Source organism: Pseudophryne corroboree, chromosome 6 (assembly GCF_028390025.1).
Source record: "Pseudophryne corroboree isolate aPseCor3 chromosome 6, aPseCor3.hap2, whole genome shotgun sequence".
Classification (NCBI taxonomy): domain Eukaryota; kingdom Metazoa; phylum Chordata; class Amphibia; order Anura; family Myobatrachidae; genus Pseudophryne; species Pseudophryne corroboree.
The window spans coordinates 191723558-191867736 of NC_086449.1; the positions used below are offsets into that span (position 1 = coordinate 191723558).

The 144179-nt window shown below is 47.5% G+C and overlaps 1 protein-coding gene across 4 annotated transcripts; it reads left to right on the forward strand.

The window, feature by feature from the left end:
• Positions 1-12357: 12357 nt before the first annotated feature.
• ANP32A (acidic nuclear phosphoprotein 32 family member A) lies at positions 12358-111168 on the forward strand. Of its 4 annotated transcripts, none has more exons than XM_063925528.1 (7): positions 12374-12567; positions 67705-67854; positions 98190-98312; positions 98512-98710; positions 101777-101913; positions 108536-108578; positions 109220-111168. In XM_063925528.1, exons 1-7 carry the CDS (start codon positions 12514-12516, stop codon positions 109276-109278), a joined length of 765 nt encoding a protein of 254 aa, XP_063781598.1. In that variant the 5' UTR covers positions 12374-12513; the 3' UTR covers positions 109279-111168. The 4 variants fall into 4 exon arrangements, with proteins under 4 accessions (XP_063781601.1, XP_063781598.1, XP_063781602.1 ...); XM_063925529.1 differs by having other exon boundaries at positions 12379-12567; positions 101777-101868; XM_063925531.1 differs by lacking the exons at positions 108536-108578; positions 109220-111168 and having other exon boundaries at positions 12358-12567; positions 101712-101795.
• The last annotated feature ends 33011 nt before the right edge of the window (positions 111169-144179 follow it).

The following is a 144179-nucleotide window of genomic DNA, read 5'->3' on the forward strand; positions in this document are numbered from 1 at the left end:
AACGTCCACAGCTATTGCCTGAGGGTCTCTTGACCTGGCGCAATACCTGTCCCGTTTTTTGTTCAGACGGGACGCCATCATGTCCACCTTTGGTATTTCCCAACGGTTTACAATCATGTGGAAAAAAACTTCCCGATGAAGTTTCCACTCTCCCGGGTGGAGGTCGTGCCTGCTGAGGAAGTCTGCTTCCCAGTTTCCATTCCCGGGATGAAACACTGCTGACAGTGCTATCACATGATTTTCCGCCCAGCGAAAAGTCCTTGCAGTTTTTGCCATTGCCCTCCTGCTTCTTGTGTCGCCCTGTCTGTTTACGTGGGCGACTGCCGTGATGTTTTTCCCACTGGATCAATACCGGCTGACCTTGAAGCAGAGGTCTTGTTAAGCTTAGAGCATTATAAATTTACCCTTAGCTCCAGTATATTTATGTGGAGAAAAGTCTCCAGACTTGATCACACTCCCTGGAAATTTTTTCCTTGTGTGACTGCTCCCCAGCCTCTCGGGCTGGGCTCCGTGGTCACCAGCATCCAATCCTGAATGCCGAATCTGCGGCCCTCTAGAAGATGAGCACTCTATAACCACCACAGGAGAGACACCCTTGTCCTTGGATATAGGGTTATCCGCTGATGCATCTGAAGATGCAATCCGGACCATTTGTCCAGCAGATCCCACTGAAAAGCTCTTGCGTGAAATCTGCCGAATGGAATTGCTTCGTAGGAAGCCACCATTTTTACCAGGACCCTTGTGCAATGATGCACTGTTTTTAGGAGGTTCCTGACTAGCTCGGATAACTCCCTGGCTTTCTCTTCCGGGAGAAACACCTTTTTCTGGACTGTGTCCAGAATCATCCCTAGGCACAGCAGACGTGTCGTCGGGATCAGCTGCGATTTTGGAATATTTAGAATCCACCCGTGCTGTTGTAGCAGTATCCGAGATAGTGCTACTCCGACCTCCAACTGTTCCCTGGACTATGCCCTTATCAGGAGATCGTCCAAGTAAGGGATAATTAAGACGCCTTTTCTTCGAAGAAGAATCATCATTTCGGCCATTACCTTGGTAAAGACCCGGGGTGCCGTGGACAATCCAAACGGCAGCGTCTGAAACTGATAGTGACAGTTCTGCACCACGAACCTGAGGTACCCTTAGTGAGAAGGGCAAATTTGGGACATAGAGGTAAGCATCCCTGATGTCCCGGGACACTATATAGTCCCCTTCTTCCTGGTTCGTTATCACTGCTCTGAGTGACTCCATCTTGATTTGAACCTTTGTAAGTGTTCAAAAAATTTTTTAGAATAAGTCTCACCTAGCCTTCTGGCTTCAGTACCACAATATAGTGTGGAATAATACCCCTTTTCTTGTAGTAGGAGGGGTAATTTAATTATCACCTGCTGGGAATACAGCTTGTGAATTTTTTCCCATACTGCCTCCTTGTCGGAGGGAGACCTTGGTAAAGCAGACTTCAGGAGCCTGCGAAGGGGAAACGTCTCGACATTCCAATCTGTACCCCTGGGATACTACTTGTAGGATCCAGGGGTCCTGTACGGTCTCAGCGCCATGCTGAGAACTTGTCAGAAGCGGTGGAACGCTTCTGTTCCTGGGAATGGGCTGCCTGCTGCAGTCTTCTTCCCTTTCCTCTATCCCTGGGCAGATATGATCTTATAGGGACGAAAGGACTGAGGCTGAAAAGACGGTGTCTTTTTCTGCAGAGATGTGACTTAGGGTAAAAACGGCGTGTCCATAACATCTTCTGGCAGATATGGACATCGCATTTACTCTTGATGCCAGAGTGCAAATATCCCTCTGTGCATCTCGCATATATAGAAATGCATCCTTTAAATGCTCTATAGTCAATAAAATACTGTCCCTGTCAAGGGTATCAATATTTTTAGTCAGGGAATCCGACCAAGCCACCCCAGCTCTGCACATCCAGGCTGAGGCGATCGCTGGTCGCAGTATAACACCAGTATGTGTGTATATACTTTTTATGATATTTTCCAGCCTCCTGTCAGCTGGTCCTTGAGGACGGCCCTATCTATAGACGGTACCGCCACTTGTTTTGATAAGCGTGTGAGCGCCTTATCCACCCTAAGGGGTGTTTCCCAACGCGCCCTAACTTCTGGCGGGAAAGGGTATACCGCCCATAATTTTCTATCGGGGGGAACCCACGCATCATCACACACTTTATTTAATTTATCTGATTCAGGAAAAACTACGGTAGTTTTTTCACATCCCACATAATACCCTCTTTTGTGGTACTTGTAGTATCAGAAATATGTAACACCTCCTTCATTGCCTTTTACGTGTGGCCCTAATAAGGAATACGTTTGTTTATTCACCGTCGACACTGGATTCAGTGTCCCTGTCTGTGTCTGTGTCGACCGACTAAAGTAAACGGGCGTTTTAAAACCCCTGACGGTGTTTTTTGAGACGTCTGGACCGGTACTAATTGTTTGTCGGCCGTCTCATGTCGTCAACCGACCTTGCAGCGTGTTGACATTATCACGTAATTCCCTAAATAAGCCATCCATTCCGGTGTCGACTCCCTAGAGAGTGACATCACCATTACAGGCAATTGCTCCGCCTCCTCACCAACATCGTCCTCATACATGTCGACACACACGTACCGACACACAGCACACACACACAGGGAATGCTCTGATAGAGGACAGGACCCACTAGCCCTTTGGAGAGACAGAGGGAGAGTTTACCAGCACACACCAAAAACGCTATAATTATATAGGGACAACCTTATATAAGTGTTTTCCCTTATAGCATCTTTTTTATATATTTCTAACGCCAAATTAGTGCCCCCCCTCTCTGTTTTAACCCTGTTTCTGTAGTGCAGTGCAGGGGAGAGCCTGGGAGCCTTCCCTCCAGCCTTTCTGTGAGGGAAAATGGCGCTGTGTGCTGAGGAGATAGGCCCCGCCCCTTTTTCGGCGGCCTCGTCTCCCGCTCTTAACGGATTCTGGCAGGGGTTAAATATCTCCATATAGCCTCCGGAGGCTATATGTGAGGTATTTTTAGCCAAAATAGGTATTCATTTGCCTCCCAGGGCGCCCCCCTCCCAGCGCCCTGCACCCTCAGTGACTGCCGTGTGAAGTGTGCTGAGAGGAAAATGGCGCACAGCTGCAGTGCTGTGCGCTACCTTTAGAAGACTGAGGAGTCTTCTGCCGCCGATTCTGGACCTCTTCTTACTTCAGCATCTGCAAGGGGGCCGGCGGCAAGGCTCCGGTGACCATCCAGGCTGTACCTGTGATCGTCCCTCTGGAGCTGATGTCCAGTAGCCAAGAAGCCAATCCATCCTGCACGCAGGTGAGTTCACTTCTTCTCCCCTAAGTCCCTCGTTGCAGTGATCCTGTTGCCAGCAGGACTCACTGTAAAATAAAAAACCTAAGCTAAACTTTTCTAAGCAGCTCTTTAGGAGAGCCACCTAGATTGCACCCTTCTCGGCCGGGCACAAAAATCTAACTGGCTTGGAGGAGGGTCATAGGGGGAGGAGCCAGTGCACACCACCTGATCGGAAAGCTTTACTTTTGTGCCCTGTCTCCTGCGGAGCCGCTATTCCCCATGGTCCTTTCAGGAACACCAGCATCCACTAGGACGATAGAGAAATATCACGATGCACACTACCATATTTGCACCTCATACAGGTCCGCGCTGCGCATGCGTGCGCTCTCCCGTGCGTGCGCATACCCGCTGTTACGTGCACCTGCAGGCGCATGGTATGCGCATTTACGGTAGAGTTTCTGTGTGCCCAGCGTGCGACTCAATCGTTACATATTTTAACTATATAATGTATTTTGTAGATCATGGTCCCCTTGATAGATTCTGAAAGTTTAGTTAATATAGCATGTTCATGGACAAAGAGATCCCTCTTTGTTTGATACGAAGGGTCAGACATGGGTCATACAGTGGTGTTTAGTATCCATCGGAAGAGTATTTAATTAGCAATATTCCGGTGTTGGTTTGAAGCGGATTAATCGCTCGTGCGAATAGTTATGGACATAAGAAGTTTATGTACTTTTACTAGCATTTACAGATTTTTGGCTGTGGCAGGCCTGCCACAGAATGTGCAAGCTGAATTGTGCTACAAATCCAACGAGCAATAGTCTGCTTAGAAGCAGGAGCACCCAGCTTGTTGGGTGCATACAGGATAAACAGCGAGTCAGATTTCCTGACTCCAGCCGTCCTGGAAACATATTTTCAGGGCACTGACAACGTCTAGCAACTTGGAGGCCTCCAAGTCCCTAGTAGCCGCAGGCACCACAAATAGGTTGGTTCAGGTGAAACGCTGAAACCACCTTGGGGAGAAACTGAGGACGAGTCCTCAATTCCGCCCTGTCCGAATGGAAAATCAGATAAGGGCTTTTTCAGGATAAAGCCGCCAATTCTGACACGCGCCTGGCCCAGGCCAGGGCCAACAGCATGACCACTTTTCATGTGAGATATTTTAACTCCACAGATTTAAGTGGTTCAAACCAATGTGACTTTTGGAACCCAAAACTACATTGAGATCCCAAAGTGCCACTGGAGGCACAAAAGGAGGCTGTATATGCAGTACCCCTTTTACAAACGTCTGAACTTCAGGGACTGAAGCTAGTTCTTTTTGGAAGAAAATTGACAGGGCCGAAATTTGAACCTTAATGGACCCCAATTTCAGGCCCACAGACACTCCTGTTTGCAGGAAATGTAGGAATCGACCCAGTTGAATTTCCTCCGTCGGGCCTTACTGGCCTCGCACCACGCAACATATTTTCGCCAATTGCGGTGATAATGTTTTTGCGGTTACATCCTTCCTGGCTTTGATCAGGATAGGGATGACTTCATCCGGAATGCCTTTTTTCCTTCAGGATCCGGCGTTCAACCGCCATGCCGTCAAACGCAGCCGCGGTAAGTCTTGGAACAGACAGGGTCCTTGCTGGAGCAGGTCCCTTCTTAGAGGTAGAGGCCACGGATCCTCCGTGAGCATCTCTTGAAGTTCCGGTTACCAAGTCCTTTTTGGCCAATCCGGAACCACGAATATAGTGCTTACTCCTCTCCATCTTATCAATCTCAGTACCTTGGGTATGAGAGGCAGAGGAGGGAACACATACCCTGACTGGTACACCCACGGTGTTACCAGAGCGTCTACAGCTTATTGCCTGAGGGTCCCTGGACCTGGCGCAATACCTGTCGAGTTTTTAATCATGTGGAAGACTTCTGGGTGAAGTCCCCACTCTCCCGGGTGGAGGTCGTGCTGAGGAAGTCTGCTTCCCAGTTGTCCACTCCCGGAATGAATACTGCTGACAGTGCTATCACATGATTCTCCGCCCAGCGAAGAATCCTTGCAGCTTCTGCCATTGCCCTCCTGCTTCTTGTGCCACCCTGTCTGTTTACGTGGGTGACTGCCGTGATGTTGTCCGACTGGATCAACACCGGCTGACCTTGAAGCAGAGGTCTTGCTAAGCTTAGAGCATTGTAAATGTCCCTTAGCTTCAGGATATTTATGTGAAGTGATGTCTCCAGGCTTGACCATAAGCCCTGGATATTCCTTCCCTGTGTGACTGCTCACCAGCCTCGCAGGCTGGCATCCGTGGTCACCAGGACCCAGTCCTGAATGCCTAATCTGCGGCCCTCTAGAAGATGAGCACTCTGCAACCACCACAGGAGGGACACCCTTGTCCTTGGTGACAGGGTTATCCGCTGATGCATCTGAAGATGCGACCCGGACCATTTGTCCAGCAGGTCCCACTGGAAAGTTCTTGCGTGGAATCTGCCGAATGGGATTGCTTCGTAGGAAGCCACCATTTTACCCAGAACCCTTGTGCATTGATGCACTGAGACTTGGCTCGGTTATAGGAGGTTCCTGACTAGCTCGGATAACTCCCTGGCTTTCTCCTCCGGGAGAAACACCTTTTTCTGGACTGTGCCCAGGATCATCCCTAGGAACAGAAGACACGTCGTCGGAACCAGGTGCGATTTTGGAATATTGAGAATCCAATCGTGCTGCCGCAACACTACCAGAGATAGTGCTACACCGACCTCCAACTGTTCCCTGGATCTTACCCTTATCAGGGAATTGTCCAAGTAAGGGATAACTAAAATTCACTTCCTTCGAAGGAATATCATCATTTCGGCCATTACCTTGGTAAAGACCCGGGGTGCCGTGGACCATCCATACGGCAGCGTCTGAACTGATAGTGACAGTTCTGTACCATAAACCTGAGGTACCCTTGGTGAGAAGGGTAAATTTTGACATGAAGGCAAGCATCCTTGATGTCCCGAGACATCATGTAGTCCCCTTCTTCCAGGTTCGCAATCACTGCTCCGAGTGACTCAATCTTGAATTTGAACCTCTGTATGTAAGTGTTCAAAGATTTTAGATTTAGAATCGGTCTCACCGAGCCGTCCGGCTTCGGTACCACAACAGTGTGGAATAATACCCCGTTCCCTGTTGCAGGAGGGGTATCTTGATTATCACCTGCTGGGAATACAGCTTGTGAATGGCTTCCAAAACTGTCTCCCTGTCAGAAGGAGACATCGGTAAAGCCGACTTTAGGAAACGGCGAGGGGGAGACGTCTGAGATATCACCTGAAGGATCCAGGGGTCTACTTGCGAGTGAGCCCACTGCGCGCTGAAATTCATTGAGACGGGCCCCCCACCGTGCTTTGTAAAGCCCCAGCGTATACTGAGGGCTTGGCAGAGGCGGGAGAGGGTTTCTGTTCCTGGGAACTGGCTGATTTCTGCAGCCTTTCCTCTCCCTCTGTCACGGGGCAGAAATGAGGAACCTTTTGCCCGCTTGTCCACGAAAAAAGACTGCGCCTGATAATACGGCATCTTCTCATGTTGAGAGGCGACCTGGGGTACAAACGTGGAATTCCCAGCTGTTGCCGTGGCCACCAGGTCTGAAAGACCGACCCCAAATAACTCCTCCCCTTAATAAAGCAATATTTCCAAATGCCGTTTGGAATACGCATCACCTGACCACTGACGTGTCCATAACCCTCTACTGGTAGAAATGGACAACGCGCTTAGACTTGATGCCAGTCGGCAAATATTCCGCTGTGCATCACGCATATATAGAAATGCATCTTTTAAATGCTCTATAGGCAAAAATATACTGTCCCTATCTAGGGTATCAATATTTTCAGTCAGGGAATCCGACCACGCCAACCCAGCACTGCACATCCAGGCTGAGGCGATTGCTGGTCGCAGTATAACACCAGTATGTGTGTGAATACCTTTTAGGATACCCTCCTGCTTTCTATCAGCAGGATCCTTAAGGGCGGCCATCTCAGGCGAAGGTAGAGCCCTTACAAGCGTGTGAGCGCTTTATCCGCCCTAGGGGGTGTTTCCCAACGCACCCTAACCTCTGGCGGGAAAGGATATAATGCCAATAACATTTTAGAAATTATCAGTTGTTATCGGGGGAAACCCACGCATCATCACTCACCTCATTTAATTTCTCAGATTCAGGAAAACTACAGGTAGTTTTTCCTCACCGAACATAATACCCCTTTTTTGGTGGTACTCGTATTATCAGAAATGTGTAAAACATTTTTCATTGCCTCAATCATGTAACGTGTGGCCCTACTGGAAGTCACATTCGTCTCTTCACCGTCGACACTGGAGTCAGTATCCGTGTCGGCGTCTATATCTGCCATCTGAGGTAACGGGCGCTTTAGAGCCCCTGACGGCCTATGAGACGTCTGGACAGGCACAAGCTGAGTAGCCGGCTGTCTCATGTCAACCACTGTCTTTTATACAGAGCTGACACTGTCACGTAATTCCTTCCAACAGTTCATCCACTCAGGTGTCGACCCCCTAGGGGGTGACATCACTATTACAGGCAATCTGCTCCGTCTCTACATCATTTTTCTCCTCATACATGTCGACACAAAAGTACCGACATACAGCACACACACAGGGAATGCTCTGATAGAGGACAGGACCCCACTAGCCCTTTGGGGAGACAGAGGGAGAGTTTGCCAGCACACACCAGAGCGCTATATATATACAGGGATAACCTTATATAAGTGTTTTTCCCCTTATAGCTGCTGTATAGTTAATACTGCGCCTAATTAGTGCCCCCCTCTCTTTTTTAACCCTTTCTGTAGTGTAGTGACTGCAGGGGAGAGCCAGGGAGCTTCCCTCCAACGGAGCTGTGAGGGAAAATGGCGCCAGTGTGCTGAGGAGATAGGCTCCGCCCCCTTATCGGCGGCCTTATCTCCCGTTTTTCTATGTATTCTGGCAGGGGTTAAATGCATCCATATAGCCCAGGAGCTATATGTGATGCATTTTTTTGCCATCCAAGGTGTTTTTATTGCGTCTCAGGGCGCCCCCCCCAGCGCCCTGCACCCTCAGTGACCGAAGTGTGCTGAGAGCAATGGCGCACAGCTGCAGTGCTGTGCGCTACCTTGTTGAAGACAGGACGTCTTCTGCCGCCGATTTTCCGGACCTCTTCTGGCTCTGTAAGGGGGCCGGCGGCGCGGCTCTGGGACCCATCCAAGCTGGGCCTGTGATCGTCCCTCTGGAGCTAATGTCCAGTAGCCTAAGAAGCCCAATCCACTCTGCACGCAGGTGAGTTCGCTTCTTCTCCCCTTAGTCCCTCGATGCAGTGAGCCTGTTGCCAGCAGGTCTCACTGAAAATAAAAAACCTAAACTAAAACTTTCACTAAGAAGCTCAGGAGAGCCCCTAGTGTGCACCCTTCTCGTTCGGGCACAGAGATCTAACTGAGGCTTGGAGGAGGGTCATAGGGGGAGGAGCCAGTGCACACCATAGTCCTAAAGCTTTCTTTAGATGTGCCCAGTCTCCCGCGGAGCCGCTATTCCCCATGGTCCTTACGGAGTCCCCAGCATCCACTTAGGACGTTAGAGAAATTAGGATTTGTTTTTCTGGCAGCAATTTTAGTTTGAGAAAAATAATAATGGGGGTAGTATTTTATTTTAACAATATTTAAGTAATTTCATTATAAAACAAATATTATATTAATTTGAATAGGTGGACTACTTTATTTTTTTTATAGGAGGCAATAGATTATAACTAATAATTCAGAATTGGGACAGTTCTCTCTATGTGGGGTGGACTGCATGTTTGTTCATATTCCCAGAATTTCAATTAAAAAAATATCTGTACACTGATTTGGCTACTTTGGGTATATTACCTTTGCAGTGTGAGGAGAAATACAAATACTAATGCAGTTTTCTGAAGCAAAAAAAAAAAAAGTTTAATTTGTGATGGGTACTGCATAAATAACTACTGATATTGGAATGTGACTAGCCCAAAACATGCCAAAAATAGGCTCAGCAGCAAAGGGCTTAAATAACAAAGAATTGCAGCTGGTCCCTGTATTATGCATGAATTGAAAATCCAGAATATGCGGTCACACCACCACATTATATTGAACACGGGGTGCTGTTTATTATGCAAGCCTGACAAGCTGTAAAGTAGCTATGCTACTAATAGTTGCATGTCTGTAGCACATCAATATCATGTTAATGAACTGTTCTAACGCTTATGTACTGTACGTGTACTTTGTAGACCAGCCCTGTTATTAATGTTCAAGAAGGGTTTTGTGGTTAGTTAAGGCCAGTACTCAATGGCAGATGTAGGGAGAGATGTGTGCTGAGCGAACCGCTCAGCACACATCTCTCACCCCACTCAGCACAGCGCGATGTGTGCTGAGCGTGCGGGAGGAGCCGCTCATTTCACCCAGAGGGTAAAGTGAGCGACCCGCTAGATTGCAGGCAAATCTAGCAACAGCGATAGCGATGCGCGGGGCTGCGTATCGCTATCGCTGTGAGGGGTGAACACTGAGAGATCACTGCTTAAAATCTAAGCAATCTAGTCAGATTGCTTAGATTTTAAGCAGCGATCGCTCCGTGAGTACCCACCTTTAGAAAGCAGGGGTTAATAAAGGGCAGAAATATTTTTCTCAGAGGGGCAGATTTATTAATAAAGTAAAAGAAGATAAAGCACCATCCAGTCAGCTCCTGTCATTTTTCAAACACAGCCTGTGACATGACAGGATCTGATTGGCTGATACTTTATCACCGTACAATTTATCACTTCACCAGGCTTAATAAATCTGCCCCAGAATCACTTTGAGGAAAGCAGAATATAGCTACAAAAATGTTACATTTACTAACTCTAAAATGTTAAATTTTAATAAATGTTCCCAAATACCTTTGTACTTGTTTGCCAATTTCTGGTTGTAGGGGGAAAATAACAGAAAAATACTGATTACCGTATATACTCGAGTATAAGCCGACTTTTTCAGCACAGTTTTCTATGCTGAAAAAGCCCCCCTCGGCTTATACTCGAGTCAACGGCTGCAGCAGACGCCGTGGGCTGTGTGGGCGTCCGCTGCAGCCGGCTCCAGGGACAGACACTAGAGGTCATTATTGACCTCTAGTGTCTGTGCGGCGTTGCTATGGGAGAGACGTCATGACGTCTCTCCCATAGAGATGATCGGGTGCCGGGAAGCGGGCGCCGGCGCGGGCGGCCAGACGGAGCGGCGACCAGATGGAGCGGCGACCAGATGGAGCGGCGACCAGACGGAGCGGGGATCCAGATGGAGCGGCGGCCAGACGGAGCGGATGAACAGATGGAGCGGCGGCCAGACGGAGCGGAGCAGCGGCCAGACGGAGCGGAGCAGCGCAGCAGCAGAAGAAGCGGTCGGGAAGCAGGAGCGGGGCAGTGGTAAGTATTGTTTTAGTGTGTGTTTATGTTTGTAAGCTGCAAAGGGGGCACAGTAACAGGGGGCAAACAAAGGGGGCACAACAACTACTGGGGGCAAAGAAAGGGGGCACAACAACTACTGGGGGCAAAGAAAGGGGGCACCACAACTACTGGGGCAAAGAAAGAGGGGTCATAACTACTGTGGGCAATGAAAGAGGGGGCACAAATACTGGGGGCAAAGAAGGGGCATAACTACTGGGGGCAAAGCAACGGGGGCATGTTTTTATCTGTCACTGGGGGTATATGTGGCACTGGGGGCACAACCCTAGAAACAAACATTACCCCCTGGCAACAAGCATAACACCTACCGCATAAAATCCCTGGCAACGAGCATGACACCCTGAGCATGAAAACCCCTGGCACCGTGCATTTCCCACCCTAGGCTTATACTAGAGTCAGTAATTTTTCCCAGTTTTTTGTGGTAAAATTAGGTGCCTCGGCTTATATTCGGGTCGACTTATACTCGAGTATATACGGTACCTTTCCTGCCTTATGTTTAGACCAGTGATGTAAGGGGCAACTGAGTCAGCTAGTGGAAATTGATACACACCTATCTATGTACAATCATATTACCGACAACCCCCCTCTTCTCACTACCAATTTAGTAATTGAATAGAGGTTGCCCATGACAACCAACCAAATTTTGGTTTCTGTATTGCAAAAATTACATGATTTTAGCATCGTATGCCCCCCCCCCCCCCCCCCCCCATTTTAAACAAATCCCAAACCCAAGATCCAGATTTTAAAAACGAATCCTGAAACAAATTCTGAATTTTGGGTTCTGTATTACATAAATTACAAGATTTTAGCGGTTTTCCCAATCATTTTCAACAAATCCCAAACCCAAGATTCAGATGTTATAACCGAATACCAAACAAAAACACAAGGGTGGTTTTGCAAAATCAAAATACGACAACGAAATTAGAACGAACATATAAGCACATGTCTAGTCTGGATATATATTGCTGGGATGCATCCTTGTCACACTGCAAAGCATCATAGAGGAGCTGCCAAGTGCTAATTCCTAACCATCTCCTACTGTATACTCACCTGACTGACTGTGCAGCCTGCAACACCAGTAACTATTACGACTGCTTATTTGTAAAGGGCAAACATATTATAAAGTGAGAATGTTGCAAATAAATGAAATGCAATGTCATGAGACAGAGGCTGAAAATGCCTCTTACCAAAAGAGCTTACAGTAGACTGAGGAAAACAGTAACACAAGAACGCGTGTTATTACACATCAGGCTAGTGTGACAAGATTTGCCAATGACACAATAACTAACAGATGATGCCTCTGTCATCTCTCAGCTCATCAGCTATGCCCAGCACAGGAACCACAGCATCCTCCGCCGCACATAGGTATTGCTGGCACCGGGCAGGTCAGGCAGGGTCGCTGGAGGCGCCCTGGAAGACAGACGTCCATGGCTGGCAGAGAGGGGGCGATGGCCATGCCCGGGTAACGGATCTGCGTTGCTGCCAGCACTTGCCCCCGGCCGTGCCACCCTCTCCGCTCAGTGCGCGCCCTTTCACCCCCACCCCAGGCAGCTCTGCGTGGCACCGGGCACCTCTCAGCCCATCTCTTAGACACCAGAGAACCCGGGAGCGCACGGCTATTGGCCAGCTACGCAGGATAACGTATCCTGATTGGGCAGACAAAGTGTCACTCGCAGGAAACGTTCCCGCCCCCCCTGAGCCAGCAGGTTAGTGTACACCGCGGTGCAAGCGCAGGACCCGCCAAGCGCAGTGCCCGAATTCGGGTGAGATTGTAAAGCGTAGGAGCGCCCGCAAGATGGAAATGAAGAAGAGAATCCACCTGGAGCTACGGAACAAGACACCCGCTGACGTAAGAGCGCTGCCCTTGGGGTGACTGATAGCGGCTGGCCAGCCGGCTTACACCGGGGAGAAGTCAGAGGTGCCGGGGAACTAGCTCAGGAAGACGCTGGGGGTAGGAAGTGACCCTACCCGGGTGTTAGTGGTGACCGGGGATCATTCTTGTAACTTCGTAACCCCGGTATCGCGCCGCCATCCCGTCCCTGTCCGGCTGCCGATCCCAGCGACCGCTGATCTGCTCGCAGCCGGCTCTTTACCGATCTGATCGCATACGCTGCTCATTACGATGAGTTTGTCCACCGATCTGGTCGTTACCCGGTTCTCACCCACCGAACAGCTCGTTCACTGCTGTCACCCTCCGTTCCGCGCACACATCGCCGTGCGAAACTGTATCGCCATGTCTGCCTGTGCGCTGCTGTCACTGAGCGCTGTCTCCCGCTGCGTGTGGCGCCGCTGTCCCGCACACACTGCTGGGCTGTAGCCGCCCACCAACCGCGTCCCGCCGCTCCGTACCCTCCTGACCGCCGCGTTCCGATGTACCTATACCCCCCTGGCCGGTTATCCACGCACCTGCCCCGCGTCAGGCCATCTCCCGGCGGGCCACACCAGGCATCGCCTAGTACAGTACGGCGGAGGGCTCTCTCGTGGTGCGCTGGCCACACTGTGCCATCTGAGGGCGGGGTGCAGGTGAGCCCCGGGTGCCACCATGTCCCGTTATGATGGTGTTACGGCCGAGGCGCCATATTGTGTAGCATGGCAGCAGCGGGTCTCCCTCCCTCGCCGGCATGGATGCTGCGCAGCAGCCGCCCGCCGCCACCTTGCTCGGGGAATATGATAATGGCGGATTTCTTGTCACGTGAGCGCGCTCGCTGGGGCCATTTTGTTTCGGAGACCGCGTCCTTAGGAAGGGCACGGGAACGCACCCGTGTGAGAGCGGCCGCACGGGCACCACGTCACCTGACTGCTCCGCTCCCCCCAACTATATAACACACGCGCGCCCTTATAACAGTGCTATGAAACCGGAGGCGCATTAACCGGTACTGCCGATAGCTACACACGTCGCCCAGCGCCCCTGCCGGACGGAGGACTGGCCACCACCACCTGCTTCTTTATATGAGTGACAGGGGCAGCGGTGCGCGCACACGCCTACAGCCGCGCTTCCCAGCTCAGGTCCAAAAGACACACCAGCAGTGCATGTTTTCTAGGTCTCCTCACAGTGAAATAATTACAACCACTTATGGTACTTCTATAATGCGTCAGTCACTAATGTTTACACCTGTGCTATGGCAAGGCGGTATGGAAAACATGCACAGTTAGTGCGTCCTGAGGACTGTCAGAAGCAGTGATCTAGAACAGGGTTTCTTAGACTTCAGGACATGCTAACAGAGAAGGTTGTAAGAATATCCAGGCTTGAGCACAGATAGTTAAATCAAAATCACTGATGTACTAATTAAGTTGCCTGTGCTCAAGTTTGGTTATCCTTAAAACCTGGACTGTATCTAGACCAGTCATGCTTAAGCACAAGTACCTCAGATATTTTGATTTACTGTGAAGGGGCATACAGACGGGGAGATGTGTGCTGAGCGATCTATTGCAGAACGCTCAGCACACAGCGTGATGTGTGCTCAGGGGGTGGGGAAGCAACTTCACCCAGCGGTGAAGTAAGGGATCTGACTAGATTGTGCCCAATCTAGAACCGGCGATAGCGATGCGTGAGGCAGAGCATCGCTATCGCTATGGGGCATACACACGGAGCGATGCGTGCTTCATTTCTAAGCAATCTAATCAGATTGCTTAGGAATTAAGCAGAAATCGCTACGTGTGTACCCCCCTTAACGATTTGTACTGAAGCCTGATTATCACTAAGGATGGGTACACACTTGTTGATCGCACATCAGATGTGTCATCATGCAAGATCCCACCCGCAAATGATATCGTTCATACACATTGAACTATTTCATTTGCTTCTCAGGAGTGACAGCATGCACCCACATCCAGGTGCATGCCGTCTTGTACAATATCTTTAGATTTCAAGGTGACAACTAAAGATATTGTACTTTTCATTAACGACCCACAGTAGCGCGCATTGTTAACGATATAGTGAATACACACTGGACTATGTGAACGATACATTGTCCTATCCACCCGATCGAACAATATATCGGGTGCATATCGCAAAGTGTCTACCCAGCCTAAAACCTGCACTGTTGAAGTGCTCACACACTAGAACGACTGATCGGAAGATGTATCAGACGCTGATTGGACTATATATCGTTAGATACATCTGATGTGCAAAAACAGAAACTATTAGTCAACATCGATCGATATGACACCATGTGTTCCCTGCAGGAGGGAAGATCAGAGGATGAGTCTAAACACTGAACGATATGAACTTTTTCGAACTGTTTAAGATCAGAGGATGAGTCTAAACACTGAACGATATGAACTTTTTCGAACTGTTTATTGTTAAGCTGCGCCTAAATCATTCCATTTTCCCAAAAGTCGTTGTAGTGTGTGGGCACCTATTGTGCCTTGAGAACCGAAGTTGGGAATGCCCAATCTAGACGCATTGCATATAGAGTAGGTTTCACAACAATCTTGATAATGAATGTTAGACATATATGTTTCTCTAACGTCCTAGTGGATGCTGGGGACTCCGTCAGGACCATGGGGATTAGCGGCTCCGCAGGAGACAGGGCACAAAAAGTAATCTTTTAGGATCACATGGTGTGTACTGGCTCCTCCCCCTATGACCCTCCTCCAAGCCTCAGTTAGGTTTTTGTGCCCGTCCGAGCAGGGTGCAATCTAGGTGGCTCTCTTAAAGAGTTGCTTAGAAAAAGTTTTTAGGTTCTTTATTTTCAGTGAGTCCTGCTGGCAACAGGCTCACTGCATCGAGGGACTTAGGGGAGAGAAGTGAACTCACCTGCGTGCAGGATGGATTGGCTTCTTAGGCTACTGGACACCATTAGCTCCAGAGGGAGTCGGAACACAGGTCTCGCCCTGGGGTTCGTCCCGGAGCCGCGCCGCCGACCCCCCTTGCAGATGCTGAAGATTGAAGAGGTCCGGAACCAGGCGGCAGAAGACTTTCAGTCTTCATCAGGTAGCGCACAGCACTGCAGCTGTGCGCCATTGTTGTCAGCACACTTCACACAGCGGTCACGGAGGGTGCAGGGCGCGGGGGGGGGGCGCCCTGGGCAGCAATGTATAATACCTGTATGGCGAAAAATACATCACATATAGCCCTTGAGGCTATATGGATGTATTTAACCCCTGCCAGATATCACAGACTCCGGAGAAGAAGCCCGCCGAAAAGGGGGCGGGGCCTATTCTCCTCAGCACACAGCGCCATTTTCCCTCACAGAAATGCTGGTGGGAAGGCTCCCATGCTCTCCCCTGCACTGCACTACAGAAACAGGGTTAAAACAGAGAGGGGGGGCACTGATTTGGCGATATGAATATATATTAAAATGCTATAAGGGAGGAACACTTATATAAAGGTTGTCCCTGTATAATTATAGCGTTTTGGTGTGTGCTGGCAAACTCTCCCTCTGTCTCCCCAAAGGGCTAGTGGGTCCTGTCCTCTATCAGAGCATTCCCTATGTGTGTGCTGTATGTCGGTACGTGTGTGTCGACATGTATGAGGAAAATGTTGGTGAGGAGGCGGAGCAAATTGCCTGTAATGGTGATGTCACTCTCTAGGGAGTCGACACCGGAATGGATGGCTTAATTATGGAATTACGTGATAATGTCAACACGCTGCAAGCCGGTTGACGACATGAGACGGCCGGCGAACAAATTAGTACCTGTCCAGGCGTCTCAAACACCGTCAGGGGCTGTAAAACGCCCATTTACCTCAGTCGGTCGACACGGACACTGATTTCAGTGTCGACGGTGAAGAAACAAACGTATTTTCCTTTAGGGCCACACGTTAAGGGCAATGAAGGAGGTGTTACATATTTCTGATACTACAAGTACCACAAAAAAGGGTATTATGTGGGATGTGAAAAAACTACCTGTAGTTTTTCCTGAATCAGATAAATTAAATGAAGTGTGTGAGATGCGTGGGTTTCCCCCGATAGAAAATTATTGGCGGTATACCCTTTCCCGCCAGAAGTTAGGGCGCGTTGGGAAACACCCCTTAGGGTGGATAAGGCGCTCACATGCTTATCAGAACAAGTGGCGGTACCATCTACAGATAGGGCCGTACTTAAGGAGCCAGCTGATAGGAGGCTGGAAAATATCCTAAAAAGTATACACACACATGCTGGTGTTATACTGCGACCAGCGATCGCCTCAGCCTGGATGTGCAGAGCTGAGGTGGCTTGGTCGGATTCCCTGACTAAAAATATTGATACCCTTGACAGGGACAGTATTTTATTGACTATAAGAGCATTTAAAGGATGCATTTCTATATATGCGAGATGCGCAGAGGGATATTTGCACTAAATGCGATGTCCATATCTGCAAGAAGATGTTTATGGACACGACAGTGGTCAGGTGATGCAGATTCCAAACGGCACAAAGATGTATTGCCGTATAAAGGGGAGGAATTATTTGGGGTCGGTCCATGGGACCTGGTGGCCACGGCAACTGCTGGAAAATCCACCGTTTTTTACCCTAAGTCACATCTCTGCAGAAAAAGACACCGTCTTTTCAGCCTCAGTCCTTTCGTCCCTATAAGAGTCATATCTGCCCAGGGATAGAGGAAAGGGAAGAAGACTGCAGCAGGCAGCCCATTCCCAGGAACAGAAGCCCTCCACTTCTACCAAGTTCTCAGCATGACGCTGGGACCGTACAGGACCCCTGGATCCTACAAGTAGTATCCAAGGGGTACAGATTGGAATGTCGAGACGTTTCCCCCTCGCAGGTTCCTGTAGTCTGCTGTACCAATGTCTCCCTCCGACAGGGAGGCAGTATTGAAAACAATTCACAAGCTGTATTCCCAGCAGGTGATAATAAAATTACCCCTCCTACAAAGGGGTATTATTCCACACTATATGGTGGTACTGAAGCCAGAAGGCTAGGTGAGACCTATTCTAAATCTGAAATATTTGAACACTTACAAAGGTTCAAATCCAGATGCAGTCACTCAGAGCAGTGAAAGCGAACCGGGAAGAAGGGGACTATATGGTGTCCCGGGACATCAGGGATGCTTACCTCCATGTCCCAAAATTTGCCTTTCTCACCAAGGGTACCTCAAGTTCGTGGTACAGAACTGTCACTATCAGTTTCAGACGATGCCGTTGGATTGTCCAAGGCACCCCGGGTCCTTACCAAGGTAATGACCGAAATGAGGATTCGTCTTCAAAGAAAATGGACGACCTCCTGATAAGAACAAGGTCCAGAGAACAGTTGGAGGTCGGAGTAGCACTATCTCAAGTAGTTCTACGACAACACGGGTGGATTCTAAATATTCCAAAACCGCAGTTGTTCCGACGACACGTCTGCTGGTCCTAGGGATGATTCTGGACACAGTCCAGAAAAAGGTGTTTCTCCCAGAGGAGAAAGCCAGGGAGTTATCCGAGCTAATCGGAATCCTCCTAAAACCAGGAAAAGTGTCAGTGCATCATTGCACAAGAGTCCTGGTAAAAATGGTGGCTTATTACGAAGCGATTCCATTCGGCAGATTTCACGCAAGAACTCTTCAGTGGGATCTGCTGGACAAATGGTCCGGATCGCATCTTCAGATGCATCAGCGGATAACCCTATATCCAAGGACAAGGGTGTCTCTCCTGTGGTGATTACAGAGTGCTCATCTTCTAGAGGGCCGCAGATTCGGCATTCAGGATTGGATGCTGGTGACCACGGAGGCCAGCCTGAGAGGCTGGGGAGCAGTCACACAGGGAAAAAATTTCCAGGGAGTGTGATCAAGTCTGGAGAATTCTCTCCACATAAATATACTGGAGCTAAGAGCAAATTTATAATGCTCTAAGCTTAGCAAGACCTCTGCTTCAAGGTCAGCCGGTATTGATCCAGTGGGATAACATCACGGCAGTCGCCCACGTAAACAGAAAGGGCGGCACAAGAAGCAGGAGGGCAGTGGCAAAACTGCAAGGATTTTTCGCTAGGCGGAAAATCATGTGATAGCACTGTCAGCAGTGTTCATTCCGGGAGTGGACGACTGGGAAGCAGACTTCCTCAGCAGGCACGACCTCCACCCGGGAGAGTGGGAACTTCATCGGGAAGTTTTCCGCATGATTGTGAACCGTTGGGAAAGACCAAAGGTGGACATGATGGCGTCCCGCCCGAACAAAAAACGGGACAGGTATTGCGCCAGGTCACGAGACCTTCAGGCGATAGCTGTGGACGTCCTGGTAACACCGTGGGTGTAACAGTCGGTGTATGTGTTCCCTCCTCTGCTTCTCATAACCAAGGTATTGAGAATTATAAGACGTAGAGGAGTAAGAACTATACTCGTGGCTCCGGATTGGCCAAGAGGGACTTGGTACCCGGAACTTCAAGAGATGCTCACAGAGGACTAATGGCCTCGGGAGCTAAGAAGGGACTTGCTTCAGCAAGTACCATGTCTGTTCCAAGACTTACCGCGGCTGCGTTTGACGGCATGGCGGTTGAACGCCGAATCCTAAGGGAAAAGGCATTTCGGAAGAGGTCATACCTACCCTGGTCAAAGCCAGGAAGGAGGTGACCGCACAACGTTATCACCACATGTGGTGAAAATATGTTGCGTGGGTGAGGCCAGGAAGGCCCCACGAAGAAATTTCAACTAGGTCGATTTCTGCACTTCCTGCAAACAGGAGTGTCTATGAGCCTCAAATTGGGGTCCATTAAGGTTCAAGTTTCGGCCCTGTAGATTTTCTTCCAGAAAGAATTGGCTTCGGTTCCTGAAGTCCAGAAGTTTGTCAAGGGAGTATTGCATATACAGCCCCTTTTGTGCCTCCAGTGGCACCGTGGGATCTCAACGTAGTGTTGGGATTCCTCAAATCATATTGGTTTGAACCGCTCAAATCTGTGGATTTGAAATATCTCACATGGAAAGTGACCATGCTGTTGGCCCTGGCCTCGGCCAGGCGATTGTCAGAATTGGCGGCTTTGTCTTACAAAAGCCCATATTTAATTTTCCATTCGGACAGGGCAGAACTGCGGACTTGTCCCCAGTTTCTTCCTAAGGTGGTGTCAGCGTTTCACCTGAAACAACCTATTGTGGTGCCTGCGGCTACTAGGGACTTGGAGGACTCCAAGTTGCTAGACGTTGTCAGGGCCCTGAAAATATATATATATATATATATATATATATATATATATATACCAGTCTGTTGGGTCTGGCACTCCTCGTCCCGGCTGGGTATTTGCTCCGGTGCCCTCCCTGAGCAGGGTGGCTCTATACAGGATACGTGGAAGGCGGCACTCAGGAGACTTTTAAAGATGTGAACAGCGTGCTTTATTTTCAACGTTTCGGGAGACGCACTCCCTTCCTCAAGATACAGCAAGACAAGTGACAAAATAGTGCAAATACAAACTTAAATACCTTACCTTCCCCTGGCTCGGTCATCTCCGTCGCAGCTGGCGTCGTCCCGGACCACGGAGTCCGCACTTCCGGTTTCGGCAAACCCGCCCCTTCCGGATGACGAACTTCCGCTGCCGGGCGCCGCAGCCGCTGGGAGAAGCCACGCTAGCAGGAGCCAGCGTTGTCATGGGGATATGTTACTATGACAACAAAACATAAACAAATAAAACATTGGTGCAACTCTGATCACAAAACGTGAATCTGCAAACAAATATGATAAATACATGTGAGACAACATAGATGACACACGCTGTACTGGCAGAGTGTGATATAAATCTTCCTGAAAAATCAGGACCTGTGTATACAAAGTTTAAAGTGTATCTAGAACACTCGTTCTAGAAAGTGTGTTGCTTCAAATACAGTGCTAAAATTTAAAATTTTAAAAAAACTTTCAGGCACATCTTGTTAAATGTCATGTAGATACCTCTAAATATCTCAATGTGGCCGACAGCTACATGGACCTAACTCTATAGTCCACACCATCTGGTAGGTACCGGAGAGGGAGAACGAGACACACGGGAATGGGTAAAGAGTAATGAGTTGCAGGTAGCCCATGTCCACGAGGGGCCGCTGGCATTACGGGCATATAGAGGTTACCTGTCCTTGAGGTTCCTGAGACTATACCTATGTTCACAGGAAACAACTCAAGCTCAGGTATTCATTTAGGCCACGTGGATGGATCGTATCTAGCTTATGGATCCATCTTGCCTCCAATTGTAGCAGTTGTTTAGCTCGGTTGCCTCCACGTATAGAATCAGGCACCTGGTCCACTATTTTGTAGCGGACTGAAGCTAGACTGTGGCGCATCTGTGCGAAGTGACGCGCCACAGGTTGTTCGCTGGTCCCTGACACTAGTGCTGCTCTAATGGCTGACCTATGTTGGGCCATGCGTTCTTTAAATAAACATTGGGTTTTGCCTATATAGTACAGGCTGCAGGGACAAATTAGCACATAAATGACAAACATGGAGCTACATGTCAACGGTTTAAGGATTCTCACCTTTTTCCCAGTATGGGGATGTGGGATAGAATCCCCCGTCAGCATGTAGCTGCATGTGGTGCATCCCAAACATTTAAAACAGCCTGCCTTTCGTGTCAAGAAGTGTGTAGTAGGCCGTGCTTTCATAAACCCTGTAACATCATTCTTGACTACCAGGTCTTTGATGTTAGAGCTGCGTGTGTAACACGGCATTACTCGGCTATTCTTTAAGCTAGACAAATTGGGGTCTGAAGTAATCATGGGCCACCATTGTTTAACTCTTCTGGTGGTCCTTCTGCTGGAAGTATTAAACTGATTCACCCACGCCATCGTGGGAGCGGTAGATGTTAACTCCTTGGCTTGTAGTAATTCCTGTCTATTGCAAGATAAGGCCCTTGCTCGTGCTTTTTTTAAAAGGTCATACGGGTAACCTCTCTGTAAGAAGCGGTTGGTCATTAATTCTAGCTGGGCCTCTAATTCCTCCGGGGCGCTGGTAATCCTGCATACCCTAAGGTACTGAGAGTATGGTAACCCCTGGATTAAAGCTGGGGGATGGAAGCTGTCGTACCTAAGGAGTGTGTTGCGGTCCGTAGGCTTTGAATATAATGTGGTATGCAACATTTCTCCTTGCACCAAAATTTTGGTGTCTAGAAAGCATATCTCAGACCTATGGGTAGTCAACGTAAATTTGATCGGACTGGATGTACTGTTGTGGACCTCTATTATTTTGGTCAGGGTTTCCTCCTCTCCTGTCCAAAACAACAAGAGGTCGTCTATATATCTCAAGTACAGAAGGATGGACCTGGTGATCTCTGTCTTCTCAAAGAAAAGTTGCCTCTCCACCTCCCACATATATGTATTTGCTAGCGACGGGGCCACTGCTGACCCCATCGCACACCCGGTCTGCTGAAGGAAAAACCTGCCATTAAAAAGGAAATAATTGTGGCTTAGGGTATATTCCAATAGGTTGACAAATAGGTCCACATCCGGACCTGTGTACTTAGGGTTATTGGTGATGAGATGCCTCACCGCTGCTAGTCCCGCTTGATGCGGGATGCATGTATACAGGCTGGCCACGTCTAGCGTGGCCAGTGTCATCCCAGGAGGGATGGGTCCTAACTCTGCCAACCGTCTTAACAACGTGCTGGTGTCCTTCAAATGGGTGGAGGTGGCTTGGATGCATGGTTGCAAGAAAAAATCTAAATATCTAGCTATTGGTTCACATATGGAACTTCTGGCTGAGATTATGGGGCGCCCGGGCGGATGCTGCGCATCCTTGTGGAGTTTAGGGATAGAGTAGAAAACAGGGACTACAGGGTGAGGACATAATAATCTAGTGTAAATGTCCTGGGAAATCAACCCTTCCTCTTTGGCACTTGATAACATCTGTTCCACTTCTGTCTTGAACCGGGCAGTCGGATCACCATCAAGCAGTACATATGTATGAGTGTCAGAAAGCAAATGATCACATTCTGCTATGTAGTCGTCAGTGTCCAAAATGACGATGGCGCCCCCTTTATCTGCGCCCCTGATGATAATATCCTGTCTGGCGCTCAGATCTTTGAGGGCGCTGTGTTCTTCTTTTGACATGTTTCTGTATACATGTGGAGGGGGCTCATCCTGCAAATGTTCTACCATTCGTGTAAATGTTTTAATAGCCGTGTTGTGAGACACTGGGTCGAACTGTGAGCCAGACGTCAATCCTTTTATCAGGGGCATAACAGTCCCTTTTCGTCTGTAGTCGCCCTGCTTGTCAAAATGCTCTTTGAGTTTTAGGCTTCTGTTGAACCTATAGGTGTCAATCTTCCACTGGAAGTCATCCGGTGTTTTGGTCGGTACGTATGACAGTCCTCTGCTCAAGACAGCTGTCTCAGCAGGCGTTAATGGTGAACGGGATAGATTAAAGATTAAGTCCGTCGCGGCTTGGGTGGTCTTCCTCCCCGCTTGCCGCCTCGACTGGCCACCCCGTCTGGTGGGTTTCTTCTTCTGCCCCGGAGGAATTAGAGGCCCAGCTAGAATTAATGACCAACCGCTTCTTACAGAGAGGTTACCCGTATGACCTTTTAAAAAAAGCACGAGCAAGGGCCTTATCTTGCAATAGACAGGAATTACTACAAGCCAAGGAGTTAACATCTACCGCTCCCACGATGGCGTGGGTGAATCAGTTTAATACTTCCAGCAGAAGGACCACCAGAAGAGTTAAACAATGGTGGCCCATGATTACTTCAGACCCCAATTTGTCTAGCTTAAAGAATAGCCGAGTAATGCCGTGTTACACACGCAGCTCTAACATCAAAGACCTGGTAGTCAAGAATGATGTTACAGGGTTTATGAAAGCACGGCCTACTACACACTTCTTGACACGAAAGGCAGGCTGTTTTAAATGTTTGGGATGCACCACATGCAGCTACATGCTGACGGGGGATTCTATCCCACATCCCCATACTGGGAAAAAGGTGAGAATCCTTAAACCGTTGACATGTAGCTCCATGTTTGTCATTTATGTGCTAATTTGTCCCTGCAGCCTGTACTATATAGGCAAAACCCAATGTTTATTTAAAGAACGCATGGCCCAACATAGGTCAGCCATTAGAGCAGCACTAGTGTCAGGGACCAGCGAACAACCTGTGGCGCGTCACTTCGCACAGATGCGCCACAGTCTAGCTTCAGTCCGCTACAAAATAGTGGACCAGGTGCCTGATTCTATACGTGGAGGCAACCGAGCTAAACAACTGCTACAATTGGAGGCAAGATGGATCCATAAGCTAGATACGATCCATCCACGTGGCCTAAATGAATACCTGAGCTTGAGTTGTTTCCTGTGAACATAGGTATAGTCTCAGGAACCTCAAGGACAGGTAAACTCTATATGCCCGTAATGCCAGCGGCCCCTCGTGGACATGGGCTACCTGCAACTCATTACTCTTTACCCATTCCCGTGTGTCTCGTTCTCCCTCTCCGGTACCTACCAGATGGTGTGGACTATAGAGTTAGGTCCATGTAGCTGTCGGCCACATTGAGATATTTAGAGGTATCTACATGACATTTAACAAGATGTGCCTGAAAGTTTTTTTAAAATTTTAAATTTTAGCACTGTATTTGAAGCAACACACTTTCTAGAACGAGTGTTCTAGATACACTTTAAACTTTGTATACACAGGTCCTGATTTTTCAGGAAGATTTATATCACACTCTGCCAGTACAGCGTGTGTCATCTATGTTGTCTCACATGTATTTATCATATTTGTTTGCAGATTCACGTTTTGTGATCAGAGTTGCACCAATGTTTTATTTGTTTATGTTTTGTTGTCATAGTAACATATCCCCATGACAACGCTGGCTCCTGCTAGCGTGGCTTCTCCCAGCGGCTGCGGCGCCCGGCAGCGGAAGTTCGTCATCCGGAAGGGGCGGGTTTGCCGAAACCGGAAGTGCGGACTCCGTGGTCCGGGACGACGCCAGCTGCGACGGAGATGACCGAGCCAGGGGAAGGTAAGGTATTTAAGTTTGTATTTGCACTATTTTGTCACTTGTCTTGCTGTATCTTGAGGAAGGGAGTGCGTCTCCCGAAACGTTGAAAATAAAGCACGCTGTTCACATCTTTAAAAGTCTCCTGAGTGCCGCCTTCCACGTATCCTATATATATATATATATATATAATTCCAGGACGGCTGGAGTCAGAAAGTCTGACTTGCTGTTTATATTGTATGCACCCAAAAAGCTGGGTGCTCCTGCTTCTAAGTAGACTATTGCTCGTTGGATTTGTAGTACAATTCAGCTTGCACATTCTGTGGCAGGCCTGCCACAGCCAAAATCTGTAAATGCCCATTCCACAAGGAAGGTGGGCTCATCTTGGGCGGCTGCCCGAGGGGTCTCGGCTTTACAACTTTGCCGAGCAGCTACGTGGTCAGGGGGGAACACGTTTGTAAAATTCTACAAATTTGATACCCTGGCTGAGGAGGACCTGGAGTTTCTCTCATTCGGTGCTGCAGAGTCATCCGCACTCTCCCGCCCGTTTGGGAGCTTTGGTATAATCCCCATGGTCCTGACGGAGTCCCCAGCATCCACTAGGACGTTAGAGAAAATAAGATTTTACTTACCGATAAATCTATTTCTCGTAGTCCGTAGTGGATGCTGGGCGCCCATCCCAAGTGCGGATTGTCTGCATTACTTGTACATAATTATTGTTACAAAAATCGGGTTGTTATTGTTGTGGGCCATCTTTTCAGAGGCTCCTTCGTTGTTATCATACTGTTAACTGGGTTCAAATCACAGGTTGTACGGTGTGATTGGTGTGGCTGGTATGAGTCTTACCCGGGATTCAAGATCCTTCCTTATTGTGTACGCTCGTCCGGGCACAGTACCTAACTGAGGCTTGGAGGAGGGTCATAGGGGGAGGAGCCAGTACACACCATGTGATCCTAAAAGCTTACTTTTTGTGCCCTGTCTCCTGCGGAGCCGCTAATCCCCATGGTCCTGACGGAGTCCCCAGCATCCACTACGGACTACGAGAAATAGATTTATCGGTAAGTAAAATCTTATTTTTATATACACACCATAGGCAAAGCTATATATCAGTACATTTGCAGTTTTATGTGATACGGGTGTATGGATTTATTTTTCATACAATCCTTGAATTTCCTTGACATACTATCTTATTCAGTTTATCAATGTATTGTACCACACACACACATATTCATACTAGGGTTCATTTTTGTTGGGATCCAATTGACCTACCAGTATATTTTTTGATTGTGGGAGGAAATCGTATACTTGTGGGGGGGGGGTTTTTCTTAAGTTTTTTATATTGAAGAGCAGTGTCAACATTATGGGAAATGAAATGGACACAAGAAGAACAAACGTGGAGTAATGTATTGTATGCTAGGAAGTACTGTAGGAAGTTAGCACAGGCACTTTATGCAATAAGGTGGAATATGGAAAAAATAAATACACAAGGATGTTATGTAACTGCTTTATTATGATGAACATAGTATGTTATTACATTGATGCACAGTTAATTAAATTGTATATTATTAGAAGAGAAATAAGACATGATCATGCATGGAAGGGGCTGGGCATGTGACGTGATCTACGAAGCAGAACATAAGGCCTGTCCTGCCTATAAATAGGCTTTACATATTCTGTTGTATGTGATATGATATTAGAAAGAGATGAAAGGAAGTGTCCTGCAGTAAACTGAATGAGTGTGATATACATTATAGAAATAAAGTGCAGGATTTAAAAAAAAGTTTCTCACTGCCCTGGGGCACCCCTCTGTCATGGTAATAACATCCTGGGATTTGCCATGCAGAGGTGCATGCAAGGCAGCCCCACACAAGCAGGAGGGAGGGAAGGGGGGGGGGGGGGGGGTGTAACAAGAGCGTCTGTCTTTCCCTGGAAGCACGGTGGTAGTGTGCATTCTCAAGGCTTGCCATGACGTTTTTCCTATTATATACATTTTCATTGTATGTTCTACTTGACATGTCAGTATTATTTCACACCTAGCAGTGTATAACATTCATTGTTCCCTGCACGGCATGTAATTTTCAGTCCTGGTTATACTGTATATTATACTTTTTTTTAGTTACATTTATTGAAAATAATGATTATCTTCCAAGCTTATGTCCAATATGGTCATACTCTACTTATTTACATTAGCTCCTTGTGTATTTCTGTACTCAGCATTCCACCAATTAGCCTTTTAAGGGATTGTTCCTTGTGTTTCTTATAAGTCTTCAGTTTTCCTTTATTTCCATTCCATTTAGTCATGATATTAATTACATTTTGTACATCCCAGCTGGGAATATGAAGACCAAGGGCGTAGCTACCATAGGTGCAGGCAGTGCAGCTGCTATGGGGCCCAGAGCTGAGAAGGGCCCACCTTCCCTGTCAAAGTTGCATGTGACCTATATATCTTCCACCATTGGATGTACATAGTGGCACTTACAAACGTTTGCACTGGGGCCTATAAATATCTACATTTGACCCCTGGAACTTCTCTTTGTAATGTGGTTTAAATTAATTGGAGGGCACTATATTGTGGCAAAATGTAAACTGGGGCACTGTAATGTGGCATAATATGAACTGGGGACACTATGTCATAATGCGAATTGGGGCAGTACTGTGGCTCATAAAATGAACTAGGGCACTACTATGGGGCATAACATTAAGTAAGGAACGACTATGGTTCAGAATATGAACTGGGGCATTGCTATGGGGCATAACATTAACTAAGGCACTACTATGGTTCAGAATTTGAACTAGGGCATTACTATGGGGTATAAAATTATCACTTGCCGTCGAGAAGGGTCTCTAAAAGCGTTGGTATAGGGGCCCCCTGAAAATGTTGCTATGGGGCCCACAAAGTTCTGGCTACGCCCCTGATGAACACAACGTGTGTGACTTCAAAGTACTGTATATATACATATATGTATATATACATAGTGTAGTGGAATGGTTTAGGATGATGTTTTTTCTTTTTTTTTAGAAGCAAGCAATGTGGCGTTACAGTACCTGACCAGTGAGCCTTCCCTTATCAACATGGTGCAAAGGCCCTCATTCCGAGTTGCTCGCTCGCAAGCTGCTTTTAGCAGCTTTGCACACGCTAAGCCGCCGCCTACTGGGAGTGAATCTTAGCTTATCAAAATTGCGAACGAAAGATTCGCAATATTGCGAAAAGACTTCTCTGCAGTTTCTGAGTAGCTCGAGACTTACTCTTCCAGTGCGATCAGTTCAGTGCTTGCCGTTCCTGGTTTGACGTCACAAACACACCCAGCGTTCGCTCAGACACTCCTTCGTTTCTCCAGCCACTCATGCGTTTTTCCCAGAAACGGTAGCGTTTTTTCAAACACTCCCATAAAACGGCCTGTTTCCGCCCAGAAACACCCACTTCCTGTCAATCACATTACGATCACCAGAACGAAGAAAATACCTCGTAATGCCGTGAGTAAAATACCTAACTGCATAGCAAATTTACTTGGCGCAGTCGCAGTGCGAACATTGCGCATGCGCAGTTAGCGGAAAATCGCTGCGATGCGAAGAAAATTACAGAGCGAACAACTCGGAATGACCACCAATGTTCATTAAGTCTTGCTCTTTGGTCTTGGTAATGTCTAACACTTGTCATGAATGTATGAAATCCAAGCGATGTCTGCTTTGGGGACCTGTGTAACTTAGAATTGGTTATGGTCTGTTATTAGTACCAAATGTGACCATTATGTAAGTATCTTCTCAGACACTCGTCCACATAACAAACTCCCTGATCATCACTCTCTGTAATTGTAGTGTGAGTTTTTACTGAAACTCAGGACTTCCCAATTTTGTTAGATTAACTAGCATGTGATTTTGGACCAACGCCAGAGAGTGCAGGGGCATCAGAACGGTAAATAACGGTAAATAAAATAAAGTAGTTACTTTCTGTAACCCCCCCCCCCCATCCTTGCCAGTGTTCCCTGCTGGGCTGAGAGCAGCCTTATGCTGCCAGTGAAAGTTCAAAGTGAAATTTCCATGTAGAAGCTGCACACATTTGTTTAACCCTGCTGGGGTCCACTGAAGCCGGAGAGTCTACACTGATGTAAGTAGTGTTAAGGTGCCATCCTCATAGTGGGCAAAGTAGAGTAAGGCAGTAGAAATCTTTAATTTCTCTATCGTCCTAGTGGATACGGGGGTTACAGTACCATGGGTTATAGATCGGGTCCATTGGAGCCTGGCACTTTAAGAAATCATTAGTGTGTGCTGACTCCCCCCCTCTATGCCCCTCCTAGCAGACTCAGTTTAGAAAAATGTACCCAAGGAGCCGGGTGCATTCTCTGCCACACTGGCGTAGAGTAAAAGGGGGATTCTAATCTCTCTTTTTACACAAATTTGACATAAAATGCCAGTATAATCTTATAGGGACTGTGTGCCATTGAGGGCTAGGGGCTCCCGGAGAGTGGGACCAGAAGCTGAAAGGCGCCATTTCCTGCTGCTGCTTCTGACTACAGGCTACACGCTGAGACTGCTCCTCCACAGAGGCCACTGAACCACCAATTTCTCTATCGTCCTAAGTGGATGCTGGGGTTCCTGAAAGGACCATGGGGAATAGCGGCTCCGCAGGAGACAGGGCACAAAAAAGTAAAGCTTTTACCAGATCAGGTGGTGTGCACTGGCTCCTCCCCCTATGACCCTCCTCCAGACTCCAGTTAGATTTTGTGCCCGAACGAGAAGGGTGCAATCTAGGTGGCTCTCCTAAAGAGCTGCTTAGAGAAAGTTTAGCTTAGGTTTTTTACTTTACAGTGAGTCCTGCTGGCAACAGGATCACTGCAACGAGGGACTTAGGGGAGAAGTAGTGAACTCACCTGCGTGCAGAGTGGATTTGCTGCTTGGCTACTGGACACTAGCTCCAGAGGGACGATCACAGGTACAGCCTGGATGGTCACCGGAGCCGCGCCGCCGGCCCCCTTGCAGACGCTGAAGAGAGAAGAGGTCCAAAATCGGCGGCTGAAGACTCCTGAGTCTTCATAAAGGTAGCGCACAGCACTGCAGCTGTGCGCCATTTTCCTCTCAGCACACTTCACACAACAGTCACTGAGGGTGCAGAGCGCTGGGGGGGGCGCTCTGAGAGGCAAATAAAAACCTTATTAGAGGCAAAAAATACCTCACATATAGCCCACAGAGGCTATATGGAGATATTTAACCCCTGCCTAACTTCAAAAATAGCGGGAGACGAGCCCGCCGAAAAAGGGGCGGGGCCTATCTCCTCAGCACACAGCGCCATTTTCTCTCACAGAAAAGCTGGAGAGAAGGCTCCCAGGCTCTCCCCTGCACTGCACTACAGAAACAGGGTTAAAACAGAGAGGGGGGGCACTGATTTTGGCGATATTGTATATATATAAAAGATGCTATAAGGGAGAAACACTTATATAAGGTTGTCCCTATATAATTATAGCGTTTTTGGTGTGTGCTGGCAGACTCTCCCTCTGTCTCCCCAAAGGGCTAGTGGGTCCTGTCCTCTGTCAGAGCATTCCCGGTGTGTGTGCTGTGTGTCGGTACGTGTGTGTCGACATGTATGAGGACGATGTTGGTGAGGAGGCGGAGAAATTGCCTGTAATGGTGATGTCACTCTCTAGGGAGTCGACACCGGAATGGATGGCTTATTTAGAGAATTACGTGAGAATGTCAACACGCTGCAAGGTCGGTTGACGACATGAGACGGCCGACAATCTATTAGGACCGGTCCAGGCGTCTCAGAAACACCGTCAGGGGTTTTAAAAACGCCCATTTACCTCAGTCGGTCGACACAGACACAGACACGGACACTGAATACAGTGTCGACGGTGAATAAACAAACGTATTTCTCATTAGGGCCACACGTTAAGGGCAATGAAGGAGGTGTTACGTGTTTCTGATACTACAAGTACCACAAGAAAGGGTATTATGTGGGAGTGAAAAAACTACCTGTAGTTTTTCCTGAATCAGATAAAATAAAATGAAGTGTGTGAGGATGCGTAGGGTTACCCCGATAGCAAATATTGGCGTTATACCCTTTCCCGCCAGAAATTAGGGTACGTTGGGAAACACCCCTTAGGGTGATAAGGCGCTCACACGCTTATCAAGTGGCGTTACCGTCTCCAGATACGGCCGCCCTCAAGGAGCCAGCTGATAGGAAGCTGGAAAAATATCCTAAAAAGTATATACACACATACGGTGGTTATACTGCGACCAGCGATCGCCATCAGCCTGGAGATGCAGTGCTGGGTTGGCTTGGTCGGATTCCCTGACTGAAAATATTTTATTCATGTAGAGCATTTAATAGGATGCATTCTATATATATGTATGTGAGATGCACAGAGGGATATTTGCTCTCTGGCATCAAGATAAGTGCGTTGTCCATATCTCCCAGAAGATGTCAGGGACACGACAGTGGTCAGGTGATACAGATCCCATACGGCAGATGGAAGTATTGCTGTATAAAGGGAAGGAGTTATTTGGGGGTCGGTCCATCGGACCTGGGGACCACAGCAACAGCTGGGAAATCCAACCTTTTTTACCCCAAGTTACATCTCAGCTAAAAAAGACACCGTCTTTTCAGCCTCAATCTTTCCTTTCCCATGAGGGCATGCAGGCAAAAGGCCAGTCATATCTGCCCAGACATAGAGGTAAGGGAAGTAGACTGCAGCAGGCAGCCCTTTCCCAGGAAAAGAAGCCCTCCACCGCGTCTGCCAAGTCCTCAGCATGACGCTGGGGCCGTGCAAGCGGACTCAAGGTGGGGGGGTAGTCTCAAGAGTCTCAGGGCGCAGTGGGATCACTCGCAAGTTGACCCCTAGATCGTACGAGTATTATCCCAGGGGTAAAGATTGGAGAGTCGAGACATCTTCTCCTCGCAGGTTCCTGAAGTCTGCTTTACCAACGGCTCCCTCCGACAGGGAGGCAGCATTGGAAACAATTCACAAGCTGTATATCCAGCAGGTGATAATCAAAGTACCCCTCCTACGACAAGGAAAAGGGTATTATTTTTCCACACTATATGGTGGTACTGAAGCCAGACGGCTTGGTGACACATAGTCTAAATCTAAAATGTTTTGAACACTTACATAAAAGGTTCAAATCGAGATAAAGTCACTCAGAGCAGTGATAGCGAACCGGAAAAAAGGGGACTATATGGTGTCCCTGGACATCAAGGATTACCTCCATGTCCAAATTTTGTCCTTCTCATCAAGGGTACCTCTGGTTCGTGGTACAGAACTGTCAATATCAGTTTCAGACGATGCCGTTTGAATTATCCACGGCACCCCGGGCCTTTTTACCAAGGTAATGGCCGAAAAGATGTTTCTTCAAAGAAAAAAGGCATCTAAATTATCCCTTACTTGCACGACCTAAAAAGGGCAAGTTCCAGAGAACAGTTGGAGGTCGGAAGAGCACTATCTAAAGTAGTTCTTCGACGGCACGACTGGATTCTAAATATTCCAAGAATCGCAGCTGTTTTCCGACGATACGTCTGCTGTTCCTAGGGATGATTCTGGACACGGTTCAGAAAAAGGTTTTTCTTCCCGAGGAAAAAGCCAAGGAGTTATCCGACCTGTCAGGAACCTCCTAAAACCAGGAAAGGTGTCTGTACATCAATGCACAAGAGTCCTGGGAAAAATGGTGGCTTTTTACGAAGCAATTCCATTCGACAGATTCCATGCAAGAATTTTCCAAAGGGATCTGTTGGACAAATGGTCAGGGTCGCATCCTCAGATGCACCTGCGAATAACCCTGTCGCCAAGGACAAGGGTATATCTTCTGTGGTGGTTGCAAAAGGCTCATCTATTGGAGGGCCGCAGATTCGGCATACAGGATTTGATCCTGGTGACCACGGACGCCAGCCTGAGAGGCTGGGGAGCAGTCACACAAGGAAGAAACTTCCAGGGGGTATGGACGAACCTGGAAAAGTCTCTTCACATAAACATTCTGGTACTAAGAGCAATCTAAAATGCTCTAAGCCAGGCGGAACCACTCCTGCAAGGAAAACCGGTGTTGATTCAGTCGGACAACATCACGGCGGTCGCCCATGTAAACAGACAGGGCGGCACAAGAAGCAGGAGTGCAATGGCAGAAGCTGCCAAGATTCTTCGCTGGGCGGAGAATCACGTAATAGCACTGTCAGCAGTGTTCTTCCCGGGCGTGGACAACTGGGAAGCAGACTTCCTCAGCAGACACGATATTCACCCGGGAGAGTGGGGTCTTCATCCAGAAGTCTTCCACATGCTAATAAACTGTTGGGAAAGACCAATGGTAGACATGATGGCGTCTCGCCTCAACAAGAAACTGGACAAGTATTGCGCCAGGTCAAGAGATCCACAGGCAATAGCTGTGGACGCATTGGTAACACCTTGGGTGTACAAATCAGTATATGTGTTTCCTCCTCTGCCTCTCATACCAAAGGTATTGAAGATTATACGGTGAAGAGGAGTAAGAACAATACTAGTGGCTCCGGATTGACCAAGAAGGACTTGGTACCCGGAACTTCAAGAGTTGGTCACGGACGACCCGTGCCCTCTACTTCTGAGAAGGGACCTGCTACAACAGGGTCCCTGTCTCTTTCAAGACTTACCGCGGCTGCGTTTGACGGCATGGCGGTTGAACGCCAGATCCTAAAAGGGAAAGGCATTCCAGAAGAAGTCATTCCTACCTTGATTAAGGCAAGGAAGGAAGTCACCGCGAAACATTATCACCGCATTTGGCGAAAATATGTCGCGTGGTGCGAGGATCGGAGTGTTCCGACGGAGGAATTTCAACTGGGTCGTTTCCTACATTTCCTACAATCAGGATTGTCTATGGGTCTCAAATTGAGATCTATTAAGGTTCAAATTTCGGCCCTGTCAATATTCTTCCAAAAAGAATTGGCCTCAGTTCCTGAGGTACAGACTTTTGTTAAAGGAGTACTGCATATACAGCCTCCTGTGTTGCCTCCGGTGGCACCGTGGGATCTAAATGTAGTTTTAGATTTCCTCAAATCCCATTGGTTTGAACCATTGAAAAAGGTGGATTTTAAATATCTCACATGGAAAGTGACTATGTTACTGGCCCTGGCTTCCGCCAGGAGAGTATCTGAATTGGCGGCTTTATCTTATAAAAGCCCTTATCTAATCTTCCATTCGGATAGGGCAGAACTGAGGACTCGTCCGCATTTTCTCCCTAAGGTGGTATCAGCGTTTCACCTGAACCAACCTATTGTGGTGCCTGCGGCCACTGGCGACTTGGAGGACTCCAAGTTGTTGGACGTTGTCAGAGCCTTAAAAATATACATTTCAAGGACGGCTGAAGTCAGAAAATCTGACTCGCTGTTGATACTATATGCACCCAACAAGTTGGGTGCCCCTGCTTCTAAGCAGACGATTGCTCGTTGGATTTGTAACACAATTCAACTTGCTCATTCTGTGGCAGGCCTGCCACAGCCTAAATCTGTTAAGGCCCATTCCACAAGGAAGGTGGGCTCATCTTGGGCGGCTGCCCGAGGGGTCTCGGCATTACAATTCTGCCGAGCAGCTACGTGGTCGGGGGAAAACACGTTTGTAAAATTCTACAAATTTGATACCCTGGCAAAAGAGGACTTGGAATTCTCTCATTCGGTGCTGCAGAGTCATCCGCACTCTCCCGCCCGTTTGGGAGCTTTGGTATAATCCCCATGGTCCTTTCAGGAACCCCAGCATCCACTTAGGACGATAGAGAAAATAAGAATTTACTTACCGATAATTCTATTTCTCGGAGTCCGTAGTGGATGCTGGGCGCCCATCCCAAGTGCGGATTATCTGCAATACTGTACATAGTTATTGTTAACAAATTCGGGTTATATTGTTAAGGAGCCATCTTTAAGAGGCTCTTTCTGTTATCATACTGTTAACTGGGTTTAGATCACAAGTTGTACGGTGTGATTGGTGTGGCTGGTATGAGTCTTACCCGGGATTCAAATTGCCTCCCTTATTGTGTACGCTCGTCCGGGCACAGTACCTAACTGGAGTCTGGAGGAGGGTCATAGGGGGAGGAGCCAGTGCACACCACCTGATCTGGTAAAAGCTTTACTTTTTTGTGCCCTGTCTCCTGCGGAGCCGCTATTCCCCATGGTCCTTTCAGGAACCCCAGCATCCACTACGGACTCCGAGAAATAGAATTATCGGTAAGTAAATTCTTATTTATACTGGCACCAGGGGGTCTGATAGAAAATGGGGAGTGTCACATCCGCGGCGCTGCGGCCGCCGCGCTTACCCCTCCGTGTGTGCTGGGTCTCCCGGTGGGCTTCGGGTCTCTGCGTCTCGTCGGCGCGGTCACCGCCATTACACCCGGAGTCCACGGGAGTGCAGGGGGCGGGTGACATCATCGGCCCCTTCTGCCAATCAAGCCAGGGCGGGGAATTCAAAAGCAGACGCCAGGCAGAGCCCCGGCGCCTGAGTATCGTCTCTTCTTTGGAAGTGATCTCCAGTGCTCCTGTTGCTGTGCTCTACTGCTGTACAAGTCTCCAGTGTTTCCAGCATAGTTCTCTACACACCATTCTGTGTGCTCCCAGCGTCCAGTGTGCTTTCCTATGGTACAAGTCTCCAGTGTTTCCAGCATATTTCTTTACACATCATTCTGTGTGCTCCCAGCGTCCAGTGTACTTTTCTATGGTACAAGTCTCCAGTGTTTCCAGCATATCTCTCTACCCACCATTCCGTGTGCTCCCAGCGGTCCGTGTGCTTCAGCATCGCTCTCAAGCCTCACACCATTCGGTGTGCTTCAGCATCGCTCACAAGCCTCACACCATTCAGTGTGCTTCAGCATCGCTCACCAGCCTCACACCATTCAGTGTGCTTCAGCATCGCTCACAAGCCTCACACCATTTAGTGTGCTTCAGCATCGCTCACAAGCCTCACACCATTCAGTGTGCTTCAGCATCGCTCACAAAGCCTCACACCATTCAGTGTGCCTCATTATCGCTCACAAAGCCTCACACCATTCAGTGTGCTTCAGCATCGCTCACAAGCCTCACACCATTCAGTGTGCTTCAGCATTGCTCACAAGCCTCACATCACTCAGTGCTCTTCAGCATCGCTCACAAGCTTCTCATCATTCAGTGTTCCTCAGCATCGCTCTCAAGTTCCGGGCATTCTGAGAATCTCTAGCATCAACCACGAGCTTTGGTGGCTGCTAAGTTCTGCATGAGGAAAACCTATATCCGGCCATCTCTACTCCGGCCCAGCTGTGGTCCCTCTTCCCGATCATCGGAAGACCCCCCTGAGTTCTCAACACTCCCAACCCAGGTCAGTGACAGTATACTCAGGCCCAATGGACCCGGGGGATCGGAACACAGAGTCAAGCGCCATCCAAAACTTGGCTTCCCGAGTTCAGAGTCAGGAGGCGGCACAGGGCCAGGTGATGCAGTATCTCCAGGAATTATCCGGACGTCTGGATCAAATTCAAGCCTCCCTGGCTTCAGTAGTTCCGGCTCCGGTATCCGTTCCAGTAATGTCCAACCCTCGGCTGGAATCAGGTCACGCCTTCAGCTCCCTACTCAATCTCGCTATAATGGGAATCCAAATAATTGCCGTAGTTTTCTCAACCAGTGCGAGGTGCACTTTGAACTTCTCTCACACAATTTCCCCACGGATCGGTCCAAAGTGGCATACATTATTTCCTTGCTCGAAGGTTCAGCATTGGATTGGGTGTCTCCGTTATGGGAACGATCTGACCCATTGGTTTCCAATTACACCAATTTCATCGCGTCCTTCCGAAGAATCTTCGACGAGCCCGGCAGAGCGACCGCCGCTTCTTCAGACTTGCTCCATGTCCGTCAAGGCTCCCGTTCCGTGGGACAGTACATTGTTCATTTCCAGACCATTGCCTCAGAACTACGCTGGAATAATGACGCCCTCAGGGCCGCCTTCTGGAACGGGCTCTCTGACCGTCTGAAGGATGAGCTGGTCACCAGGGATCTGCCGGATCCATTAGAAAAGTTGATCTCACTCTGCGTCAAGGTGGACCTTCGCATGCAGGAGCGTGGTAGCGAACGTAGTCGGTCGGATCGATCCAGGTTCCGGCTCCCTCCTCCTAAGCAAACGGCTGTACCAAGTCTGGACGAACCTGTGCAAATTAACCGATCCCGGTTGTCTCCGGAGGAACGACAGCGCCGTTGTGAGGGTAAACTCTGCCTCTACTGTGGAGCCGCGGATCACTTTATCAAGTTCTGCAAATTCCGTCCAGGAAACGGGCAGGCCTAGCTTGTTCCGGAGGAGTCAAGTTGGGGGTCACGTCCAAATCTTCTCCGACGGTGGATTGTCTACTCTCCGTGTCTCTGTTTTCCGAGTCAATTGCCAAGCCTTTTAATGCCCTACTGGACTCTGGGGCTGCAGGGAATTTTGTTTCTCTTTCTTGTGTCCAGAGTCTGGGTTTAAAGCTGCAGCCTATCAAACGACCTATTACATTGACTGCTATCAACGGTACCAAAATACCCAATGGTCTTATCACAAGTCGCACAGAGCCAATTAAACTGCAGGTCGGAGCTCTGCATCAAGAACATTTGGAGTTCCTAGTGATTCCGGAGATGCCTCACGATCTTGTTCTCGGGTTGCCTTGGCTCAAAACTCATAACCCCCACGTCGACTGGAAGTCGTCACAAATATTGTCCTGGAGTTCGTTTTGTCACTCTAGTTGTCTCACTCCCGTTTACCCGCTCCGTGCATCTTCCAGGGTGGATGAAGAGCTCATTCCGGAGGCCTATCGGGATTTCACAGATGTATTTTCTGAGCAGGCGGCTGATAAGTTACCACCCCATAGACCCTGGGACTGTCCCATTGAGCTTATCCCAGGGAAGATGCCACACCGGGGTCGCACGTATCCCTTGTCATTACCTGAGACCCAGGCTATGTCGGAATATATTAAATCTAATCTTCTTAAGGGGTTCATCCGTCCCTCTACCTCCCCGGCTGGAGCAGGTTTCTTTTTCGTGAAGAAGGACGGAGGGTTAAGACCATGTATCGATTATCGTGGCTTAAACGATATCACCATTAAGAATAAATATCCCTTACCACTAATCACGGAGCTATTTGATAGGGTTCGTGGAGCCCACGTTTTAACGAAGCTCGACTTGAGAGGAGCCTACAATCTTATACGCATCCGACAGGGGGACGAATGGAAGACTGCTTTCAATACCAGGGACGGGCATTATGAATATCTGATAATGACGTTCGGCCTCAGTAATGCTCCTGCCGTTTTCCAGGGACTCGTAAACGAAATCTTCCGAGATATGTTGTACCAAAGTGTAGTGGTGTATTTGGATGACATTCTGATATTTTCCAAAAATCTTGCGGAGCACAGAGTACAGGTCAAAGAAGTACTTCACCGTCTACGAAGGAATCGTCTCTACGGCAAAATTTCCAAATGTACCTTTGAGGTCCCTTCAATTCCGTTTCTTGGTTATGTCATCTCGGGTACGGAACTCCGCATGGATCCGGAAAAACTCACGGCCATTCGGGATTGGACTCAGCCTCTCTCTCTGAAAACAGTACAAAGATTCCAGGGCTTTGCGAATTACTACAGGAAATTCATTAAGGGATTCTCCACCATTGTTGCCCCTATTACTGCATTGACCAAAAAGGGGTCCAATCCAAGTCTCTGGTCTTCCAAAGCCGCAGTAGCGTTTGCCCGGTTAAAATCAGCTTTTATGTCAGCTCCGGTACTCTAACAGCCAAATTTCACAGAACCATTCTCCTTGGAAGTCGATGCCTCCTCAGTCGGCATCGGAGCCGTTCTTTTTTCAGTACTCTTCTGATGGGAAGTTGCATCCATGTGGTTTCCATTCTCGTAAGTTCTCCCCTGCTGAACGGAACGACACTATTGGAGATCAGGAACTTTTGGCAATAAAATCCGCCTTGGAAGAATGGAGATACTTATTGGAAGGTGCTAAACATCTAATTACTATTTACACCGATCACAAGAACTTATTGTACATCAAAACTGCCCAATGCTTGAACCCCCGTCAAGCTAGATGGGCGCTCTTCTTCACTCGGTTCTCGTTTGTTATTAAGTACCGGGCTGGGACTCTCAATGCCAAAGCTGATGCTCTGTCCCGTTCTCTAACGGCCTCAGATGAAGAGAATTCCTTTGAAAAGAGTTTAATTCTCAGTCCAGTTTCCATTTCTGCAGCTCCCACTTCTCTAGGTCCTCCTCCTAGGAGAATGTCTGTACCAGTTGAATTTCGACCAAAGTTACTGCAGTGGGCCCATATCTCCAAATTCTCCGGTCACCCGGGAGTCCAAAAAATGTGCAAATTTCTGCGAAGGTCATATTGGTGGGACACCATGAAGAGGGATATACAAGATTATGTTAACTCTTGTCCTCAATGTGCCCAGCACAAAACTCCTCGTCTGCCTCCTGCTGGTTTGCTTCGTCCACTGTCCATTCCTAGGAAACCTTGGACCCATATTTCTATGGACTTCACTACCGAGTTACCCCTCTCCAAGGGTTGCAATACCATCTGGGTGATTATTGACCGCTTTTCAAAAATGGCACATTTCGTTCCATTGACTGGTCTACCAACGGCTCCCAAGTTGGCTCTACTATTTATCCGAGAACACTTTCGCCTGCACGGGTTACCTCAGGAGGTAGTCTCTGATCGAGGGGTACAGTTCACTGCAAGGTTTTGGAGGGCTCTCTGCTCAGCCTTACAAATAAAACTCAAGTGTCACAACTGAGGGCCTGAGCTGACGGAAGGCAGCCTCAGTTGTAGGGGCTGAGATGTACCGGAACCTGGGAGGTTGTATCAGACCCCTGGACATGTAAGTAACATGAAGAGAAACCGCCCGAAGGCGTGACCACGACAACTTGAGTAAAAGTCAATGATATTTATTTATGACAAACTCCATGCATCACAGTAGCAGTAAAAAGTAACATAAAAATCAGCAGAGAAATAATAATACAGTTCCTGGGTACTACAGGGTGGCAGGGGCCACAGAGCTCTGGTGGTATGAGACAGTTCTTATTATCTGCAAGTTGGAAAGTCCTTACCAGGCTCAACTGTAGCAATGAGGAAAGCCCAGGGTCGTACCAGCTGGTGTTCCAGGGAAAGCTGGACTGCTGTAGATAAAATGCTGCTGTGGGTACTGGTTAGAACCAGACAGGTGTTGGCACGGAGTGGATACTGGCTGGAACCAGTTAAATAATAAATAAAGCTTGAGAGCGATGCAATGTAGATGAAATGTAGAATTTGAGAGCGGAGAAATAATAATACCGGTGGAGAGTGGTAAACTGCAGAAAGGACACCGGCCCTTTAAGAGAAGCTGTACACTGCTGGAAGCTGAGCTGGAAGCAGGTGATGTTGTAGCTGGAAACAGGTGAGTCCAGAATGGATCGGAGAGTCAGGCTACACCGCAGATGGAATGCTGGTGCGGGTCTCTATAGCAGAAGTCTGGAGACAGGAGCTGGAACCTGAAAGACATTCACAGAGGAGAGACAAACTGGAACTAGGTTTGACAACCAAAGCACTGACGCCTTCCTTGCTCAGGCACAACCTATTTATACCTGCAGCAAGGAAGGCATTGGCTAGGCAATTATGCAAATTAATAATACTGACAACGGATTGGTAGGAATGATCAGCTGACAGAATCCAAGATGGCTGCGCCCATGCAGACACCTGGAGGGAAGCCTGGACTGCAATCCATGTGGTCTGGAAAACAGCAATGGCGGCGCCGGCCACCGGAGACAGGAGACGCCAGGCTGACAGATGCACATCCGACCACGCGAACACAGCGGAGGCCGCGGCTGACGTAATCGCCACTCTGAATGCAGAAGCTCAGGGACGGCGGCGGATGCCGCGGGAGACGCCATGCCAGATGTATAAGGCGTTACTGTGACTGCGTCCAGAGAGACAGGAGAGGATGCGGGAATGTGCACATCAGGATAACAGATGGGATCCGGTCCTGGAGCGCTGAGCCAGCCTTAGGAGGCATCTGATAGGTAAGAAATGGCGTCCAGATACCCGGATCGTGACAGCACCCCCCCCTTTAGGAGTGGCCCCAGGACACTTCTTTGGCTTTTGAGGAAACTTGGAATGGAATCTCCGGACCAAGGCAGGAGCATGGACATCAGAAGCATTGGTCCATGAACGTTCCTCAGGGCCATAACCCTTCCAGTCAATAAGATACTGAAGTTGACCGTAACGGTGACGTGAGTCCAGGATCTTGGCTACTTCATACTCAACGCCTCGTTGAGTTTGGACTTTCGGAGTTGGAGGAAGTGAGGAATGAAACCGATTCAAGATTAGCGGTTTCAACAGGGAAACCTGGAATGTCCTGGGTATCTTTAAGAAGGGAGGCAACTGGAGTCTGTAAGCAACAGGATTGATGACTTGATCAATTTTAAAAGGACCGATGTAACGAGGTGCAAACTTCATACTGGGAACTCTTAACCTCAAATTCTTCGTGGATAACCATACCCGATCACCCACCTTGAGAGCAGGAACTGCTCGACGCTTCTTATCCGCAAACTTCTTGTACCTGAACGATGCCTTGAGCAGAGCTGATCGTACACTCTTCCAGATATTGGCAAACTGATGCAAGGTGATATCCACTGCGGGAACAGAAGTTGCTGGAAGCGGTTGGAACTCAGGGACTTTAGGGTGGAATCCAAAGTTGGTGAAGAATGGTGTTGAAGAAGATGAAGAATGATACTGGTTGTTATGACAGAACTCGGCCCAGGGAAGTAATTGAACCCAGTCATCTTGAGAGGAGGACACATAGATGCGGAGGAAGGCCTCCAAGTCCTGATTCACCCTCTCAGTTTGACCATTGGTCTGAGGATGGTAAGCCGTGGAAAACTTTAGCTTGTCTTGGAGGACTTGACATAAACTTCGCCAGAATTTGGCTGTGAATTGAACTCCTCGATCTGAGATGATTTCTTCAGGAAGACCGTGGAGTCGGAAGATCTCTTGTATGAATATTTGAGCCAACTTGGAAGCTGACGGAAGACCGGTGAGAGGAATGAAGTGTGCCATCTTGGTGAACCGGTCATCTACCACCCAGATGGTATTAAACTTGTTGCACATGGGCAAATCTGTAATAAAATCCATCGACAAATGGGTCCATGGTCGACGGGGAACAGATAGTGGAACCAGTTGCCCCGCAGGCGACTGGCGGGATACTTTATGTTGAGCACACTTTGGGCAAGATGCAATAAACTCCAAAACGTCCTTTTTCAGAGTTGGCCACCAATAGGACCTAGAGATAAACTCCAGGGTTTTTTGGATACCTGTATGTCCGGCAAAGCGGGAAGCATGGGCCCAATGCATGAGCTTCTTCCTTAGTGTCGGCTTCACAAAACTTTTCCCTGATGGGGGCGTAGAGTCCATCCCTACCGTGGAGAATGCCAACGGATTTATAATAGGATGCTTGTCTGAAGACTCTGACTCATTCTCTTGCTCCCATGAGCGGGAAAGGGCATCGGCCTTGCGATTCTGAGAGCCCGGACAGAACTGGAGTTTAAAGTCGAACCTGGAAAAGAAAAGTGCCCATCTGGCCTGACGAGGGTTGAGACATTGTGCGCCTTTCAGATATAGAAGGTTCTTGTGGTCTGTAAGGATGGTGATTGAATGAGAAGCTCCCTCCAACAGATATCTCCACTCCTCTAGAGCGAGCTTGATGGCTAGCAACTCCTGGTCGCCAATGGCATAGTTGCGCTCCGCTGGGGAGAACTTCCGTGAGAAGAAACTGCAAGGATGTAAATGGCCATCTTTAGCCCTCTGAGATAACACCGCTCCTACTCCAACGGAGGAGGCATCCACCTCTAGGATGAAAGAAGAGTTGATGTCAGGCTGTTTCAGGACAGGCGCAGAGATGAACCTCTGTTTTAAAAGATGAAAAGCTTGCATGGCTTCTTCAGACCACTTGGACGGGTTAGCACCCTTCTTGGTGAAAGCAGTAATAGGCGCCACAATGGTGGAAAAGTCTCGTATAAACTTTCGGTAATAATTGGCGAACCCTAAGAACCTCTGGACCCCTTTGAGGGTTAAGGGTACCGGCCAATTCTGGATTGCTTGTAGTTTCTCAGGATCCATCTCTAGTCCGGAACCGGACACAATGTACCCTAGAAACGGAATGGACTTGACTTCAAAGACGCATTTCTCTAATTTGCAATAGAGATGATTGACACGGAGACGGGACAGAACCTCCTTTACCCAAAAACGATGTTCCTCTAAATTGTTGGCAAAAATGAGGATATCATCTAGATAGACCACGACATGACGGTATAGAATGTCTCTGAAAATCTCATTGACGAAATGCTGGAAGACAGCTGGAGCATTGCTCAATCCGAAGGGCATGACGAGGTACTCATAATGTCCGTCACGGGTGTTAAATGCGGTCTTCCACTCGTCACCCTCACGGATCCGGATGAGATTGTATGCACCTCTCAGGTCCAGCTTTGTAAAGATGGTAGCTCCGCTAACTCTGTCAAAGAGCTCAGTAATCAGGGGTAAAGGATAGCGGTTCTTGATGGTAATGTCGTTCAAACCTCTGTAGTCGATGCACGGCCGCAGACCACCATCTTTCTTTTTTACAAAAAAGAAGCCTGCGCCGGCTGGAGAAGAAGAAGGTCGAATGAACCCCTTTGCTAGGTTCTCTTTAATGTATTCCTCCATAGAATGCGTCTCAGGCAGAGACAACGGATAAGTTCGGCCTCGAGGTGGAACCTTCCCTGGAACGAGATCAATCGGGCAGTCCCATTCTCTATGAGGAGGAAGGATATCAGCAGAAGCTTTACTGAACACATCCGTGAAATCTTGATATGGAGGAGGTGGAACATCAGACGACCTGGGGGAGGAAGAACAGACAGGCAACACTTTAAACAAACATGTCTCAGCACAGGAGGGACCCCATGCCAGAATTTGCGTAGTCGTCCAATCAATTGTAGGATTGTGAAGACGGAGCCATGGAAGGCCCAGGACCACAGGATGTGTGGCTCTTGGAATCACTAAAAGTGAAATAAGTTCGGAATGAAGAACTCCCACTCTCAGACGAACTGGTAGAGTCCTTAGAGCAATAACTGTATCAAAAATTTTACTGCCATCCACGGCAGTTAAGGAAAAGGAGGAAGGAAGTCTCTCGGTGGGTAGGGACCACCGTTTAACATAGGCTTCGGTAATAAAGTTCCCAGCTGCTCCGGAATCCAGGAGGGCAATGACGTTCTGATAACGTTGAGCAACTTGAAGCGAGACTGGGAGATTACAATCTTGAGGAGATGGAGAGGAGATCATGACTCCTAGCCGGCCCTCTCCTTGGCGAGCTAGGATTTGGAGTTTTCCCGGACGTTTGGGACAGGCATTAATAGTGTGAGACGGAGCTGCACAATACAGACAGAGAGACTCAGAGAGACGTCTTCGGCGCTCAGCAGGAGTTAAACGGGAACGGCCAATTTGCATGGGTTCATCTTTAGTTGGTGACAGTTGGCGAGGAGGAGGAGCAGAAGATTTTGGAGCAGATGATCTTCCACGCTCAGTTGCTCTCTCTCTGAAACGTAAGTCAACTTTTGTACAAAGTGAGATTAGCTCATCTAACTTGGAGGGTAAGTCTCTGGTAGCTAACTCATCTTTAATACGCTCGGATAAACCATGCCAGAATGCAGCATACAGGGCCTCGTCGTTCCATGCCAGTTCAGATGCCAGGATCTGGAACTGTATAAGATATTGTCCTACAGTATGTGATCCCTGGCGTAAACGGAGAATCTCAGACGAAGCTGAAGTTACCCGGCCTGGCTCGTCGAAGATGCGCCTGAATGTTGACACGAATGCAGTGTAAGAAGATAGCAGGGTGTCGGACCTCTCCCATAACGGTGATGCCCAGTCAAGGGCTGAGCCACTGAGAAGTGAGATAATGTAGGCAATTTTTGTACGGTCACTGGGAAAATTGCCAGGTTGTAGCTCAAACTGAATCTCACACTGGTTGAGAAATCCCCTGCAGAATCTTGGAGATCCGTCAAATTTTGCTGGCGTTGGAAGATGAAGACGTGGAGCAGAAATGGGTAAGGTGGGTGGGGTTATAGTTGGAGTCACTGTGGTTGACGCCCCAGATGCGCCTGATCCACGGAGAGTTGTCTGAATCCCATCCAGCCGAATAGAGAGATCCTGGAGACAGCGGATGATGTGGCCCTGTGCAGCCTCCTGATGTTCTAGTCGGGCTGCCAGTTCTTGCATCGGCCTGGCCGCTTGATCCTGGTCTCCGGCTGGATTCATTAGGTCAGTGCTTACTGTCACAACTGAGGGCCTGAGCTGACGGAAGGCAGCCTCAGTTGTAGGGGCTGAGATGTACCGGAACCTGGGAGGTTGTATCAGACCCCTGGACATGTAAGTAACATGAAGAGAAACCGCCCGAAGGCGTGACCACGACAACTTGAGTAAAAGTCAATGATATTTATTTATGACAAACTCCATGCATCACAGTAGCAGTAAAAAGTAACATAAAAATCAGCAGAGAAATAATAATACAGTTCCTGGGTACTACAGGGTGGCAGGGGCCACAGAGCTCTGGTGGTATGAGACAGTTCTTATTATCTGCAAGTTGGAAAGTCCTTACCAGGCTCAACTGTAGCAATGAGGAAAGCCCAGGGTCGTACCAGCTGGTGTTCCAGGGAAAGCTGGACTGCTGTAGATAAAATGCTGCTGTGGGTACTGGTTAGAACCAGACAGGTGTTGGCACGGAGTGGATACTGGCTGGAACCAGTTAAATAATAAATAAAGCTTGAGAGCGATGCAATATAGATGAAATGTAGAATTTGAGAGCGGAGAAATAATAATACCGGTGGAGAGTGGTAAACTGCAGAAAGGACACCGGCCCTTTAAGAGAAGCTGTACACTGCTGGAAGCTGAGCTGGAAGCAGGTGATGTTGTAGCTGGAAACAGGTGAGTCCAGAATGGATCGGAGAGTCAGGCTACACCGCAGATGGAATGCTGGTGCGGGTCTCTATAGCAGAAGTCTGGAGACAGGAGCTGGAACCTGAAAGACATTCACAGAGGAGAGACAAACTGGAACTAGGTTTGACAACCAAAGCACTGACGCCTTCCTTGCTCAGGCACAACCTATTTATACCTGCAGCAAGGAAGGCATTGGCTAGGCAATTATGCAAATTAATAATACTGACAACGGATTGGTAGGAATGATCAGCTGACAGAATCCAAGATGGCTGCGCCCATGCAGACACCTGGAGGGAAGCCTGGACTGCAATCCATGTGGTCTGGAAAACAGCAATGGCGGCGCCGGCCACCGGAGACAGGAGACGCCAGGCTGACAGATGCACATCCGACCACGCGAACACAGCGGAGGCCGCGGCTGACGTAATCGCCACTCTGAATGCAGAAGCTCAGGGACGGCGGCGGAGGCCGCGGGAGACGCCATGCCAGATGTATAAGGCGTTACTGTGACTGCGTCCAGAGAGACAGGAGAGGATGCGGGAATGTGCACATCAGGATAACAGATGGGATCCGGTCCTGGAGCGCTGAGCCAGCCTTAGGAGGCATCTGATAGGTAAGAAATGGCGTCCAGATACCCGGATCGTGACAGCAAGTTCTCATCTGCTTACCATCCACAAACCAATGGGCACAAACAGGTCAACCAGGATGTAGAGACTTTTCTCCGCGTTTATCTCTCTCCTTCACAGGACGACTGGGTGGAGCTGTTACCCTGGGCTGAGTTTGCCCATAACCATCTGTATCATTCCTCCACTGGCGAGTCCCCATTCTTCATTAACTATGGATTCTATCCACGAGTTCCAGAGTTACTACTCCTTCCTTCGGAGGATGTTCCTGCTGTAACTTCCACTCTACGACACTTCAGTCAAATCTGGAGTAGGATTCATGCTAACCTCAAGAAAATCTCTAGCCGATACAAATTCTTTGCGGATAAAAAACGGCGGGCAGCTCCTCAATACAAAGTTGGCGACAGGGTATGGCTCTCCACCCGCAACCTTCGTCTAAGAGTACCCGCTATGAAATTTGCTCCGAGATTCATCGGTCCTTACCCTGTTTTGCAAGTCCTGAATCCTGTTGTCTGCAAATTGGGTTTGCCTCCTCACTTTCGGGTAACAAATTCTTTCCATGTTTCTCTCCGTCCTCTCATTTTAAATAGTTTCCATTCGGAGTCTCCTAGTCCAACCTCGGTGGAGACCAGAGCCGGATTAAGGGGGGGGGGGGCAGGGGGTATGTACCCCGGGCCCCCCTTTCTAAAAGGGCCCCCGCTGCCTCACCTGCCACTGATCGGATCTGTGTTACCGATCCGATCTGCAGCACTGCGCTCCAGGACCCCGCGTCGTCTCGTAGGTTGCCCTGGCAACCTAGCAGCGGTGGCGCCGGCGTTGCGTGAAGTACAGGACAGCTGAGCGACGGCTCAGCTGTCCAATGGCGTGATGTAGCAGCCTGCGGCTCAGTCAGTGGCTGGGCGCGCAGGCTGCACGGAAGAAGTGGAGCCAGCACGAGCTGTAGGTCTCGCTCTCCTGTATCACCAGCAGCCATGCACGAAGTAAGCTGGCTCAGGCTGTATTTTTTTTTTCTTTAATCCTGCTGCTAATCTATGTTAAATTGTTGGGTCTGTCAGACACATATCTATCTATATATATATATATATATATATATATATACACATGTGTAGATGTGTGTGTGTGTGTGTATATATATATATATATATATATGTGTGCGTGTATATATATATATATATATATATATATATATATATATATATTAGTCCCAATGGTGCAGCGCTCCTGGCGTCTAAGTAATACCACTGTTTTAGGCATAAGTTTGGCAACGTTTCAGTGCCCTTTATATGTGTCATGACCTGATGAAAGTGCCACACTAATAAAGGGCAATGAAACGTTGTCAAACTTATGCCTAAAACAGTGGTATTACTTAGACGCCAGGAGTGCTGCACCATCAGGACTATTGTGGATTTATTTGTGCGACCACCCAGCGGGCAACCGCTGCAGCATTGTTCATGCAGGGGGAAAGCCAGACATCATGCCTTTGATAGATAATATACTCGTGTGTGTGTACGTGTATATATATATATATATATATATATATATATAGGTTGGTATTGTGTGACCGGTGATTTGGAGACCGCCGGCCACCATACCGACCCTGGGATCTCGGCATTTAGATGCCCGGCGTGCTCGTGGTGAGCTGCGCTGAGCTTGCCACAGGTTCTGTTCCCCCTCTACAGGTGGGAGTGTGAGTAGTCCCTGCTTGTCGGTATGCTGACTGTAGGGATTGTGAGGGGGGCAGAATGTATCCGTCGGTATTGTGGCCGCCGGTCATATATATATATATATATATATAATATATATATATAAAATTGTTCTCCCTGCCTCTACGTTAGGGGCCCCCCTGTTTGAACTGCCCCCGGGCCCCCCATAGCCTTAATCCGGCTCTGGTGGAGACCGAAGCTGGAACAGAATTTGAAATCAAAACTATTCTTGACTCTCGTTACTATCACAAGAATCTACAATATCTGGTAGAATGGAAGGGTTATGGACCCGAGGAGAGAAGCTGGGTAAAGGCTTCCGAAGTCACTGCTCCTCGACTAGTTCGGATCTTCCATTCTAGGCATCCAACGAAACCAGGAAAGTGTCCAGGGGCCACTCCTAGAGGAGGGGGTACTGTCACATCCGTGGCGCTGCGGCCGCCACGCTTACACATCCGTGTGCGCTGGGTCTCCCGGCGGTCGTCACCTCCGGTGGGCTCTGCGTCTCGTCGGCGCGGTCCCCGGCGGGCTCCCGGAGTGTGGACGCCGGCATTACACCCGGTGTCCACGGGAGTGCAGGGGGCGGGTGACGTCATCGCCCCCTTCTGCCAGTCAAGCCAGGGCGGGGAATTCAAAAGCAGACACCGGGCAGAGCCCCGGCGTCTGAGTATCGTCTCTTCTTTGGAAGTGATCTCCAGTGCTCCTGTTGCTGTGCTCTACTGCTGTACAAGTCTCCAGTGTTTCCAGCATAGTTCTCTACACACCATTCTGTGTGCTCCCAGCGCCCAGTGTGCTTTCCTATGGTACAAGTCTCCAGTGTTTCCAGCATATTTCTTTACACACCATTCTGTGTGCTCCCAGCGTCCAGTGTACTTTTCTATGGTACAAGTCTCCAGTGTTTCCAGCATATCTCTCTACCCACCATTCCGTGTGCTCCCAGCGGTCAGTGTGCTTCAGCATCGCTCTCAAGCCTCACACCATTCAGTGTGCTACAGCATCGCTCACCAGCCTCACACCATTCAGTGTGCTTCAGCATCGCTCACCAGCCTCACACCATTCAGTGTGCTTCTTCATCGCTCACAAGCCTCACCATTCAGTGTGCTTCAGCATCGCTCACCAGCCTCACACCATTCAGTGTACTTCAGCATCGCTCACAAACCCAGTGTGCTTCAGCATCGCTCACACGCCTCACACCATTCAGTGTGCTTCAGCATCACTCACAAGCCTCACACCATTCAGTGTACTTCAGCATCGCTCACCAGCCTCTCACCATTCAGTGTGCTTCAGCATTGCTCACAAGCCTCACACCATTCAGTGTGCTTCAGCATCGCTCACAAACCTCACACCATTCAGTGTGCTTCAGCATCGCTCACATGCCTCCCATCACTCAGTGCTCTTCAGCATCGCTTGCAAGCTTCTCATCATTCAGTGTTCCTCAGCATTGCTCTCAAGTTCCGTCCATTCTGAGAATCTCTAGCATCAACCACGAGCTTTGGTGGCTGCTAAGTTCTGCGTGAGGAAAACCTATATCCGGCCATCTCTACTCCGGCTCAGCTGTGGTCCCTCTTCCCGATCATCGGAAGACCCCCCGAGTTCTCAACACTCCAAACCCAGGTCAGTGACAGGGAGCATATATTCAGCGGTATGCTAATCACATACATATATATACCCAGCCGATCCGTTCGCTCGCTGCAGTTTATCGCAGCGATTGGGTCAGATCTGCACATGCACCGGCGCCGCAGTGCGCCGGCTCATGCTGGACGGCCGAAGGCTGTTGTTCCCTTGCGATCGCCTCTGCCTGATTGACAGGCAGTGGCGGTCGCTAGGTGGGAGGGGGCGGAACGGTGGCGTTTGGCCGCCGTTATGGGGGCGTGAGGACCATGCGGGGGGCGGGCCACAGCGGCTGCATGACTTCACATGCAGCCGCTGCGACCGGGGCAGCGACGAGCAACTCCCGGCCAGCCGCAGGAGCTTCGCTGGCCGGGAGTTACTCAGCAAGTACAAAAGCAGCGACGCTGTGTGATGCTTTTGTACTTGTGCGGGGGGGGGGGGGGGGGGGGGTCGGACAGAAATGTGGGGTGTCCCCCCGCATGTCTGGGAACATGATCGTAGCTGTGCTAAATTTAGCAAAGCTACGATCAACTCGGAATAACCCCCTGTGTTATAATTCTGTGTTCTCTGCTGTAAACATGTCTGGGGGAAAATCTGTGTGTCCCTCTTGCAACACCCAAGTTTACACCCTCTTCACAAGGGTCTCTACTATCTACCCAGTGTTCTCTGCCTTCACAAGGTAGTGGCTTGCAGGAACCTGAATGGTTAGAATCATTTAAAACTATGATTTGTAATATACTGTAAAGTCAGAGTTAGCTGTTGCTAAGCAAGACCCTGAAACAGTCTGTAGATGATTTCTTGGTTAAGACTGCTGACCACAGACAGGCTACTCAGCCCCCTCTGGTGGTCTCTCTTAAATGCACACTCTCACAGGAGTTAGATGAGGGAGATCTGGAAGTGGAATTTGACAATGCTCTGTCACCGGGTGTTGAGGCCCCGATTTATGCTATTAGGGAAGTCCTCAACTTACAGGATAAGGAGACAGAACTAAAAGAGGAATTGTTTTTTAATGTAAAACCCAAGACCTCTGTCACCTTCCCTATCTCAAAGGAATTATACTCCCTTTCCAAAGAGGCGTGGGCAAATCCTGACAAGAAATGTATTACTCCTAAGAAGTTACTAAATTCCTTTCCCTTTCCTCCTGAGGATAGGAAAGTACCCACCGTCCGTGGGTACTTCAGTGTCCAGGCTGTCACATTAGATCGTACTGCCTGTACCTGGGACTGTCTCCCTCAAAGACCCAACTGATCGCAAAATTGAGACTACCGGCAGCAGGCGTAGCTCAACGCCCCACTCCTGCTTATGGGTGGATATTTAGAGCCATTGTTAAATTGTCCGATAATATAATAAATGGGATTGACTCCCTACCTCAGGATGAGATCATTACACTACTGCAGCATATCCAAGATCCTGCAAACTTTATGAGTGAGGCAGTTAAGGAGTTATGTCTCATTAATGGCCGTACCATGGCTATGGCGGTCTCAGCTCGGCTGCGACAATGGTCAGCAGATGCTGATTCCAAAACAGGTGTTGAGAACCTTCCTTTTACAGGGGATGCCTTGTTTGGAGAAGAACTAAACAAGTGGATATCTCAGGTGACGGCAGGTAAGTCGACCTATCTGCCGTCTGCTGCACCTCCTGCTAGACGTCCCTACCCTGGGCTCTCTCTGCAGTCCTTTCATGTGGCAAAATTCAGAGGCAGAGCCAGAGGTGCATCCAATGCTGCTAAAGTAACTCGTGGTAAGTCCCGGAAACAGGTAGCTGCTGGAACTCTGGACCAGGCCTCCGGATCCTCATCCACAAAGCCTTCCGTGTGACGGTTGGCCTCAGCAGCAAGGCGACTTCCAGGTAGGTGTGGGCAAAGTCCTGCCAGAATCCTTGGGTGAGGGAGCTCATATCTCAAGGATACCGGCTGGAATTTCAGGAACTACCTCCTATCAGATTCTTAAATTCGGCCTTACCAGCTTCACCTATAGCAAGAGTTCCCTTGCAAAAAGCAATGCAAAAACTGCTTTCCACAGGAGTTATTGTTCCAGTACCTCCTCCGCTGCACACAAAGGGATTTTACTCAAGTCTCTGTGGTTCCGAAGCCAGACGGCTCGTCACGGCCGATCTTGAACCTCAAATCCCTGAACCCGTATCGTCATGTGTTCAAATTAAAGATGGAGTCCGGCAGTGATCTCCGGTCTGGAGGAGGGGTAGTTCCTGGTATCTCTGGATATCAAGGATGCATACCTTCATATCCCAATATGGCCGCCTCATCAGGCTTACCTTCGGTTCGCTATACTGGATCAACACTTCCAGTTCCAGGCCTTACCCTTTGGTCTCTCCACAGCTCCAAGGGTATTCACAAAAGTCATGGCGGAGATAATGCTGCAATTGCGCAAGGTGGGTGTCAACATAGTCCCGTACTTGGATAATCTCCTGATAAAGGCGGTGTCCAGGGAACAATTGCTACACAAGCATCGACTTGACAACTCGCCTCTTTACGGATCACAGATGGATCCTAAATTTCCAGAAGTCTCACCTGGAACCATCTCAGAATTCAGTTCCCGGGAATGATCCTGGACACGGTCTCTGAAGGTATTCCTTCCGATGGACAAGGCCTTGACTATCCAGGCTATAATCCGCTCGGTGCTCAGACCCCGCAAAATCTTGATTAATCCTTGCATTCGATTGCTGGGCAAGATGGTAGCCTCCTACAAGGCAGTACAGTACGGCAGGTTTTATGTGCGTCCGTTCCAGCTAGATCTGCTGGACAAGTGGTCAGGTTCTCACCTGCACATGCACCAGAGTATAACTCTCGCCAAAAGCACGGATCTCCCTGTTGTGGTGGCTACAAGTCTCTCACCTTGTGGAGGGTTGGTCTTTTAGCACCCAGTCCTGGACCCTACTGACAACGGATGCCAGTCTCGGGTTGGGGTGCTGTGACCCAGGGGGCCCAGTTCCAGGGGAAGTGGTCGAGTCAGGAATCTGCCCATCCCATAAATGTCCTGGAACTCAGGGCAATTTACAATGCTCTTCTGCAGGCCTCCTATCTCCTTTGGAATCAAGCCATCCAGGTGCAGTCGGACAACGTCACAGCGGTGGCCTACATCAACCGACAGGGAGGAACAAAAAACATGGCCGCAATACGAGAGGTGTCAAGGATACTCCTCTGGGTGGAAGCCAACGCAAACGCCATCTCAGCCATATTCATTCCATGAGTGGACAACTGGGAAGCGGACTACCTCAGCAGGCACGACCTCCATCTGGGGTAATGGGGCCTTCATCCTCAGGTATTCCAACAACTAGTTCACCGGTGGGGCTGTCCACAGATGGACCTGATGGCTTCTCGTCTCAACAAGAATCTCCGTCGTTAATGTTCCAGAACATGGGATCCACAGGCTGCAGCAGTAGATGCTCTGACGGCGCCATGGAATTACCAGTTTGTATTCCTGTTTCCTCCAATCCCTCTCATTCCAAGAGTTCTAAAAAGACTCAAAAGGGAAAGAGTTCAGGCAATTCTAATTGCCCCAGATTGGCCTTGCCGGGCCTGGTACTCCTGACTAAGGGGGTCATTCCGAGTTGTTCGCTCGTTGCCGATTTTCGCTATATTGTGATTAGTCGCTTACTGCGTATGCGCAAGGTTCGCAGAGCGCATGCGCTTAGTTATTTTACACAAAAGTTAGGTATTTTACTCACGGCATAACAAGGTTTTTTCATCGTTCTGGTGATCGTACTGTGATTGACAGGAAGTGGGTGTTTCTGGGCGGAAACTTGCCGTTTTCTGGGCGTGTGCGAAAAAAAGCTGGCGTTTCTGGGGAAAACGCGGGAGTGTCTGAAGAAACGGGGGAGTGTCTGGGCGAACGCTGGGTGTGTTTGTGACGTCAAACCAGGAACGAAACTGACTGAACTGATCGCAATGGCTGAGTAAGTCTCGAGCTACTCAGAAACTGCTAAGAAATTTCTATTCGCAATTCTGCTAATCTTTCGTTTGCAATTCTGCTATGCTAAGATACACTCCCAGAGGGCGGCGGCTTAGCGTGTGCAATGCTGCTAAAAGCAGCTAGCGAGCAAACAACTCGGAATGAGGGCCTATGTCTCTAGAGGAACCCTGGCCTCTCAAGGACCTTCTTCAACAAGGACCGTTCGTCTATCCAGACTTACTGCGGCTACGTTTGAGAGCTTAACTAGAAAAGGTCTCCCATCCAAGGTTATTTCCACTATGGTCCAGGCCCATAAGGTGGTCACGTCTAGGCAAGCCAATCCTGGGCCATTTTTTCAATCCCGGGTTACTAATGATTTCTTAAAGTGCCAGGCTCCAATGGACCCGATCTATACCCCATATAATGTCAACCCAGTATCTACTACGGACTACGAGAAAAGGAATTACCGATAAGTATTAAATTCCTATTTTCTTTGTTAAATAGAACAATGTGGAAAATGTTTTGCCCTTTTTTGGCAGGTTTTTGCTGGAAACTAGGCTTATTAGTGCTTAATGAATAGAACCCCTAGCAAACAGGATTCTGAAGAAGGATGTACAGTGAATAGTGTACAGCAGTAAAGGTGATATTGTGCATAGCAGGCAGATTTAGCTCGTTGCCTATTATAACAGCCTCATGTCCATCACATGGGCCAAAAATCCAGTTATACAGAACCCTGTGACCAGCATAGAAACCTCATGTCCACCAATGTTCCCTCCCCACATATAGGGGGTCATTCTGACCCGATCGCACGCTGCATGCGCCGAAGGCCACTGCTGCGCTACGATCGCCTCTGCCTGATTGACAGGCAGAGGTGGTCGCGCTAAAGCTGCGCTGGCTGGGAGCTACTCCTAAAGTTCAAAAACATCGCTCCTGTGCAATGCTTTTGCAATTCTGCGGGGGGGGGGGGGGGGGGATAGCCCTGTGCTGGGCGTCCCCCCGCATTTTGCAGGGCTACGATCAACTTGGAATCACCCCCATAGCCCTGTGCCTAGAGCAACAGCTTCATCGCTAAGACAGTAGAGCAATTTAAACATGGCATATGAATATCCTTGCAAAGAACTAAGGATCAAAAAGGGTTGATAATACCTATAAGATAAAATAGGGGCGGACTAGATGGGCAAAGTTGTTCTGATCTGCCATCAGTTTCTATGTAAATTCCATACTCCTGCATCTGGCTGCAATGCACAGTATGTACTACCATAGTGCACTCTTCACTGTACCACACTATACATTTCATTATCCACCCTCCACAGCCCTGTGCCTTTCTCCTCCCTACTTTATTTTGTTTTTGGTTTTTATTTGTGTGTGTAATGGTGGCCTCATTAGCAGGGATAGCAATGACCTTCTACTGTAGTATACTTCGCCAAGTAAATTGCAAGGCTTCTGTCTATTGTAGTGGAAGCTTCAGCAGTTATGCATTGTGGCTTCCACTTGTCAAACCAAATCAGTGATTTGATACAGATTGGTGACAGGAGAATGAGGCAGAAATGGCCACAGCGCTTGGCTTGCTGTGTGTACAATTGGGGATGCTGCCCATCATGCTATCGGTGAGGTGCTGCACACAGCTTATTTCCACTAATGCCAAATGTACAGATCTGAGATGTAAACTAAAGATCACAGCATTGTCTGGCAGCAGCTGAAGTGAGCCTGTTGCCGGTGCGCAAATTTAATTGCTGTATAAAAACATAACAAAAGAAGCACATTTATTTCTCACTGAGTTTTACTTCAGTGTAATATTTTAGGAGCCACTATCATTTTTAAGATACTTATTTGTTTTCAGGTTTGTGTACTGTGTACAGTAAGTGCAAACAAAGTGTTTTATGTGTTCTGTGCTTGGTATAGAGCACAGTAGGACAGATCATGCTGTATGCAAAGTCAGTGACTCGCTTAAAAGGGTATGATATATTTTGTCAACGTGAGAATGTTGACTTGGTCATAATGTTGACATTGACAATGTCGACATTCATCATGTCGACACCGATGATATGTTGACATAATTAGAATGTCGACAAAACGTCACAGCTGGTCTAGCGGTGACTTACCTAGACTGGTGGCTCAGTGTTATCTGCTGAGTTCGGCGGTCAGCTGATAAGAATTTGCAGCACTTCTGGTGGTGACTATATATAACCCTGCTCCTAGTGCCTGACCCTAACCTCCCATCTCATAGCCTACCTTCACCTCCCCTCCCGCAGCCTAACCCTCCACTGCTAGTTCGTGCAATGTTGGTATTTAACATGTTGACAATGTGAACCTATAGACATTCTGTGCATGCCAACGTGTTCAGTGTTGACATAACTGTTGAGATTGTAATGTCCACATTATGGGGGCAATTCAATTGTTTTAGAGCACCCCATTGCGCCACATCACCCTATACTTTAGACAGGCGATATGCAATTGTTGTTCCGGCGCTGGACGCCTATTCCATTTTTGGGATGATCATTCCCCATAGACCGGGTGTAGCTGTATAAAGCGGCTAAACCTATGTAAACTGTTGGATGCGAGAGGGAGAATGTGCGAAAAGCACTAGAATAGGTCGAATCCAGATTCGACCTAAAAAAGTCGAAAAGTGCAGTTTTTCGGACTTGTCGGACATTCCGACACTAATTGAATAGACCCCATAGTGGGAATGGTATTCGTTCCTGAACAAAGCACTAATTGAAATGTACTGTCGGACACAGGGTGTCCCAAAAACAATTGAATCCCCCCTCCCCAAAGAATGTCAATATTGTAATAATATTGTAAATGTCGACATTTTGACTACTTCCCTATAAAAATCACAGTTTTACCTTAAGACAGCTGTACTGTAAGGTTATATGGTCAAAGTATTAATATAATACCTGTCCTTGTTAGAAATGTGGCTCTTTATAGCAATAAAAAATTGTAATAATAAAAAAAAGGTTTTGTATACTAAACTTCATGTCCTGTGAACATACAGTAATTCTAATCTTTGCTACATTAATAGTGAAAGCTATATGACTTATGCAGGCCATACATCAGTGCCCCGATTCCCTGGCGCCTATTTGATCGTCCATTCGTCTATAAGAAACACAGATCGGTGTTACGATGGGGAACCTGAGAAATTCAGCAAGTTCCAAATTCTGATCGGTATCATTTGGGTCGGTTTTAAATGATATCTAGATTCTTATTGGTTGCTATGGGAAACGCCTCCACTTTACCTATAGAAGTTGTAGCAAATATATCCACAGGTCTGTTAGAGGAAGCTGAGACATGGCGTGTAGCCTTGGTGCCAGGAACATGCTACAGTACTGAATTGTGCCTGGGGAGGATGCACGCTGAAGTTCAAAAATACGTCGGACTTGAGCATGAAGGAACTTATACGCTAAATGCAATGGTAGGAGCCCATGAAAGGGCATGGTCCTCCACCAGAGTTTTAGTCTGGGGGCGTGCACACAGCGCATGACCAACAGCCCATGTCTTAGGATGGTTTTAGGTACCATGAATAATGAAGAAATTCCACTTTAATATTATTTCTTTTTCATCCACTAGGGGTCACTGGAGTACTCTTGGGATATGGACGGCTTCCACCGGAAGAAGGCACTGAATAAATTAATTTTTGAGACTACTCCTCCCCTCCATATCCTGCAGCACTTCAGTGTTTTTTCTGTGCTCGACACAGTTAGAAGGCATAGTGGAGCTCATCCACAAAGTATTGGAATTTTTTTCTAAGTTTTTTTTTTTCTTCAATTTCCACGTCCTTTCCCCCCTTCTAACAGGCGTGGGTCAGGGACAGTGGAAGCGGCTGAGTAGCCGTGAGTGTCGGACCTCTCTGTAAAGAGCTCCCTCACTCCACTTGCAGGCTGCCTGCAGGAAAGCTGGACGGAGCTTGGATGAAGGCCCCGTCATAGACTTTTGTCACGGTCCAGGTATGTTGGGTTGGGGCGGTCAGCGCTTGCTGCCGCTCCACTGTTGGGGATTGTTGGGTACTCACCGCTGCCCGGAGCGCGTGTACATGGGCCGCTTCACGGTCCATGCGGCGCGCTCTCACTCTCCGGTTCCCAGCATCCTAAAAGACCGCTGCTCCCTGCGCAGCAGCAGCGCTGCTTGGCTACACAGACACGCCGTTATGCTGTGTGTGGCGGGCGGGAGCACGTGTGCATGGGCCGCTCCACGGCTCCATGCAGCACGCTCTCTGCTTCCGCCATCCGCCCGCAGCAGCCGAGGAGTTCCGTTGTCCGGGGTCTACAGTCAGGCCGCTCACACGGCCCTTTGCAAAACTTCCACAGGCCCAGACCCGGTGCTGTACACGGAGGTCGTGGGAGTGGGGGGGGGGGAGACTTTAACAGTATTTGGCAGTGCAAGAAATGCTTAATATGTTTAAATGTTCTCCTGTCTGTTCCAGGTTTCCTATTTTTACATCTCGGCTAAGAGTGGTACTAGAGGAATTTTGGGGTCAGTTTTCGTATTTCTGGCAGGCACTGCACTTGCCTAGATATATACCAGGAACTTTGGTGTTATTACTGAGTCGTGCAGTCTGTCTGTGTGGAGTTTGTATTGTCTGTCTTCATAATGAGTAAGACACCAGCAAAATCTAAGAAACATTTGTCATGTCATGTCTGTAAGAGTGTGTTGCCTGATGGATCCACCACATGTACAGCATGTGTTGTTAATACAGCCATAAATACGATTTCCATTCCAGAAGTAAAGGCATCTCAGGACCCGCCATGGGCTTTACTTGCAGATGTATTAGTTGGTTTACAATCAGAACTGGCCGCCTCTCGTGAAGAAAGAGAGGCGGCAAGATCTGAGTTTAAGATGAGACCATTTGAGTTACCTGGGGAGTCTCAAACTGGTCATAAGTCCACCTTGAGTGGAAAAGATAAGTTTCCTTTTCCTACTAATTTTCCTGTCTCTGGGATACTAGACCTCACTGAACAGGAGTACGAGGAGGGCGAAATAGAACAACAGTCAGAAGGTGACGACTTTGACAGCCCAGGTATTGACAATCTCATCAGAGCAGTTCGTCAGTCGCTGGAGTTTACGGAAACTGAGGAGCCACTGACGAATGATGAGGTAGTCTTTACTAAACGACAGAGATCTCCGATGTGTTTCCCTATCTCGGAATCTCTTAATAAAATGTTACTGGAGTCACGGAAAAATCCGGACAAACGGTTTTCTATTCCTCGTAGATTTAAATCGAGTTACCCGTTTCCAGAGGCCATGACAGCTACATGGGAGAACCCACCTTTGGTGGATTCATCCGTATCTAAACTTACGAGGAAGTTAACCATACCAGTCCCAACTGCTACTACGCTTAAAGACCCTGCAGATCGTAAAATAGAGGCTATGCTAAGGTCCATGTACACAGCAACTGGAGTGCTGTTAAGACCTGGGTTGGTTGGCATTTGGGTTACTAAAGCTTTAATGGTATGGATAAAAGAGCTCAAGTCGGCTCTGCAAGATGATCATCTTATACTTCTCGCGGATCAAATCTGGGAAGCTGCTGAATATCTATGTACAGCTTCTACTGACGTCTGTCAGCTTACTTCTCGCCTGTCCTCATCGCTAGTCACAGTACGACGAGCACTTTGGCTGCGTTCGTGGCAGGCGGAGACGGAGGTTAAAAAAGGTATAGAGGCATTGCCTTATGATGGCGAGAAACTTTTTGGTCCTGAATTGGACAAATGGATTTCTGAGGCTACTGGAGGGAAGTCTGTTTTTCTTCCATCGCCTACAACTATACCTAAACGGAAATATTCTGGTCCGGCGTTCAAATCCTTTAGAACTCAGCCCTTTCGTGGGCAGGGAGGAGCAGTCACGCCGGGCAGAAGAGGTCGGGGACGTAGTGCCCGACAATCCAATGCACGTCGTCAAGACACCAAGACCACTAACAAACCAGTGGCATGACGGGCTCCCAGCCCATCTCGGATCTCCAATTGTGGGAGCACGCCTTCAGAGCTTTCAGGGGGCGTGGCTGCAGACGTCCACAGATGGGTGGATCCGCAATTTAGTATTAGAGGGTTACAAAATAGAGTTCGATTATCTTCCGACAGGAAGATTTTTCACGACAGGACTGCCTGTGTCGGACGACAAGAAAGCAGTTCTGCAGGTTGCCATTCAGTCTCTGCTGAATGCTGCAGTGATAATTCCGGTCCCTGTGCAGGAACAGGGGCAGGGTTATTATTCCAGTCTGTTTCTGGTACCAAAACCAGATGGCTCAGTCAGGCCAATATTGAACCTAAAAGGTCTCAATCATTACGTCACTTACCACAGATTCAAGATGGAATCTCTCAGGTCAGTAATTGCAGGGTTAGAGCCACAGGAATTCATGATTGCACTAGATCTCAAGGATGCGTATTTGCACATTCCGATTTGGCCACCTCACCAGAGTTTCTTAAGGTTTGCGATAAGACGAGACCATTACCAATTTCAGGCTCTACCGTTTGGCCTCTCATCAGCGCCTCGGGTATTCACCAAGGTAATGTCCGTGATGACAGCTCATCTCAGGTCCCTAGGGGTAATAATTGTTCCGTATTTAGACGATCTACTCATAAAGGCTCCGTCTCAACAATTGCTTCTCCAACATGCCTTACTAACGTACAATGTACTAGTTCAGCACGGTTGGATAGTCAGTTTAAAGAAATCACATCTAATTCCGTGTCAACGACTTCAATTCCTAGGGATGATTCTCGATACAGTAAAACAAAGGGTTTACCTGCCACAACAGAAAGTACAGGGCATTCGTCATCTGGTGCAATTAGTGCTCAAGCCACGCACAGTCTCAGTACATTTGTGCATTCGCCTTCTAGGCACAATGGTGGCGGCTTTCGAAGCACTTCAGTTCGGAAGATTTCACTCACGTCCGTTTCAACTGGAGGTGTTAGCACAGTGGTCGGGATCACATCTGCAGCTGCACCACAGGGTGAGGTTGTCACCACAAGTCAGGGTGTCTCTTCTCTGGTGGTTAAAAATACACAATCTATCTGCAGGGAGACGATTCGGCGTCGCGAATTGGATAATTCTGACAACAGACGCAAGTCTCAGAGGTTGGGGAGCTGTAGTTCAGAGTTATCGGCTCCAGGGCCTCTGGGCGGATCACGAAAGATCGCTATCCATAAATGTTCTGGAACTCAGGGCGATTTACAATGCTCTAAGACAAGCGGTGTACATGTTTCGTTTTCAGACTGTTCAGGTGCAGTCAGACAACGCGACGGCAGTCGCATATATAAACAAACAAGGAGGAACGAGAAGCCGCATGGCTATGCGGGAAGTAGCTCGGATCCTCAGATGGGCCGAATATCACCAGGTGATATTATCGGCAGTGTTCATTCCTGGAGTGGACAACTGGGAGGCAGATTTTCTCAGTCGTCGGGATTTTCATCCAGGAGAGTGGGCATTGAATCCAGAAGTATTTCAGATGTTGATCCAGAAGTGGGGTTACCCTCAGGTGGATCTAATGGCATCCCGCCACAATCATCAGGTGTCAAGATATGTGTCCAGAACAAGAGATCCAGGGGCAGTGGCGGTGGATGCTCTCACAGCCACGTGGCCATACAGCCTTGTGTATCTGTTTCCACCGTTTCCGCTGCTCCCGTTGGTGCTAAAACGGATCAAGAGAGGGTTCGTCACAGTCATTCTAATAGCGCCTCATTGGCCTCGGAGGGCTTGGTTCTCGGATCTCCTCGGGTTACTCGCAGACGATCCGTGGCCACTCCCACTACGTCCGGACCTGTTACAACAGGGTCCGTTCCTTTACCCCGATTTAGCGCGGCTGCGTTTGACGGGGTGGCTGTTGAAAAGGCCATCTTAAGGAAAGAGGGCATTCCTGAGTCTGTTATACCAACCATGGTACGAGCTAGGAAGCCGGTTACGGCAGCTCATTATTATAGAATTTGGCGTACTTATATAGGTTGGTGTGAAGCTCGGAAATTTCCGACATCGTCTTTTAAATTATCCCGTCTTTTGTTATTTTTACAAATGGGGTTAGATGGAGGACTACGTCTTTCCACATTAAAGGTGCAGGTATCTGCGTTGTCAATTTATTTTCAAAGGAAATTGGCCTCGTTACAGTCAATACATACGTTTCTACAGGGTGTAAAGAGGATACAGCCTCCTTTCATTCCACCTACAGCACCATGGGACTTGAATCTGGTTTTAGATTTCTTACAGTCCGATTACTTTGAACCCTTACAACAAGTGGATATTAAATTTCTCACTTGGAAAACGATTTTTCTTTTAGCCTTAGCTTCGGCTAAGCGTGTTTCAGATTTGGGTGCCTTGTCATGCAAGTCACCGTATTTAATTTTTCATGATGACAGAGCGGAACTTCGGACGAATCCCGCTTTTCTACCAAAGGTAGTGTCGTCTTTTCACATCAATCAACCAATAGTAGTTCCTGTGTTAACAGGAGACTCTGGAACGTTGGATGTGGTTCGCGCATTGCGTATCTATGTTTCCCGAACGTCTACTGTGCGTAAGACAGATACGTTGTTTGTTCTCTATGACGCAGCTAAGAGGGGTTGGCCAGCCTCTAAGCAGACCTTATCCAGATGGATCAAACTGACTATACGTCAGGCTTACCTTTATGCTAAGTTACAGCCACCTACTTCAGTAACAGCTCATTCCACACGTTCTGTGGGGACGTCATGGGCAGCGAGTCGTGGGGCTTCTACGACACAGCTTTGCCGTGCGGCTACTTGGTCGTCAGTGCACACGTTTGTGCGCTTTTACAAGTTTGATACGTTCGCGGCAGCAGCATCTAGCTTTGGCCGTTTAGTGTTACAGGTGCCAAACAGCTCTCCCGCCACGGAGGAGACTTTGGTACATCCCAAGAGTACTCCAGTGACCCCTAGTGGATGAAAAAGAAAATAGGATTTTGGTACCTACCAGGTAAATCCTTTTCTTTGAATCCATAGGGGGCACTGGACGCCCACCCAGAGCAGTTTACCTGTTTTAGGAGTCCAGTGGTTCTTATGGTAACACACTTTCACGACTGGTTTAAATTTAACAAGGGTTAATCAGTTATGGTGTCAACTGTTTAGTTGTCTGTTACGTTGTGTCAACTTTATTGTTGTCTGTGAGACTATATGTAATTCTCCTTTTGTCAATCTCTCTATCGATCCTGTTCGGCTCAGTAAAAAACACTGAAGTGCTGCAGGATATGGAGGGGAGGAGTAGTCTCAAAAATTAATTTATTCAGTGCCTTCTTCCGGTGGAAGCCGTCCATATCCCAAGAGTACTCCAGTGCCCCCTATGGATTCAAAGAAAAGGATTTACCTGGTAGGTACCAAAATCCTATTTTCTGCAGCGGGGTACACTGGTATTCCACAGGGAATAACATCGGAGTGTAGAGTTGGATCTTGATCCGAGGCACCAACAGGCTAAAGCTTTGACTGTTCCCAGGATGCACTGCACCGTCTCCTCTATAGCCCCTCCTCCAGGCACTGGAGCTCAGTTTGTAAGTTGGTGCCTGCAGTGCAGCTAATAGGTGGGGCTGCGCTAGGCAGCCCTGAAAAGAGCTTTTTAAAGAAGAAAGTAGACTCCAAGGGCTGCAGCACAGGCATGTCAGTCTGACATTCTGTGCTGCGGCTCCATTACCTCCCTCAGCGGCGCTGCATACTGCCACGCCCTGGTTGCCGGGTACTTGCAGCGGAGGCTCTCCGGTTCCCTTAAGGCACACATCACCGCTGCTGCTCTCCTGGATCGCGTGGCCGCACTTCAGGGAGGAGGTAAGAGAGTTCCCTAGCTCGGACCCGCCGAAATCGCGATCCAGTCACGGTCCCAGGAGACGGACCGCGCTGCTGGCGTGGACACTGTGGCCATGCAGGGACCCCACTATATCCACCAGGGCAGGGAGCACAGGTCGGATTTACTAAAATCAGTTTAACATAGGCTCCATAGTACGTGGTGGTGAAGTCCAGCAGAGGGGATAAGGCGCTGACCTGTAGCCCCTCCCCCAGCTCCAGGCGCCATCTACAGCAGGTGTTCCCGCCCTGGAGCTTCATCTCGGGGGGCTCATCAACTGGAAGAAATCCTTGCGTTACTGGACACACACACAACCAACATTTGTTCTTATCTCCAGAGAAAGTCCTGAAACTTCAGGACAGAATCAGATGCTTCCTCTCTCGTCCAAGAGTGTCGATACACTCGGCGATGCAAGTACTAGGCCTCATGGTGTCGGCTTTCGACATGGTAGAGTACGCTCAATTTCATTCCCGCCCTCTACAGAGGTTAATCCTTTCCAAGTGGGACGGGCTGCCTCACCGGATCAGGTCTCAAATGATCTCCTTGACTCCGGACCGTCTGTCGCTGAGCTGGTGGCTACACGACCAACAATTGGGCAAGGGTCATCCCTTCTGGATCTCCAACTGGGTCCTCCTAACGATGGATGCCAGTCTGCGGGGTTGGGGCATGGTGTTGGAGCAACACTCTCTTCAAGGTCGGTGGACCAGGGAGGAATCTCTCCTCCCGATAAATATTCTGGAATTGCAGGCAGTGTTCAATGCACTGAAACTTGCCCTGCCTCTGGTACAGAACAGGCCTGTTCAAGTACAGTCAGACAACGCCACCATGGTGACGTACATAAATCATCAAGGCGGCACTCGAAGCCGCATGGCAATGATGGAAGTGTCAAAAATCCTCCAATGGGTGGAACGCCATCTACCGGCCATATCGGCAGTGTTCATTCCGGGTGTCCTCAACTGGGAAGCGGACTTCCTCAGTCGTCAGGACGTACACGCCGGAGAGTGGAGTCTTCATCCAGAAGTCTTTCAACTCCTAGTGGACAAGTGGGACTTACCAGATGTAGACCTGATGACGTCTCGGCACAATCACAAGTTTCCGGTCTTTGGAGCAAGATCAAGGGATCTTCAAGCAGCGTTCATGGACGCACTGGCAATTCCATGGAACTTTCGGCTGCCATACGTGTTCCCTCCAGTGTCTCTTCTGCCCAGGGTGATACGGAAGTTCAAGCAAGAAGGAGGAATACTACTTCTAGTCGCTCCAGCCTGGCCCAGACGGCATTGGTTCTCAGACCTGCAGGGTCTCTCGATAGAGCGTCCTCTTCTATTTCCTCAACGCCCAGACCTCCTCGTTCAGGGCCCTTGTGTCTACCAGGACCTGGCACCACTGGCTTTGACGGCATTGCTCTTGAAGCTTCACTCCTGAGGGCTAAGGGATTCTCTGAGGCGGTCGTTCGAACTATGTTAAAGGCCTGTAAACCGGGTTCGGCTCGGATTTATTATAGGGTCTGAAATTCTTACTTCACCTTGTGTGCTGCTAAGACTTATGCATACAAGTTCAGCACTGCCAGACTTTTGGCTTTTCTTCAACAAGGCCTGGACTTAGGCTTTCGTTTGGCCTCCCTTAATGTTCATGTATCTGCCTTGTCGGTGTGGTTTCAGAGAAAAATTGCGTCTTTTCCTGACATTCATACTTTCATTTAGGGTGTTTTACGGATTCAGCCTCCCTATGTCCCTCCTGTGGTTCCATGGGATCTGTCTGTTGTTCTGAATGCCCTACAAGAGTCTCCATTTGAACCTCTTGACTCTGTGGACCTTAAATGCCTTACGCTTAAGGTTATTTTTCTGTTGGCTATTGCCTCTGCTAGGAGGGTGTTGGACTTGTCCTGTCGTCCACCCTTTCTGATTTTTCACCGTGATTGTACAGTTCTTAGAACTCGCCCTGGTTATCTAACTAAGGTGGTGTCATCTTTCCACCTTAATCAAGAGATTGTGGTTCCGGCCTTTATCTCTCCTGGTTTGTCTTCCAAAGAGCGGTCTTTGGATGTGGTACGGGCTCTCCGTATATATGTGGAGAGGACTGCCTCCATCCGGAGGTCAGATTCTCTTTTTGTCCTTTTTGGTTTTCACAAACGTGGCTGGCCTGCGAATAAGCAAACTTTGGCCAGATGGATTAGAATGGTGATTGCACAAGCGTATGCGCAGGCTGGGCTCCCAGCTCCTGCTGCTATTAAGGCCCATTCTACTCCGTCTGTTGGACCTTCTTGGGTGGCCCGCCGTGGCGTGTCCCCAGAACAAGTGTGCAAGGCGGCTATGTGGTCCTCAGTAAACACGTTCATCAGGTTCTATGCATTTGATACTTCCCCCTGCGAGGATGCTTCCTTCGGACGCAGGTTCTTGTACCCGCTATAGTGCGTCCCCTCCTATGAGGAACTGCTTTAGGACATCCCCGATGTTATTCCCTGTGGAATACCAGTGTATCCCACTGCAGAAAAGGAGATTTATGGTAGACTTACCATAGGAAAAGTCAAAGCTTTAGCCTGTTGGTGCCTCGGATCAAGATCCAACTCTACACCCCAATGTTATTCCCTGTGGATTCCAGTGTAGCGCGCAGAAAGAGATTTACCTATGGTAAGCAAATCTCCTTGTGGTTGCCTTTTAACCAGTGCTCTCCAGTTACTGTGGAACCAGGAGGTGCTGTGTTGACAGCACTGAAGAGCCAGAGGCACTGAGAAAAGTAAAGTGTAATTAAAGATCCACCGGGTGGGGGCTGGTGTAGGAGCAGAGGTCAGGGGGCGCTGCATGTGTACAGGCATAGCAAGTTCTGTCAAGGAACACTCCCTTGTCCTCTTATTACTCCTTTAATAACTGGTGCAAAAGTTGACCAGCTGGTCAACTTTCACTTGCTCCGCCCACTCTACACCACTATGCATTAGACAGATAGATCTGTATTACAGACTTTACGGTGATTACAGAATAGTTCTAGAAATATAGTTTTACTCAATAAAGGATCAAGAATATATTTCCACGGCAATATTTTCACTATCCATGATACAAGAATAGCCGCAGACAGCTTTGGCATGGGCTGATTAAATGTTTTCTTCTGATTTTTGACTGTTTTGGCACCTGACCACCCCTGGTCTCTGCATTTCCTGTCTCTGGAGCATATTAACAACTTGGGTTATTATCCATCCCAGTGGATGCTCACTCAGTTTCCAAGTCATATGGTTGCTATGCATGCTAGCGCATTTGGTTAACTAGGACATGATATAGAGGCTAAAGTTGCAGTCTGACAGTAGTAGTTATTGTATGTGAAGCATACTTGCCTAATTCAGAGTTTTGTGGAGTTCCCCCCACCCCCCTCATCTCATCCTTTCTTTAGTGAAATGGGTGGGGTATAGGACATGGTGATGCATCATCACACCCCACACTGGCACCTGCATCTTTCCTCAAGAAACTCCTGTAGGGGAAAATGTGATGCTATCCTTCGGTTCATCATTCACTTGGCACAGGCCTTCCTCTAATATACCTATAAATGCTCATGGATCATTTACATATAGGAGTGATTCTTCTTGAAGGACTAGTCAGTACTCTGTGCAGCGTGGTTGATAGTCCACTGCCTCATGAATTTCTCTACAGTGGTGGAAATGCGAGGAGAAACCTATTCATAGAGTATGTTCTTACAAATCACTGTTCAAAAACAGTGTGCTGTGTAGGAGGGATGTTTCCTTGTTATAGTATTATGATACTGTCCCTTATAATGGGGATGTAGTTGGGGGAGCGGCGCGGCCAGGAGACCGATAGACACAATACTGACGCCGGGATCCCGCCCCCTAACAATCCTGATAGTCGGCATGCCCACTAACGGGGACTATTCCCACTCATGGGTGTACACGACACCCATAGGTGGTCATTCCGAGTTGTTCGCTCGTAAGCTGCTTTTAGCAGCATTGCACACGCTAAGCCGCCGCCTACTGGGAGTGAATCTTAGCTTATCAAAATTGCGAACGAAAGATTCGCAATATTGCGAAAAGACTTCTCTGTGCAGTTTCTGAGTAGCTCGAGACTTACTCTTCCAGTGCGATCAGTTCAGTGCTTGTCGTTCCTGGTTTGACGTCACAAACACACCCAGCGTTCGCCCAGACACTCCTCCGTTTTTCCCAGAAACGGTAGCGTTTTTTCAAACACTCCCATAAAACGGCCAGTTTCTGCCCAGAAACACCCACTACCTGTCAATCACACTCCGATCTCCAGAACGAAGAAAAAACCTTGTAATGCCGTGAGTAAAATACCAATCTACATAGCAAATTTACTTGGCGCAGTCGCAGTGCGAACATTGCGCATGCGCAAATAGCGGAAAATCGATGCGATGCGAAGAAAATTACCGAGCGAACAACTCAGAATGACCACCATAGAGTGGGAATAAAACCTGTGGCGAGCCCGCGAGGGGCTTCGTTGCACTCGCGCCCCCCCCCCACCGATGGCCATCTCGAAACTGGGATCCTGGCGTCAGTATGGTGACCGCCGGTTACACATACCCAACCCCTTATAATGACATTCAGTCTCGCTGTGTGCTGCCTATGGACTTATAGTATAGTGACAAAATCAGTTTTGTGCACACTCGTTTTTCACATGATACAACTGTATTGTATTTGTTTTCAGGTGAAAGAGCTGGTCTTGGATAACTGCCTATCAAAGGAAGGAAAAATAGAAGGGCTGACAGATGAATTTGAAGAACTGGAATTTCTGAGCACAATAAACGTCTGCCTCACCTCTGTCGCAAACTTACCAAAGTTAAACAAACTGAAAAAGGTAAAGAGATGCCTGTAATATGGAAATCTTGTCAGTGTTATTTTACAAAATGCCAATCAGTCCTGTTATAATGACCATCGATAGCATGACCCAGTTGACAGGGAACGATACATGTTTTGCACCTTTTGGATGGCAGGCAAAGGGCCAGTCATTGAAAGGGGAGGGGCACAGTGGAATGGCAGATGGTGGTGCTAAGCTCCGTATCCCTGTGCCAAGGGCAGCAAATAAAATTTTTTAAAAACACATCATTGCATATCAGCCATCAGTGGCAAGATCCAGTTAATGTTAACCAGTCCCAATTCCAGTCCCTAGTACACGGTTGCTTTTTTTTTGCCATGCTTCCAACGTAGAATCAGTCCCAGGATGTTTCTTCTTACCTGGGTTAGCTAGTTTGCGTAGTGTGGGCCAGGCCTGAAAGAAGGTTCCAGTCTCGCATAAGCTGGAAACTATTATATCCCCTGTGAGGATATGGAATAATGGGAACTGCTGTCTAGGGTGGATGCTCCCATAGCGTGACTATTTCAGCCCACCATCATTCCGATTCTGTGCTGCGGTCTTGAGGGACAGGAGGCATATTAAGCTGGAGATGCCCCTTAGGTCGCTTAGACAGGTATCAGAGGGGCTGATTCAGAGATGAATGCTGTGGCAATTTATTTTTTGCAATTTGCTGATGCGCATGTTCAGATCTGGGACTGCGATGTTGACCACAGTGCCCCAAATGCCGCAGCATGATTGACGTGCTGCTGGTGTTTGGGGGCGGCAACAGGCAGTGTTCCCAAAAACGGGGGAGTGTTGGCCCAATTTTCTGGGCATTCTGAAGCCAGTGACTGTTTCATTAGATGGAGCTTCGCTGGCTCCAGCAAAGTGATATCCATGGACATCCTGAGTAATCTGAGAATGACTCCGATGTCCAATATTCACGCTGCTGTGTCTTTAGATGCAGCAGCAGAGCAGACAAGCCTGCAGTGGGTGTTTATTTTCTTAAGACGCTTCCTGCAATTTAAGCCTAATTTAGCACAGCCGCACCGTTTACAAAGTCACAGCAGTTGTGTTACAGCATACACTCTAAATCAGCACCTACAATACGTACCATGGACTAATAGGGAGCTGTGACCGCAGACAGGAATACTTAGCCGGAGACAGCATTACTAGTGAGGACGCGGTCCAATGTGGAGTTTCTAGCTCCTGTACGGAGAAGCGGTTGAGAACGCTGAGACGCGCTTATTAGAGACACCTGTGGTTAAACAGTCAGTGTGGACCGATGCCCCATATATGTACTAAAAAGTAATGATTTCCAAGTACCTTCCAGGCAAACGTGTCATGGAGTGATGTTTTGAGTCCATTTAAACCCATGTGTAAAAACTCTGACTCAGTTAAATAAATTGGGTAATGGATCCTGGTATATTGCTGCATTTATAGATGGGATTTCCTAATATGAAATCTTAGCGAAAGTGTTATACACACACCAGATAGGAATTCCTATATCTTAGTATTTGGATATCATTATATAAATAATAGGGGTATTAACACTCACCTATTGAATAATCACATCAGTTTACTCACATATGGTATACTATGTATGTAGACGCAATTGGCAGCATAAATCAGGACTGCTATATCATTAGTGAGTTTGACATTAAATAACAGTGATTTATATAAGAGAAATGAGAGATAAATGTCCGGTGGTTTCAATAATAATTTATACTGGTTACTCATAAAACTAGGTCTCATAAACAATTGCTAGCGCCTGATTAGGCAGTGATGCGCACGCTGCCCGCATAGAGAGAGCTTTAATGTATAATGCCAATGAGACCTGGAGAACAACACTTATGGGCCCTACACACATAGCGACATGCCACCGAGCTGCCCGACGGCGGAAATGGGCGACCTGGCGGCTGGAGGGGAGCTGACGGGGGGAGTGAAGTTTCTTCACTCCACCTTCACCAGGCTCCATAGCACTGCATGCAAATCTGGACGAGATTGGCCATATTGGTCTGCATGTTTATACGAGCCGACACCAGCAATGAACGAGCGCGGGGCCGCGCATCGTTCATCGCTGGTGCCTACACACTGAAAGATATGAATAATATCTCGTTCATTAATGAACGCGATCGTTCATATCTTTCACTGGTATCAACCAGTCTGTAGGGCCCATAAGTTTGAACTAAACCACAGACATAACACACATAATTGCTACAAATAATTCACAACGATACAATTGTGTCTGATTTGGGATAGGAAGGAGTTTATATTGCAAATAATTAGTTACAATCTGGAAATTCTATCAACAACAGTGGTCTAGCATTTTAATTCACTTGTCATTTATTTACACACTATTCTCACTTGCACTATATTTTGCAAACCTTCCTTATATAGAACATTAATAAAAGTTATATTTTATAGTTAGTGGTCACCTATCTAATCGATATTTGATTTGAAGTAAATTTTACATACAATTGTCCGTGTGTGCCCATAATAGGGAATACTTCCTCTCTTTGGTTTATGAAACGTATCTCAGACAGGTATCAGAGGGGCTGATTCAGAGGTGGATGCTGTGGCAATTTATTTTTTGCAATTTACCGATGCGCATGTTCAGATCTGGGACTGCAATGTTGATCACAGTGCCCCAAATGCCGCAGCTTGATTGACATGCTGCTGGTGTTTGGGGGCGGTAACAGGCAGTGTTCCCAAAAACGTGGAGTGTTGGCCCCATTTTCTGGGCATACTGAAGCCAGTGGCTGCTTGCTCCAGCAATGTGATATCCACGGACATCCTGCGTAATCTGAGAATTACTCCGATGGCCGATATTCACGCTGCGGTGTCTTTGGATGCAGCAGGAGAGCAGACAATCCTGCAGTGGGTGTTTATTTTCTTAAGACGCCACCTGCAATTTAAGCGTAGTAAAGCACAGCCACGCCGTGTACAAATTCACAGCCGCTGTGTTACAGCATGCACTTCTAAATCAGCACCTACAGTACGTACCATGGAGATGTGACTCAAGCTGCTGGCTGGTCACTGCTTAGAGCCTGGGTGGTAGGGTCAGGTTGGACTTTAAAGCTCCTGCTTTTCTCTAGGGCAGGGGTACCCAACCACTGTCCTCAAGGCACACTAAGAGGTCGCTTCAGTTATTTTCTCTTACGTCCTAGAGGATACTGGGGTCCATTTAGTACCATGGGTATAGACGCGTCTACTAGGAGCCATGGGCACTTTAAGAATTTGATAGTGTGGGCTGGCTCCTCTCTATGCCCCTCCTACTGGACAGTTTAGAAAATGTGCCCGGAGGAGTCGGTCACGCTTATGGAAGCTCCTGAAGAGTTTTCTGCATTTATTTTATACAGTATGTTTGTTATTTTCAGGCAGGGCTGGTTGGCACCAGCCTGCCTGCTTAGTGGGACTTAGGAAGGGGGGGACGGCCCAACCTCTTGAAGGGTTAATGGTCCCGTTCCCCGCTGACAGGACACTGAGCTCCTGAGGGAACTATTCGCAAGCCTCACCACTGTGATCGTACATTCCCGCAGCACGCCGCCACCCCTAACAGAGCCAGAAGAAAGAAGAGTGGTGAGTACTAAGCCGGCATCCCGACTAGCGGGTCGCCAGCCATTATGGCGGCATGAGGGTACAGAGACGCACGGCTTCTAACCGGGGCGGAATGCGTCTCCAGACACAGTACACAGCTGCGTCTCATTACACTGTGCACAGTATTCACACTGGCAAAAAAATAGCCTTAAAACGGATTTCTCTCAATTTTAAGCACCAGATTACCTCAGCCAGTATAAAAAAAGCGGGAAGACCGCGCGCCATTGAAGGGGCGGGGCTTTCACTATGAGAGGATCCAGCAGCTCACCAGCGCCATTTTCCCTCTGCAGTGGACACAGACGCTGACTGACAGGGATGCGCAGTTCCTCCAGAGAGACTCCAGATTACCTCAGCAGTACCAGGGGGTCATAGCAGGGGGGGAGCAAATTTTAGTGTACTAAGTCCCCTATCAGGGTACTTAGTCTGCGACCTGGCTAAGCTTGGCATTAGCGATAAGGGTGCGGTGGGGGCTGGCTCCAAATAACTCTGTGTCTCCCTGAAGGGCTCTTTGTGGGTTAATTGTGCTTAACCTTTTCCTGTGTGTGTGTGTGTGTGTGCACGCTGTCACATTTACATTATGTCAGGCAAAGTGTGTGTTTCTTGTACAGCGGAGTGTTCCTCTTCACCAGGGGGTTTACTACTGGGTACTCAGGGCAGTGCACCTTCCCAGAATAGCGGGGCTGAACCGGATTAGGTTACTTCCATTAAGGGAATGATCTCAAATAGAAATGAGAAAGAGACGCAATACTTAAGAAAGACTGTGGATGAGTTTATGAATAGAGACTCCGTCCCCAAAGCAGCGTCTCATTCCCCTCCAATTTTTCCCCCAAAACGATCTCTGGCCTATATCTTGCAGTCTGACGGGTCAGACATGGAGGAGGGTGAGGTGGATTTGGAGGGGGGTGGGGGGGATGCTACTCTGTCACAGTGAATAGTGGCTCTTATAGAGGCTATCAGAGATGTTCTGCAAATTCCTGATAAGGTGTCAGAGGAGTGTGAGGAATTTTATTTTAATGTAAAAAAGAAGTCACTTTTCCTGCGTCAAAGGAATTTAATACAGGTTGAGTATCCCTTATCCAAAATGCTTGGGACCAGAGGTATTTTGGATATCGGATTTTCTCTAACGTCCTAGTGGATGCTGGGGACTCCGTCAGGACCATGGGGAATAGCGGCTCCGCAGGAGACAGGGCACAAAAGCAAGCTTTTAGGATCACATGGTGTGTACTGGCTCCTCCCCCTATGACCCTCCTCCAAGCCTCAGTTAGGTTTTTGTGCCCGGCCGAGAAGGGTGCAATCTAGGTGGCTCTCTTAAAGAGTTACTTAGAAAAAGTTTTTAGGTTCTTTATTTTCAGTGAGTCCTGCTGACAACAGGCTCACTGCATCGAGGGACTTAGGGGAGAGATTTTCAACTCACCTGCGTCGTGCAGGATGGATTGGATTCTTAGGCTACTGGACATAGCTCCAGAGGGAGTCGGAACACAGGGCTCGCCCTGGGGTTCGTCCCGGAGCCGCGCCGCCGCCCCCCCCTTGCAGACGCTGAAGATGAAGAGGTCCGGAACCAGGCGGCAGAAGACTCTCAGTCTTCATCAGGTAGCGCACAGCACTGCAGCTGTGCGCCATTGTTGTCAGCACACTTCACACAGCGGTCACGGAGGGTGCAGGGCGCTGGGGGGGGGGGTGCCCTGGGCAGCAATGTATAATACCTGTATGGCGAAAAATACATCACATATAGCCCTTGAGGCTATATGGATGTATTTAACCCCTGCCAGATATCTAAAACTCCGGAGAAGAAGCCCGCCGGAAAGGGGGCGGGGCCTATTCTCCTCAGCACACAGCGCCATTTTCCCTCACAGAAAGGCTGGTGGGAAGGCTCCCATGCTCTCCCCTGCACTGCACTACAGAAACAGGGTTAAAACAGAGAGGGGGGGCACTGATTTGGCGATATGTATATATATTAAAATGCTATAAGGGAGGAACACTTATATAAAGGTTGTCCCTGGATAATTATAGCGTTTTGGTGTGTGCTGGCAAACTCTCCCTCTGTCTCCCCAAAGGGCTAGTGGGTCCTGTCCTCTATCAGAGCATTCCCTATGTGTGTGCTGTATGTCGGTACGTGTGTGTCGACATGTATGAGGAAAATATTGGTGAGGAGGCGGAGCAAATTGCCTGTAATGGTGATGTCACTCTCTAGGGAGTCGACACCGGAATGGATGGCTTATTTATGGAAATTACGTGACAATGTCAACACGCTGCAAGCCGGTTGACGACATGAGAGGGCCGGCGAACAAATTAGTATCTGTCCAGGCGTCTCAAACACCGTCAGGGGCTGTAAAATGCCCATTTACCTCAGTCGGTCGACACAGACCCAGACACGGACACTGATTTCAGTGTCGACGGTGAAGAAACAAACGTATTTTCTTTTAGGGCCACACGTTAAGGGCAATGAAGGAGGTGTTACATATTTCTGATACTCCAAGTACCACAAAAAAGGGTATTATGTGTGAGGTGAAAAAACTACCTGTAGTTTTTCCTGAATCAGATAAATTAAATGAAGTGTGTGATGATGCGTGGGTTTCCCCCGATAGAAAATTATTGGCGGTATACCTTTTCCCGCCAGAAGTTAAGGCGCGGTGGGAAACACCCCTCAGGGTGGATAAGGCGCTCACACGCTTATCAGAACAAGTGGCGGTACCATCTACGGATAGGGCCGTACTTAAGGAGCCAGCTGATAGGAGGCTGAAAAATATCCTAAAAAGTATACACACACATGCTGGTGTTATACTGCGACCAGCGATCGCCTCAGCCTGGATGTGCAGAGCTGAGGTGGCTTGGTCAGATTCCCTGACTAAAAATATTGATACCTTTGACAGGGACAGTATTTTATTGACTATAGAGCATTTAAAGGATGCATTTCTATATATGCGAGATGCGCAGAGGGATATTTGCACTCTGGCATCAAGAGTAAATGCGATGTCCATATCTGCAAGAAGATGTTTATGGACACGACAGTGGTCAGGTGATGCAGATTCCAAACGGCACAAAGATGTATTGCCGTATAAAGGGGAGGAGTTATTTGGGGTCGGTCCATGGGACCTGGTGGCCAGGGCAACTGCTGGAAAATCCACCGTTTTTTACCCTAAGTCACATCTCTGCAGAAAAAGACACCGTCTTTTCAGCCTCAGTCCTTTCGTCCCTATAAGAGTCATATCTGCCCAGGGATAGAGGAAAGGGAAGAAGACTGCAGCAGGCAGCCCATTCCCAGGAACAGAAGCCCTCCACCGCTTCTACCAAGTTCTCAGCATGACGCTGGGACCGTACAGGACCCCTGGATCCTACAAGTAGTATCCAAGGGGTACAGATTGGAATGTCGAGAGGTTTCCCCCCTCGCAGGTTCCTGTAGTCTGCTGTACCAATGTCTCCCTCCGACAGGGAGGCAGTATTGAAAACAATTCACAAGCTGTATTCCCAGCAGGTGATAATAAAATTACCCCTCCGACAACAAGGAAAGGGGTATTACTCCACACTATATGGTGGTACTGAAGGCTAGGTGAGACCTATTCTAAATCTGAAAAATTTGAACACTTACAAGGGTTCAAATCCAGATGGAGTCACTTAGAGCAGTGATAGCAAAGAACAAGGGGACTATATGGTGTCCCGGGACATCAGGGATGCTTACCTCCATGTCCCAAAATTTGCCTTTTCTCACCAAGGGTACCTCAGGTTCGTGGTACAGAACTGTCACTATCAGTTTCAAGACTATGCCGTTGGATTGTCCAAGGCACCCCGGGTCCTTACCAAGGTAATGACCGAAAGGAGGATTCGTCTTCAAAGAAAATGGACGACCTCCTGATAAGAACAAGGTCCAGAGAACAGTTGGAGGTCGGAGTAGCACTATCTCAAGTAGTTCTACGACAGCACGGGTGGATTCTAAATATTCCAAAACCGCAGTTGTTCCGACGACACGTCTGCTGGTCCTAGGGATGATTCTGGACACAGTCCAGGAAAAGGTGTTTCTCCCAGAGGAGAAAGCCAGGGAGTTATCCGAGCTAATCGGGATCCTCCTAAAACCAGGAAAAGTGTCAGTGCATCATTGCACAAGAGTCCTGGTAAAAATGGTGGCTTATTACGAAGCGCTTCCATTCGGCAGATTTCACGCAAGAACTCTTCAGTGGGATCTGCTGGACAAATGGTCCGGATCGCATCTTCAGATGCATCAGCGGATAACCCTATATCCAAGGACAAGGGTGTCTCTCCTGTGGTGATTACAGAGTGCTCATCTTCTAGAGGGCCGCAGATTCGGCATTCAGGATTGGATGCTCGTGACCACGGAGGCCAGCCTGAGAGGCTGGGGAGCAGTCACACAAGGAGTGTGATCAAGTCTGGAGAATTCTCTCCACATAAATATACTGGAGCTAAGAGCAAATTTATAATGCTCTAAGCTTAGCAAGACCTCTGCTTCAAGGTCAGCCGGTATTGATCCAGTGGGATAACATCACGGCAGTCGCCCACGTAAACAGAAAGGGCGGCACAAGAAGCAGGAGGGCAGTGGCAAAACTGCAAGGATTTTTCGCTAGGCGGAAAATCATGTGATAGCACTGTCAGCAGTGTTCATTCCGGGAGTGGACGACTGGGAAGCAGACTTCCTCAGCAGGCACGACCTCCACCCGGGAGAGTGGCAACTTCATCGGGAAGTTTTCCGCATGATTGTGAACCGTTGGGAAAGACCAAAGGTGGACATGATGGCGTCCCGCCCGAACAAAAAATGGGACAGGTATTGCGCCAGGTCACGAGACCTTCAGGCGATAGCTGTGGACGTCCTGGTAACACCGTGGGTGTAACAGTCGGTGTATGTGTTCCCTCCTCTGCTTCTCATAACCAAGGTATTGAGAATTATAAGAATAGAGGAGTAAGAACTATACTCGTGGCTCCGGATTGGCCAAGAGGGACTTGGTAACCGGAACTTCAAGAGATGCTCACAGAGGACTAATGGCCTCGGGAGCTAAGAAGGGATTTGCTTTCAGCAAGTACCATGTCTGTTCCAAGAGGAACCGTGGCATCGGCCTTTAAGAAAGGACCTGCTCCAGCAGGGACCTTGTCTGTTCCAAGACTTACCGCGACTGCGTTTGACGGCATGGCGGTTTGAACGCCGGATCCTAAGGGAAAAGGCATTCCGGAAGAGGTCATACCTACCCTGGTCAAAGCCAGGAAGGAGGTGACCGCACAACGTTATCACCACATGTGGTAAAAATATGTTGCGTGGGTGAGGCCAGGAAGGCCCCACGAAAAAATTTCAACTAGGTCGATTTCTGCACTTCCTGCAAACAGGAGTGTCTATGAGCCTCAAATTGGGGTCCATTAAGGTTCAAGTTTCGGCCCTATAGATTTTCTTCCAGAAAGAATTGGCTTCAGTTCCTGAAGTCCAGACGTTTGTCAAGGGAGTATTGCATATACAGCCCTTGTGTGCCTCCAGTGGCACCGTGGGATCTCAACGTAGTGTTGGGATTCCTCAAATCATATTGGTTTGAACCACTCAAATCTGTGGATTTGAAATATCTCACATGTAAAGTGACCATGCTGTTGGCCCTGGCCTCGGCCAGGCGATTGTCAAAATTGGCGGCTTTGTCTTACAAAAGCCCATATTTGATTTTCCATTCGGGACAGGGCAGAACTGCGGACTCGTCCCCAGTTTCTTCCTAAGGTGGTGTCAGCGTTTCACCTGAAACAACCTATTGTGGTGCCTGCGGCTACTAGGGACTTGGAGGACTCCAAGTTGCTAGACGTTGTCAGGGCCCTGAAAATATATATATATATATATATAATTCCAGGACGGCTGGAGTCAGAAAGTCTGACTTGCTGTTTATATTGAAGGCACCCAAAAAGCTGGGTGCTCCTGCTTCTAAGCAGACTATTGCTCGTTGGATTTGTAGTACAATTCAGCTTGCACATTCTGTGGCAGGCCTGCCACAGCCAAAATCTGTAAATGCCCATTCCACAAGGAAGGTGGGCTCATCTTGGGCGGCTGCCCGAGGGGTCTCGGCTTTACAACTTTGCCGAGCAGCTACTTGGTCAGGGGCAAACACGTTTGCTAAATTCTACAAATTTGATACCCTGGCTGAGGAGGACCTGGAGTTCTCTCATTCGGTGCTGCAGAGTCATCCGCACTCTCCCGCCCGTTTGGGAGCTTTGGTATAATCCCCATGGTCCTGACGGAGTCCCCAGCATCCACTAGGACGTTAGAGAAAATAAGATTTTACTTACCGATAAATCTATTTCTCATAGTCCGTAGTGGATGCTGGGCGCCCATCCCAAGTGCGGATTGTCTGCATTACTTGTACATAGTTATTGTTACAAAAAAATCGGGTTATTATTGTTGTGAGCCATCTTTTTTAGAGGCTACTTCATTGTTATCATACTGTTAACTGGGTTCAAATCACAAGTTGTACGGTGTGATTGGTGTGGCTGGTATGAGTCTTACCCGGGATTCATGATCCTTCCTTATTGTGTACGCTCGTCCGGGCACAGTACCTAACTGAGGCTTGGAGGAGGGTCATAGGGGGAGGAGCCAGTACACACCATGTGATCCTAAAAGCTTGCTTTTGTGCCCTGTCTCCTGCGGAGCCGCTATTCCTTATGGTCCTGACGGAGTCCCCAGCATCCACTACGGACTATGAGAAATAGATTTATCGGTAAGTAAAATCTTATTTTTCCGTATTTTGGAATAATTGCGTACTATATTGAGATATCATGGTGATGGGACCTAAATCTAAGCACAGAATGCATTTATGTTACATATACACCCTATACACACAGCCTGAAGGTAATTTTAGCCAATATTTTATATAACTTTGTGCATTAAACAAAGTGTGTCTACATTCATACAATTAATTTATGTTTCATATACACCTTATACACACAGCCTGAAGGACATTTAATACAATATTTTTAATAACTTTGTGTATTAAACAATGTTTGTGTACATTGAGCCATCAAAAAACAAAGGTTTCACTATCTCACTCTCACTCAAAAAAGTCCGTATTTCGGAATATTCCGTATTTCGGAATATTTGGATATGGGATACTCAACCTGTACCCTGTTTGAAGAACCGTGGGTTAATCCTGTTAAGAAATTTCAAATCCCTATAAGGTTGCTCTCATCTGTTCCTTTTCCCCTAGAGGATAGGAAAAAATGGGAAAATCCACCGATAGTGGACGCATCAGTCTCTAGGCTGTCACGTAAAATTGTATTACCTGTCCCTGGTGCAGCCTCCCTAAAAGATACGGCCGATCGTAAAATTGAGACTACACTCAAATCATTGTACACAGCTGCTGGGGTGGCCCAAAGACCCACTATTGCATGTGCGTGGATCACAAAAGCCATTGCTAAATGGTCAGGTAACCTAATTGAGGGGTTAGATTTCTTGTCTAGGAGGGATGTTGTTTTACTCCTGCAGCATATACAGGACTCTGCGAACTTTATGGTGGAGGCCATAAAATAGATTGGTTTGCTTAATGCACGCACCACCGCTATGGCAGTGTCAGCACGCAGGGGCTTGTGGCTACGCCAGTGGACTGCTGATGCGGACTCCAGGAAAGGCGTGGAAGGCCTGCCATTCACAGGAGAGGCCTTGTTTGGAGATGAACTAGACAAATGGATCTCCAGAGCTACTGCGGGTAAGTCTACGTATCTTCCTTCCGCAGCTCCCACAGCCAGGAAAGCTTATTCAGCTTCAAATTTACAGTCCTTTCGGACAGCCAAGTTTAAGGGAAAATCCAGAGGCGCTTCTACGTCTTCCAGAGGTGCAAGAGGTAAACCACGCAAACCAGCATTTGCATGTGCTCAGGAACAGAGCTCAGGCTCTGCTTCCTCAAAGCCTTCAGCATGATGGTGGACCGCCAGGCCTGGAGGGCTGTCAGGTGGGAGCCCAACTAAAATTCTTCAGTCACATCTGGTCAAGTTCGTGCCGGGATCCCTGGGTCATAGATCTTATTTCCCAGGGATACAAACTGGAGTTCCAAGACCTCCCACCTCACAGATTCTTCAAATCAGGCTTACCAGCTTCACAAGAGCAAACAAACAAACAGTGGCAGTTGCTCAATCATTCCTGGAGATAATTATATATCAGGTGCTAGAAAGGGGGAGGGGTCACAAACAAACAGCAGACAGAGAGGGGGGTGCTTGCTTCTCAAGAGGCAAGTATAACTTTACAGCAGGCCATCCAAAAACTGGTACAGACTCAAGTAATTGTTCCAGTTCCACCTCATCTGCACAACAAGGGATACTATTCCAACTTGTTTGTAGTACCGAAACCGGACGGTTCTGTGCGACCAATTCTAAACCTCAAGTCCTTGAATCCGTTCTTAAAAGTGTTCAAGTTCAAGATGGAGTCTCTGAGAGTGGTGATCTCAGGTCTGGAGGAAGGGGAATTCCTTGTGTCTCTGGATATAAAGGATGCGTACCTTCACATTCCGATCTGGCCGCCTCATCAGGCTTATCTACAGTTTGTACTACAGGACTGTCACAACCAGTTCCAGGCCCTACCATTTGGTCTTTCCACGGCACCGAGGGTATTCACCAAAGTAATGGCAGAGATGATGTTTCTCCTTCGCAAGCAGGGAGTGAACATAATTCCGTACCTGGACGATCTTCTGATAAAGGCGCCGTCCAAGGAGAGGTTGCTGGACAGCATTGGCCTCTCAACCAAACTTCTCCAGGTTCAAGGGTGGATTCTGAACCTTCAGAAATCTCACCTAGAGCCAACACAGAGGCTCCCATTCCTGGGAATGATATTGGACACGGAGTCGCAGAAAGTGTTCCTTCCATTGGAAAAGGCATTGGTAATCCAGTCGATGGTTCGGGATGTCCTGAAGCCAACGCGGATATCGGTGCATCTATGCATTCGACTACTAGGGAAAATGGTGGGCCCTTACGAGGCGATTCAATATGGAAGGTTTCACGCAAGACCCTTCCAGCTCGATCTGTTGGACAAATGGTCCGGATCACATCTTTACATACACCAGAGGATCCGTCTGTCTACAAGTTTGATACTTTGGCCTCTGAGGACCTTCAGTTTGGTCAATCAGTTCTGCAGGAACCTAAGCACTCTCCCACCCGGTTTGGGAGCTTTGGTACATCCCCATGGTACTAAATGGAACCCCAGTTTCTCTGACGTCCTTGTGGATGCTGGGACTCCGTCAGGACCATGGGGAATAGCGGCTCCGCAGGAGACTGGGCACAAAAGTAAAAGCTTTAGGACTACCTGGTGTGCACTGGCTCCTCCCCCTATGACCCTCCTCCAAGCCTCAGTTAGATTTTTGTGCCCGAACGAGAAGGGTGCATACTAGGTGGCTCTCCTGAGCTGCTTAGAGTAAAAGTTTAAGTTAGGTTTTTTTTTATTTTCAGTGAGTCCTGCTGGCAACAGGCTCACTGCACCGAGGGACTAAGGGGAGAAGAAGCGAACTCACCTGCGTGCAGAGTGGATTGGGCTTCTTAGGCTACTGGACATTAGCTCCAGAGGGACCGATCACAGGCCCAGCCATGGATGGGTCCCAGAGCCGCACCGCAGCTGTGCGCCATTGCTCTCAGCAAACTTCTCACTCCGGTCACTGAGGGTGCAGGGCGCTGGGGGGGGGGCGCCCTGAGACGCAATAAAAACACCTTAGATGGCAAAAAATACATCACATATAGCTCCTGGGCTATATGGATGCATTTAACCCCTGCCAGTTTTCCTTAAAAAAGCGGGAGAAAGGCCGCCGAGAAGGGGGCGGAGCCTATCTTCTCAGCACACAAGCGCCATTTTCCCTCACAGCTCCGCTGGAAGGACGTCTCCCTGACTCTCCCCTGCAGTCCTGCACTACAGAAACAGGGTAAAACAAGAGAGGGGGGGCACTAATTTGGCAGATTAATCAATACAGCAGCTATATAAGGGAAATACACTTATATAAGGTTATCCCTGTATATATATAGCGCTCTGGTGTGTGCTGGCAAACTCTCCCTCTGTCTCCCCAAAGGGCTAGTGGGGTCCTGTCCTCTATCAGAGCATTCCCTGTGTGTGTGCTGTGTGTCGGTACGTTTGTGTCGACATGTATGAGGAGGAAAATGGTATGGATGCGGAGCAATTGCCTGTAATAGTGATGTCACCCCCTAGGGAGTCGACACCTGACTGGATGGTCTTATGGAAGGAATTACGTGATAGCGTCAGCACTTTACAAAAGACTGTTGAAGACATGAGACAGCCGGAAAATCAGTTAGTACCTGTCCAGGCGTCTCAAACACCGTCAGGGGCTCTAAAGCGCCCGTTACCTCAGATGGTCGACACAGACCCAGACACGGACACTGACTCCAGTGTCGACGGTGAGGAAACAAACGTGATTTCCAGTAGGGCCACCTGTTACATGATCACGGCAATGAAGGAGGTTTTGAACATTTCTGATACTACAAGTACCACAAAAAAGGGTATTATGTGGGGTGTGAAAAAACTACCCGTAGTTTCTCTAACGTCCTAGTGGATGCTGGGGACTCCGTCAGGACCATGGGATTAGCGGCTCCGCAGGAGACAGGGCACAAAAATAGAGCTTTAGGATCAGGTGGTGTGCACTGGCTCCTCCCCCTATGACCCTCCTCCAAGCCTCAGTTAGGTTTTTGTGCCCGTCCGAGCAGGGTGCAATCTAGGTGGCTCTCCTAAAGAGCTGCTTAGAAAAAGTTTTTAGGTTTTTTATTTTCAGTGAGTCCTGCTGGCAACAGGCTCACTGCATCGAGGGACTTAGGGGAGAGAAGTGAACTCACCTGCGTGCAGGATGGATTGGCTTCTTAGGCTACTGGACACCATTAGCTCCAGAGGGATCGAACACAGGCCCAGCCATGGAGTCCGGTCCCGGAGCCGCGCCGCCGACCCCCCTTGCAGATGCCGAAGATTGAAGAGGTCCAGAAACAGGCGGCAGAAGACTTTTCAGTCTTCATGAGGTAGCGCACAGCACTGCAGCTGTGCGCCATTGTTGTCAGCACACTTCACACAGCGGTCACTGAGGGTGCAGGGCGCTGGGGGGGGGGGCGCCCTGGGCAGCAATGTATAATACCTTTTTTATGGCTAAAAATACATCACATATAGCCCTTGAGGCTATATGGATGTATTTAACCCCTGCCAGATCTCACAAACTCCGGGAGAATAGCCCGCCGAAATAGGGGGCGGGGCTTATTCTCCTCAGCACACAGCGCCATTTTCCTGCTCAGCTCCGCTGTGAGGAAGGCTCCCAGGACTCTCCCCTGCACTGCACTACAGAAACAGGGTAAAACAGAGAGGGGGGGCACTTTTTTGGCGATATTACTATATTTAAGCTGCTATAAGGATACAACACTTATATAGGGTTGTTCCCATATATATTATAGCGCTTGGGTGTGTGCTGGCAAACTCTCCCTCTGTCTCCCCAAAGGGCTAGTGGGGTCCTGTCTTCAATAGAGCATTCCCTGTGTGTCTGCTGTGTGTCGGTACGCGTGTGTCGACATGTATGAGGACGATGTTGGTGTGGAGGCAGAGCAATTGCCGGTAATGGTGATGTCACCCCCCAGGGAGTCGACACCGGAATGGATGGCTTTGTTTATGGAATTACGTGATAATGTCAGCACATTACAAAAATCAGTTGACGACATGAGACGGCCGGCAAACCAGTTAGTACCTGCCCAGGCGTCTCAGACACCGTCAGGGGCTGTAAAACGCCCTTTACCTCAGTCGGTCGACACAGACCCAGACACGGACACTGAATCTAGTGTCGACGGTGAAGAAACAAACGTATTTTCCAGTAGGGCCACACGTTATATGATCACGGCAATGAAGGAGACTTTACATATCTCTGATACTGCAAGTACCACAAAAAGGGGTATTATGTGGGGTGTGAAAAAACTACCTGTAGTTTTTCCTGAATCAGAGGAATTAAATGATGTATGTGATGAAGCGTGGGTTAACCCAGATAGAAAAGTGCTAATTTCAAAAAAGTTATTGGCATTATACCCTTTCCCGCCAGAGGTTAGGGCGCGCTGGGAAACACCCCCTAGGGTGGATAAGGCGCTCACACGCTTATCAAAACAAGTGGCGTTACCGTCTCCTGATACGGCCGCCCTCAAGGATCCAGCTGATAGGAGGCTGGAAACTACCTTAAAAAGTATATACACACATACTGGTGTTATACTGCGACCAGCCATCGCCTCAGCCTGGATGTGCAGTGCTGGGGTGGTCTGGTCGGATTCCCTGACTGAAAATATTGATACCCTGGATAGGGACAGTATTTTATTGACTTTAGAGCAATTAAAGGATGCTTTTCTTTATATGCGAGATGCTCAGAGGGATATTTGCACTCTGGCATCGAGAGTAAGTGCGATGTCCATATCTGCCAGAAGAAGTTTATGGACGCGACAGTGGTCAGGTGATGCGGATTCCAAACGGCATATGGAAGTATTGCCGTATAAAGGGGAGGAATTATTTGGCGTCGGTCTATCGGATCTGGTGGCCACGGCAACTGCCGGAAAATCCACCTTTTTACCTCAGACCCCCTCCCAACAGAAAAAGACACCGTCTTTTCAGCCGCAGTCCTTTCGGTCCTATAAGAACAAGCGGGCAAAAGGACAGTCATATCTGCCCCGAGGCAGAGGAAAGGGTAAGAGAGGGCAGCAAGCAGCTCCTTCCCAGGAACAGAAGCCCGCCCCGGGTTCTGCAAAGCCCTCAGCATGACGCTGGGGCTTTACAAGCGGACTCAGGAGCGTTGGGGGGTCGACTCAAGAATTTCAGCGCGCAGTGGGCTTGCTCACAGGTGGACCCCTGGATCCTGCAGGTAGTATCTCAGGGTTACAGGTTGGAATTCGAGAAGTCTCCCCCTCGCCGGTTCCTAAAGTCTGCTTTGCCAACGTCTCCCTCAGACAGGGCGACGGTATTGGAAGCCATTCACAAGCTGTTTTCTCAGCAGGTGATAGTCAAGGTACCCCTCCTACAACAGGAAAAGGGGTATTACTCCACACTATTTGTGGTACCGAAGCCGGACGGCTCGGTAAGACCTATTCTAAATCTGAAATCTTTGAACCTGTACATACAAAAATTCAAGTTCAAGATGGAGTCACTCAGAGCAGTGATAGCGAATCTGGAAGAAGGGGACTTTATGGTGTCCCTGGACATAAAAGATGCTTATCTGCATGTCCCAATTTGCCCTTCACATCAAGGGTACCTCAGGTTCGTGGTGCAAAACTGTCATTATCAGTTTCAGACGCTGCCGTTTGGATTGTCCACGGCACCTCGGGTCTTTACCAAGGTAATGGCCGAAATGATGATTCTTCTGCGAAGAAGAGGCGTATTAATTATCCCTTACTTGGACGATCTCCTGATAAGGGCAAGGTCCAGAGAACAGCTGGAGGACGGAGTAGCACTAACCCAAGTAGTGCTGCAACAACACGGGTGGATTCTGAATTTTCCAAAATCTCAGTTGACCCCGACAACACGTCTGCTGTTCCTGGGAATGATTCTGGACACGGTTCAGAAAAAGGTGTTTCTTCCGGAGGAGAAAGCCAAGGAGTTATCCGAACTTGTCAGGAACCTCCTAAAACCAGGAAAAGTGTCTGTGCATCAATGCACAAGAGTCCTGGGAAAGATGGTGGCTTCTTACGAAGCGATTCCATTCGGCAGATTCCACGCACGAACTTTTCAGTGGGATCTGCTGGACAAATGGTCCGGATAGCATCTGCAGATGCATCAGCGGATAACCTTATCGCCACGGACAAGGGTGTCTCTTCTGTGGTGGTTGCAGAGTGCTCATCTGTTAGAGGGCCGCAGATTCGGCATACAGGACTGGGTCCTGGTGACCACGGATGCCAGTCTGAGAGGCTGGGGAGCGGTCACACAGGGAAAAAACTTCCAGGGAGTATGGTCAAACCTGGAGATATTTCTTCACATAAATATACTGGAGCTAAGAGCGATTTACAATGCTCTAAGCCTGGCAAAACCCCTGCTTCAGGGTCAGCCGGTGTTGATCCAGTCGGACAACATCACGGCAGTCGCCCACGTAAACAGACAGGGCGGCACAAGAAGCAGGAGAGCAATGGCAGAAGCTGCAAGGATTCTTCGCTGGGCGGAAGATCATGTGATAGCACTGTCAGCAGTGTTCATTCCGGGAGTGGACAACTGGGAAGCAGACTTCCTCAGCAGACACGATCTACACCCGGGAGAGTGGGGACTTCATCCAGAAGTCTTCCACATGATTGTGAACCGTTGGGAAAAACCAAAGGTGGACATGATGGCGTCTCGCCTCAACAAAAAACTGGACAGGTATTGCGCCAGGTCAAGAGACCCTCAGGCAATAGCTGTGGACGCTCTGGTAACGCCGTGGGTGTTCCAGTCAGTGTATGTGTTTCCTCCTCTGCCTCTCATACCAAAAGTACTGAGAATCATACGGCAAAGGGGAGTAAGAACGATACTCGTGGCTCCGGATTGGCCAAGAAGAACTTGGTACCCGGAACTTCAGGAGATGCTCACGGAAGATCCGTGGCCTCTACCTCTAAGACGGGACCTGCTTCAGCAGGGACCGTGTCTATTCCAAGACTTACCGCGGCTGCGTTTGACGGCATGGCGGTTGAACGCCAAATTCTAAGGGAAAAAGGCATTCCGGAAGAGGTCATTCCTACACTGGTAAAAGCCAGGAAGGAGGTGACTGCACAACATTATCACCGCATTTGGAGAAAATATGTTGCGTGGTGTGAGGCCAGGAAGGCCCCCACGGAGGAATTTCAATTGGGTCGATTCCTACATTTCCTGCAAACAGGATTGTCTATGGGCCTCAAGTTGGGGTCCATTAAGGTTCAAATTTCGGCCCTGTCGATTTTCTTCCTAAAAGAATTGGCTTCAGTTCCTGAAGTCCAGACTTTTGTAAAAGGAGTACTACATATACAGCCCCCGGTTGTGCCCCCAGTGGCTCCGTGGGACCTTAATGTAGTTTTGGATTTTCTCAAATCCCATTGGTTTGAGCCACTCAAATCGGCGGATTTGAAATATCTTACATGGAAGGTAACCATGCTACTGGCCCTGGCTTCAGCCAGGAGAGTGTCAGAATTGGCGGCTTTATCGTATAAAAGCCCATATCTGATTTTCCATTCAGACAGGGCAGAACTGCGGACGCGTCCTCATTTTCTGCCTAAGGTGGTGTCAGCGTTTCACCTGAACCAGCCTATTGTAGTGCCTGCGGCTACTAGCGATTTGGAGGATTCCAAGTTGCTGGACGTTGTCAGGGCATTGAAAATATATATTTCAAGGACGGCTGGAGTCAGAAAATCTGACTCGCTGTTTATACTGTATGCACCCAACAAGCTGGGTGCTCCTGCTTCTAAGCAGACGATTGCTCGTTGGATTTGTAGCACAATTCAACTTGCACATTCTGTGGCAGGCCTGCCACAGCCTAAATCTGTCAAGGCCCATTCCACAAGGAAGGTGGGCTCATCCTGGGCGGCTGCCCGAGGGGTCTCGGCATTACAACTCTGCCAAGCAGCTACGTGGTCGGGGGAGAACACGTTTGTAAAATTCTACAAATTTGATACCCTGGCTAAAGAGGACCTGGAGTTCTCTCATTCGGTGCTGCAGAGTCATCCGCACTCTCCCGCCCGTTTGGGAGCTTTGGTATAATCCCCATGGTCCTGACGGAGTCCCCAGCATCCACTAGGACGTTAGAGAAAATAAGATTTTACTTACCGATAAATCTATTTCTCGTAGTCCGTAGTGGATGCTGGGCGCCCATCCCAAGTGCGGATTGTCTGCAATACTTGTACATAGTTATTGTTACAAAAAAATCGGGTTGTTCTTGTTGTGAGCCGTCTGTTCAGAGGTTCCTACGTTGTCATACTGTTAACTGGGTTCAGATCACAAGTTGTATGGTGTGATTGGTGTGGCTGGTATGAGTCTTACCCGGGATTCAATATCCTTCCTTATTGTGTACGCTCGTCCGGGCACAGTATCCTAACTGAGGCTTGGAGGAGGGTCATAGGGGGAGGAGCCAGTGCACACCACCTGATCCTAAAGCTTTATTTTTGTGCCCTGTCTCCTGCGGAGCCGCTAATCCCATGGTCCTGACGGAGTCCCCAGCATCCACTACGGACTACGAGAAATAGATTTATCGGTAAGTAAAATCTTATTTTTTCCTGAATCAGATTAATTAAATGAGGTGTGTGATGAAGCGTGGGTTTCCCCCGATAAAAAACTGCTAATTTTTAAAAAATTATTGGCATTATACCCTTTCCCGCCAGAGGAGAGGGCGCGTTGGGAAACACCCCCTAGGGTAGATAAGGCGCTCACACGCTTATCAAAACAAGTGGCGTTACCGTCTCCTGATACGGCCGCCCTCAAGGAGCCAGCTGATAGGAAGCTGGACAATATCCTAAAAAGTATATACACACATACTGGTGTTATACTGCGACCAGCAATCGCCTCAGCCTGGATGTGCAGTGCTGGGGTGGCTTGGTCGGATTCCCTGACTGAAAATATTGATACCCTGGACAGGGACAGTATATTATTGACTATAGAGCATTTAAAGGATGCATTTCTATATATGCGAGATGCACAGAGGGATATTTGCACTCTGGCATCAAGAGTAAGTGCGCTGTCCATTTCTGCCAGAAGAGGGTTATGGACGCGACAGTGGTCAGGTGATGCGGATTCCAAACGGCATATGGAAGTATTGCCGTATAAAGGGGAGGAGTTATTTGGGGTCGGTCTATCAGACCTGGTGGCCACGGAAACGGCTGGGAAATCCACCTTTTTACCCCAGGTCACCTCTCAGCAGAAAAAGACACCGTCTTTTCAGGCTCAGTCCTTTCGTCCCCATAAGGGCAAGCGGGCAAAAGGCCACTCATTTCTGCCCCGGGGCAGAGGAAGGGGAAAAGACTGCAGCAGGCAGCCTCTTCCCAGGAACAGAAGCCCTCCCCCGCTTCTGCCAAGTCCTCAGCATGACGCTGGGGCCTTACAAGCGGACTCAGGTACGGTGGGGGGCCGTCTCAAGAATTTCAGCGCGCAGTGGGCTCACTCGCAAGTGGACCCCTGGATCCTGCAGGTAGTATCTCAGGGGTACAAATTGGAATTCGAGACGTCTCCCCCTCGCCGGTTCCTGAAGTCTGCTTTACCAACGTCTCCCTCCGACAGGGAGGCGGTATTGGAAGCCATTCACAAGCTGTATTCCCAGCAGGTGATAATCAAGGTACCCCTCCTACAACAGGGAAAGGGGTATTATTCCACGCTGTTTGTGGTACCGAAGCCGGACGGCTCGGTGAGACCTATTCTAAATCTGAAATCCTTGAACACTTACATACAAAGGTTCAAATTCAAGATGGAGTCACTCAGAGCAGTGATAGCGAACCTGGAAGAAGGGGACTATATGGTGTCTCTGGACATCAAGGATGCTTACCTCCATGTCCCAATTTGCCCTTCTCACCAAGGGTACCTCAGGTTTGTGGTACAGAACTGTCATTATCAGTTTCAGACGCTGCCGTTTGGATTGTCCACGGCACCCCGGGTCTTTACCAAGGTAATGGCCGAAATGATGATTCTTCTTCGAAGAAAAGGCGTCTTAATTATCCCTTACTTGGACGATCTCCTGATAAGGGCAAGGTCCAGGGAACAGTTAGAGGTCGGAGTAGCACTATCTCAAGTAGTGCTACGACAGCACGGGTGGATTCTAAATATTCCAAAATCGCAGCTGATTCCGACGACACGTCTGCTGTTCCTAGGGATGATTCTGGACACAGTCCAGAAAAAGGTGTTTCTCCCGGAGGAGAAAGCCAGGGAGTTATCCGAGCTAGTCAGGAACCTCCTAAAACCAGGCCAAGTGTCAGTCATCAATGCACAAGGGTCCTGGGAAAAATGGTGGCTTCGTACGAAGCGATTCCATTCGGCAGATTCCACGCAAGAACTTTCCAGTGGGGTCTGCTGGACAAATGGTCCGGATCGCATCTTCAGATGCATCAGCGGATAACCCTGTCTCCGAGGACAAGGGTGTCTCTCCTGTGGTGGTTGCAGAGTACTCATCTTCTAGAGGGTCGCAGATTCGGCATTCAGGACTGGGTCCTGGTGACCACGGATGCCAGCCTGAGAGGCTGGGGAGCAGTCACACAGGGAAGAAATTTCCAGGGCTTGTGGTCAAGCATGGAAACGTCATTTCTCTAACGTCCTAGTGGATGCTGGGGACTCCGTCAGGACCATGGGGATTAGCGGCTCCGCAGGAGACAGGGCACAAAAAGTAAGCTTTTAGGATCACATGGTGTGTACTGGCTCCTCCCCCTATGACCCTCCTCCAAGCCTCAGTTAGGTTTTTGTGCCCGTCCGAGCAGGGTGCAATCTAGGTGGCTCTCTTAAAGAGTTGCTTAGAAAAAGTTTTTAGGTTCTTTATTTTCAGTGAGCCCTGCTGGCAACAGGCTCACTGCTACGAGGGACTTAGGGGAGAGAAGTGAACTCACCTGCGTGCAGGATGGATTGGCTTCTTAGGCTACTGGACACCATTAGCTCCAGAGGGAGTCGGAACACAGGTCTCGCCCTGGGGTTCGTCCCGGAGCCGCGCCGCCGACCCCCCTTGCAGATGCTGAAGATTGAAGAGGTCCGGAACCAGGCGGCAGAAGACTTTCAGTCTTCATCAGGTAGCGCACAGCACTGCAGCTGTGCGCCATTGTTGTCAGCACACTTCACACAGCGGTCACGGAGGGTGCAGGGCGCGGGGGGGGGGGGGGCGCCCTGGGCAGCAATGTATAATACCTGTATGGCGAAAAATACATCACATATAGCCCTTGAGGCTATATGGATGTATTTAACCCCTGCCAGATATCACAAACTCCGGAGAAGAAGCCCGCCGAAAAGGGGGCGGGGCCTATTCTCCTCAGCACACAGCGCCATTTTCCCTCACAGAAATGCTGGTGGGAAGGCTCCCATGCTCTCCCCTGCACTGCACTACAGAAACAGGGTTAAAACAGAGAGGGGGGGCACTGATTTGGCGATATGAATATATATAAAATGCTATAAGGGAGGAACACTTATATAAAGGTTGTCCCTGTATAATTATAGCGTTTTGGTGTGTGCTGGCAAACTCTCCCTCTGTCTCCCCAAAGGGCTAGTGGGTCCTGTCCTCTATCAGAGCATTCCCTATGTGTGTGCTGTATGTCGGTACGTGTGTGTCGACAGGTATGAGGAAAATGTTGGTGAGGAGGCGGAGCAAATTGCCTGTAATGGTGATGTCACTCTCTAGGGAGTCGACACCGGAATGGATGCCTTATTTATGGAATTACATGATAATGTCAACACGCTGCAAGCCGGTTGACGACATGAGACGGCCGGCGATCAAATTAGTACCTGTCCAGGCGTCTCAAACACCGTCAGGGGCTGTAAAACGCCCATTTACCTCAGTCGGTCGACACAGACCCAGACACGGACACTGATTTCAGTGTCGACGGTGAAGAAACAAACGTATTTTCCTTTAGGGCCACACGTTAAGGGCAATGAAGGAGGTGTTACATATTTCTGATACTACACGTACCACAAAAAAGGGTATTATGTGGGATGTGAAAAAACTACCTGTAGTTTTTCCTGAATCAGATAAATTAAATGAAGTGTGTGATGATGCGTGGGTTTCCCCCGATAGAAAATTATTGGCGGTATACCCTTTCCCGCCAGAAGTTAGGGCGCGTTGGGAAACACCCCTTAGGGTGGATAAGGCGCTCACATGCTTATCAGAACAAGTGGCGGTACCATCTACAGATAGGGCCGTACTTAAGGAGCCAGCTGATAGGAGGCTGGAAAATATCCTAAAAAGTATACACACACATGCTGGTGTTATACTGCGACCAGCGATCGCCTCAGCCTGGATGTGCAGAGCTGAGGTGGCTTGGTCGGATTCCCTGACTAAAAATATTGATACCCTTGACAGGGACAGTATTTTATTGACTATAGAGCATTTAAAGGATGCATTTCTATATATGCGAGATGCGCAGAGGGATATTTGCACTCTGGCATCAAGAGTAAATGCGATGTCCATATCTGCAAGAAGATGTTTATGGACACGACAGTGGTCAGGTGATGCAGATTCCAAACGGCACAAAGATGTATTGCCGTATAAAGGGGAGGAGTTATTTGGGGTCGGTCCATGGGACCTGGTGGCCACGGCAACTGCTGGAAAATCCACCGTTTTTTACCCTAAGTCACATCTCTGCAGAAAAAGACACCGTCTTTTCAGCCTCAGTCCTTTCGTCCCTATAAGAGTCATATCTGCCCAGGGATAGAGGAAAGGGAAGAAGACTGCAGCAGGCAGCCCATTCCCAGGAACAGAAGCCCTCCACCGCTTCTACCAAGTTCTCAGCATGACGCTAGGACCGTACAGGACCCCTGGATCTTACAAGTAGTATCCAAGGGGTACAGATTGGAATGTCGAGACGTTTCCCCCTCGCAGGTTCCTGTAGTCTGCTGTACCAATGTCTCCCTCCGACAGGGAGGCAGTATTGAAAACAATTCACAAGCTGTATTCCCAGCAGGTGATAATAAAATTACCCCTCCTACAACAGGGAAAGGGGTATTATTCCACACTATATGGTGGTACTGAAGCCAGAAGGCTAGGTGAGACCTATTCTAAATCTGAAATATTTGAACACTTACAAAGGTTCAAATCCAGATGGAGTCACTCAGAGCAGTGATAGCGAACCGGGAAGAAGGGGACTATATGGTGTCCCGGGACATCAGGGATGCTTACCTCCATGTCCCAAAATTTGCCTTTCTCACCAAGGGTATCTCAGGTTCGTGGTACAGAACTGTCACTATCAGTTTCAGACGATGCCGTTGGATTGTCCAAGGCACCCCGGGTCCTTACCAAGGTAATGACCGAAATGAGGATTCGTCTTCAAAGAAAATGGACGACCTCCTGATAAGAACAAGGTCCAGAGAACAGTTGGAGGTCGGAGTAGCACTATCTCAAGTAGTTCTACGACAACACGGGTGGATTCTAAATATTCCAAAACCGCAGTTGTTCCGACGACACGTCTGCTGGTCCTAGGGATGATTCTGGACACAGTCCAGAAAAAGGTGTTTCTCCCAGAGGAGAAAGCCAGGGAGTTATCCGAGCTAATCGGGATCCTCCTAAAACCAGGAAAAGTGTCAGTGCATCATTGCACAAGAGTCCTGGTAAAAATGGTGGCTTATTACGAAGCGATTCCATTCGGCAGATTTCACGCAAGAACTCTTCAGTGGGATCTGCTGGACAAATGGTCCGGACCGCATCTTCAGATGCATCAGCGGATAACCCTATATCCAAGGACAAGGGTGTCTCTCCTGTGGTGATTACAGAGTGCTCATCTTCTAGAGGGCCGTAGAATCGGCATTCAGGATTGGATGCTGGTGACCACGGAGGCCAGCCTGAGAGGCTGGGGAGCAGTCACACAGGGAAAAAATTTCCAGGGAGTGTGATCAAGTCTGGAGAATTCTCTCCACATAAATATACTGGAGCTAAGAGCAAATTTATAATGCTCTAAACTTAGTAAGACCTCTGCTTCAAGGTCAGCCGGTATTGATCCAGTGGGATAACATCACGGCAGTCGCCCACGTAAACAGAAAGGGCGGCACAAGAAGCAGGAGGGCAGTGGCAAAACTGCAAGGATTTTTCGCTAGGCGGAAAATCATGTGATAGCACTGTCAGCAGTGTTCATTCCGGGAGTGGACGACTGGGAAGCAGACTTCCTCAGCAGGCACGACCTCCACCCGGGAGAGTGGGAACTTCATAGGGAAGTTTTCCGCATGATTGTGAACCGTTGGGAAAGACCAAAGGTGGACATGATGGCGTCCCGCCCGAACAAAAAACGGGACAGGTATTGCGCCAGGTCACGAGACCTTCAGGCGATAGCTGTGGATGTCCTGGTAACACCGTGGGTGTAACAGTCGGTGTGTGTGTTCCCTCCTCTGCTTCTCATAACCAAGGTATTGAGAATTATAAGACGTAGAGGAGTAAGAACTATACTCGTGGCTCCGGATTGGCCAAGAGGGACTTGGTACCCGGAACTTCAAGAGATGCTCACAGAGGACTAATGGCCTCAGGAGCTAAGAAGGGACTTGCTTCAGCAAGTACCATGTCTGTTCCAAGACTTACCGCGGCTGCGTTTGACGGCATGGCGGTTGAACGCCGGATTCTAAGGGAAAAGGCATTCCGGAAGAGGTCATACCTACCCTGGTAAAAGCCAGGAAGGAGGTGACCGCACAACGTTATCACCACATGTGGTGAAAATATGTTGCGTGGGTGAGGCCAGGAAGGCCCCACGAAGAAATTTCAACTAGGTCGATTTCTGCACTTCCTGAAAACAGGAGTGTCTATGAGCCTCAAATTGGGGTCCATTAAGGTTCAAGTTTCGGCCCTGTAGATTTTCTTCCAGAAAGAATTGGCTTCAGTTCCTGAAGTCCAGACATTTGTCAAGGGAGTATTGCATATACAGCCCCTTTTGTGCCTCCAGTGGCACCGTGGGATCTCAAAGTAGTGTTGGGATTCCTCAAATCATATTGGTTTGAACCGCTCAAATCTGTGGATTTGAAATATCTCACATGTAAAGTGACCATGCTGTTGGCCCTGGCCTCGGCCAGGCGATTGTCAGAATTGGCGGCTTTGTCTTACAAAAGCCCATATTTGATTTTCCATTCGGACGGGGCAGAACTGGGACTCGTCCCCAGTTTCTTCCTAAGGTGGTGTCAGCGTTTCACCTGAAACAACCTATTGTGGTGCCTGCGGCTACTAGGGACTTGGAGGACTCCAAGTTGCTAGACGTTGTCAGGGCCCTGAAAATATATATATATATATATATATATATATATATATATATATATATATATATATATATATAATTCCAGGACGGCTGGAGTCAGAAAGTCTGACTTGCTGTTTATATTGTATGCACTCAAAAAGCTGGGTGCTCCTGCTTCTAAGCAGAATATTGCTCGTTGGATTTGTAGTACAATTCAACTTGCACATTCTGTGGCAGGCCTGCCACAGCCAAAATCTGTAAATGCCCATTCCACAAGGAAGGTGGGCTCATCTTGGGCGGCTGCCCGAGGGGTCTCGGCTTTACAACTTTGCCGAGCAGCTACGTGGTCAGGCGGGAACACGTTTGTAAAATTCTACAAATTTGATATCCTGGCTGAGGAGGACCTGGAGTTCTCTCATTCGGTGCTGCAGAGTCATCCGCACTCTCCCGCCCGTTTGGGAGCTTTGGTATAATCCCCATGGTCCTGACGGAGTCCCCAGCATCCGCTAGGACGTTAGAGAAAATAAGATTTTACTTACCGATAAATCTATTTCTCGTAGTCCGTAGTGGATGCTGGGCGCCCATCCCAAGTGCGGATTGTCTGCATTACTTGTACATAATTATTGTTACAAAAATCGGGTTATTATTGTTGTGGGCCATCTTTTCAGAGGCTCCTTCGTTGTTATCATACTGGTAACTGGGTTCAAATCACAGGTTGTACGGTGTGATTGGTGTGGCTGGTATGAGTCTTACCCGGGATTCAAGATCCTTCCTTATTGTGTACGCTCGTCCGGGCACAGTACCTAACTGAGGCTTGGAGGATGGTCATAGGGGGAGGAGCCAGTACACACCATGTGATCCTAAAAGCTTACTTTTTGTGCCCTGTCTCCTGCGGAGCCGCTAATCCCCATGGTCCTGACGGAGTCCCCAGCATCCACTACGGACTACGAGAAATAGATTTATCGGTAAGTAAAATCTTATTTTCACATAAATATCCTGGAACTAAGGGCCATTTACAATGCCCTAAGTCAAGCAAGGCCTCTGCTTCAGGGTCAGCCGGTGTTGATCCAGTCGGACAACATCACGGCAGTCGCCCACGTAAACAGACAGGGCGGCACAAGAAGCAGGAGAGCGATGGCAGAAGCTGCAAGGATTCTTCGCTGGGCGGAAAATCATGTGATAGCACTGTCAGCAGTGTTCATTCCCGGAGTGGACAACTGGGAAGCAGATTTTCTCAGCAGACACGATCTCCACCCGGGAGAGTGGGGACTTCATCCAGAAGTCTTCCAAGTGATTGTAAACCGTTGGGAAAAACCAAAGGTGGACATGATGGCGTCCCGCCTCAACAAAAAACTAGACAGGTATTGCGCCAGGTCAAGGGACCCTCAGGCAATAGCGGTGGACGCTCTGGTAACACCGTGGGTGTACCAGTCAGTGTATGTGTTCCCTCCTCTGCCTCTCATACCCAAGGTACTGAGGATTATAAGACGGAGAGGAGTAAGAACTATACTCGTGGCTCCGGATTGGCCAAGAAGGACTTGGTACCCGGAACTTCAAGAGATGCTCACGGAGGATCCGTGGCCTCTACCTCTAAGAAGGGACCTGCTTCAGCAAGGACCCTGTCTGTTCCAAGACTTACCGCGGCTGCGTTTGACGGCATGGCGGTTGAACGCCGGATCCTGAAGGAAAAAGGCATTCCAGATGAAGTCATTCCTACCCTGATCAAAGCCAGGAAGGATGTAACTGCACAACATTATCACCGTATTTGGAGGAAATATGTTGCGTGGTGCGAGGCCAGGAAGGCCCCGACAGAGGAATTTCAACTAGGTCGTTTCCTACATTTCCTGCAAACAGGACTGTCCATGGGCCTAAAATTAGGATCCATTAAGGTTCAAGTTTCGGCCTTGTCGATTTTCTTCCAGAAAGAATTGGCTTCAGTTCCTGAAGTCCAGACTTTTGTAAAGGGGGTACTGCATATACAGCCGCCCTTTGTGCCTCCAGTGGCACCCTGGGATCTCAATGTGGTTTTGGGATTCCTAAAATCTCATTGGTTCGAACCACTTGCCACAGTGGATTTAAAATATCTCACATGGAAAGTGGTAATGCTGTTGGCCCTGGCTTCAGCCAGGCGCGTATCAGAATTGGCGGCTTTATCCTATAAAAGCCCTTACCTGATATTTCATTCGGATAGGGCGGAATTGAGGACTCGCCCTCAATTTCTCCCTAAGGTGGTTTCAGCGTTTCACCTAAACCAACCTATTGTGGTGCCTGCGGCTACTGGGGACTTGGAGGATTCCAAGTTACTGGATGTAGTCAGGGCCCTGAAAATATATGTTTCCAGGACGGCTGGAGTCAGGAAATCTGACTCGCTGTTTATATTGTATGCACCCAACAAGCTGGGTGCTCCTGCTTCTAAGCAGACTATTGCTCGTTGGATTTGTAGTACAATTCAGCTTGCACATTCTGTGGCAGGCTTGCCACAGCCAAAATCTGTCAATGCCCATTCCACAAGGAAGGTGGGCTCATCTTGGGCGGCTGCCCGATGGGTCTCGGCTTTACAACTTTGCCGAGCAGCTACGTGGTCAGGGGAAAACACGTTTGTAAAATTCTACAAATTTGATACCCTGGCTAAGGAGGACCTGGAGTTCTCTCATTCGGTGCTGCAGAGTCATCCGCACTCTCCCGCCCGTTTGGGAGCTTTGGTATAATCCCCATGGTCCTGACGGAGTCCCAGCATCCACAAGGACGTCAGAGAAAATAAGAATTTACTTACCGATAATTCTATTTCTCGTAGTCCGTAGTGGATGCTGGGCGCCCATCCCAAGTGCGGATTGTCTGCAATACTTGTACATAGTTATTGTTGCCAAAAAATTCGGGTTTTTGTTGTAGTGAGCCATCTGTTCTGGAGGCTCCTCATGTTATCATACTGTTAACTGGGTTTAGATCACAAGTTATATGGTGTGATTGGTGTGGCTGGTATGAGTCTTACCCGGGATTCAAAATCCTTCCTTATTGTACGCTCGTCCGGGCACAGTATCCTAACTGAGGCTTGGAGGAGGGTCATAGGGGGAGGAGCCAGTGCACACCAGGTAGTCCTAAAGCTTTTACTTTTGTGCCCAGTCTCCTGCGGAGCCGCTATTCCCCATGGTCCTGACGGAGTCCCAGCATCCACTACGGACTACGAGAAATAGAATTATCGGTAAGTAAATTCTTATTATCCTCTAGGACGCAAGAGAAAATAGGATTTTAATGACCTACCGGTAAATCCTTTTCTCATAGTCCGTTGAGGATACTGGGTGCCCGCCCGGTGCTTTGTCTTTCCTGCACTGTTACTTGGTTAAGTATTGTTGGTTCAGCTGTTGCTGTTCCTGTTTAAAGTTGGATTAGCATAGCTTTCCTCTGTGTGTGCTGGTTCGGAATCTCACCACTATCTTTATCTATCCTTCTCTCAAAGTATGTCCGTCTCCTCGGCCACAGTTTCCTAGACTGGTAGGAGGGGCATAGAGGGAGGAGCCAGCCCACACTATCAAATTCTTAAAATGCCCATGGCTCCTAGTGAACCCGTCTTTAATCCTCTACGGACTACGAGAAAAGGATTTACCGGTAGGTAATTAAAATCCTATTTTCTTTGCCCCCTGCTGGGTGTCTATAGCAGTGGGCCTCTATAAGAGCTGTATTACTAGTTAAAGTGCTTGATAGCTCCGGGCTTAGCCATGTTTCTGTCATTGTCTGAATATTTCTGCAGTTGCATAAACACAACCGTACTATACTTGTCCTGCACTTCACCATCCACTCCTTCCCAGGCACAGATGGAAATGCCATGCAACTCTGCATAGGCGCATATGCGCGCTGCTGGTGATTTTATGCAGACTCCTCATTTTGCTTTAGATCCACTTGTGTTTATGTGGAAAGGACAGCCGTTACTCCTGATATTGATGAAAACCCTTGTTGGCTGTGTGCAAGAACTGGACAATATTTTCTTTGATTTTTAGTTGGAGTTGAGCGATAACAACATCTCGGGCGGACTGGAAGTACTGGCAGAAAAATGTCCGAATCTCACACACCTCAACCTAAGTGGGAACAGAATTAAAGACCTGAGCACAATAGAACCTCTGGTGAGGCATTGGGTTCATCTGGGTATAATAGGGGCCGTATGAATGGATCTCTGGGGGAACATGCACTTGGCTATTGGGGTATTTTAAGTAACTGAAATGCTTGTGAATGCTGCATCCCAGATTCTTGTACATCAGTCCTGTTCTACAAGTTGTTAATTTCATTGCCCTAACTATTAGCCATTATTTCTCTCGCCTTCAGAAAAAATTAGGGAGCCTAAGGAGCTTAGACCTGTTTAACTGTGAGGTCACTAACCTCAATGAATATCGGGAGAATGTCTTCAAGCTCCTCCCTCAGCTTACTTTTCTGGATGGATATGACCATGACGAAAAAGAAGCTCCTGACTCTGATGCGGAAGCATATGTGGAGGGCTTGGATGATGAAGAGGATGAGGAGGATGGTGGGTACTGGAGCTATGGCGTTTTGCAGCTCCTTATTTTAATGTCTTTCTATAGCTTTCTGCGTCAGTGGTTTGATCCCAGTGACATCGGGGGAGTAATGTGCTGATGGTCAAGATCTCAATTTCATTCTCCTTCCAGCTTGCATATGTTACCTCTGGCAGCATGAAGAAACAGATGGATACACTCCTATAGAGTGTATCTAACAAATCAGAGGAGACAGGTAGCATCCTTATGTGTACAACAGCATTCAACATGTTTATGATCATAGACATATCCAGTGTAAGCAGTCATTGGAGTGTAATTAGTGGAACTACAGCGTCTCATTACACAATTGAATATGTGACCACTAAGCCAGATACACTAGTCCCACTCCCCTCATTAATGTACACTTTCCAGTTTGTCTCCAATATAGTGTCTGCCTTTAGTCTTCTATTGCATAGCATTGCTGACATTGAGAGGACATCAGGGATGCTTTTATTTAAAGTGACATTTTGTTATTAAAAATACTGGGCCTGATTGAGATATGGACGCAGATCACACAGCCCGCAGCGGCTGTGCGTTAATATGCTAATGCGCGCAGGAGGCGTCTTGTGTAAATATACGCCTCCTGCCAGCTTCTCTGATGATCTGCATGAACTCTCGGGTTACTCGGGATGTCTGGGAAATTCATTCTTCTGATGCCAGTGAAGCTGCGTCCAAGGATGTTTTTGGGAATGCTGTTTGTTGCCTCCCTGCAGCATGCGCAGGTTTACTTCTCTGAATTAGGCCCATTATGTCAGAGTGTTATGCCTTACTAGCGGTGTACTCTCACCTGTATGGCGCAATGAAGTATTCGCTTCATTTTAAACGGGTGGTATTCATGTGACCGGCGGTCGGATGACCGACAGTCACATGACCTCCTCCAGCATCCCGACCGCTCACTATCCCGATGGTCGGCATGCCGACCAACAGGGACTATTTCCATTCGTGGGTGTCCACGACACCCATAGAGTGGGAATAGAACCGGTCCCCACCGAGCCCGCAGCGTGGCGAGCGCAGCGAGCCCGCAAGGGGCTTGCTGCACTTGCCCCTCCCCGCCGGGATCCCAGCGTCGGTATGCTGCCGGGATCCCGGCGTCGGTAAGCTGACCGGCGGTCTCCTGACCGCCGGTCAGCCGTACTACACCCATTTTAAACATGGCATAAACTGGATCAATGTTTTGTGTCTTTATTTAGAACATTAGATTTTAGCATACAAATATTATGTTCAGTCCAACTAAAAACGCAACAGTATGTACACATTGTAACAAGTTGAGAATTGACATTTAAACAGTAAGCTTCAAATCATTGGAAACTTTGATCCAGTGTGCACAGGTTGTTATTATTATTATTATTATTATCCTTTATTTATATGGCGCCACAAGGGTTCCGCAGCGCCCAATTACATAGTACATAAATAATCAAACAGGAAAACAGCAACTTACAGTTGATGACAATATAGGACAAGTACAGGGTAAATAAACATAGTTACATCAGCAGATGACACTGGAATAAGTATCAGGTGGCAGAAGACTGCTGGAGTTGGTGCAGTTGAAGATTATTAAAGTAAGAAAGGATAAGCACATGAGGGAAGAGGGCCCTGCTCGTGAGAGCTTACATTCTAGAGTGTAGCTTAGTGAACAAGCTTTACTAAAACATCTCCCTACATGGCCTTGCCAAAAACATCAAATTTTCAGGGGATCAGACAGTAAGGCCAGGTGCACACCTGCACGACCGGCAATCGTGCTGATGGTCAGGGCAATTTCCCTTCGCCTCGGTCCATAGCACCGGTACACATTACACAAAGGACATCTTGTTGCATCCGTCATTACACTTCTCTGTGTTGCACACAAGTTTCTGAATGTAACCAGAAGATGTCACATGTGACCCCTGGGATCGCGCAACGGTCATACACATTGTATGATATGCACAATTTGTTGCATCATTATCACTCTAATGTGTACACGGCCTTAGACGTATATATTTCTCCAACCCAAAAGCAGTGTCTTGGCTTTATATCTGACAACTGACTGAGCCACACATCACTGTCCTGTCATGTATATGAAGTCCTGTGATTAGAACCTATACCAATCAATGCTGAAGACATAACATCTTGTTACAGTTCTACATATTGATGTCGCTTCTTGTGGTGCAGTATATATATTATGTCTCTCATTTTGCTGTATTATCTGTTGCAAGCGTGTGATTATAATAAGTTCAGGGGAGGTGGTGACAGGGAGAAGGAGAAATTATTTGGGCATGGATGACGTAAGCTAGAAAAATTATTATAGGAAAGAGATGGTACAATGAAAGGGAAGTGAAGACAAAATGGGAAGATGTGGAGGCGTAATGAAGCCTTTTTAGCCCATCCTGACAGCCCATTCTGTACATCACTATATAAATATTCCCAATTATTGCATGTGCTGGTTACCATAGAAACTATTACCCTTCCTATTGCAAACTTGTTTAACACATTATAGGCAGCAGTTTTTCTTGTTGTATGTGTGTTATATATGATCACAGTACAAGTTCAATATTTGATCTCCCACAAAATAAGTATTTTTTTTTTTCAATAATGCCACCCTAGTCTTGTGTAAATCACATTTTGCTATAGTGATACATTTCTTTGTACAGTCTCTTTTGAAAAGTAGGACTGGGAAAAAGGCATTTCTGTCCTTAGAGCAAGTGAGCAGTGCAAAGCAAAATTCTATCACCAGCTGAGCAGAAAACGCCACATTTGTTTTGGCTGTGAATAAATGGCAGATACTGCAGTTCATCTGCCTTCTATAGTCTACATGAGGTCAAATGCAAGTACTGTCTCCCACACATTTAGTCCCTTTACTTTACATACCCCTATTACTGCTCACTGGCTTTCCCATTCATGTAGAAACGTGTTGTTCATTGGTGTCTTCACATTATGGGCACTCTACAAAGACTCTGTGTTAGCTGATGTTTTGTTACTCCCTCTGTCTGTGGCTCACAGACTGGAGACAATATTACACACCTCTCCAGTCTGTTGGTGACTGAGGCTGCCCCCCCCTCACACAGAGGAAGACTATGATGAGGACGTGCCACCGGGTGAGGAGGGTGAGGAAGATGACGAGGAAGAGGAAGAAGAGGATGTGAGCGGTGAGGAAGAGGTGCGCTTCCTGAACCTTTGTTCTTTCAATCCTTTGTATGCTCAGGTGCTGTGAGTTTTGTTATTCATGCAAGGTAGCTTAGTTCTCTTAAAGTCAGCCTGTGGAGACTTTAATTATTATGTTCTATTTTTTGCACAGACATTTCAGCACTGTTTATGGAATTCAAAGCACATGATATTCTATTGCACTGTACAGTATATACCCTTAGGACATGACAAATGCCCTCTGTAGATACAGCTTAATTATATATAAAAACAGCACTGTTAGAATTCAGTGGGCAATAGATCTTCATGAATTCAGTTTACCTTTATATTTTTCATACCAACATCAGTTATAAGCACTGACACAAGGATGAATAGTATGGGAGTACATTGAATGTATTACACTGCTGCATCTTATTGTAAGTAAAGCATTTATTTACTACCAACATATAGTAGCATACATAGGGCTTGATGCCGACATGAACGTACTGTACGCCTGAGAGCAAGTATAGAGGATGTGTATTTTTTGGGACTAAGGCAGAGTTGACTGCAAGTCAGTTTGGTGGACGTATCTTGGATCTATTCGCCCCGTACATGCTCCGGTGTTAAGCGTATGCAGCTACAGGAAATAAAGAGTTGTGTGCTACATTGTTGCAGGTTGCCATAAAGAGTCGTAACTAGTTGGTTACAGACATTGTTTAGATAGGGCTGTTCGATGAACTTGCAGGCATTGCAGAATTGCGCATATGCTTAATGAAGTCTGTATTTAGATCGATCTTTTGCACCTAGTGTAGTAGTATTACAATTGTGCTCTGATAAGGTCCCTTCAATCGCATCTCCACTTGGGACTGACAAGGCGTAACTGGGCAACTGCAGGCTATATAGGATTGGACGGCAAGGTAAACCTGTACCTTGTGTAGGCTGGTGAAAGTGATGCTGATTATAGGTAGCAAGCTTACGACACTGCATATGTGCGAATGTACACATTTCCGTGCATGCAAAGGGGAAACATATATTTCTCTATCGTCCTAGTGGATGCTGGGGTTCCTGAAAGGACCATGGGGAATAGCGGCTCCGCAGGAGACAGGGCACAAAAAGTAAAGCTTTAGGATCAGGTGGTGTGCACTGGCTCCTCCCCCTATGACCCTCCTCCAAGCCAGTTAGATTTTTGTGCCCGGCCGAGAAGGGTGCAATCTAGGTGGCTCTCCTAAAGAGCTGCTTAGGAAAGTTTAGCTTAGGTTTTTTATTTTACAGTGAGTCCTGCTGGCAACAGGATCACTGCAACGAGGGACTTAGGGGAGAAGAAGTGAACTCACCTGCGTGCAGGATGGATTGGCTTCTTGGCTACTGGACATCAGCTCCAGAGGGACGATCACAGGTACAGCCTGGATGGTCACCGGAGCCTTGCCGCCGGCCCCCTTGCAGATGCTGAAGTAAGAAGAGGTCCAGAATCGGCGGCAGAAGACTCCTCAGTCTTCTAAAGGTAGCGCACAGCACTGCAGCTGTGCGCCATTTTCCTCTCAGCACACTTCACACGGCAGTCACTGAGGGTGCAGGGCGCTGGGAGGGGGGCGCCCTGGGAGGCAAATGAATACCTATTTTGGCTAAAAATACCTCACATATAGCCTCCGGAGGCTATATGGAGATATTTAACCCCTGCCAGAATCCGTTAAGAGCGGGAGACGAGGCCGCCGAAAAAGGGGCGGGGCCTATCTCCTCAGCACACAGCGCCATTTTCCCTCACAGAAAGGCTGGAGGGAAGGCTCCCAGGCTCTCCCCTGCACTGCACTACAGAAACAGGGTTAAAACAGAGAGGGGGGGCACTAATTTGGCGATATGCTTATATATATATTAAGATGCTATAAGGGAAAACACTTATATAAGGTTGTCCCTATATAATTATAGCGTTTTTGGTGTGTGCTGGCAAACTCTCCCTCTGTCTCTCCAAAGGGCTAGTGGGTCCTGTCCTCTATCAGAGCATTCCCTGTGTGTGTGCTGTGTGTCGGTACGTGTGTGTCGACAGGTAGGAGGACGATGTTGGTGAGGAGGCGGAGCAATTGCCTGTAATGGTGATGTCACTCTCTAGGGAGTCGACACCGGAATGGATGGCTTATTTAGGAAATTACGTGATAATGTCAACACGCTGCAAGGTCGGTTGACGACATGAGACGGCCGACAAACAATTAGTACGGTCCAGACGTCTCAAAAACACCGTCAAGGGTTTTAAAACGCCCGTTTACTTTAGTCGGTCGACACAGACAGGGACACTGAATCCAGTGTCGACGGTGAATAAACAAACGTATTCCTTATTAGGGCCACACGTTAAAGGCAATGAAGGAGGTGTTACGTATTTCTGATACTACAAGTACCACAAAAGAGGGTATTATGTGGGATGTGAAAAAACTACCATAGTTTTTCCTGAATCAGATAAATTAAATAAAGTGTGTGATGATGCGTGGGTTCCCCCCGATAGAAAATTATGGGCGGTATACCCTTTCCCGCCAGAAGTTAGGGCGCGTTGGGAAACACCCCTTAAGGTGGATAAGGCGCTCACACGCTTATCAAAACAAGTGGCGGTACCGTCTATAGATAGGGCCGTCCTCAAGGACCAGCTGACAAGGCTGGAAAATATAATAAAAAGTATATACACACATACTGGTGTTATACTGCGGCCAGCGATCGCCTCAGCCTGGATGTGCAGAGCTAGGGTGGCTTGGTCGGATTCCCTGACTAAAAATATTGATACCCTTGACAGGGACAGTATTTTATTGACTATAGAGCATTTCTATATATGCGAGATGCACAGAGGGATATTTGCACTCTGGCATCATGAATAAACGCGATGTCCATAACTGCCAGAAGATGTTATGGACACGACAGTGGTCAGGTGATGCAGATTCCAAACGGCACAGTATGGCCGTATAAAGGAAGAGGACTTGTTTGGGGTCGGTCCATCGGACCTGGTGGTCACGGCAACTGCTGGAAAATCCACCGTTTTTTACCCTAAGTCACATCTCTGCAGAAAAAGACACCGTCTTTTCAGCCTCAGTCCTCTCGTCCCTATAAGATCATATCTGCCCAGGGATAGAGGAAAGGGAAGAAGACTGCAGCAGGCAGCCCATTCCCAGGAACAGAAGCGTTCCACCGCGTCTGACAAGTTCTCAGCATGGCGCTGAGACCGTACAGGACCCCTGGATCCTACAAGTAGTATCCCGGGGGTACAGATGGGAATGTCGAGACGTTTCCCCTTCGCAGGCTCCTGAAGTCTGCTTTACCAAGTCTCCCTCCGACAAGGAGGTAGTATGGGAAAAAATTCACAAGCTGTATTCCCAGCAGGTGATAATTAAATTACCCCTCCTACTACAGAAAAGGGGTATTATTCCACACTATATTGTGGTACTGAAGCCAGAAGGCTAGGTGAGACTTATTCTAAAAAATTTTTTTTGAACACTTACAAAGGTTCAAATTAAGATGAAGTCACTCAGAGCAGTGATAACGAACCAGGAAGAAGGGGACTATATAGTGTCCCGGGACATCAGGGATGCTTACCTCTATGTCCCAAATTTGCCCTTCTCACTAAGGGTACCTCAGGTTCGTGGTGCAGAACTGTCACTATCAGTTTCAGACGCTGCCGTTTGGATTGTCCACGGCACCCCGGGGTCTTTACCAAGGTAATGGCCGAATTGATGATTCTTCTTCGAAGAAAAGGCGTCTTAATTATCCCTTACTTGGACGATCTCCTGATAGGGACATAGTCCAGGGAACAGTTGGAGGTCGGAGTAGCACTATCTCGGATACTGCTACAATCAGCACGGGTGGATTCTAAATATTCCAAAATCGCAGCTGATCCCGACGACACGTCTGCTGTGCCTAGGGATGATTCTGGACACAGTCCAGAAAAAGGTGTTTCTCCCGGAAGAGAAAGCCAGGGAGTTATCCGAGCAAGTCAGGAACCTCCTAAAAACAGTGCATCATTGCACAAGGGTCCTGGTAAAAATGGTGGCTTCCTACGAAGCAATTCCATTCGGCAGATTTCACGTAAGAACTTTTCAGTGGGATCTGCTGGACAAATGGTCCGGATCGCATCTTCAGATGCATCAGCGGATAACCCAATATCCAAGGACAAGGGTGTCTCTCCTGTGGTGGTTATAGAGTGCTCATCTTCTAGAGGGCCGCAGATTCGGCATTCAGGATTGGATGCTGGTAACCACGGAGCCCAGCCTGAGAGGCTGGGGAGCAGTCACACAAGGGAAAAATTTCCAGGGAGTGTGATCAAGTATGGAGACTTTTTCTCCACATAAATATACTGGAGCTAAGGGTAAATTTATAATGCTCTAAGCTTAGCAAGACCTCTGCTTCAAGGTCAGCCGGTATTGATCCAGTGGGAAAAACATCACGGCAGTCGCCCACGTAAACAGACAGGGCGACACAAGAAGCAGGAGGGCAATGGCAGAAACTGCAAGGACTTTTCGCTGGGCGGAAAATCATGTGATAACACTGTCAGCAGTTTTTCATCCCGGGAATGGAAACTGGGAAGCAGACTTCCTCAGCACGACCTCCACCCGGGAGAGTGGAAACTTCATTGAGAAGTTTTTTTTTTTCCACATGATTGTAAACCGTTGGGAAATACCAAAGGTGGACATGATGGCGTCCCGTCTGAACAAAAAACGGGACAGGTATTGCGCCAGGTCAAGAGACCCTCAGGCAATAGATGTGGACGTTCTGGTAACACCGTGGGTGTACCAGTCGGTGTATGTGTTCCCTCCTCTGCTTCTCATACCTAAGGTGCTGAGAATTATAAGACGTAGAGGAGTAAGAACTATACTCATGGCTCCGGATTGGCCAAGAAGGACTTGGTACCCGGAACTTCAAGAGATGCTTACAGAGGTCTTATGGCCTCTGCCGCTAAGAAGGGACTTGCTTCAGCAAGTACCATGTCTGTTCCAAGACTTACCGCAGCTGCGTTTGTCGGCATGGCGATGGAAAGCCGGATCCTAAGGGAAAAAAGGCATTCCGGAAGAGGTCATTCCTACCCTGGTCAAAGCCAGAAAGGAGGTGACCGCACAACATTATCACCACGTGTGGCGAAAATATGTTGCGTGGTGTGAGGCCAGGAAGGCCCCACAAAGAAATTTCAACTCGGTCGTTTCCTGCATTTCCTGCAAACAGGAGTGTCTATGGGCCTCAAATTGGGGTCCATTAAGGTTCAAATTCGGCCCTGTAAATTTTCTTCCAGAAAAAATTGGCTTCAGTTCCTGAAGTCCAGAAGTTTGTCAAGGGAGTATTGCATATACAAACCCTTTTTTTTTGTGCCTCCAGTGGCACTGTGGGATCTCAACGTAGTTCTGGGATTCCGCAAATCACATTGGTTTAAAACCAGTCAAATATGTGGATTTGAAGCATCTCACATAAAAAGTGACCATGCTCTTGGCCCTGGCCTGGACCAGGCGAGTGTCAAATTGGTGGTTTTTTCTCAAAAAAGCCCATATCTGTTTGTCCATTCGGACAGGGCAGAGCTGCGGACTCGTCCCCAGTTCTCTCCCTAAGGTGGTGTCAGTGTTTCACCTGAACCAGCTTATTGTGGTGCCTTGCACCTACTAGGGACTTGGAGGACTCCAAGTTGCTAGAAGTTGTCAGGGCCCTGAAAATATGTTCCAGGACAGCTGGAGTCAGAAAATCTGACTCGCTGTTTATACTGTATGCACCCAACAAGTTGGGTGCGCCTGCTTCTAAGCAGTCGATTGCTCGTTGGATTTGTAACACAATTCAACTTGCACATTCTGAGGCAGGCCTGCCACAGTCTAAATCGGTTAAGGCCCATTCCACAAGGAAGGTGGGCTCATCTTGGGCGGCTGCCCGAGAGGTCTCGGCATTACAACTCTGCCGAGCAGCTACGTGGTCAGGGGAGAACACGTTTGTAAAATTCTACAAATTTGATATCCTGGCAAAAGAGGACCTGGAGTTCTCTCATTCGGTGCTGCAGAGTCATCCGCACTCTCCCGCCCGTTTGGGAGCTTTGGTATAATCCCCATGGTCCTTTCAGGAACCCCAGCATCCACTAGGACGATAGAGAAAATAAGAATTTACTTACCGATAATTCTATTTCTCGGAGTCCGTAGTGGATGCTGGGCGCCCATCCCAAGTGCGGATTATCTGCAATACTTGTACATAGTTACAAAAATCGGGTTATTATTGTTGTGAGCCATCTTTTCAGAGGCTCCGCTGTTATCGTACTGTTAACTGGGTTTAGATCACAAGTTGTACGGTGTGATTGGTGTGGCTGGTATGAGTCTTACCCGGGATTCAAAATTCCTCCCTTATTGTGTACGCTCGTCCGGGCACAGTACCTAACTGGCTTGGAGGAGGGTCATAGGGGGAGGAGCCAGTGCACACCACCTGATCCTAAAGCTTTACTTTTTGTGCCCTGTCTCCTGCGGAGCCGCTATTCCCCATGGTCCTTTCAGGAACCCCAGCATCCACTACGGACTCCGAGAAATAGAATTATCGGTAAGTAAATTCTTATTTTGTGTTCAACTCTGCATCAAGCCCATAGTCTATACAGTATTAACATAAATTTTTTTAAAAAATATTGTAGCCTGGGAAATGGTTATTTAATTATGGGGCTCCTGGGGGTTTGTATTGGTGAAGCAGTACAACCCAGTATTTATGTACTTTATGTATTAAAGGAGGATGAGGAAGATTCCAGAGAAGGGGAAGATGATAAAGATGGTAAGTATTTATTCCCTCCCAAATGCACAAGTTACCGGCAGCTGTCGGTAGTGTCCTCCTGGTTCTGCTGCATCTAAATGCAGGAGCAAATGCAGGATCTCTAGAGGGGGGTTTACACGCCATGCCATCAAACTGGTCATGACTAGGGCAAGGAATGTTGCTGTCATTATAGTGCTAGAACACTCTGCAACCTCCTCATGCTCTAATGGATGAGCTGGGGCTGATCCATCCAGTAACAAGACAGTGTTAACCCTTAAGTCACAAGATACTTCCCGTTATAATATAGCAGCCACCATGTTGCAGACTTTATATAACCAAGCAGTGGTATTATTTGCCTCCCCTGCTCAAATGATATATAGTGGCTAAATTGCTGAAGTGAAGCTGCAGGTAGCTGGCATCTGTGCATGTCAAAAGCTATCAATCAAGTCCCATATAGAATTTATTGAATAGTGACTATAAGTTGCACTATTCAAGGCAAACTGGGATGAGCATACAATAAAATGCATGATAACCACTTTTATATTGAATTCACTACATGCAGCCTCATGTTATTTGCCAGCATGTGATAACCGACCGTAGACCTCACCTTTTTCCTGCAGATGGTCCATTTGGAATACTAATGTTTGTTTTCCCCCTTAAAGCAGAAAAAGGTCAGAAAAGAAAACGGGACCTTGAGGATGAAGGTGAAGAAGATGACTGAGCGACAGTGACAGAAGGACTAGGTACACGAGTATGGAGCCTCGTGACTTAGAGGAGAACTACACCCTAAGACCCTTTTCGAAAACTTTGTTGTAATTTGACTGTTTTTACCTTCAACTACCCTGCTCTTTTATTTCCTGATTGTAAGGTTGGCGTGCACTGGACAGACATCACACAAGGAGTCATGCGTAATATTTCTGTTGCTGCTCTGGCAGGCTTTTATCATTATTCTCCAATCTTTATTTTGTGTTTAGTACATACAATTCAAGTCATACAGTCTGTCTAATCTCTTTGTGCTTTTGGATGTAGTTTGACTTTGACTTGTTACACCCAGTGATGAAAGTCTTAAACCTAAATTAAGCAATAATCCAATTGTTGCAGCGCATTGCTAGATTTCAATAGCAGCAAATGGATTAAGTATTGAGATGTAAAATGAAGACACATTGTTCCGAGTGCATATTATAACATTTATATGGCTAATACGTACATACCTCCTTACCTATCTCTGCTAGCTAAGCACCAGCATTGTACTCCATAGGGAGTTAATATACAGATAATATAAACCGGTTGCGAGGTATAAGCACTTCTGGAAACGAATAAGTCATATTTTGGATGTTTGGTTTGCGCAAAGATTTACTACTCTTTTGTAGCTTTTGTGACACATTCTTAGGATAACCTAAATCATGTACAGGTCCCAGTGTCTATTATGAAGAGTTCCATATAATAATATCTGCTAGAGTCATAGAATGTATATATCATACAGGGAAGCAGGTGCACTTATAGTATCTTGTGATCTTAGAATGCACCGAGCCAGCTTTATTTAATCCAAGGGTGGTTAAGATTGTAAGACCATTATTATTTGTGTGCTAGTATTTCACTGATCTGCATTATTATACTTTCTGATAATATGTAAACACATTTCTTCATTTTATGTTGAAATCACAGGGATTGCAGATCTTCTCAATTACCTAATATTGACTAATGCAGAAAGATCAGGGAGAACTAGTTTAAATAGCTGACATTTCAATGACTATTTCAAATTCTAAGAAAGTATGGCTGCATGAGGGTTTTGATTCAACTCACTATCACTCAAAGTCTAGGCCGTAATCAATAATGGGTAGATATTGGATTAAGTGGCCATCATCCTAATTGCTACAGGGACAGCTACTGTTTTGTACACAGCTAATTAATAGGGACAGGAAGCATTCTGCTCATGACGCGACTACAGGCAGGATGTGGCATGTCTTTTGTGTAAAAGCACAGGCATGATGCTGTATAAACTAACATCTACTGTAGAGTGTGTTAGAGTAACACTACAGCATTAATCTCCCATCTCTATAACCTGAGATGAGCTGCATCAGAAAATAGTGAAGGGAAGTGAGAGTGACTGTCACATATTGGGCCACAGGTAGTAGTATGAAAGACAATTGGTAGTGAGACAGGTAATGGTTAGGAAGCAAGCTCTTTTAACCCTTTCCCTGATTTTATATTTATTTTATAATAAAGAAAATGGTGTATATCCTTGATTTATTTTGAAAATCATTGTAACAAAATAACTTTGAGTGGTTAATACAAAACCATCAAATGGGGAAACTTCTACTCTCAAAAACCACTATTTTGTCTAAGGTTGGGAATATCCTCAGATAGTTTTCATTAAGATGCTGCAAGCTGATGATTTTTTTTTTCAAGCTAACCAGTGAGGTTCTGTCCATGTAACTGAGCAGTCTGAGTGTTTAGTACTAATCTATTTTGGTTTAGGAGTGACTGTCCCATTTGTATTATATATATCCATAGCAGGCGATAGGGGCTTCCCCTTTTCCCAGGAAACCCAAACACCACAATTTATGTCTGTTTGTCACTGTTAATTTTCAATAAACTTTTGTTTTTCCAGCGTTTGTGTAACTTAGCCATTAATACAACCTTCGTCTTCTGTATATTGGGGTCTCAACTAAAGCAAGGTATAAGTTTTATATATAGATCTGTGCATATATCCCATAAGACTTCTAGCCCAGAAAGATCAATAAATCAGTGAATATTTAGAGCATAAGAATCTGACCCTTAGTCTATATATAATAAACTGTGAGCATACAGACTCAAAAGTAAAGTAATGCACTCGTCTTGGTTAACCGAAGAAGTATCTTCTGGGTTGTTAATTAGGATTAAGGGAACATGCGTATATTAGGGGTGATATTCAGTATACCGGTTGTTGGGATCCCGGCGCATAGTATATCGGCGCCGGAATCCCTGACAACCGGCATACCGACTCCTTTTCTCCCTCTTGGGGGTCCACGAACCCCCTGGAGGGAGAATCGCGCACCACCGTGCCCACAGCGTGGTGAGCACAGCGAGCCCGCAAGGGGCTCATTTGCGCTCGCCCCGCTGTCTGCAAGCTGGCGGCCAGGATCCTGGCGCCGGTATGCTGGCTGCCGGCAACTCGTACCACACCCGTATATTAGGGACACCGTTATCCTGACAGTGGATGTAACGGGATGTAATATATTCACTTTGGCTGCAAGAACATACTGCTGTGTTAATGAATTGATAGTAGTAAGATATTTAAGAGGTAGTATATGTAAACAGTCAGTGATGCCAATAATCTATAGAGAACTGCTAACCTTTGCAAGTACTGAATAAATATACATTTCTCTTAACGTCCTAGTGGATGCTGGGGACTCCGTAAGGACCATGGAGAATAGACGGGCTCCGCAGGAGACATGGGCACTTTAAGAACGAATTTGGATTCTGGTGTGCTCTGGCTCCTCCCTCTATGCCCCTCCTCCAGACCTCAGTTTGAATCTGTGCCCGGACGAGCTGGGTGCTGTTTAGTGAGCTCTCCTGAGCTTGCTATGAGAAAGTATTTTGTTAGGTTTTTTTTATTTTCAGGGAGCTCTGCTGGCAACAGACTCCCTGCATCGTGGGACTGAGGGGAGAGAAGCAGCCCTACTCTCTGAAGCTAGGTCCTGCTTCTTAGGCTACTGGACACCATTAGCTCCAGAGGGATCGTACACAGGATCTCACCCTTTGTCGTCCGGAGCCGCCCCCCTCGCAGAGCCGGAAGACAGAAGCCGGGTGAAAGAAGCAAGAAGACTTCGAAATCGGCGGCAGAAGACTCCAGTCTTCACATGAGGTAGCGCACAGCACTGCAGCTGTGCGCCATTGCTCCCACACTACACCCACATACTCCGGTCACTGTAAGGGTGCAGGGCGCAGGGGGGGCGCCCTGGACAGCAATTAGAGACCTCTTTGGCAAAAGTTTGTATATATACAGTTGGGCACTGTATATATGTATGAGCCCCCGCCAAAATTGTACATGAAAGCAGGACAGAAGCCCGCCGTCGAGGGGGCGGGGCTTCTTCCTCAGCACTCACCAGCGCCATGTTTTTTCTCCACAGCTCCGCTGAGAGGAAGCTCCCCAGCTTCTCCCCTGCAGTTACACGGTAGAAGAGGGTAAAAAGAGAGGGGGGGCACATAATTAGGCGGAAAAATCAATATAAACAGCAGCTACTGGGTTAACATTAAGTTACTGTGTTATTCCTGGGTTAATAGCGCTGGGGTGTGTGCTGGCATACTCTCTCTCTGTCTCTCCAAAGGGCCTTATGAGGGAATTGTCTTCAGATGAGCATTCCCTGAGTGTGTGGTGTGTCGGTACGTGTGTGTCGACATGTCTGAGGTAAAAGGCTCCCCTAAGGAGGAGATGGAGCAAATGTGTGTGTGAGAGGTGTCTCCGTCGACAACGCAGACACCTGTTTGGATATGTGTAATTAAGTGCTGAGGTAAATTTATTGCACAAAAGATTAGAGAACAGACAGGAAATCTACCCATATACTGGCGCCGGCTGAGTTTCAATTAATGAACGGATAAACGTATTTGTAAAAACCAAATTTAACAATTTATTACAATATATACCGGAAAAATTTAACCATATAAATGACTGTTAAAAAAGCTTCAGTATAGTGGACTTAAAAAGATTTGAGAGTCTCTCAAGTAAGCAAGTAGGATCACTTCTATCCCCATTAAAGCAAATGATACTTATTTCCGACTAGGGCTCATTCCTCCGAATAGTCCTCAATGCAATTAGATTGCGGATATTACCCGGTTTCTTAGTACAGAGTCCCCTTGGTTCTCCAATTGCAGACCGAGATCCAGTAGCAGCAGGGGTATGTGTCCAGGGTGTCCAGATGATAGCACTTAGGAGGATCCTGCAGGAGTGTATGAGTCCAATTGTTGTCAGATAAATAAGTGGTAGATAGAAGGGATGTCTGTGGTCATGGAATAAAAGCTTGACGCGTATCGCTGGTCTTATTTGCTGCCAGCACATATTGTAATAAATTGTTAAATTTGGTTTTTACAAATACGTTTATCCGTTCATTAATTGAAACTCAGCCGGCGCCAGTATATACTTTTATCCTAGATCCATTTTTTTCAGGGACTAACCATCCCTATACCGGCAGCCGTTGACAGCGCACTCACCTCTGTAATCTAGGAAATCTACCCATGTCTGTCCCTATGTCGCAGAGACCCTCAGAGTCTCTCAATGCTCACTATCCAAAATAATAGACACTGATATCGACACGGAGTCTGACTCCTGTGTCGACTACGATAATGCAAAGTTACAGCCAAAGTGGCAGAAAAGTATTCAATATATGATTATTGTAATAAAAGATGATTTGCATATCACTGATGACTCATCTGTCCCTGACACAAGGGTACACATGTTTAAGGGGAAGAAAGCTGAGGTAAATTTCCCTCCTCTCATGATGAAAAAGAGCGGGAATCTCCAGACAAGAGTCTGCAGTTTCCCACAAAGAATTCTCAGGGAGTATCCTTTCCCCACTAGGGCCAGGATATGATGGGAATCTTCCCCTAGGGTGTCAAGTTTGCCCAAAAGGTAGCCCTGACGTAACAGCTATTCTCAGGGATCCTGCAGATAGCGTGCACATTCTGGTACACTACTCAGACCGGCGATTTGTGTCGGCATGGGTTTATAGCGCTGTGGCAGCGTGGACAGGTAGCTTATCAGCAGAGATTGAGACCCTAGTATGTATATATATATATATATGTATATATAGAGATATATCGCAAGTAAACTCCGGCACTCCAGTCCTCCCCCTCAGGGTGTACCTCGCTCCGGTGCCCTCCCCAGGGATCCTCTCCCTGACATGTACCAACAATCGAAATCAGAGGCGGCACTCAGAGTCTTTGAAAGCAGTGGAAAAAACTGTATTTGTGAGGTCAACGTTTCGGGGACCACCTCCCCGTCTTCAGGACAAACACACAGTGACAATGGTGAGCAATAAATACACACTTACCCCCCTCCTCTTTCTGATATCCCCGCCAGCGTCCGCCGCAGACCCGCCAGCCGCACTTCCTGTTCAATGTTCTGCATGTTTCGTCAATACCGGAAGTGACTTGTCGTTGTGGGCCGCGTGACCATGGCAACGCTGAAGGGGAAGGAGAAAACATTATGGTTTAAGTGTTCACTTTTTCTCCTTCCCCTCCAGCGTTGCCATGGTCACGCGGCCCACAACGACACGTCACTTCCGGTATTGACGAAACATGCAGAACATTGAACAGGAAGTGCGGCTGGCGGGTCTGCGGCGGACGCTGGCGGGGATATCAGAAAGAGGAGGGGGGTAAGTGTGTATTTATTGCTCACCATTGTCACTGTGTGTTTGTCCTGAAGACGGGGAGGTGGTCCCCGAAACGTTGACCTCACAAATACAGTTTTTTCCACTGCTTTCAAAGACTCTGAGTGCCGCCTCTGATTTCGATTGTTGGTATAAATAGAGATATATATATTAAAGATGCTGTCTTAAGAGAAAACATGCCCAAAGAGACATGAGTCTACTGGGTCCTAGAGTCAAAGCTATGTCGATTTCTGCTTGACGTGTCCTGTAGAATATGCAATGGACAGATGATGCCGACTTAAGAGGCATATGGAAGGCTGAGGATTGTGTGGAGAAGGGTTCTCGGACCTGGTCTCCACAGCTATAGCTGGTAATTCTGATATTTTGCCTTATATTCCTGCACAGCCTAGGAAAGCACGACATTATCAAATGCAGCATTTCGAACAAAGAAACAAGAAAGTCCGAGGTGCGTCCTTTCTTGCCAGAGGCGGGGGCAGAGGAAAGAAGCTGCACAACACAGCTAGTTCCCAGGAACAGAAGTCCTCCCCGGCCTCTACAAAATCCACCGCATGTCGCTGGGGCTCCACAGGCGGAGCTAGGCCCGGTGGGGGCAAGCCTTCGTAAGTTCAGCCACAAGTGGGTTCACTCCCTGTTAGATCCCTGGGCAATAGATATTGTGTCTCATGGATACAAGCTGGACTTTGAGGAGATGCCCCCTCACCGACGGCCCTGCCGGCTTCCCCCCACGAGAGGGAAACAGTGTTAACTGCATTTCACAAATTGTATCTTCAACAGGTGGTGGTCAAGGTTCCCCTCCTTCAACAAGGAGGGGGTTATTATTCGACCATGTTGAAGTCCCGAAACCAGACGGTTCGGTCAGACCCATATTGAATTTAAAATCCCTGAACATATACCTGAAAAGGTTCAAGTTCAAGATGGAATCGCTAAGAGCGGTCATTGCAGGCCTGAAAGGGGGAGATTTTATGGTGACTCTGGACATAAAGGATGCATACCTTCATGTCCCCATTTATCCACCTCATCAGGCGTACCTCAGAATTGCGATACGGGATTGTCATTACCAATTTCAGGCGTTGCCGTTTGGTCTCTCCACGGCCCCGAGAATATTCACCAAGGTAATGGCGGAAATGATGGTGCTCCTGCGGAAGCAAGGTGTCACTATTATCACGTACTTGGACGATCTCATCATAAAAGCGAGATCAAGAGAGCAGTTGCTGAACAGTGTATCACTTTCTCTGGAAGTGTAACGGCAACACGGCTGGATTCTATATATTCCAAAGTCGCAGTTGGTTCCTACAGCTCATCTGCCTCTCCTAGGCATGATCCTAGACACAGACCAGAAAAGGGTTTATCTCCCGATAGAGAGATTTCAGGAGCTCATTACACTGGTCAGGAATCTATTAAAACCAAAACAGGTGTCAGTGCATCACTGCACTCAAGTCCTGGGAAGGATGGTGGCTTCATACGAGGCCATTCCCTTTGGCAGGTTCCATGCGAGGACCTTCCAATGGGACTTACTGGACAAGTGGTCCGGATCACATCTTCAGATGCATCGGTTAATCACCCTATCCCCCAGGGCCAGGGTGTCTCTCCTGTGGTGGCTGCAGAGTGCTCACCTTCTCGAAGGTCGCAGATTCGGCATTCGGGACTGGGTCCTGGTGACCACGGATGCAAGCCTCCGATTGTGGGGGGCAGTCACACAGGGAAGGAATTTCCAACAACATCCTGGAACTAAGGGCCATATACAACGCCCTACGTCAAGCGGAGTCCCTGCTTCGCGACCAACCGGTTCTGATTCAGTCAGACAACATCACCGCAGTGGCTCATGTAAACCGCCAAGGCGGCACAAGGAGCAGGGTGGCGATGGTAGAAGCCACCGGAATTCTTCGCTGGGCGGAGAATCACGTAAGCGCACTGTCAGCAGTGTTCATTCCAGGAGTGGACAGCTGGGAAGCAGACTTCCTCAGCAGACACGACCTCCACCCGGGAGAGTGGGGACTTCATCAAGAAGTCTTCACGCAGATTGCAAGTCGGTGGGAACTGCCACAGGTGGACATGATGGCATCCCGCCTCAACAAAAAGCTACAGAAATATTGCGCCAGGTCAAGGGACCCTCAGGCGATAGCTGTGGACGCACTGGTGACACCGTGGGTGTTCCAGTCGGTCTATGTATTTCCTCCTCTTCCTCTCATACCCAAGGTGCTGAGAATCATAAGAAAAAGAGGAGTGAGAACAATGGTGCTCATTCCGAGTTGTTCGCTTTTCTTCGCATCGCAACGATTTTCCGCTAATTGCGCATGCGCAATGTTCACACTGCGACTGCGCCAAGTAAATTTGCTATGCAGTTAGGAATTTTACTCACGGCATTACGAGGTTTTTTCTTCGTTCTGGTGATCGTAATGTGATTGACAGGAAGTGGGTGTTTCTGGGCGGAAACTGGCCGTTTTATGGGTGTGTGTGAAAAAACGCTGCCGTTTCTGGGAAAAACTCGGGAGTCTGAAGAAACGGGGGAGTGTCTGGGCGAACGCTGGGAGTGTTTGTGACGTCAAACCAGGAACGAAACTGACTGAACTGATCGCAGTTGCCGAGTAAGTGTGGAGCTACTCAGAAACTGCTAAGAAGTGTCTAGTCGCAATTCTGCTAATCTTTCGTTCGCAATTTTACTATGCCAATATTCACTCCCAGTAGGCGGCGGCTTAGCGTGTGCAAAGCTGCTAAAAGCAGCTTGCGAGCGAACAACTCGGAATCAGAGCCAATACTCATTGTTCCGGATGGCCAAGTAGGACTTGGTATCCAGATCTGCAAGAAATGCTCTCAGAGGACCCGTGGCTACTGCCTCTAAGACAGGACTTGTTGCAACAGGGGCCCTGTCTGTTCCAAGACTTACCGCGGCTGCATTTGACGGCATGGCGGTTGAACGCCGGATCCTAGCAGAAAAAGGCATTCCGGATGAAGTTATTCCTATGCTGATAAAGGCTAGGAAGGATGTGACAGCTCAACATTATCACCGTATATGGCGAAAATATGTGGCTTGGTGTGAGGCCAGGAATGCCCCTACGGAGGAATTCCAGCTGGGCCGTTTCCTTCACTTCCTACAGGCGGGAGTGACTTTGGGCCTTAAATTGGGTTCCATTAAGGTTCAGATTTCGTCCCCTATCCATTTTCTTTCAAAAAGAACTGGCTTCTCTGCCTGCAGTTCAGACGTTTGTAAAGGGAGTGCTGCATATTCAGCCCCTTTTGTGCCTCCAGTGGCACCTTGGGATCTTAACGTGGTGTTGAGTTTCCTGTAATCGCACTGGTTTGAACCACTCAAAACGGTGGAATTGAAATATCTCATGTGGAAGGTGGTCATGCTATTAGCCTTGGCTTCGGCTAGGCGTGTGTCAGAATTGGCGGCTTTGTCACATAAAAGCCCTTATCTGGTTTTCCATGCGGATAGATCAGAATTGCGGACCCGCCCACAATATCTGCCGAAAGTGGTTTCATCCTTTCATATATACCAACCTATCGTGGTGCCTGTGGCTACTACTGACTTGGAGGATTCTGAGTCACTGGATGTGGTCAGGGCTTTGAAGGTTTATGTAGCCAGAACGGCTAACGTCAGGAAAACAGAATCTTTGTTTATCCTGTATGCTTCCAACAAGCTTGGGGCGCCTGCTTCAAAGCAAACTATTGCTCGCTGGATCTGTAACACGATTCAGCAGGCTCATTCTGCAGCAGGGTTGCCGCTGCCTAAATCAGTTAAGGCCCATTCCACAAGGAAGGAGGGCTCTTCTTGGGCGGCTGCCCGAGGGGTCTCGGCATTACAGCTTTGCCGAGCGGCTACTTGGTCGGGTTCAAACACCTTTGCAAAGTTCTACAAGTTTGATACCCTGGCTGAGGAGGACCTTGTGTTTGCTCAGTCGGTGCTGCGGAGTCATCCGCACTCTCCCGCCCGTTTGGGAGCTTTGGTATAATCCCCATGGTCCTTACGGAGTCCCCAGCATCCACTAGGACGTTAGAGAAAACAAGATTTTACTTACCGGTAAATCTATTTCTCGTAGTCCGTAGTGGATGCTGGGCGCCCGTCCCAAGTGCGGACTTCTTCTGCAATGCTTGTATATAGTTATTTCTTAAATAAGGGTTATGTTATAGTTGCATCAGAGTTTATGTGATGCTCTGTGATTGTTCATACTGTTAACTGGGTAAAGTTATCACAAGTTATACTGTGTGATTGGTGTGGCTGGTATGAGTCTTACCCTGGATTCCCAAAATCCTTTCCTTGTACTGTCGGCTCTTCCGGGCACAGTTTCTCTAACTGAGGTCTGGAGGAGGGGCATAGAGGGAGGAGCCAGAGCACACCAGAATCCAAATTCTTTCTTAAAGTGCCCATGTCTCCTGCGGAGCCCGTCTATTCCCCATGGTCCTTACGGAGTCCCCAGCATCCACTACGGACTACGAGAAATAGATTTACCGGTAAGTAAAATCTGATTTTCTGCAGCGGGGTACACTGGGATTCCACAAGGAATACATCGGGGGTGTAGAGTTGGATCTTGATCCGAGGCACAAACAGGCTAAAGCTTTGACTGTTCCCAGGATGCACTGCACCTATAAACTCGCCTCCAGGCACTGGAGCTCAGTTTGTAAGTTGGTGCCTGCAGAGCAGGTCACTAACAGGTGGGGCTGCGCTAGGCAGCCCTGAAAAGAGCTTTTTAAGAAGACTTCAAGGGCCGCAGCACTGTTTATGTCATTCTGACATTCTGTGCTGCTGCTCCATCACCTCCCCAGCAGCGCTGCATACTCCCGCGGCCGGGTTCCCGGGTACTTGCAGCAGAGGCGCACCGGTCATCAGCACACCACCGGGATCTCCAGGATAGTGTGGCTACACATCAGGGAGGAGGTAAGAGGGTCCCCCAGGTGGGACCCGTCCTGGGACAGCGCTGCTGGCGTGGACACTGTACTGCACAGGGACCCCACTATATCCACCAGGGCAGGGAGCACAGGTCGGATTTACTAAAAATCCATTTTACATAGGCTCCACAGTACCTGGTGGTGAGGACCAGCATAGGAGATAAGGTGCTGACCTGTAGCCCCTCCCCCAGCTCCGGGCGCCATCTACTGCTGGTGCTCCCGCTCTGTAGCTGCATTTCACTCTCCCTCACTCCCTGACAGATTTTGGCGTCATCTTCACTAATAGCTGAGGTGATCTCCGGGACTGCAGGACACTGTCTCCTCTGTAAAGCCGCCTGTCTCATCAACGCTGTGCATTTACAGACACAAGTATTCTACATGTCATTTTAGACAGTGTTAGTTAAGATCAAGTGTGCTGCTATCTGAATATTTAGTACAAGTATTCTGTGATATACATCCAGTATCTACTGTGCATTGTTATATCTATATTCATACATATCTATATGTAGTTTTACTAGTCCAGTACAGTTTTATTTATCTGTAATAACTTCTGCATTGTACCTGTGACTGATTGTGCCTGTAGCTGCTGTGTAGATTTCATTCTCGTGTATCACACTACTTGCTGTTACTAGATTCTGTACCCTGGGGGGCTAGGTGCGTCAGGGTCTCATATATACAGAGGAGCAAAAAAGTATTTGGACAGCCACCGATTGTGCAAGTTGACCCACTTAAAAAGATGAGAGAGGTATATTCTTGTGGAAAATAAATATTTGGACACCTATCAAGGAGCAAGATTTCTGGCTCTCACAGACCTGTTACTTCTTTAAGAAGATCTTCTATCCTCCACTTGTTACCTGTATTAATGGCACCTGTTTGAACTGGTTATATGTATAAAAGACACCTGTCCATACCCTCAAACAGTCAGACTGCTACCTCTCCACCTTGGCCAAGACTAGAGAGCTGTCTAAGGACACCAGGGACAAAATTGTAGAGCTGCACAAGGCTGAGATGAGCTACTCAACAATAGGCAAGCAGCTTGGTGAGAAGAGATCAACTGTTGGTGCAATTATTAAAAAATGGAAGAAATACAACATCACTGACAATCTCCCTCGACCTGGGGCTCCATGCAATATCTCACCTCATGGGGTATCAATGATCTTGAGAACGGTGAGGAATCAGCCCAGAACTACACGGGGGAACCTGGTCAATGACCTCAAGAGAGCTGGGACTACAGTCACAAAGGTTACCATTAGTAACACTATGTTTGCATGGATTGAAATCCTGCAGCGCCCGAAAGGTCCCCCTGCTTAAGCCAGCACATGTCCAGGCCCGTCTAAAGTTTGCCAGTGACTATCTGGATGATCCAGAGGAGGATTGGGAGAATGTAATGTGGTCAGATGAGAGCAAAATTTAACTTTTTGGTATAAACTCCACTCGCCGTGTTTGGAGGGAGAAGAATGATAAATGGTATCCCAAGAACACCATACCCACTGTGAAGCATGGGGTGGAAACATCATGTTTTGGGGTTGCTTTTCTGCAAAGGGGACAGTACGATTGATCCGTATTAAGGAGAGGATGAATGGGGACATATATCGTGAGATTTTGGGCAAAAACCTCCTTCCCTCAGTAAGAGCATTGACGATGGAACGTGGCTGGGTCTTCCAGCATGACAATGACCCCAAACACACCGCCCGGGCAACTAAGAAGTGGCTCCGTAAGAAGCATTTCAAGGTCCTGGAGTGGCCTAGCCAGTCTCCAGACCTCAACCCAATAGAAAATCTGTGGAGGGAGTTGAAAGTCCGTGTTTTCCGGTGACAGCCCCAAAACATGACAGATCTAGAGAAGATCTGCATGGAAGAGTGGGCCAAAATACCTGCTACAGTGTGTGCAAACCTGGTCAAGAACTACAGGAAACGTTTGACCTCTGTAATTGCCAACCGAGGTTATATTACAAAGTATTGAGTTAAACTTTTTGATTGTCCAAATATTTATTTTCCGCAAGAATATACAAATAAATTGTTTAAAAATCATACAATGTGATTTCCTAGGGTTTTTTTTTTCAGATTCTGCATCTCACAGTTGAAGTGTACCTATGATTGAAATTACAGACCTCTCTCAGCTTTTTAAGTGGGTCAACTTGCACAATCGGTGGCTGTCCAAATACTTTTTTGTCCCACTGTGTATGTATGTATGTATATATATATATATATATATGTAAACGTAAGGATTAATATTGCGCCACATGTGCGATAAGACAGATATGTTGTTTAAAAAGGCTATTCACTATGACACTCCCCTATGTTGCTAGCGGGGCGTCTGCTGTTACCCTCAAAGAATATAGGGGTGGTAAAACCCTAAAAACAATGTAGGAAAAAGGAGGGGATGAGGGTGAGTAGCGACCACGGTGTCCGTAAAGGATAAACAATTGCCAGTATGTTTAAAAATGTAAAAAGCTATTTATTAAACATAAAATTCAAACATAAAAGGAGACACATAAAAATTGGGACAATAAAATACACAACTGAACTAAAAGCACCAAATAAAAGCAAATTAAAAGTATCCTTATCATGGATTGAGGTAGGTACAGGTCATCCAACGCGTTTCGTCTGATGAGACTTCAAAGAAGTCTCATCAGACGAAACGCGTTGGGTGACCTGTACCTACCTCACTCTAAGATAAGGATACTTTTCATAGAGTGAGGTAGGTACAGGTCACCAACGCGTTTCGTCTGATGAGACTTCAAAGAAGTCTCATCAGACGAAAAGCGTTGGATGACCTGTACCTACCTCACTCTAAGATAAGGATACTTTTAATTTGCTCTTTTATTTGGTGCTTTTAGTTCAGTTGTGTATTTTATTGTCCCAATTTTTATGTGTCCTTTATGTTTGAATTTTATGTTAATAAATAGCTTTTTACATTTTTAAACATACTGGCAATTGTTTACCCTTTACGGACACCGTGGTCGCTACCCTCATCCCCTCCTTTTTCGTGTGTATATATATATATATATATATAATAACACAGGGTTATTTGCAGGTTTTGTGTTTGTCTTGCTATATTGTACTGTTACGCTCTAAGGCTACATTCCCTATAATGTCTGCCACACAGGGAGGGAAATCCGCAGATGCTTCTGCATCATGCAGTGCTGGCACCAAGGATTTACCTGAGGGGGAAGTTTTAGCTGATGGTTCAGGCACTGGGTGCCATACACCTCCCAGTCAACCCGCAGCACCTGTGGTCAATCAGGACCCACCTTGGGAAGCGTTCCCAAGTATGCCAAGTGCGTTAGTGACATGTCTTATGCTCCCTGTGGGACCTCCTGGGCCATTACAGCCACATATTGTCCCTGTAGTTAATCCGCCATGGGCGGACACTGTCTACCCAGTTATAACAATTAAATCAATCTTTGGTTAGACAAAAGTCTACTCCACGCCCCTCTGGGGCCATTTCTTCCTCACAATCCACTAATATTTTGGATAATTCTGATGAGGATGGGAAATATACTGATCCATCTGACACTGATACAGTCGCTTCTGATGAGGAATCTACACCCCAGGTTGATGTTCCTAACCTAGTGGAGGCTATTAAGCTGATTTTCCAAATAGATGATGAGATCGAGCCCACTACTGCGTCTAAGAAACCTGATAAGTTCAAACGCCAGAAGGTTACTAAAGTAGTCTTACCACATTCTGACCATTTAATTGACATACGTCAGGAATCCTGGTCGTCTCCAGGAAAATTTTCCCTGTCTAAAAAGATGCTAGCTCGTTATCCTATCCCTGCGGAGTTGAATAACAAGTGGGAAACTCCACCGCCGGTGGACTCTCATGTCGCCCGTCTTGTGGTGTCATCTACTCTGCCTGTCATCACTGTCATCTCACTGAAGGAAAAGATGGATAAGCGTGTGGAGGGTTGCCTGAAGTCTATTTACTCTCTCACCGGTGCTGTACATAGACCCACTATGGCAGCCTCCTGGGCTGCGAAAGGAATTGAAGCATGGGTTCAGGCAATTGAGGATGAGCTGCCTCAGAATTTTTCTGACACTGTCAGACAATATCTGTCTTATATTACCACAGTCTCCCACTATATTCAGGAGGCGGCCTCTGAAGCAGATGTTATGGCGGCCAAGGCGTCTACTACATCTATCCTGGCTCGCCATATTCTGTAGTTGAGGTCCTGGAAGGTGGACCTGGACTTCAAAAAGACCTTGAAAGTGCTCCCTTTTAAGGGAGACATCCTATTTGGGGAGGATCTGAACAAGATTGTTACTGACTTGGCGACTGCTAAGACTGCATTTCTCCCAAGTACTAATCCTTCTGCTCTGAAGGCTAAGAGTACCACTCTTCGTTCCTTTCGACCTCCAGGGAAAGCAAAAGGTCAGGCTTGTGCTTCCAAAACCACTAAGCCCAAACCTAAACAATCCTGGGCCGCCCGTCAGCCTGCTTCCAAACAAGACAGGCCTGCTGCATGACGGGGCGGGCCTCCCACTGGGGGACCCCACAGTGGGTGTCACGAACCAATCACTCACCTCTGCGAATTCTGGGGTCCGTCCGTTGCCGACACTGTTGCTCGCGGTGCTGTGCAGCTGTGTGGGGATGCGGCGTGGTCAGCGGCAGAGGTGATGCAGGTTCTGGGAGCCGGGAGTGCGGGGACCAAATGGCCAAAGGCACCGTTGTGTGTCTGCAGTATAGATGGCGGCCATGTTGGAGACCATTTGAGCACCTGAGAGCACTTGTGAAACACCTGTGGGTAAGTGTTAGCCAATCCCATGCTTGTGCTGCCTTTAAGTAGGCTGGGATTATGTTACTCTGGGCCAGTGCTTTGTTATATCTACTCTATGCCCTAGCTCTGTGCTCTCTCCGTGGTTTTCCGTGTGATTCCAGTGGTCCAGATATCGCCTCCGCTCCCAGAGGTCTGCCTGCAGCCTTCACTGCAAAAGATCCACCAGCTCCCTGCTGTGCTATCAGTCAATCGCTCTCCCAGTTGGAACAAGTGGATTTCCAGAGTCTTGTGAGAGGTTACCCTGTCTGCCTGCTTCAATCACACAGCCTTTGGAAGATTCTACTAAACTCAGGTCCTCGTTTAATCAGCTCTCAGTTTAACCCATTCATCACCATTGTCGTCTGCTGTAATTTCACAGTGCTGTGTTATCTTCACAACTTGCAAGTATTCCATTCAGTATTGTATTTTCATTGTTGATGCAATCAAGGACAATTCTTCAGTCTTCCAGTTTAATCTTTAAGCTACAGTACAAGTCTCTATAGTTATTAATTTATGTCTGCAATATCCAGTTAACACTCCTTACAGTTTGGCACCAATCATTTTTTCATGAGGACAATTCGTCTTTTATTCACAAGCCTGTTTAAAAACTCAGTTATATGAACATTTCTTCAATGCATCTTTAAGACTGTTCCTGCTTATCATTATACCACTCATTGCAATACGTCAGTATATATACGGTGATTAATAATGTGTCATTTAACTCGTTACTGCCTTTAATAAATATATGAAACAACTTTCTTCGTCCTCCCTGCTTTCATCAAACCCCAGCACCTACACCTTTGGTTGGTCCATGGTTAACGGATTCATTCGGCCCTGACAGTAAGCACTCGTCACATAGATCCGTCGGGTGACCAATTCGCAGGAGGCAGTGTTATGACAAACATCCTTTCCCGTCTGGAAAATCAGGAATCCATACAGACGCAAATAGTTCAGTTTATGCAAACTATGGCAGATCGTTTGGAGGTTCTTCATACGGCTATAAAGACACCACAAGTCCAAGTTCCAGCTCCGGTGGTCTTGTCTTCCACAACGGTTTCTCCAGTGACGGTGCCTATGTCCCGTTTGCAGTTACCCTTGCCAAGTAAGTTTGACAGGACCCCAAAGCTTTGCAGAGGATTTCTGAACCAATGCGAGATCCAGTTCGAACTGTTGTCTGCTAGTTTTCCATCTGCCCATTCTATGATCGCATATATTATTGCCCTCCTGTCCGGTCAGGCCTTGGAGTGGGCATTGCCACTGTGGGAGAGGGGAGATCCTATTCTCTCTAATTTATAAAGAGTTCGTATCATCCTTCCGGAAAATCTTCGATGAACCAGGTAGAACCACCTCAGCATCTTTGGAGATTCTCCGTCTACATCAAGGTTTACGTCCGGTTAGTTAAAATATTATTCAGTTTCGCACGTTGTCTTCAGAGTTAAACTGGAATGAGGAGGCCCTGGTCGCAGCATTTTGGAATGGACTTTCAGAAAGAATCAAGGATGATTTAACCATTCGTGATGTGCCAATAAAGCTGGATAAATTGATTTCTATTTGTAATAAACTTGATCTACGCTACAGAGAGCGATGTTTAGAGAAATCCAAGGCAGAGCGATCTGCTCCGCGCTATCGTCCTAGACCTCGACAAGATTCTTCTTTATCTCAGTCTCCTGTAACGACAGAAGAACCTATGCAGATCGGGCGCTCTCGCCTCACAGAGGAGGAACGAATTAGTCGTCGACAGGGTAACCTCTGCATGTACTGTGGGTCCTTCGAACATTTCATCAAGTCTTGCAAACTCCAGCCGGGAAACTCTCGCTCATAGCTTATTCAAGAGAGGTTAAACTAGGAGTTACTTTGGAATCACGTTCCGGGAAAGAGCCAACTTTGCCTATTCGTTTAGAAGTTCAGAGTTCTACAGTTAGTTTCAGCTCTCCTAGATTCCGGTGCAGCCGAGAACTTCATCACCTCAGCCTTTGTCATACGATCTAAAGTTCAAACCGTGCCTCTGGAAGTAGCAGTTGCTGTTACAGCAGTGGATGGAAGTCGAATTCCAGACGGCATAATTATTCATCGAAACGTATGTTTCAAAATGAAAGTTGGTGTGCTCCATTCCGAATATATTTCCTTCCTCATGATTCCCAAAGCCTCTCATGATGTGATACTTGGATTACCTTGGCTGCAGAAACATAATCCACAATTCAACAGACAAACCATGGAAATTCTTTTGTGGGGTGAATCTTGTACCAAGGACTGTTTAGCTTCAGTTATACCCCTCCGGTCAGTCAGTCTTCCAGAGTTACCTTTAGTCTATCAATCTTTTGTGGATGTTTTCAGTAAGGCGGCAGACTCCTTACCCAATCATCGCGAATGGGACTGCCCAATCGTTTTGGTGCTGGGCAACACACCTCCTAGGCGGCGAATTTATCCGTTGTCCATTCCAGAGACTCAAGCTATGTCTGATTATATACAAGAGAATTTAACCAAAGGATTTATTAGACCATCTTCTTCACCTTTAGGAGCCGGATTCTTTTTCGTTAAGAAGAAAGACTGTGGTTTACGACCATGCAAAGATTATCGCGGACTTAATGAGATCACTGTGAAGAACAAGTACCCATTGCCATTAATTCCAGATTTATTTGACCGGGTAAAGGGAGCTACTGTGTTTACAAAATTAGATCTTGGGGACGAATGGAAGACTGCCTTTAATACCCGGGATGGGCATTACGAATACCTTGTAATGCCGTTTGGTCTTTGTAATGCTCCTGCAGTTTTCCAAACTATGTGAACAAACTTTTTCGAGATCTTCTCTACAAGTGTTTAGTAGTGTACTTGGATGATATCTTAATATTCTCCAAGGATCTGAAGTCTCACCGTCACCAAGTTAGAGAGGTACTGACATGTCTGAGGAAAAATCGACTGTATTGTAAGTTGGAGAAGTGTACATTTGAAGTATCTTCTATACCGTTCCTTGGTTACATCATCTCCGGATCAGAGCTATGTATGGATCCTGTAAAAGTACAAGCTATCCGAGACTGGTCCACTCCTACAACTCTCAAGGGGATTCAGCGATTCCTTGGCTTTGCTAATTTTTATAGGAAATTTATTAAGAATTACTCTACGTTGCCCGCTCCCATCAGAGCCCTGACTCGCAGGGGAGCCAATCCTACGAACTGGTCTTCTGAAGCAATCAAAGCCTTCTCAGATTTAAAGCAAGCCTTTGTGTCAGCCCCCATTCTTCGACAGCCAGATTTGAACCGTCCCTTTCTAGTGGAGGTGGACGCATCTACGGAAGCAGTGGGAGCTGTGTTGTCACAAGTGTTTGAAGATGAAAAAGTCCATCCCTGCGGATATTTCTCCCATAAGTTCTTCCCGGCCGAACGTAATTATGCAATTGGGGAGCAGGAATTACTTGCCATCAAATTGGCATTTGAGGTGTGGAGATATATTCTAGAGGGAGCACAACACCCCATTACAGTATATACTGATCATAAGAATCTTCTTTATCTGCAGTCGGCTCAGTGTTTGAATCCACAACAGGCTCGATGGGCTCTTTTCTTCACCCGATTTAATTTTAAGCTTACCTATCGTCCAGGGTCTCAAAACAAAAAAGCAGATGCCCTTTCTCGGTCTTTCAAATCTTCTGAATCAAATGATGCTACCACGAATCAAGCCATTGTGTGTCCTACGTTCTTTTTAACGACTCGAACTTCACCGGTCCCAGTTCCTCCACCTGGCAAAACCTTTGTCGCCACAAATCTTTCAAATCGACTAATTGGGCTCACTCTTCATCCTTCATGGGTCATCCTGGGGTCCTAAAGACTCTCAAATTTATTCAATTAATATTGATTTTACTATTAAAGCAAGGTGAGTTATAACCATTGTATAAAGTTCACTCTAATATGGTTACATATAAACTGCAGCTCCCATGTAGGGTATCTGTGTTTACCCAAATAAACAGTATATTTTATAGATATAATTATACTTGTATAACCATATAAGAGAGCGCAAGATACTGAATAAGTAAATACAATTTATTTAAAATCTTAAAAAGTATATAATGTATATATTCAGATGAGCAACATAAATGCTAAATATGGAGCAAATAATCAGCTGACCATCACCGATAACTATTGATAAACCATTATTGTCCCGTGAGAAGGAAATGTCCAATAATTGCTTAAGGACAAGATGCAGAGGATTAATGAATACAATAGCCTGCTTCCAACTCCATATGATGAAGTCAATCCACAATGATTTGTAAATGCCTCTGTATATACTATGTTGGAAAAAGCATATAGATGAGGTTGTTTTGAAAGCCGCCTACACGGAGATGAGCTTTGGATTCTTCTATCCTGCGTACTGCTTCACTTTTAAACCCCCACACAAATACATCCATCCAGACCGCTGGACGCTCACCGCAAGTATGATGATATGCTGCAGCTGTATCCTATGGCACAAGGAGGACCATGCAGTGCGGGAGCTGATGTGTAGAGACGAAGGCAGGTCCCAGACAAGGCAGTGTGCGGACGTTGGCAGGTCCCGGGGGGGGGGGGAGACAGACGCGGCTCCGCGGCAGCAAAGATGATCGGCTGAATGCCTGTAAGCAGGTATGTAGAGGCGGTCAGAGACGTAGATGGTGTTGCTCCAGCCCTAATTAACGGGTTTCTCCGACTTAAGGGCAGTCGGTTTCATCAGAATAAGTTCCTGTGCTTGGGAAATAGCTGATATTTAAAGGAGTCATTATCCAATGAAAATTCCTCCCTGGCACATTCTTTAGATTAGGAAAACCTGTGTAAATTAATCCCTGGTGTGAACCTTAATACATAATGCAATATATGAACCATAATGATTATATTTTCAAATATATGGCGGAAAACCATACACATTAAAATAAAAACAACACAAATCTAATACTTTCTATCTAGACAAATATAACTATCTACAATAATTTATTTGATTTTAACAGACACCATGGAGAGATAATTAGCATGTATATTTCTTATGTATTTGTTAAATATACCAATTCAGACCTCTGATTAGTATGAGGCCGTGTGGCTCTGTGCACTAATCCCCCAAGCCCGCAACCCAACAGGCCCGGGTTCAAGTCCCACCACAAACATCATTTTGTTTTTTAATTTTTTATTATTATTAATATATTTGATATACTATCATTGATTAACCCTTAAACTATTTCATTATTAAAAATGGTTAAATATATTTGGCTTAGAGATGTAAGACTAATTTATCAATATAGCCACTACCCTTCGTGAAATTTACGCATATTAAACTTGATTAATTATGATTAATTATAACATATTCAACATATACAAAAATAAAAGAATCATCATACATAATATCTAATCATACACAAATAAGCATGTGTGCTAGTGCATATAGCACACATACCACATGTCCATGAGAACACGAGGGTCATTTTTATATATACAAAAAAGCACCCGCATGGATGATTTTAATTTATTATAATAATTTTAATTTGTTAAAGTATAATGATAACGAAAGAGATTCTAGACGAGTCCAAAAGTAGTGCATCAATCACCACAAATTTATCCTCCATGAGCTATATGTCGTCCTAAAGATATAATATAATGGCAACATCTGAACTCCCTAATATGAACACCATGATAATTGCTTATTATGTCATACACCAGATTGGTGCACATAAGTATACACACATCAATAGACCCTTGGATCAATGAAATAAACAAAAGGAATATATTAATTTATGTTTATCCAATAACCTCTAGACACAGATAATAAAATATTAATAATAAAATATTATTCAATATACGACCAATGACTATCAATTCATCCTGTTTGGATATTAGACCCCCTGGATCAGATGTTATTCATTTCAATGCAGTGTAACGCTGTAAGGGTACAAGGTGCCGTTTCCTGGGATAAATGGCAGCCTGCAGCAGTTGAGGAACCACACAAGTCCAGTTTCCGGTACAACTGGCCCCGGCTAGTTTTTATTAGACAGAAAATAAAACAAACAGCAAAAGAAAATACCTTGCCTGTCCGGCACTAACTAAACACAAGATGTTCCTAACTAACACTAAACAAAAACACAGAGTTCTCCAGTACCCTGTACAGCTCACTTGTATCAGGAAGCGTGTCTCTCTCACAGATCCTGCAGTCTTCCCAGGCAGTCTGCACACCCTAATCAGGCCAGCAGCTCTATAACACTCTTACACAGCTGAAAGCCTGATTAGCCTCCTGTGAGGCCCAAACACCCGAACTGGGCCCAATGTCTGGAACTTGCCCCATCTCTCTTTCAGGGTCCTTACCCAGCTTTTCCAACAAACTGAAAAGGTTCTATCAAAACAATACAAAACATATTCCTAGAAGTTTTCATTTTTCTAATACATGTAAGACAAGAACCTGGGACAAACATACCTGCCCTCAAACACTATCCCAGTGTTCTTGTCACATATCCCCCTTCCTTGTTTCGACCTAGGGGCCGGAACACTTGTAGCCCCCAGACAGAAGATGCGGGACAATGCATCTGCGTTGGCCAATTGTGTACCCGGTCTATGTTCGACAGTAAACTTAAAATCCTGCAACGCTAGAAACCATCTAGTTACCCGAGCATTCTTGCCTCTATTTACATACATCCATTTTAAAGGGGCATGATCCGTCACTAGTCTGAATTGTCTACCCAAGAGGTAATATCTCAAGGTATCTAGTGCCCACTTAATGGCCAAAGCCTCCTTTTCCACAATGGCATACCTTTTTTCATGCTCATTGAGTTTCCTACTCAAATAAATGATAGGGTGTTCGTCCCCATCTCTGGTTTGGGACAGCACAGCACCTATCCCTACCTCTGAGGCATCTGTCTGTACCACAAATTCTTTTGAAAAATCTGGTGTTATCAACACCGGTTGTGAACACAAAGCCACTTTTAACGCTTGGAACGCTTTTTCTGCATCAGGGTTCCATTTCACCATATTTGACTGCTTCCCTTTGGTAAGGTCTGACAACGGCACCGCTGTGGTCGCAAAACTGGGAATAAACCGTCTATAGTACCCAGTAATTCCCAAAAAAGCCCTTACCTGTTTTTTATTCACTGGACGAGGCCAGTTTTGAATAGCATCAATTTTATTCAATTGGGGCCTAATCAGACCTCTGCCTATGGTGAAGCCCAAGTATTTGACCTCCTCCATTGCGAGGCAGCACTTCTTTGGGTTAGCAGTTAACCCTGCCTCTCTGATTGAGTCCAGTACTGCTTGTACTTTAACCAAATGGGACCCCCAGTCTGTACTGTGAATTACCACATCATCCAAATAGGCAGCTGCATATTTTCTATGGGGCCTCAAAATTTTATCCATCGCCCGTTGAAAGGTTGCTGGAGCCCCATGCAACCCAAAGGGTAACATCTTATACTGGTACAGCCCCTCCGGAACCGAAAAGGCTGTTTTTTCTTTGGCGCTATCAGATAAAGGTATTTGCCAGTAACCTTTGGTCAGGTCCAACGTGGTGAGAAACCTGGCTGTTCCCAGCCTTTCTATAAGCTCATCCACACGGGGCATGGGGTATGCGTCAAACTTGGACACCTCATTTAACTTACGAAAGTCATTACAGAAGCGTATGCTACCGTCGGGCTTCGGGATGAGCACTATGGGACTGGACCACTCACTGTTAGATTCCTCTATGACTCCAAGTTCTAACATGGTTTTAACTTCTTTAGAAACAGCTTCTCGCTGAGCTTCAGGAATTCTATATGGCTTTAAATGAACCCTGACCCCTGGTTCTGTGACAATGTCATGTTTTATTATGGTCGTTCGGCCAGGCAGCTCTGAAAATATCTCCCTATTTTGGATGAGAAATTCTTTAACCTGATTGTTCTGACCAGCTGATAATGTCTCTGACACCTTGACTGCGGGAAGCAACCGAGGTGAAGACACCGAAGGGCAAGGCTCCGCTGACAGAGACAACCTATCTTTCCAGGGTTTGATTAAGTTAACATGGTAGATCTGTTCGGGTTTTCTCTTTCCCGGCTGGTATACTTTGTAATTAACCTCATTCACTTTTTCCCTAATCTCAAATGGACCCTGCCATTTAGCTAGGAATTTGCTTTCCACAGTGGGTACCAAAACAAGAACTCTATCTCCAGGAGCAAATTCCCATATCTTGGCACTCCGGTTATAGACCCTCTGTTGAGCACTTTGGGCCTGTTCCATGTGCTCTCTGACAACAGGTACCACGGCTGCAATCCTATCCTGCATTTGTGTTACATGTTCAATAACGCTTCTATAAGGAGTGGGCTGTCCTTCCCACGTCTCTTTTGCAATGTCCAACAGCCCTCTGGGGTGTCTACCATACAACAAATCAAATGGAGAAAACCCCGTAGAGGACTGAGGAACTTCTCTGATGGCCATTAACAAGTAGGGCAACAAACAATCCCAGTTTTTCCCATCTCTCTCAACAACCTTTTTTAACATACTTTTTAATGTTTTATTAAACCTTTCCACCAACCCGTCAGTTTGGGGATGGTAGATGGACGTCCTGAGGTGAGTGACCTTAAATAATTTGCACAATTCTTTCATGATCCTTGACATAAATGGAGTACCTTGGTCAGTCAAAATTTCTTTTGGTATTCCCACTCTACTAAAAACCTGCACCAGCTCCCTAGCTATCGCCTTGGTTGTGATAGTGCGTAAAGGGACAGCCTCAGGATATCAAGTGGCATAGTCCATAATTACCAGGATATACTGATGGCCCCGAGCAGACTTTAACAAGGGCCCCACGAGATCCATGGCTATTCTGTCAAACGGGACCTCTATAATAGGCATGGGAACTAGTGGGCTCCTGAAATGGGGTCTAGGGGCATGATACTGGCATTCAGGACAGGAAGAACAATATTCAGACACTTCTTTATAAACCCCTGGCCAAAAGAACCTTTGTAAAACTCTTTCAGTGGTTTTTTCTGCCCCTAAATGTCCTGCGGTAACGTGACTATGAGATAAATCTAGTACCGTTCTCCGAGAAGGCTGGGGAACTACCAGCTGTTCCACCACATCCTCACCCCTTTTGACAATGTGGTACAAGAGCTCATTACAGATGGCCATGTGGGGATACGTAACCCTGTCACCTGGTACCACAGGTTTCCCATTAACAACCTTAACATTCTCTCTAGCCTTTATTAAGGTAGGATCCTTTAACTGTTCAGACGCAAACAGATCCTTCTTTACCTCCAGGTCAGGCACGCTTCCAGTTCTAACTACTATGTCTCTGTTCCCAGCAAGAGGGTCCTCACTGGACTCCCCATCTGTCACTTCCCCAGCCAAACTAGCAAAAGGCAAAGGGTCAGAAAGTTCCGAAGACACACGTACATCCATAAAATCACCGGTATTATCAACTGGCGCTTTACTTCTCACATCTGTTGATAACCGTGATTCCCACAGTTTCCAAAAATGAGGAAAGTCCCTCCCTATTATGGCCTCATGCACCAAGGTGGGGACCAGTCCCACTTTAACCATTGCTGACCCACAACAAGTTTCTATATTCACTTCAGCAGTGACATAATGTTGGGTATCCCCATGTATGCAAGTTACCCCAATAGGTATTTGCTGGACCTTTAAGGGGTTCACTAACCCAGCTTTCACGAGGGTAACTAAACTTCCTGAATCTAGCAAGGCCTCTACCAGGTTACCCTCTAAGAACACATCACACATTTGTTTTTCCAGCTCAGGTGAAGGTACCACAGTACAGACTAACCTAGCAAAGAAAGACATTCTGCGACATTCAAAGGCAGCATCACATTGCATGGGTTCTTGCGTGACTGGACAATTGGCAATAACATGACCTGGCACACCACACCTAAAACATTTAACCACACGATTATCAACCCATCTGGGCAGCATAGACCGTTCTAGCCACATTGGCCTGTCTCCAGGGCCAGTGTTTACAGTCTCTCCAGCCTTGCGTTCTCTTAACCGCCCAGCAACGTTTTCCCACGGAACAGTCTTACCAGTCTTTACTGAAGGGCGCAGTCGAGGATCTATGGGTTGCTGGGTGGTCATCAGTAGTTCCTCTGCTGCCAAATACCTCTCTACCATGTCCACTAATTGGTCAGCAGTACCTGGGTTTCCATGGCTCACCCACTTGTGCAGGACCATGGGCAAAGATCTCAAGTAGCGGTCCATGACGACTCTTTCAACCATCTGGGGACCAGTTAATGTCTCTGGCTGTAGTCATTTTTTTGTTAGCTGAATAAGGTCGTGCATCTGGGAGCGCGGAGGCTTCTCCATGGCGTACACCCAACGGTGCACCCGTTGTGCTCGTACTGACAGCGTGACTCCCAGGCGGGTCAGGATCTCAGTCTTTAGTTTATCATAGTCCCGAGCCTCAGCAGGGCTTAAATCAAAGTAAGCTTTTTGGGGCTCACCTGACAGGAAAGGTGCCAGTAGACTGGCCCACTGTGCTTTCGGCCAGTTCTCACGCTCGGCAGTCCTTTCAAACGTGGTCAGATAGGCCTCCACATCATCAGCCTCTGTCATTTTCTGCAGGAAGTGACTGGCCCGTATAGAACTAGAGCTGGTCGGAGCACTGACGGCCACATCTCCAACCCGAGCTGCAAGTCTCTGCACCACTTCTGCTAAGGCCTCTCTATCCTGACGCTGTTGCCTCCAATTTTCCTCCATTGCCACCTGCTGCTGTCTGTTGGCCTCTTGCTGAGCCGCTGTAACTTGCAGCAGGGCTTTAAGCAGTTCCTCCATGTCGACAGATCTTTCAGGCGGCTTTGTAGCTGCTTTCACCCAGGACATATATCAAACCCTCGGGGTGAGTCTCAGCAACTTCACACTGTGCTGTATCTGCATAAACCACCGTTTTCTGCAGGCCTCATAAAGCTGCTGCTTTCACTTATGCGCAGAGCGGCATGCTCGCATTCTCCACCAAGTTGTAACGCTGTAAGGGTACAAGGTGCCGTTTCCTGGGATAAATGGCAGCCTGCAGCAGTTGAGGAACCACACAAGTCCAGTTTCCGGTACAACTGGTCCCGGCTAGTTTTTATTAGACAGAAAATAAAACAAACAGCAAAAGAAAATACCTTGCCTGTCCGGCACTAACTAAACACAAGATGTTCCTAACTAACACTAAACAAAAACACAGAGTTCTCCAGTACCCTGTATAGCTCACTTGTATCAGGAAGCGTGTCTCTCTCACAGAGATCCTGCAGTCTTCCTAGGCAGTCTGCACACCCTAATCAGGCCAGCAGCTCTATAACACTCTTACACAGCTGAAAGCCTGATTAGCCTTCTGTGAGGCCCAAAGACCCGAACTGGGCCCAATGTCTGGAACTTGCCCCATCTCTCTTTCAGGGTCCTTACCCAGCTTTTCCAACAAACTGAAAAGGTTCTATCAAAACAATACAAAACATATTCCTAGAAGTTTTCATTTTTCTAATACATGTAAGACAAGAACCTGGGACAAACATACCTGCCCTCAAACACTATCCCAGTGTTCTTGTCACAGCAGTCATTTAGACCATCTGGAAAGAGAGTACCCAGAGTATGTATCCAAAAAGCCTCTCGTTTACACAAGTGATTATACCTATCGCAAGCTTATACTCTTAATATCTCCATCATGGGTATCCAATACATGTCTGACCAAACTATGTTGACTGGTACCTCTTTTGATATTATTCTTGTGTTCTAGAAATCTAGTATGTAGTAAACGTGTTGTCCGACCTACATACTGTATCCCACAAACACAACTTATGCCATACACCATATAATTAGTTCTACAATTAATACTACCTCGTATCTCGAATTGTGTTCCATAGGTATGTGAAAAGACCTTAGTAGTCTTATCCATAATGAATAAGCAGGTAATACACCTCTGTTTCCTACATTTATAGCAACCTTGTGGCCTTTTTGATCTCTGTAGCCACATATTCTTACTAGCTAATGAATTCGTATCCAAGGTTTTGAAATGACTAGGGGCAAGGTAAGTTTGTAAATTTGCAGCTCTTTTAAATGTTACACATGGTTTCTCATCTAATATGGTAGATAAGATTCTATCCGTCTTCAGCACAGAGTAATTTTTATTTATTATGGCCTGGAGTTCTTTTGAACCTGTATTGAATCTAGTAATAAATCTAGGCTGTTGTCTGTCTACTTTAGAAAGATTATCTTTCTCTATCTTAGATACCAATAGTGAATCTCTATCTCTCAAGCGTGTCTCTAACAAAGCATCCTCCATTAATTTATCCGGATATCCCTGATCTTTAAATGCAGATGTAAGGACTGAAGCCTGTCTTTCAAATTGTACCATCTGTGAGCAATTTCGACGGATTCTAAGATATTGGCTTTTGGGGATGTTATTAAGCCAAGGACGGAAATGGCAGCTTCTATAATTTAAAAAAATATTCGTATCAACCTCCTTACGAAAGGTGGAAGTGACGATTACGCCATCATTGATGGATAAATCAATATCCAAGAACGTGATATGTGAATCGTGAACTGTGCTAGTGAACTGTAAACCATAATCATTAGAATTTAAAAATGTGAGAAATGATGAAGTGGATTGTAAATCCCCATCCCAAATAAAGAACAGGTCATCGATGTAGCGACCATAAAGTACCAGGTTCGCCCCGAATGGGCCCCCCCAAATGAGGGACTCCTTCAATCGCCCCATGTATAGATAAGCAAAACTTGGGGCGAACCTGGCACCCATCGCCACACCGAGGACCTGTAAATAAAACAAACCATCAAAAGGGAAATAATTATGAGATAATATGAATTTGATAGCGTCTAATATAAATTGACGCAATGAACCATCCATAGAATTATCAGTTATTAAATAAGATTCCGTGGCCATTACACCCCGACCATGTGGTATATTGCTATATAGGGACTCCACATCACAAGTCAAGAACCTGTAACTATTTTTCCATCTTACGTTCTTAATCATGTTGAAAAATTGTGTGGAGTCCCTAATTTATGATTTAAGTGTGGTGACATGAGGTTGAAGAAATGAATCAACGAAAGCAGATAAATTAGATGTGAGGGACCCAACACCAGAAATAATAGGATGTCCAGGAGGTGATAGGAGTGATTTGTGAATTTTAGGGAGGTGATAATAAGTGGGGATAATGGGAAATTTATTATATAAAAAAGCATGCTCGGTCTTAGATATTGTACCATCCACCAATGCAAAATCCAAGAGTATCTTAATTTCACTCTGATACCTAGTAGTAGGATCCTCCCTCAATGTTGTATAGAAACGAATATTTTTTAATTGTCTATGTGCTTCTATAATGTAATCGCTACGATCTTGTATTACTGTACCACCTCCCTTATCTGCTGCCTTTATAATGATACTATCATCTTTCATAAGATCCCTTAGGGCAGCTCTTTCACGTGGATGTAAATTATCTCTCCTATTAGAAACTAATTTTGGAGCATTACAAAGTGTTTGGATGTCTTTTAACATAAGATTATATAAAGCTTGAATATTACCGCTCATGTGCTGGAGAGGATAGAACTCAGATTTATTTCTGAATTTTATCTCTCTCTCGTTCCCTCTATAGACATTATAGATTTTAATTGTAGAACTGACATTAGAGCTTTCTTTTTCCAATTCCATTAGCATATTCCACCCTAACTCATCACTAGAATCCAATACAATGGGTGTCCCCATTGCTTTACGCTTTTTTAGATCCTTTTGAATAAAATATCATTTCCTAAATAGGTCTCTAGTATAACGATTTAATTCGATAAATAGTTTAAACATTTCTGGTTTCTGTGCTGGAGCAAATTTAAGGCCTTTTGCTATAATCGCCTTTTCGCTCTCAGTATCCGAGAAGATAAATTAAAGAGGCCTTTATGTCTCAAGAGTTCCTTGCGTTCTTGGACACGTTTCCGTCTACCGCCTCTTCTTCCTCTAATTCTAACTCTTTTCTCTTTGGGGAATCTTGTTGTAATGCACTGAATCTGTTTTTTTGTTTCCAGATGGGATATACATCCTGATCTAAAAAATGATTGGAGCTGTTTCTTTTTGTATTAATTTGCACCTTTGGTCTTGCTCCCTGTGTATTAGTCTGAACCTGTTTACTGGGACTTATCCTCTGTTCTACAGAAGTTCTCCTCACTGGCGAGCTTCTTATTAAAGTGTTTTGATTCTTATTTTTAGAGGATTGTTGCCATTGTGAATCCATGTTTGATTTACTCACAAAGTCAAGATGCTCTCTATACCGTTGTTGTCTTCTTTGGTCCTGAGACCTGGTATTAGATCTAGGTCTATGTCTAGACCGAGATCCAGATTGAGAATGATCTCTAGATCTAAATCCCTCCATCCTAAAAGATCTATTATAAGTTCTAATCTTGTCCTTGTTTGTAATCAAACAGGTCCCTCTGAAATTTCTTATTCTTAGTCATAATCAAGGTCTGTTCAAATTCTTCAATTTTACTATTGATAATATAATCTTGATTCCTAAAGTCAGATCTCACTTCAAATGGTTCGAGTAACTTTTGAATGTTACTCACTTCCACAGCTGTGGATTTAACTCTCTCCTCTCTATGTGCAATCAGCAAGTCAATCAAAGCAAATGAACACTCATCTAAGGTATCATTCAATTTTTTCGTAAATACATCATCATCTTTAAAAGAACATGATTTAAAAATTCTTGTGTGTCCTACGTCCTTTTTAACGACTCGAACTTCACCGGTCCCAGTTCCTCCACCTGGCAAAACCTTTGTCGCCACAAATCTTTGAAAACGACTACTTGGGCTCACTCTTCATCCTTCATGGGTCATCCTGGGGTCCTAAAGACTCTCAAATTTATTCAACAGTCTTACTGGTGGCCACGTCTTAAAGCCGATATTCAAGAGTTTATAGCTGCATGTCCTAAATGTGCCCAACATGAGAGTCCAAAGGGTTCTCCTCCAGGTTTGTTACATCCGTTATCTATACCCAAACAACCATGGACTCATATCTCAATGGATTTTGTGACCGATTTACCTCTATCAAAAGTGCGGAATACCATTTGAGTGATAGTGGATCGATTTTCGAAAATGGCGCATTTCATTCCGTTAACTGGATTACCATCAACTCCTTCACTAGCCAGATTATTCATTTCTGAGATTTTTAAGTTGCATGGTCTTCCTCAAGAGATCATCTCTGATCGGGAAACACAGTTTGTAGCCAAATTTTGGAGGTCGCTTTGTTTATCGTTAAACATTAAGTTGAATTTTTCTTCGGCATATCATCCCCAGACAGATGGACAAACCGAGAGAGTAAATCAAGATCTTGAAACCTTTCTCCGGTTATACATATCTTCCTCACAAGATGATTGGATTGACTACCTTCCATTGGCAGAATTCGCTCATAATAATCTCTTTCATTCGTCTTCAGAATCTACGCCGTTTTATACTAACTTTGGTTTTCATCCTCGTGTGCCAGAGTTCCATCCGTTGCCAGCTCAAGAGGTTCCAGCAGCAGAGCAAGTGCTTCAACGTTTGTCTAAAATCTAGAGTTGTGTGTGCAAGTCATTGATTAAATGCTCTGCTCGTTATAAATCTTTCGCAGATAGAAAACGTAAGGCTGTACCCAGGGCCGGATTAACAATGGGGCGGATGGAGCTGCAGCTCCAGGCCCCCCCATCAAAATAGGCCCACTGCAACTACTGTGCTGCGGCTGTAGACAGGAAACATTTTTCCTGCTACAGCAGCCTGCAATTGCCACCCTCCGACAGTGGGCTGTAACCTCCCCTCCTCCTGTGGCACCCACGCACAAAGGCCACCGCAGGCACAAACTTCATACACAGAGTGGAAGGGGTCACTAACCCTCCCTGCGCCGCACAGGCAATGACGTGAACACAAGTCAGTGTTTCCTCCTCTCTTCCGGAGTCCCGGGTAGCTCCGCCTCCAGCCAGGTGCTGTAACGCTGCATGCTAGGGTTTTCTTCATAAAAATGGGTGTGGCCACGGGGGTCCGATGTTAGGCCACGCCCCCGAATTTGCTTGGCTCCTGGCGGTAGTCTGTGTGTGGCCTGCCCCTTACTGCTTCCTCTGTGGGGACTTGGAGGTGACAGGTACAGAATACATGTGTGTTTGTGTGTGGGGGGAGGGGACAAGCTGAGTGTATGTGTGGTGACTGGGGGTATTAGGCTGTGTGTGTGTGTGGGGGGGGTGACTGGGGGTAACAGGGTGTGTGTGTGTGTGTGTGTGTGTGGGAGGGGGTGACTGGGGGGTAACTGGTTGTGTGTGTGTGGGGGGGTGACTGGGGGTAACAGGCTGTGTGTGTGTGTGTGTGTGTGTGTGTGTGGGAGGGGGTGACTGGGGGGTAACTGGTTGTGTGTGTGTGTGGGGGGGTGACTGGGGGTAACAGGCTGTGTGTGTGTGGGGGGGTGACTGTGTGTGTGGGGGGGTGACTGGGCGTAACAGGCTGCGTGTGTGGGGGGGTGACTGGGGGTAACAGGCTGTGGGGGTGACTGGGGGTAACAGGCCGTGTGAGTTTGAGGGGAGGGGGGATGACTTGGCTGGGGGGTGGCTGTGTATGTGAGTGTGTGTGTGTGACTAGGGGGAACAGGCTGTGTATGTGCGGGGAGGGGGTGTGTGGCTGGGGGGAACAGGCTGTGTATGTGTGGGGAGGGGGGTGTGGCTGGGGGGAACAGGCTGTGTGTGTGAGGAGGGGGGTGACTGGCGTAACAGGCTGTGTGGGGTGACTGGAGGCACTGTCGGAGCCACCCCATGTTGTTTCTGCCACTTTTTTTTTTTTTAAGCAGGGACCTGCGGCAGTGTGGTGCCATGAAGGGGCATGCAGCAGTACTAGCAGGAGGAGGTGGTCCAGCCAATCCAGCCACACTCACCATTTTTACCTCTCTCTGACGCTGTTGCCCGACGTCATGATCCAACAAGAAACAGAAGAAGGGACCCACTTGCTGCCGGAGAAGAAAGGGGACCCGCTTTTACTGTCATTGATGAGAAGGGGGACCCACTACTGCCCGAGGTACACAGTGCCGTTTCACTGAAGGGAGGGACGCACAGTGTCACTTGTACTGGGGGCAGGGGGACAGAGCTAAGTACACAGGGCCATCTGTACCCCCTCTCTCTCAACCCTCCATCCGTCTCACCTCTCTCTTTTTCTTTCTTTCCCCTCTCTCAACCCTGGTCTCTCTCACCCCCACTGTTTCCCTCTTTTTCTTTCATTCTGCATCCCCCCCCTCTTTGTCACCCCCTTCTCTCTCTCTCTCTCTCTCTCTCTCTAACTCTCTCTCTCGTTCTCTTTTATTTCTCTCATTTCTCTGTCTTGCTCTTTCTTTCTTTCTCTCTTTCTCTGTCCCCCCTCTCTCTCTATACCCTGCTCCCTCTTCTCCGACCTTCTCCCTCGTTCACACACCCCTGTCTCACTCAACTTTGTCTCGCATCCTCCCTGTCTCTCTCTCATTCTCTCTCTCTCTCTCTCTCTCTCTCTCCCCTGCTCTCCACCCCATCCCACTCTCTCTCAACCCTCTCTCTTACACTACCTCTCTGTCTCACCTTTTTCTCCCTCATACTTTCTCTCTCTAACCCTCTCTCCCTCGCTTTCTTTTGCTCTCTTTCCCTCTCTCTTACACCCTGCTCCCCCACTCTAACAACCGTCTGTCTCTCTTTCTTTCTCTGTCTTTTTTTCTTTCTCCTCCTCTCGACTCTCTCTTGCGCTGCTTTCTCTACCCTGCTGTCTGTCTCACCTCTCTTTTTCTCTCTCCTCTCTCTTTCTCTCTCTCTCACCCACACTCTGTCACCTCTTTCCTCTCCCCCTTCCGTTCTCTCACCCCCTCCTTTGTCTCACCTCTCTCTCTCTCTCTCTCTCTCTCTCGCTCTCTACCCCTCTCTCTCGCTCTCTACCCCCCTCTCTCTCTCTCTTTCTTTTCTCTCCCTCTCATTCTCTCTCCCCCGCCCCCCTCTCCCTCTTTCAAACCTCTCACCCACCTATCTCAACCTTCTTTCTTTCTTTCTTTCTTTCTTTCTTTCTTTCTTTCTTTCTTTCTTTCTTTCTTTCTTTCTTTCTTTCTTTCTTTCTTTCCCTTATATCTCATCCTTCCTCTGTCTCCACTCTCTTTCATTCTCTCTCTCTCTCTCCTTTCACCCCTCCCTCTGTCTCACCTCGCTCTCTTTTTCTCTCTCTCCCTATTTTTCTTTCTCTCTAACCTTCTTTCTACCTATCTCTCTCTTTCTTTTGTTCTCTTCTCCCTCCCCTCTCTTACACCCTGCTCCCCCTTTCTCTCAACCCTCTCCCACTCCCCCTCTCACCTCTCTCTCTCTCTTCTCTCTCACCCTGCTTTCTCTACCTTGCTGTCTGTGTCCCTTTCTCTTTCTCTCTACTCCCTTTCTCTCTACTCCCTTTCTCTCTCCTCTCTCTCTCACCCTGTTGTCTCTCTATCCCTCTCTTCCCCTTTATGAGGGGTGATGGGTGTTGCTGGCTGCTGCTGTGATCTGTACTGTTGGGTGATGGGTGCGATGCTGGGAGAAGGGTGCTGGTCAGAGGCGGAACTAGCGGGCGATGCTAGGGGCCACCAGCTAGAATCTTGACTTGGGCATCAAACTGGTTAGGGCCGGCTCTGAGTGTGCCGGCTTGCCACCACTGCACCAGGAAGCACTGGCAGCATTGACAGCAGGATTCTCCATGAAGGTGGCCCGGGCCTGGCAGGCTGACTGATCCTCCTGAGGTGAGGTGAGGCGTTTTTTTTTCGGTATGGCACTCCCAGTAACAGGTTAAGCTTCACAGATGCCCTCACAGCATAGTATATATGTGTGCATATAAAATATATATATATATATATATATATATACACACACACATACATACATACATACATACATACATACATACACACACACACTTACATATCTATTTTGATTAGACATACTGGGGGAGATTCAAATGTTTGAAAAGTCGGTGTGGTGTCTGTCTATTAGATAGGAAAAAACAAACACCCAACTGACTTTTCAAACATTTGAATCTCCCCCACTGTGTCCTTTGACATAGGGGATCTTTCCGAGTTGATCGCTCGCTAGCTACTTTTTGCAGCGCTGCGATCAGATAGTCGCCGCCTATGGGGGAGTGTATTTTCGCTTTGCAAGTGTGTGATCGCATGTGCAGCCGAGCTGCACACAAAAGTTTTTTGCAGTTTCTGAGTAGCTCAGGACTTACTCAGCCGCTGCGATCACTTCAGCCTGTCTGGTCCCGAAATTGACATCAGACACCCGCCCTGCAAACGATTGGGACACGCCTGCGTTTTTCCTACCACTCCCAGAAAATGGTCAGTTGCCACCCACAAACGCCTTCTTCCTGTCAATCTCCTTGTGATCGGCTGTGCGAATGGATTCTTTATACAATCCATCACTCAGCAACAATTCGCTTTGTAACCGTATGACCCACCTGCGCATTGCGGTGAATACGCATGCGCAGTTCTGACCTGAACGCAGCGCAGCAAAAAATCCTAGCGTGCAATCAGGTCTTAATGACCCCCTTAGTGAGTTGAATCCAATTGTTTCTTGCATGCCCATAATTACTGGCAGCTCGACAGAGCTATTAAATTGTAATGCAAATTAAAGTGAAGTCTGTGGGCACCTATTGCTTATCACTTAGAAGCACTTGGT

Bases quoted from the DNA above. Each gene is read 5' to 3' on its own strand.
- ANP32A (XM_063925528.1), top strand. From the start codon at position 12,514: ATGGAAATGAAGAAGAGAATCCACCTGGAGCTACGGAACAAGACACCC. The intron at 101,914-108,535 runs GTGCTGTGAGTT...TATGTATTAAAG, and splicing joins TCAATCCTTTGTATGCTCAG to GAGGATGAGGAAGATTCCAG. The intron at 108,579-109,219 runs GTAAGTATTTAT...TCCCCCTTAAAG, and splicing joins AGGGGAAGATGATAAAGATG to CAGAAAAAGGTCAGAAAAGA.